The sequence below is a fragment of the Leptodactylus fuscus genome, chromosome 9, assembly GCF_031893055.1.
Source record: "Leptodactylus fuscus isolate aLepFus1 chromosome 9, aLepFus1.hap2, whole genome shotgun sequence".
Taxonomy (NCBI): domain Eukaryota; kingdom Metazoa; phylum Chordata; class Amphibia; order Anura; family Leptodactylidae; genus Leptodactylus; species Leptodactylus fuscus.
In genome coordinates this window covers 69,572,277-69,705,678 of record NC_134273.1, presented here as the reverse complement: position 1 = coordinate 69,705,678, position 133,402 = coordinate 69,572,277, and the positions used below count along the sequence as shown (strand labels likewise).

Genomic DNA, 133,402 nt, shown 5'->3' with positions numbered 1-133,402 from the left:
GGTTCTATACCAGAACCAGAACAGGTCCATTTGACAATATAGTAAGCTTAGCTGTTTCAGCTTTTTCTATGGTTTCCGAAGTACAGTTATAATCATTTAATGTTTTTACACTTTTAAAGGGATCCTATCATTGGATACCCTTTTTTTCTGACTAACACGTAGGAATAGCCTTAAGAAAGGCTATTCTTCTCCTACCTTTAGATGTCTTGTCTGCACCGTTGTTCAATAGAAATCTGGGTTTTCTTCAGTATGCAATTGAGTTCTCTTGCAGCACTGGAGGAGGTCCCCAGCATTCAAACAGCACTGAGGGCGTTCCCAGTGCTGCGAGAGAACTCCCCAGCAATGCCTCCATCTTCTTTTGGAACAGCCTCTCCCTGTGTCTTCTTTCATCCTGGGTTTCAATCTTCTAGGCATACACAGTCCGCTCTGCCATCGGGCCTTGAGCAGAGCCGACTGCGCATGCAAGAAAGTGCTTACACCACCTTACTGTGTAAGTGGCCACAAGAAAATGGCCACTCACACCAGCTTACTGTGTAAGTATCCACAAGAAAATGGCCCCTTACACAGCTTACTGTGTAATCGGCCATTTTCTTATGGCCATGGGCATGCGCAGTTGGCTCTGCCCGAGGCCCGATGGCACAGCCAACTGCGTATGCCTAGAAGATTGAAACCCAGGACGAAAGAAGACGCATGGAGAGGTAGAGCCGACTGCGCTTGCCTGGAAGATTGAAACCCAGGACGGAAGAAGACACAGGGAGAGGGCGTTCCAGAAGATGGAGGCGGCGCTGGAGATTTCTGTGTAAGTGGCCATTTTCTTGTGCACAGTCATCTTTGCCCTAGGCCTGAGGCCTAGAAGTTTAAAGCCACCTCCGGAAGAAGATGCTTGAAGAGCCCGTTTCTGAAGAAGATGGAGGCGGTGCTGGAGATTTCTCTTGCAGCATTGGGGACACCTCCAGTGCTGTTTGAGCGCTGGGGCCCGCCCCCAGTGCTGCAAGAGAACTCTTGCATACTGGCGAAAACCTGGATTTCTATGGAACGGCGGCGCGGAGAAGACATCTAAAGGTAAGAGACAAATAGCCTTTCTTAAAGCTATTCGTCCGTGTTAGCGAGAAAAAATGAAATTTTAATGGTAGAATCCCTTTAAATTAAATTAGCCTTTTTAAAGGCTATTCAGGCACATCACTATCTTAAAACATGATTTCCAAATGATAGAGCCCCTTTAAGGTTCCTACTATTAGTTTTGCTATGGGAAGTAGTATCCAATGTTTGAGCTGGACCAGTGGATCTGAATTGAGTGACAAAAACAAGGTCCGGGTCAAGTTGAATAAATAACAAAGAATTTATCCATAAACTGCAGGAACACAAGTCCATGAGGTTTATATTTCCAGTATTATTTTTGCTTTACTGCAAACATAAGGAGCACCTGATGTATTTGGGACTCATTCACATCCTAGCAATAAAACGTCTCCTCTCCGATGCCCTTTTTTAAAATATGTTTTTAATCGGTAACTACATTACAATGAGAACTATTATTCGGGATTCTGAAGTCCATTTACAAAGGAGGCAAGTGATTCCCAATCCCTTCTGATCCGCGCAGAGGTTCATCCTTTAAGGGCAGACTCCGGCTCTAATTAACCACCTATAAATATCACTTGGACAGTTGTTACCCCAAACCCAAAGACCTCAAGAACCAGTCCTGCGTATCTCCATAAAACGAATATACAAAACTCCAAAACCTGCACTTCTTATTTTAATTAACATGGCATTAATGTGGAAAAGGTTATGCTGTCCTTATATATTCAGTGTGAATATGCCCTTCATCTTTAATAAGACCCCTGAAGACTAATAACTGGAGAAGAGCTCACCCTTTGAGAACACTGCCAGCAACTTTGCTTGCTGAAGTCATCTTCACGCCACTCTGTTTAGTTAAATATTACAATTGTGCATGCATAAGAATAAGTAGGAAATGAAAAGCATGACACGATGAATAAAACACAAACGCCTCATTTATGAAGTGTACAGCAATCACAGTTATTCCACCATAAAACTGATTTATCAAGGGTTCGCAGGCTATTCAAATATTGGGAATGTTTATGCCGGGACGGGATTTTCTGTCAGCTATACAATGAGCTTCTTAATTAGTTTGGCTTGTCTCTATAAAATGTTCCCTTAGTACAGGTATAAATATATTACCGGGCATGTGATGCACTCAATGTATCTTTTGCCTAAAATGAACAAAGATCTCATAAAAAATAATGAATCTGTTTGTCTTTTAAACATATTGCCCTCCTATATGATAAATGACTGCCTCGTCGTTTTACTGGGTTGCATTGGTGAATACCACAAGATACATGGGTTTGCTTTTGGAAAAGGTCCTGTATTGTTTAGTGTCTACTCCAAATCTCTTATGGTTTTAGGATTTTTTTTTCTGTTTAGTACAGTCATGGTCTACGGCATCAGGGTTAGATTATAGGAGTTTTCCAGAATGAATGCAAAACACACTGGGGGGCATTAATATTAAAAGGAAGTGATACTCACCTACCCTCAGTTCTTGGGTCATGTGGGACATTCACCATTCCCTCAAGTGCATGGATTGTCTGGGCCAGACATGGGGAAGCTCAGGAGACTGCTCTGGACAATCTTTGGCCTCAGTGGTCACCAGTTGGGTACTGATAACTGTCGATATGTCACCGGTACTCAACGTGTGACCACTGAGGCCAGTGATTGGCCACACCGGGCACCTAATCCCTTGCACTTCCAGTTGGGCATTTAAAGCACCAGGAAGAACGGGGGGATGTCATGCCCAAACTGGGGACCAGAAATAGGTATAGAGCGAAGCTTCTTATTTTATTTTAAGGGGATCCAATCATTGGAATCCCATTTTTTCTCCCTAACATGTAGGAATAGCCTTAGGAAAGGCATAGGTATCCTGCATGTATTCATCACTTTATACACAGTAACTGTGCACCTGATAAAGGACCGAATGGTTCCGAAACGCGTTATGCTATAATCATGTTGTAACATCTCTGCCTCTTCTGGTCTCTGCGCCACCCTCTGCTCGCATGCTGTGGCACAGGAGGCGTGTGCAGTTTGATAACTTGCTTAGAGTTTTTGGTTGCATTGTCTGAATACTGTCCTATTCCTTCACCTCCATTTCCCTCTGCTCTTCTAAGAGTTAAGTTTTGTTTTGCCCTGTGATTGACAGCCTACCTTCCTATCAGGTTCAGGGCGGTTTCTTCCTCCCTATTTATTCTTGGCTCACATTCACATTGATGCTTGCTATTGCCTTGTGGTTGCAGGCTTTTTCTCTTGCTGTTTATTTGTGTATTCTGATTCTTGACCTCTGGCTTTCCCTATTGACTACTCTTTTGGATATCGATTTTGACACTGCATTGCTCGACTGTTACCGAACCCTTGGTTAGCTGACCTCCCTTTGTTGTTGTTTGTCTTGTCTGCGTTTTGTGTCTCACATATATAGGAAGGAATCGTCTCCAAGTTGCCACCTATTATCTAGGATAGGACAAGGCAAGCAGGAAGGGAGCTGAGTGGCCACCATAGCCGCTGGATACGTGTTATACAATGGAGACCTGGCTGCTATGGCTGCCGTCAGTGAGATCTTGTCAAAAATAGCACAATAAATATCTAACATGAGCAGCTGTAAACACCACATATATAACATAAGTATACTGTATATCTATACACAACACTGTCAGCTTTGCAATGGTATACAACAGTCCAGATCTTAGAGGACATGACAGGTCTTCTGTAAGTATTATCATGGTCAACAATAAGAGCTTGCACACATAAACTATATAGAAGAAGTGGAGCATAGTCCAAATACTTATAGATCCTTTTTTTTACAATTATATAGTGTTATTTACAAAGACATAACAAACAATGTACAATTTGTCAGAAATAATTCATTTTCTCTTGAAAACAAAGTTAAAAGTAAATAGGGCACAAAAGAAGTTGCAGGAATAAAGGTGTGAACTGCCATCTACTGGCTAAATACTGTATAAAAATATATGTACAGTCAAGGTTGTTCTAAAAACAGTCTATTGTATTGGGATCAGTGCTTAAATTGGGCCGTAACGAGCCGGAACTCAGTTCCGGCATAATTACAATCTGTCTTTCAGCGTTCCAGTATAAAGAAATCAAAGCCTGGAATCAAAGCGGAATGCGGAACATAAAAAGCATTGTTACTTATGGTAAGTAACAGTGTTTTTTATATTCTGCATTTTGCTTCAGACACATTTGATAAGTAACTTACCTCTCCTGGCTCTTAAAGGCTTTAGGCCTACTTGGTGACGTCTTTGATGTCATGTGGGCCGGGACTGGCGTCCTTATGTGTCGCAACGCAAGCCCGGCTCAAATGACGTCTCTTCCAACATTGAAGATGATCAACATCACCTGGGAGTGCGCTCGAGCCCAGGAGAGGTAAGCAACATTGATTTTTATGTTTGTATCTTCCCCTGGGTCTCGGATTATTATATCCTGGGGTCTGAAAAGACCCAAGAGTATAATAATTGTACATGGGTGGTCCACAATAGGGCATAATACTGTGTGCAAGGGCCATTATCGGGCATAATACTGTGTGCAGGGGCCACTATGGGACATAATATTACATGCAGGGGCCACTATAGGGCATAATATTGTGTGTAGGGGCCACTAGTCGGCATAATAGTGTGTGCAGGGGGGTTGGTTGGTTGGTCAGTCAGTGTGTGAAGGAGGGGGGTTGGTTGGTCGGTTGGGGTCTTCGGTGGGGGAGGTGTTCGGTCAGGGGGGTTAATTATTCCAGAGTTCCCCCTAATTTTTTTTCTCTGTTTAAGCACTGATTAGGATGTGAAGGTTTTCCCCCTCTCTGATGTTCAGAAATGGGAAAATATTAATGTATATTTCCCAATGAATCAACAATTTTCACACTGCATGTTTATATGGTTTTTACGTTAATAAATACTAGGATCTCATATGCCCCCCACACACAGTATAATGCCCATAGCAGCCACTTCACACAGTGTAATGTCCTACAGTGGCCCCTTCATACAGTATAATGTCCCCTAGTGGTCCCTAGGGTGTTCGGTGTAAATATTGCAAAAAGTTTGTATTGGCAGTACTCAAAATTTGGGGTGTTCATGACCTATGAATTATTATTATACTCTGGGGTCTCTCTATACCCCAGAGTATAATTATCAGATGCCCAGGGGTGATGATTAAATGTAAAATACAATGTTATTCACCTCTCCTGGGCTCCATGGACTAATGTCATTGAAGAGGCCAGAATATAGTAGGGAGTTGTACCGAAGTCCAGGAGCAGTGACTAACATCATTTTTTTATGTTTATTCACCTCCCCAGGGCCACCAATAATTATACAAACCACCAGGCGACCCTTGCAAGACGAATCTCACGAGGTTAGCCTCTTGGCCCTGGCTGGCAGCCTAACGTACTGGTTTCTGCTCCTGCCCATGGCCACCTCCACTTCCCCTTCAGCCCTCCATGGGGCCCCATGTGTCACATATCATGTTGCTTAGGTGAGGCAGTCAGCACACCCGGCAGCTGAGCAGACCCCCTCAGGACCTTGGGGGCCCAGCATTTGCCTGGGTTTACTGGGATCTGACTCTGATGCCAAGAGAGATGGAACTGTTTATTTAATAAGTGTTTTGTTCCTTAAAGAAATGCACACAAAGCCTGGTTATTAACAAATCTGGACTTTTGAAGAAAGATTTGTTAGTGTTACCCAGGCCTCTAGGGAGACAACTTTCAAAACAGCTCACAAGATGCGGATTAGACAATGAAAGCATTATGCAACAATCCACAGTTCTCTACAAATGGAGAATATTCTAGACTTTTATGCTCCCCTTGCACAGCACAACTTGCAATCCTGAAAGTGGTGATAACTAACCCAAGGGTAACGGCGAAAGATCTACAGAATATTGTTCATATGTCCAGTATCAGAAGAAGAAAGGGGTCATGGAAACACACTACAGTGGAAACCTATGCTTTCCACCAACCCCCCCCCCAACCCCCCCCCCCCCCAAAAAAAAAACAAAAAAAAAAAAAACAGCAGTATCAAATTATTTTGTTTTACAATGCTGGGAAAATGGTCAATAGATAGAACACGGTCCAACAACTCCTACTCAGTGTTACACAACTATAGTAAAAGTTTGGAGATTGTGATATTAATTCATTTTACTGACTTTTTCTCCCTGCACTGTAAATACTTATTGAATACAAGACATGACTATTGCCAATTACTTTTTACTGTCACTTCTACCATAAGAGCCATAGCGAGGCCTGTGGATGCAAGAGGACCTAGTGGTGGAAGCAGTGGCATAACTAAAGTCTTGTGGGCCCCCTTGCAATCTTTTGTCCAGGGCCCCCTATCTCATCCCTACAGCGAATCCTTGATACTAATGGTTGCAGGTGCTAAGGGGTTTAATCCACTTTAGTGTGGTTAGGGGAATCTGTGGGTCTCCTTGGCTTATGGCCACATGTGTCAGGATTTGAAGCTGTAACCTACTGTCTTGCCCAGTGTCTCTTTGCTTCCTGGGCTATCCAGCTTGTTGAATAGCTGTTTGTTGGACTTCTGTGTGGAACCTACTCCTGAAGCTCATCAGCTGTTTCTAATGATTAGAACCCGCCCTGTATTAACCCTGATTGGGCTGCCTATATATATAGGTGACTCTGACACTTCCTGTTTGTGTTGGTATTGTGTTCCGTTAATCCGAATACAGCCTGAACACCCAGGAGACCTCTTTGCTGGAGATCTTCTTTAGTTCTTTGGAACTTCACCTGCTGGCTTCAAGGTCACTGTAGCTTTAATACAGCTCCTGAATTACTACAGACTTCTACCTGGTCTTTACTCATCTGCTCTTGGACTACTACCTCAGCCCCCCTGTGGGCTACCCACGTGCTGTCTCCAGCCTCCTCTGCATTACCCGATGACTGGACTCCGGATCCTGTGCCACTAGCACTGTGACAACATGGAAGCTGCAATCTCAATACTGATGCCAGTGCTTATGGGCCGCCCTAAGGCTCCTGGGCCCTGATGGGACTGCACCCTCTGCACCCCATTAAGTTACGGCTCTGGGCAGACGTTATCGCTTGGACCAGACATATACTGTATAATTCATATTTGTAGTCTATTTCAAAACAGATGCCTTCTCTATAGTATTCATTTGCAAATTTTTATTTTTTTTGGCATGTTTTTTTTTTTTCAAAATGGAAGCATAAACTGTGTTGTAAAAGCGTAAAGTGAACCGAGCCTAAATGGTATGGGACTTGTGCTGGTGGTTATTATTTATACTAAACTGAAGTCCAGGAAGTTCATGCTAAGCCACTGCTGCTAGAAATCTGGATTCTCCTGGTCTCTCTGCTTTATCATCAGATCTAATACGGATATGTTAGTCTAACAACCTACGCTGTGTAATATTTTGTGATAAAGCAGTAAGAAGCATTAAGTCACTGTTATCTGCACCCGGATAAAAAGGAAAAGTTATTGGAAAAATAATTAAATCCAAACCTGGAAGCAGCAAAGAGGATTAAACCTTTCTGGTCTATGTATGAGCCTCTTATAGACAACTCCCATATGTCCCAAGTGCTCCTTCTGGAAATATTTAATCTCCTCTTACTTCATTGTCAGCCAATAATAAGCCAAGTATAATGTATAATTGTAGAATTTATTTGTGGATGAGAAAAGTAAAGTTTATAGAGTCCGATCATATGACAAGCGAGAAGGATGCCGAAGAATTCTGATTTATTTTCAGTGCATACAGACAGGATTTGACATAGCATGCAATTCCTCATTTCCAGGGTGACAAAGTATCGGTGGGAGCTAGTCGGAGGCTTACTGGGCTTATTTCAGAAGGAGCTGTGATCTGAGGAGGATTGTCAAAACCAGAGCTTTCTAAAGGGGACTTTTTTGTTCTTTTCGGTTACGTTATAAGTTGAGGGATTGAAAGACAGACAGCAGAAGGCCCCGTGCAAGGAAAATATGTGGGGCCTTTGCTTCCCAACAGCTAATATAGGGTCTCATCATCTCATCACTGAAACTTTTATCAAAGCCAGTAGAAAGTGTTGTTGTTACTTTGCTTTTTACAGTATCCATATCACTATGCTTTATTTAAAGGGTCGGCCCATAAAAAACATTCGACATCTGTCCACAGAAAAGCAGATAAACGTATGATAACTACTACTGTGCAAAGTTTAGGTATGGAAAAAATGCTGCAAAGTAATGTGGTGAAGTTAGCTTGGTAGAAACAGTTGTGTGGACTCTAACAGTCAAGACAGGGGCATAAAATGTGCAGCAAACTGGTTTATTTAGAGAAAACTGGAAAATAAATAAACCTTCACTTCAGGCATAAAATGAGTAAAACAAAATAGAGCCTTAATTTCAGGCAAAAATAAAATAAAAACCTGCTCGTCTGAGCAACTAATTAAACAGAACTAATAACCTAACTATACGTGTGGCTTACTACCAGCTGCACGAACAAAATAAATGCAATGGTGTCTCATCGGACTCAGGGTTACAGAACAGAAGCACACACCTCCTTTCACTCCATGGAACTGCCCTGGAATGTAGGATTTGCAGCCTTTTCTGGCCAGTAATGAGCCCAGGATCTACACCTGAGCTGAGGCTTACTCCAGATCCGCCCTAGATCACACATAGGTCAGAAACCTGGGGCTGATATATCTGGACTCCAGCACTCTGCCTGTCACCTTCTCACAGTAAGGGCTCGTTCACATCTGCGCCCGGTCTCTGTTCTGCAGGTTTCCGTTTCCTGCATAAAACAGAGGCAGGAGACGGAAACCTGCAGGATTCTTTCTCACCCATTCATTTGAATGGGTGAGAAAGCTGTCCGGCCGTGAGCGGCGGTGAGCGTTTTATGCTCTCCGCTGCGAAACCATTTTTTTAAAATCCGGACACAGAGTTGGACATGCAGGACTCTGAGTCCGGATTAAAAAAAGCAGTTTTGCGGCAGAGAGCATAAAACGCTCACCGCCGGACCCGGTCTTCTTGCATGCAGAAGATGGAAACCACAGAACGGAGTGCCGAACGCAAGTGTGAACCTAGCGTCAGAATTCTTCCAAGAACAGAAGTTATAATAGTTTGTGTCAAATAACATAATTAAGTGAATGGTACATGAGACAAACACCAGAAGCTTGCTTTCATCCTAAAGTCTGAGGATCCAGGAACTCAAAAATAAACAGTCTCACCCCACCACGCTGCCATCGTCTCTTAGGTGGCAGACCCCAGAGTATAATAGCTGGAGGCCCACCTTCCGTTATGTCTTTTGGGTCTCCTTGGGATGTTCAGTGCTCTGTGTCTGCCTCTTTGTGGCATCTGGTGCTTTTCTGTGATGTCATGTGCCTGGATCACCGCTAAGGTCCAATCACAGGCCTCAGCAGTGACCTCAAGTGCATAATGTCACCGAAGAGCACCAGATGCTGCGAGAAAGCCCCAGAGCATAATAATTTACTGTTAGTCAGAAACAAATTGATCCCAAATTGTTTGGTTTCATCAAAAAACCTACAATTTTTAATATTCGGGTTGAATCTGGTTTGTTGCAAACCGATTCGCCCATCTCTTGTCATGTGCAAATGGAAGGAGTTCAAATCCAATACAAAGGGAGCCACATTCCCCATAATATATACTATTAGTGCAGCGCCGCCTGCAAAACACTAAAATAGAGAAATCGCCCGGTCCAGATGGTATACACCCCCGAGTTCTGAGGGAATTAAGCATAGTCATAGATAGACCCTTGTATCTAATATTTAAGGATTCAGTAATGACTGGGTCTGTTCCACAGGATTGGCGAATAGCAAATGTGGTGCCAATTTTCAAAAAGGGGTGTAAAAGGGAACCTGGAAACTATAGGCCAGTAAGTTTAACTTCTGTGGTGGGAAGGATATTTGAGGGCTTTCTAAGAGATGCTATCCTGGAGTATCTCAATGTAAATAATCTTATAACACCAAATCAGCATGGGTTTATGAGGAATCGGTCCTGTCAGACTAATCTGATCAGCTTCTATGAGGAGGTCAGTTCAAGACTGGACATGGGTAATGCAGTGGACGTGGTGTATCTGGACATGGGTAATGCAGTAGACGTGGTGTACCTGGACATGGGTAATGCAGTAGACGTGGTGTACCTGGACTTTTCAAAGGCTTTTGATACTGTTCCACATAAACGGTTGGTATGCAAAATGAGAATGTTGGGACTGGGGGAAAACATATGCATTTGGGTTAGCAACTGGCTCACTGATAGGAAACAGAGGGTACTTGTTAATGGTAAATATTCAGACTGGGCCACAGTCACCAGTGGGGTGCCACAAGGGTCAGTATTAGGTCCTCTCTTGTTTAATATCTTTATTAATGACCTGGTAGAGGGTTTACAAAGCAGGGTGTCTATATTTGCAGATGATACTAAACTTTGTAGGGTAATCAATAATGAGGAGGATAGTAGAATATTACAAGGGGAGCTAAGGAAACTGGAAGCATGGGCAGAGACTTGGCAAATGAAGTTTAATGTTGACAAATGTAAAGTAATGCACTTTGGGCGACGTAATAAAATGTATGACTGTACTAAATAGTAAATTACTGGTTAAGACTGTCAATGAGAAAGACTTAGGGATTTTGGTGGACAGCAAGCTTACCTTTAATGACCAGTGCCAGGCAGCTGCTGCCAAGGCAAATAAAGTTATGGGATGCATCAAAAGAGGTCTAGATTCTCATGACAAGGACATAGTTATGCCTCTATACAAATCACTGGTACGGCCACACTTAGAATATTGTGCGCAATTTTGGGCCCCGATATACAAGAAAGACATAAGTGAACTTGAAAGAGTGCAAAGACGGGCAACCAAAATGATTAGGGGAATGGGTGGACTGGAGTACAACGATAGATTAACAAACTTGGGGTTATTCAGTTTAGAGAAAAGACGTCTACGGGGAGATCTAATAACAATGTACAAATGCATGAAGGGACAATACAAAGAACTTTCTAAGGATCTTTTTACTCCTAGGCCAGTGACAAGAGGACATCCATTACGTCTGGAGGAGAGAAAGTTTCACCAGCAACATAGAAGGGGATTCTTTACAGTAAGAACAGTGAGGCTCTGGAACTCTCTGCCCCAGGAAGTGGTGATGGCGGATTCACTGAACAAGTTCAAAGTGGGCCTGGATGCCTTTCTTGAAGAGAAAAATATAATGGGTTATGGTCTCTAGATTTTAAGGACACGTTGATCCAGGGTTTTATACTGACTGCCAGATTTGGAGTCGGGAAGGAATTTTTTCCCCTGAAATAGGGCAATTGGCATGAGCCTCATGGGGTTTTTTGCCTTCCCCTGGATCAACACTGTAGGGGATTGTAGGGTTATAGGTTGGACTTGATGGACTCATGTCTTTATCCAACCTCATCTACTATGTAACTATGTAGTAACTAAAGTAGTACATTTATATATGTATATGCACATAACATACAACAGTAATGCATTTTCAGTTCTATTTATATAGGTTTATGTAGATGCAGTTTACAGAGGGCTGCTGTTGGTTTTGTATTTGTATTCCTGCCATAGCAGCTTGCATTGGGATGGGTTGTCTCAGTTTTGTGTTTTCTATCTATCTATCTATCTATCTATCTATCTATCTATCTATCTATCTATCTATCTATCTATAAATTGCAGTTAGCTGGCCCAAATATTGCTCATCCAAGGGCTCATAGTTGACTCTATCCACCTTGGGCTGTTCATCAAGTTGATCCTTATTCAGATCTTGCTATGTTGGGAATTAAAAAGAGGAAAAAAATAAAAACACATAAAATATGTTATTATTTCTCTGCTTATAATAGGGAATCCTGAAGGTGACAAAATCTCCATCATTGGAATAATATAATAAAGACAACTGCTCATCTATACAAAACATTCGTATCCTGTACTGGCCAATGTCATGTTGATCCTATTATTTGAAGCTCAGCATCTACACAGGTATGGTATGGGATCCTGCGGTGCTCTAAGATCTCTAGAGATGACTGAACACAAGATTTAGGTTCTGTTCACATCTGCAGCAAGAATTCAATGACAAACTGATATCACAACAGAGTGTTGGATCCCTGATGTGTCAGACGCCACTGACACCATTTATTGCCACTTCCCCATTGAATTTGACAGAATCAGCAACAAAGGCTTCAAACATCTGACACAGATTTGAACACAACCTTAGCGCTATGAGACCATATAAAATTGTAAAAAAATGTTTAACTTATGTGGACTTGAACGTTTGATTTTCATTCAAATAGTATATGAAGACAAAGATGATGTAATAAGAAAAAAAAATTGAATATGCAAAAACTAAACCTATAAAGGATGTGGCTAATTTTGTCCTTCAGAACGAAGTATACATTTTTTTTTATGGCTGACCATATTCCGAGAACCATAACCATTTTATTTATTAACTAGACTCTGACCGCAACTTCGTCTGCGGGTTGTTGGCGTCGATGATCCGCCTATATTTAGCAAATTAGTGCTGTCGATGGTTTGCGTGCTCCGGCATTTTGACAGCAGTTAAGCTGTCCTGCTGCTGAACTTGTTCCTCACACCGTGCCTGTGATTGTTCCGGCATCTCAGTAGCTCGCTGGGGCATGATATTAATGAGCGCATTCTTGGCATTGATGATCCGCATGCTCTGGCATTTCGGCAGCTCTCAAGCTGGTCTGCCGCTCAACATGTTTCTTGCACTGTGCCTGGGATTGTTCCGGCATCTCAGCACCTCGTTGGAACATACTATAATGAGCGTGTTGTTGGTGTTGATGATCCGCCTGCTCTGGCGTTTCGGCAGCTGTCAAGCTAGCCTGCCGCTGAACTCGTTCCTGGCGGTGTTCCTGTGATTGTTCTGGCATCTCAGTAGCTCACTGGGATGCCATATAATGAGCGTGTTGTTGACGTTGATAATCCGCATGCTCCGGCGTTTTGGCAACTCTCAAGCTGGCCTGCCGTTGAACTTGGTTCTTGCACTGTGCCTGGGATTGTTCTGGCATCTCAGCACCTTGCTGGGAAGCCATATAATAAGTGTGTTGTTGATGTCGATGATCCCCCTCAGCTGCGCTTGAGAAGAACTCTGTGACTTCTGGCTCCTTCATAGCTGTTGTTGTTTGCGACAAATTAGATTTTCTTTTTCCAAGTAAATGTTAAAAATTGGCAAACTGACAATTTGAATTAAAGGTGTTTGTCAGCACTGGAGAAGATCAGATAATATGCAAAGGTGTCTCCACACTGAGGGTTAAGTGTGTTTACATACAGAGATAACAGCCCTGGCTGAGATAAAGTGCTGCTAAGAGCTGTTTAATATAGTATGTGAACCTAAATTCATAACTGTCATGAACCCATGTCATTTACCGACATAAAAAGTAGCCTATATGTTAATTGAGGCTACAATTTATCTGTGTGCCAAATTTCATTCAAATCCATTCAGCTGTTTTTGCGTGATTGAGGAACAAACATACAAATTTTCACATTTATACTATTATAGGATAGGATAGGATTAATGTTGCTGTACATACCATTATGACCAGTGTATAAAATCTAGCACCTAGCCATGCATTCTGCTTTTATAAATATATGTGTAATAAAGGGTCATTCTAAATAGCTTTCACTGAAATACTGTAACAGGGTGCCATTATAGCATTAAGTCAGTTTATGAATTTTTTTCCCTCCTACAGTATATATTCTACAATCTGCTAAGAACCCCAGCAACTCAGGCACAAAGTGGCAGACCATGTGAAGTTACATGGGCTTACCAATTGCTGAAGCTCTTAGAGGCTGAGTCTCTGTGGTATTTTTACTAACATGGATTTTAGGGAATCAATTATCCCTGAAAAATGGACATGATAAATCTGAGCCCCATCCCCTCTTTGAGGAAAGTGGCGTGGAGTGCAGATCCAGGGAGTGTGAGGAGACGTCTGGGTCTGTCCTGATACCCTGAGTCTGGTGAGAAAACATTGTGCTTGTTGTGTTCGTGTGGCTAGTAGTAAGACACATGTATAGTTAGGTTATCAGTTCTGTTTAGTTAGTTGATCAGACGAGCAGGATTTTGTTTTGTTTTTGCCTGAAGTTAAGACTTTATTTTATTTTGCTCATTTTGTGCATGAAGTCAAGGTTTATTTATTTTCCTGTTTGTTTTTCTACATAAACCAGTTTTCTGCATATTTTGTGTCCCTGTTTTTGACTGTTTGGGTCCGCACCACTGCTTCCACCGAGCTACCTCCCCCACAGTACATACAGCAGTTTTAATGTGTATTAATGTTTTACACAATGCAAACAAAAAAATCTATTCCGCCATTGATTTCTGTTCTTTGAACACTGTGAATTATTTGTTAACGTATTCATTTCTTTCATTTTGCAACACTGAATGAGACTCTGAGTTTGGATATGTTTTATCAGCTCTGTTGAAGAAAATCATTTTTAAAATGAATTTATTCATCATTCACTTTTCATTCTTGTACAAGAACTATTTTTTTTTTTTTACTCGTTTTATTGAGAAAGTATATAACAAATTACAGTACAAGAAAAAGCAGGACATAAGAGATGGCAAAGTGTATACAATCCAAAGCAACCTTGGACCAAAAAATCTTGTCCAACAGAACAAGAACCAAAAAACCATGCAGCAAAGTCCATATTGGTAATTGAAGGCTTGCAAAAATCATCCAGTAGAAAGTCCAAATCCAGAAAGTTGAGAAAAGTATCAATCTCCATCTAACCTGCAGAGGACGAGAGTAGAAAACAAGAGAGACAATAGAAAAACCTGCACAGGAATATACACATTACTCCAGATGCAGTATAAGCATGGACCAGAGTCACCCCTGGAACATCTAAGGAACAAGTGCAGGGCAGAGCAAAAAGAATGGTTAGTATACAGGGTCAAGGGAGAGTCGCACCACAGGCCCCAAACTTTACAAAACTTTTGAGGGCAGCCCCTGCCTTTATATACCACTTTATTATATGGGACAATGGAGTTCACCAGCTTCCGCCACATGGGGAGGGAGGGGGGTCTGGGAGCCATCCATCGCAGGGCAATCGCCTTCCTGGCTAAGAAAAGCGATTCCTGTAAAAAGAAACGTGAGTGGTGCAGCCATACCTCTTCATCTAAAACTACGCACAGACATACTTCAGGTAAGAGTGGAATCGGAGTGCCCAGTATATCAGATAACAGGCCTATGACCTCGGACCAGAAACCTTTAATGATTGGCCACTCCCAGATCATGTGCCAAAAATCAGCACATACCAGTACATCGCAAGCAGCCAGGGTGTTTCAGCCTTCCCATTTTGTGTAAGCGTGCAGGAGTCAGATATCTTTGATGCAGGATGTAAAATTGTATCACAAGAACTACAGTCCTATGAAAAAGTTTGGGCACCCCTATTAATCTTAATCATTTTTAGTTCTAAATATTTTGGTATTTGCAACAGCCATTTCAGTTTGATATATCTAATAACTGATGGACACAGTAATATTTCAGGATTGAAATGAGGTTTATTGTACTAACAGAAAATGTGCAATATGCATTAAACCAAAATTTGATCGGTGCAAAAGTATGGGCACCTCAACAGAAAAGTGACATTAATATTTAGTACATCCTCCTTTTGCAAAGATAACAGCCTCTAGTCGCTTCCTGTAGCTTTTAATCAGTTCCTGGATCCTGGATGAAGGTATTTTGGACAAACAATTCAAGTTCAGTTAAGTTAGATGGTCGCCGAGCATGGACAGCCCGCTTCAAATCATCCCACAGATGTTCAATGATATTCAGGTCTGGGGACTGGGATGGCCATTCCAGAACATTGTAATTGTTCCTCTGCATGAATGCCTGAGGATTTGGAGCGGTGTTTTGGATCATTGTCTTGCTGAAATATCCATCCCCGGCGTAACTTCAACTTCATCACTGATTCTTGAACATTATTCTCAAGAATCTGCTGATACTGAGTGGAATCCATGCGACTCTCAACTTTAACAAGATTCCCGATGCCGGCATTGGCCACACAGCCCCAAAGCATGATGGAACCTCCACCAAATTTTACAGTGGGTAGCATGTGTTTTTCTTGGAATGCTGTTTCTTTTTGGACGCCATGCATAACGCCTTTTTTTATAACCAAACAACTCAATTTTTGTTTCCAAAATGAAGCTGCCTTGTCCAAATGTGCTTTTTCATACCTCAGGCAACTCTATTTGTGGCGTACGTGCAGAAACGGCTTCTTTCTCATCACTCTCCCATACAGCTTCTATTTGTGCAAAGTGCGCTGTATAGTTGACCGATGCACAGTGACACCATCTGCAGCAAGATGATGCTGCAGCTCTTTGGAGGTGGTCTGTGGATTGTCCTTGGCTGTTCTCACCATTCTTCTTCTCTGCCTTTCTGATATTTTTCTTGGCCTGCCACTTCTGGGCTTAACAAGAACTGTCCCTGTGGTCTTCCATCTCCTTACTATGTTCCTCACAGTGGAAACTGACAGGTTAAATCTCTGAGACAACGTTTTGTATCCTTCCCCTGAACAACTATGTTGAACAATCTTTGTTTTCAGATCATTTGAGAGCGGGCTGTCCATGTTCGGCGACCATCAAACTTAACTGAACTTGAATTGTTTTGTAGAAAGAAATGGTCCAAAATACCTTTATCCAGGATCCAGGAACTGATTAAAAGCTACAGGAAGCGACTAGAGGCTGTTATCTTTGCAAAAGGAGGATGTACTAAATATTAATGTCACTTTTCTGTTGAGGTGCCCATATTTTTGCACCGGTCAAATTTTGGTTTAATGCATATTGCGCATTTTCTGTTAGTACAATAAACCTCATTTCAATCCTGAAATATTACTGTGTCCATCAGTTATTAGATATATCAAACTGAAATGGCTGTTGCAAACACCAAAATATTTAGAACTAAAAATGATTACGATTAATAGGGGTGCCCAAACTTTTTCATAGGACTGTATATTTGAAACTATTTTTACTTGACAACATACAAATAAACAGCATAAAACAAAATGATAGCAAAATGTTCACATACATAAAGTATAGAAGGAATTTACCTGTAAATCAGGGGTGCTCACACTTTTTCAGCATGTGAGCTACTTTATAACATGACCAAGTCCAAAGATCTACTACCCACTTCTTGTGGGCGGGGCCGGGCGGAGCATGAGCAGGAGACAGCGGCGTTCTGTGGCCGCCCAGGGATCCCCGCTTGTTCACAGTGCAGGCTGAGAGTTATCTCTGGACACTGGCAGGCTGGGGCTGAGGCAGCCCCGCCTGCCAGTGTCCGTAGATGACTCTCAGCCTGTGCTGTGAACAAGCAGCACCCCGGCCCCCTCCATCCCTAAGAGCGGGGAGCGCGTCATCCACCGGAGCTGCTGCTGCCTGGCCTGCAAGTGTCCGGAGTGCTTGTTCACAGCGCAGGCTGAGTCGACTCTCAGCCTGCACTGAGAACAAGCAGACACCGGGGATCCCTGGCTGCATCCCGCGATCGACCCATGCGTCCATTGCGATCGACCGGTAGATTGCGATTGACGTATTGGGCACCCCTGCTGTAAATAAATGTCCAAGTTAGAAAAGGAAACAGCATTACAGGTAATGGAGGGAAAAAACACAATGGCTCAGATGTACTAAACTAGACAGTGCAAACTCAGACTAGATAATCTTAAAGAGGACCTTCCATATCCTCGGGCACAGGCAGTTTTATATACCGCTAGAAAGCCGACAGTGCGCTCAATTCAGCGCACTGTCTGATTTCCCGTGATGTGCCTCTGGACTGGATATAACAGTGCCGTTAGTTTTGGCACTGCCCACTGCCAGAAGGGTGTTACTGACAGTCTAGCTTGGCTGTGCGGTACGCCCCTGCTGACATTACTTGTCCATAGCCCTGTATAGTTAGAGGAGGTGTTCGTTACTGTCCAGGAATGACGCTGAGCGGTGAAGAGCATCTGCTAGGAATGCACTTCTGACAGTGGGCAGAGATCGGTGACTAAACTAAAAGAAGTGGTATCTCCAGTCCCAGGGCACATAACGAGTAAATATAAATATGTTGTCCAGGAATTGGAGTAATGTATGCTGAGGCCTGGGGAGTGTTAATAAAAAAAAAAAAAAAAGCATACTCCCCTGTCTACGGCACCCTGTCTCCAGTGTCTTTTCAGGATGGAAACCCTGTGACATATGTGACCACTGAGAACAATCCGTGTCCTCAGCAGGTGTCGTATGCAAGTGACATCACTGTCCCTCTCCATCACCAGTTCCTTATTAGTGAACGCTGAGGCCACGGATTAGCTTCAGCAGTCATGCGGAGCACAGAAATTCCTGCAATAAGGCGCTGGAACAAGCCTAAATGGACCCTGGCGGCAAACAATGGTGCGCCAGGAACAGATGAGTATGCTGTTTTTTTTTATTTTGATTAATTTTGCACCTCCTATGGCCACAACACTGGATGCTCCAATTGATAGGGATAGGCCATCAATAGTAGAAACTGGATAACCCCTTTAACGGAGGTCTACGGAAAGCACTGAGGCCTAGTGGCTGTTAAGTACTTGGCTATCTTCAGTAGTCCATAAAGATGAATAGAGCAGCAACGATCCTATATGACCTGCTGTGACCGGGAGATGGGCCCCATTCTTGTGAGCAGTGGGGTTCCTTGTAGGTATGTTGTGGATCGGTGTTAACTTTTAAGCATGTTCCAACCCCTTTAAGGTACTGTGCCTATTAACCTGTATAGTAGCTCAGGTGCGGATGTAAAAGGGAAAAAAAGCATACCCACCTGTCCTCTGGTCCCCATTGTTTTTTTGTTTTTTTTAATGTAGATTGTGATTCCCATATAGGGATCCCAATGGACATTTTTTTTTCCCATCAGTATGACTTTGTAGAATGGGAAGAAATCCACGCAAACACAGGGAGAACATACAAACTCCTTGCAGGTGTTGTTCCTGGAAGGATTCGAACCCAGGACTCCAGCGCTGCAGTGCTAACCACTGAGCCACTATGTTGCCTTCCACTGGTCCCCATTCTGTCATGTGCTGGGGCTGCAGCTCCAGAGGCCCTGAGATTCATGTGACTACTACCTGGTATGGGTCCCTCACCAGTGACTACTAAGGTCACTGATTGGTCTTGGTGGTCACATGACCCTAACAGCTTCTGGCGCTGAAAGCCCTCACCAGGAGTGGACAGTGCAGGGCAGAGGGTAGGTGAGTATGACTTTTTTCTTTCACACCCACCCCATGAATTGTTCCAAATCCTGGACAAACCGTTAACGTTCTTGGGTTTATAGTGAGGAACATTGGCTGTTTCTGGGAGGGTTGTGCATGGTGCTGAAGCTCTGGGCTCATAATGGGGCACAATGACTATTATTGGGGGGCTGTGAATGGTGTTTAGGCACTGTGGCTATTACTAGGGGTGCTATGGATGGTGCTGAAGCTCTGGGCTCATAGCAGGGCACAATGACTATTATTGGGGGGCTGTAAATGGTGTTTGGGCACTGTGGCTATTACTAGGGGTGCTATGGATGGTGCTGAAGCTCTGGGCTCATAGCGGGGCACAATGACTATTATTGGGGGGCTGTGAATGGTGTTTAGGCACTGTGGCTATTACTAGGGGTGCTATGGATGGTGCTGAAGCTCTGGGCTCATAGCAGGGCACAATGACTATTATTGGGGGGCTGTAAATGGTGTTTGGGCACTGTGGCTATTACTAGGGGTGCTATGGATGGTGCTGAAGCTCTGGGCTCATAGCGGGGCACAATGACTATTATTGGGGGGCTGTAAATGGTGTTTGGGCACTGTGGCTATTACTAGGGGGGCTGTGCATGGTGCTGAAGCTCTGGGCCTAGTATTAGGGCACAATGACTATTATTGGGGGGCTGTGAATGGTGTTTAGGCACTGTGGCTATTACTAGGGGGGCTGTGCATGGTGCTGAAGCTTTGGGCTCATAGCGGGGCACAATGATTATTATTGGGGGGCTGTGAATGGTGTTTAGGCACTGTGGCTATTACTAGGGGTGCTATGGATGGTGCTGAAGCTCTGGGCTCATAGCAGGGCACAATGACTATTATTGGGGGGCTGTAAATGGTGTTTGGGCACTGTGGCTATTACTAGGGGTGCTATGGATGGTGCTGAAGCTCTGGGCTCATAGCGGGGCACAATGACTATTATTGGGGGGCTGTGAATGGTGTTTAGGCACTGTGGCTATTACTAGGGGTGCTATGGATGGTGCTGAAGCTCTGGGCTCATAGCAGGGCACAATGACTATTATTGGGGGGCTGTAAATGGTGTTTGGGCACTGTGGCTATTACTAGGGGTGCTATGGATGGTGCTGAAGCTCTGGGCTCATAGCGGGGCACAATGACTATTATTGGGGGGCTGTAAATGGTGTTTGGGCACTGTGGCTATTACTAGGGGGGCTGTGCATGGTGCTGAAGCTCTGGGCCTAGTATTAGGGCACAATGACTATTATTGGGGGGCTGTGAATGGTGTTTAGGCACTGTGGCTATTACTAGGGGGGCTGTGCATGGTGCTGAAGCTTTGGGCTCATAGCGGGGCACAATGATTATTATTGGGGGGCTGTGAATGGTGTTTAGGCACTGTGGCTATTACTAGGGGTGCTGAGCATGGTGCTGAAGCTCTGGGCCTAGTATTAGGGCACAATGACTATTATTGGGGGGCTGTGAATGGTGTTTAGGCACTGTGGCTATTACTAGGGGTGCTGTGGCTATTACTAGGGGTGCTGTGCATGGTGCTGAAGCTCTGGGCTCATAGCGGGGCACAATGACTATTATTGGGGGGGCTTGTGAATGGTGTTTAGGCACTGTGGCTGTTACTAGGGGTGCTGAGCATGGTGCTGAAGCTCTGGGCCTAGTATTATGGCACAATGACTATTATTGGGGGGCTGTGAATGGTGTTTAGGCACTGTGGCTATTACTAGGGGTGCTATGGATGGTGCTGAAGCTCTGGGCTCATAGCAGGGCACAATGACTATTATTGGGGGGCTGTAAATGGTGTTTGGGCACTGTGGCTATTACTAGGGGTGCTATGGATGGTGCTGAAGCTCTGGGCTCATAGCGGGGCACAATGACTATTATTGGGGGGCTGTGAATGGTGTTTAGGCACTGTGGCTATTACTAGGGGTGCTATGGATGGTGCTGAAGCTCTGGGCTCATAGCAGGGCACAATGACTATTATTGGGGGGCTGTAAATGGTGTTTGGGCACTGTGGCTATTACTAGGGGGGCTGTGCATGGTGCTGAAGCTCTGGGCCTAGTATTAGGGCACAATGACTATTATTGGGGGGCTGTGAATGGTGTTTAGGCACTGTGGCTATTACTAGGGGGGCTGTGCATGGTGCTGAAGCTTTGGGCTCATAGCGGGGCACAATGATTATTATTGGGGGGCTGTGAATGGTGTTTAGGCACTGTGGCTATTACTAGGGGTGCTGAGCATGGTGCTGAAGCTCTGGGCCTAGTATTAGGGCACAATGACTATTATTGGGGGGCTGTGAATGGTGTTTAGGCACTGTGGCTATTACTAGGGGTGCTGTGGCTATTACTAGGGGTGCTGTGCATGGTGCTGAAGCTCTGGGCTCATAGCGGGGCACAATGACTATTATTGGGGGGGCTTGTGAATGGTGTTTAGGCACTGTGGCTGTTACTAGGGGTGCTGAGCATGGTGCTGAAGCTCTGGGCCTAGTATTATGGCACAATGACTATTATTGGGGGGCTGTGAATGGTGTTTAGGCACTGTGGCTATTACTAGGGGTGCTGTGCATGGTGCTGAAGCTCTGGGCTCATAGCGGGGCACAATGACTATTATTGGGGGGCTGTGAATGGTGTTTAGGCACTGTGGCTATTACTAGGGGTGCTGTGCATGGTGCTGTAGCTCTGGGCCTAGTATTATGGCACAATGACTATTATTGGGGGGCTGTGAATGGTGATTAGGCACTGTGGCTATTACTAGGGGTGCTATGGATGGTGCTGAAGCTCTGGGCTCATAGCGGGGCACAATGACTATTATTGGGGGGCTGTGAATGATGTTTAGGCACTGTGGCTATTACTAGGGGTGCTGTGCATGATGCTGTAGCTCTGGGCCTAGTATTATGGCACAATGACTATTATTGGGGGGCTGTGAATGGTGTTTAGGCACTGTGGCTATTACTAGGGGTGCTGTGGCTATTACTAGGGGTGCTGTGCATGGTGCTGAAGCTCTGGGCCTAGTATTAGGGCACAATGACTATTATTGGGGGGCTGTGAATGGTGTTTAGGCACTGTGGCTATTACTAGGGGTGCTGTGCATGGTGCTGAAGCTCTGGGCTCATAGCGGGGCACAATGACTATTATTGGGGGGGCTGTGAATGGTGTTTAGGCACTGTGGCTATTACTAGGGGTGCTGTGGCTATTACTAGGGGTGCTGTGGCTATTACTAGGGGTGCTGTGCATGGTGCTGAAGCTCTGGGCTCATAGCGGGGCACAATGACTATTATTGGGGGGCTGTGAATGGTGTTTAGGCACTGTGGCTATTACTAGGGGTGCTGTGGCTATTACTAGGGGTGCTGTGCATGGTGCTGAAGCTCTGGGCTCATAGCGGGGCACAATGACTATTATTGGGGGGCTGTGAATGGTGTTTAGGCACTGTGGCTATTACTAGGGGTGCTGTGGCTATTACTAGGGGTGCTGTGCATGGTGCTGAAGCTCTGGGCTCATAATGGGGCACAATGACTATTATTGGGGGGCTGTGAATGGTGTTTAGGCACTGTGGCTATTACTAGGGGTGCTATGGATGGTGCTGAAGCTCTGGGCTCATAGCAGGGCACAATGACTATTATTGGGGGGCTGTAAATGGTGTTTGGGCACTGTGGCTATTACTAGGGGTGCTATGGATGGTGCTGAAGCTCTGGGCTCATAGCGGGGCACAATGACTATTATTGGGGGGCTGTGAATGGTGTTTAGGCACTGTGGCTATTACTAGGGGTGCTATGGATGGTGCTGAAGCTCTGGGCTCATAGCAGGGCACAATGACTATTATTGGGGGGCTGTAAATGGTGTTTGGGCACTGTGGCTATTACTAGGGGTGCTATGGATGGTGCTGAAGCTCTGGGCTCATAGCGGGGCACAATGACTATTATTGGGGGGCTGTAAATGGTGTTTGGGCACTGTGGCTATTACTAGGGGGGCTGTGCATGGTGCTGAAGCTCTGGGCCTAGTATTAGGGCACAATGACTATTATTGGGGGGCTGTGAATGGTGTTTAGGCACTGTGGCTATTACTAGGGGGGCTGTGCATGGTGCTGAAGCTTTGGGCTCATAGCGGGGCACAATGATTATTATTGGGGGGCTGTGAATGGTGTTTAGGCACTGTGGCTATTACTAGGGGTGCTATGGATGGTGCTGAAGCTCTGGGCTCATAGCAGGGCACAATGACTATTATTGGGGGGCTGTAAATGGTGTTTGGGCACTGTGGCTATTACTAGGGGTGCTATGGATGGTGCTGAAGCTCTGGGCTCATAGCGGGGCACAATGACTATTATTGGGGGGCTGTGAATGGTGTTTAGGCACTGTGGCTATTACTAGGGGTGCTATGGATGGTGCTGAAGCTCTGGGCTCATAGCAGGGCACAATGACTATTATTGGGGGGCTGTAAATGGTGTTTGGGCACTGTGGCTATTACTAGGGGTGCTATGGATGGTGCTGAAGCTCTGGGCTCATAGCGGGGCACAATGACTATTATTGGGGGGCTGTAAATGGTGTTTGGGCACTGTGGCTATTACTAGGGGGGCTGTGCATGGTGCTGAAGCTCTGGGCCTAGTATTAGGGCACAATGACTATTATTGGGGGGCTGTGAATGGTGTTTAGGCACTGTGGCTATTACTAGGGGGGCTGTGCATGGTGCTGAAGCTTTGGGCTCATAGCGGGGCACAATGATTATTATTGGGGGGCTGTGAATGGTGTTTAGGCACTGTGGCTATTACTAGGGGTGCTGAGCATGGTGCTGAAGCTCTGGGCCTAGTATTAGGGCACAATGACTATTATTGGGGGGCTGTGAATGGTGTTTAGGCACTGTGGCTATTACTAGGGGTGCTGTGGCTATTACTAGGGGTGCTGTGCATGGTGCTGAAGCTCTGGGCTCATAGCGGGGCACAATGACTATTATTGGGGGGGCTTGTGAATGGTGTTTAGGCACTGTGGCTGTTACTAGGGGTGCTGAGCATGGTGCTGAAGCTCTGGGCCTAGTATTATGGCACAATGACTATTATTGGGGGGCTGTGAATGGTGTTTAGGCACTGTGGCTATTACTAGGGGTGCTATGGATGGTGCTGAAGCTCTGGGCTCATAGCAGGGCACAATGACTATTATTGGGGGGCTGTAAATGGTGTTTGGGCACTGTGGCTATTACTAGGGGTGCTATGGATGGTGCTGAAGCTCTGGGCTCATAGCGGGGCACAATGACTATTATTGGGGGGCTGTGAATGGTGTTTAGGCACTGTGGCTATTACTAGGGGTGCTATGGATGGTGCTGAAGCTCTGGGCTCATAGCAGGGCACAATGACTATTATTGGGGGGCTGTAAATGGTGTTTGGGCACTGTGGCTATTACTAGGGGGGCTGTGCATGGTGCTGAAGCTCTGGGCCTAGTATTAGGGCACAATGACTATTATTGGGGGGCTGTGAATGGTGTTTAGGCACTGTGGCTATTACTAGGGGGGCTGTGCATGGTGCTGAAGCTTTGGGCTCATAGCGGGGCACAATGATTATTATTGGGGGGCTGTGAATGGTGTTTAGGCACTGTGGCTATTACTAGGGGTGCTGAGCATGGTGCTGAAGCTCTGGGCCTAGTATTAGGGCACAATGACTATTATTGGGGGGCTGTGAATGGTGTTTAGGCACTGTGGCTATTACTAGGGGTGCTGTGGCTATTACTAGGGGTGCTGTGCATGGTGCTGAAGCTCTGGGCTCATAGCGGGGCACAATGACTATTATTGGGGGGGCTTGTGAATGGTGTTTAGGCACTGTGGCTGTTACTAGGGGTGCTGAGCATGGTGCTGAAGCTCTGGGCCTAGTATTATGGCACAATGACTATTATTGGGGGGCTGTGAATGGTGTTTAGGCACTGTGGCTATTACTAGGGGTGCTGTGCATGGTGCTGAAGCTCTGGGCTCATAGCGGGGCACAATGACTATTATTGGGGGGCTGTGAATGGTGTTTAGGCACTGTGGCTATTACTAGGGGTGCTGTGCATGGTGCTGTAGCTCTGGGCCTAGTATTATGGCACAATGACTATTATTGGGGGGCTGTGAATGGTGATTAGGCACTGTGGCTATTACTAGGGGTGCTATGGATGGTGCTGAAGCTCTGGGCTCATAGCGGGGCACAATGACTATTATTGGGGGGCTGTGAATGATGTTTAGGCACTGTGGCTATTACTAGGGGTGCTGTGCATGATGCTGTAGCTCTGGGCCTAGTATTATGGCACAATGACTATTATTGGGGGGCTGTGAATGGTGTTTAGGCACTGTGGCTATTACTAGGGGTGCTGTGGCTATTACTAGGGGTGCTGTGCATGGTGCTGAAGCTCTGGGCCTAGTATTAGGGCACAATGACTATTATTGGGGGGCTGTGAATGGTGTTTAGGCACTGTGGCTATTACTAGGGGTGCTGTGCATGGTGCTGAAGCTCTGGGCTCATAGCGGGGCACAATGACTATTATTGGGGGGGCTGTGAATGGTGTTTAGGCACTGTGGCTATTACTAGGGGTGCTGTGGCTATTACTAGGGGTGCTGTGGCTATTACTAGGGGTGCTGTGCATGGTGCTGAAGCTCTGGGCTCATAGCGGGGCACAATGACTATTATTGGGGGGCTGTGAATGGTGTTTAGGCACTGTGGCTATTACTAGGGGTGCTGTGGCTATTACTAGGGGTGCTGTGCATGGTGCTGAAGCTCTGGGCTCATAGCGGGGCACAATGACTATTATTGGGGGGCTGTGAATGGTGTTTAGGCACTGTGGCTATTACTAGGGGTGCTGTGGCTATTACTAGGGGTGCTGTGCATGGTGCTGAAGCTCTGGGCTCATAGCGGGGCACAATGACTATTATTGGGGGGCTGTGAATGGTGTTTAGGCACTGTGGCTATTACTAGGGGTGCTGTGCATGGTGCTGTAGCTCTGGGCCCAGTATTAGGGCACTATGGTTTTCCTGGGGTCTTTGTTCTGCTTCCTGTCACGTTCCCCACATTTCCATTGGCTCCAATCATGTAGAGCCACAGCCAGGTAACCATCCCTGACTCCTGGACCAGACTGCTCCCCCCTCCCCTGTCACAGGCGCGCCCCCGCCGCAGCCTCCACTCCCCGGCCTGCGCGCCCCCATCCATTATAGTGGGAGGGGCCAGGGCTGGTCACGTGGGGGGACGTCTGTCTCCACGTCTAGTCCTCAGGTTTGAACTGAAGAAAAGAAAAAAAAAAAAAAAGTGAAAAGTGCAGCAGCGGCGGCCGGGCCTGAGTGCGAGCGGCGAGCAGGTGAGTGGCCGCAGGTGACTGTCCGACGTTTCTATTACACAGCCGCGTTAACCCTTTGTGCGCTGCAGTGAGGCATGGCTGTGTGGGAAAGGAAGGGGTTAAGCGTAGCGGCCGGCTGCGGGGCGCGCACACCCTTTGCTTGCGGGTGAGATGAGCCCCAGTTGACGCATTTTGCCGGACGGGGCAACATGGCGTCTGCCGGAGCGGTGCAGCGGGGAGAAGAGGTGTCTGGCCGGTGGAGGTGACAGACCCCGGAGCGGAGGCCTCTCTCCGGCCCGTGGATGTCTGCGGGGGGCCAGCGGGGAGCCCCGGGTTCCCTCAGGGGCCTCTCGCCACAAAGCGGCGGCCGCAATTATCTGTGGACAAAGGGTTCATTTTAGGTTTAGCTGTGACGGTTTTGTTTAGTCACGTGAGCTGGCGCAGCCAATCTGCGGGCACGCTCTGAAAGAAGGCTAGAAATACCAGGCGGACGGGGAGCCAGGCGGCCGCCATTGCTGCATAGATTTTGGGGGACGTCTGGGGACAAGAAGTAAGTGCTGCCTGTCATTGTCGCGCCCTAGGAGCTGTCGCTTGGTGTCCCGGGGCAGGAGCGCCTCTCAGGGCCCCCGGCTGGGCTCCTGCTCCAGCTGCATGTGCGGCCTAGTCTGTGTGGCCTTCTCTGGCCAAGCCATCAGGGAAGGGTGGATTAGGGCTGGATGTGTGTGACATTGTCCTGGGCAATGATTGGGAGGAGTCCAGGCCGGGGCTTTGTATGGGCCTGTCCACACCAGTATGGCATCCATAGCTGCTCTCTATGTGGCTGTGCTGTCATTACATAAGCTAGTCCTGGCCACCTTCACATGGCTGCTGCTGCTATTAAAGGGACCTGTCACCAACTTCTGCCATATTAAAGGGGTTACTTGCTTTCCCATAATGGATGTCCTATTCATAAGATGGACCATACATTTTCCATCTGGACCCCCACAGATCAGCTGTTTCCCCCCCCAGGCTGCAGTGCTGACTAGCTAATAGTGGTGGTTGGGAGTACTGCAGCTGTGACCCATTGACTTGAACAGGACACCACCAATCTAAAATACATCTATGGATGTACATTGGACTTGGCATCATTGGTAGTCTCAGGAATGCCCCAGTCATGGAGTCCCCTGTACTACCAAATTCACATCCCCTTTATTCTGCTACATCACTGAAGTCCCCACATGCGGTATAGAACCCTGTCTCTTCTCTGGGATGCCGATCAGTCAGACATGGTAGATTTTTAGCAATGACTGATTCCGGACCTTCCTGAGACCTACCCTGATGACTCCAGGTGGCTCATTTACACCCAAATGGGAGGCTGCCTTTACAGGGACACCAAACCCTATGTTTGGAGTCAGTGCGCACAGAGTTTTTTGGCACTGAATCTGCCTCAAAATCAGCCTCCTTCTTTTTTAGAGACTGATTTAGAGGCAGATTCAGCACCAAACTCAGCGCCCAAAATCTCTGTGTGCACAGACCATTTAGATGCTCTGACAGTGACTCTCCTACTATACATGCAGTTATAAAGGCCCATGTCTGTAGAAGTCCTCATGTATATGAGCATCAGTAGGGAAGGAAGGGGCAGACTACTATTCGGAACATAGTAGGAACATGTCATGGTGAAAGTGGTGTCTGATCTGTTAACATCATGTTATGGAACAGGAAAAACTGAGCAAATTGAAACATAGTTGATTCTGAAAAGATACAACATAACTTATTTATTTAAAGGGGTTTTCTGATATTGAAAATTGGGATAACTTGCAGATTGGGGGGACTTTGGCTGCTTAGGGCCTTTGATTATTGTCCCGGATCTAAATGGAATAGAGTTTCATTTCCCTGGCGGTGCGGAGTGCTGTACTTTGACCGTCTCTGGCATTCCCTTTGACATGAACGAGTTTGTGGGGGCCAAAAATCAGAAGTTGTACAGATTTGTAGGGTCCAGCCGCTCAGATCCCCACCAGTCTGCAAGTTCTCTTATAGTTCTGGATAGGGGATCACTTGTCCATATGGGGAGAATCCCTTTAAGTATCTGCTCTTTCTGTTCATAGGCAGTACCTTGGACAGTCCTACTAATTGAATGACAGCTATCCCTGTGTGACTGCATAGAGATCTGTTGGTAAATAGTACATTTGTTTGGGGATGACTCCCATCATCCTGACAAGCCCTGTGGTCTTTTAACTGTTTACTAGGTACAGTGCAGTGTATATTTTATAGGATATATCTAGTAATGCAGCGTATTGCATCTTAATCCCATTCACGTGTAGGACTCGACACAACCACTACAGAACATATGTCATGGTGTTTGGTATTGAAACTGTTGCAACACTCACCTGCAGATATGTGGGCATACCAGGAACCCCATGGAACTAATACTAATACAGTATTAAAGTTCTGAGACAGCATTTTTACACTGGAGACAAATAGGGGGGGGGGGGGGATTTCACTAACCAGGACACTCTTTGCACCGAAGATGCACCTCAATGTTATTTTTTGTGCCCTGCTTGCCACATTTTAACTTGGTGGGTGGGGGATCAAGATAGGCTGGGGTTGGGCCTATCGGAGTTACTATAATTCACGTCTGAGAACTGGGGTAAGTTAAAGATATAACCTACAACAGCTAGGGTGCAAGGGGGGGCACAGGGCATGGGGAGGGGAGTAGGCCTGAAATATAAATGCCAAGTCTTAATAAAGTCCCTTCATAGAGATGTTGGTGCAGCTCAGAGTAGATTCAGCAGGATGAAGAAGTACAAGTCCTTTCTTTATTGTTCCCCTTCCTTGTTAACCCTTTCCTGGCTTTGGCTCCAAAACCAGTAGCAGTATTTTCAACGGAATTCCACCTATCTGACCTTGAATCTATATCTAAATCCTGGAAAATTGTATGTTTAAATCCAGTTTATCCCAGATGTGTCTCACTTTGATCTCCGCATACTATCCTGTTTTGTGTTTTTTTTGTTTGTTTTTTTTTGCAGCAGTTTCATATCCTGAAATGGCACTGAAGCCATGAAAGTCTGTGACGCATTGAATGGGGATAATCTGTTTGCTGAACCTCTAGTAGTTCATAACTATAAACTGCAGAAGAAACCTGAGGCTCAGGCTCGGATTTGGCCTACAGCCTCCAGGGCAAATTATACACTGGATTTTTATTAGGTGTATCATTGCTACGTGTACATGCCTTAAAGGAACATCCAGTAATGTATCTGAGAGTAGAGTATGGGAAGAAATGGGGGTTGGACAAAAAGAGAACAAACAATAAAGAACTTCCTGGTATTCACCTCTTAAGGTCTCTGCCCTCCTCGCGCTCCTGCTCTGATGGTCCCAGCCAGTCTCTGCTTAGTGGCCAGAGTGGTGGTGATGGCATACGTGGCACGTGACTGTTGTGGCCAGTGCTTGGTCGCAGCAGTCACATGATAGACATATGTGAAGTCATTGTAGCAGGAAGCCGCTGTTGAGAATTTAAAGAGGAGCTTTCATGTCCTCATCAATATGCGGTTTTATATACCGCTAGAAAACTGACAGTGTGTCCCACTAATGTCAAAAGGGGCGATTTATACAGTTCAGTGTCATCGCTGGGCATTAAGGAATACCCCCTCTGACAGTACAAGGAGGGGGGGGGGGGGGTATTCCTCACACCCCAGTGATGACGCTAGGTTGTAAGGCCCGCTCTTCTGTCAGTGGGGAGATATCTGTGCCGAAATTAACGGGACTAATCTCCAGCTTTGGGCCACATCCTGGAAAACCTGCACTGTTGGCTTTCTAGTGGTATATAAAACCGCACATTGAGGACATGAAAGCTCCTCTTTAAAGGAGTGTAGGTTTTGTCACAGAAAACAGCGTTAAATTAAATAAATAGATAAAAGTTAGGCTGCGTGCACACTTTAGAAAAAAAAAAATGACAACATTGAAGTCTTATGCAAATGAGACGTCTGGTGCCCTGAGGGCGGGCCTTCAGCTGCGGGAGCACTGCTTTTGTGGCTTAGGTGATGTCCTAACAGTGTCAGGATCAAGTGCAAGGGCTGGTGGAGATGGGTGTGAGTGGCAAGAGCAGCACCCCAGGGAGCTGAAGGCCCGCCCCAGTGCACCATCTGCCTCATTTACATAAGATGTCATAGTCTACAAACATGACATATATAACAAAGGTATCTTCAGTATGTACTCGAAGGAGGTGTGAGACTCGCTTTTCGTTGCCGATCACCCCACCGCGATCACAAGGATGTGAAGGTATTTTGCCCCGTTCTGAATGGACTGTTTGTTAGACAGGTGCTCCATTCATTTTAATGGGACTGCTGGAAGTGGCTGCGCAGAGCTTTGTTGGTCTCCTAAAAACGATTGGGACTGGCTGTACCCGTCCGACCGCAACTGTTTTTATTGAGCCGAAGCCAGGAGCGGATATAACAGAAGGAGAGAGCCTAAGGGCTTCCTTTATGTTTCCTATTATATTATCCTCTCTCTAGGCTTTGGTGCAAAAGACAGCAGCAAAATCTACAGCAAATCTGCAGCTTTTCCACCACCTGTAGCCTTAAAGGACGTTTGTCATTAGGGTGAAGTAGGACTGGGTGATAAAACAAAAAAATAGCTAAAGCCAAGTGTCAGCCGAGATAATAGATGTGATTTTGTTCATGTCTGTTATTTCGGTTTGGTAATTACAATAGGTCCGAGGTTCTGACCGAAGATGTCCGAATCAGGACTGCTATTATTATACTCCGGGGCCTTCAGGCCCCGGTGTATAATGTGCAGAAGCCCTGGGGAGATGATCAAACAAACAGTTTTACTCACCTCTCCTCGGTGTCAGAGTACCTCCTTGTTCTCTTCGGTGCTGCTTCTTGACGTTAGTGACTACAAGGCCTGTGATTGGACCTAAGCAGGCCACGTGGCTTCATGAGGCATAGATATCCTTGACTTCAGGCTGAAGTGCCAAAAAGAGTAGGGAGCCACACTGGAGCCCAGGAGAGGTGGGTAACACTGTCTTTTATGTTTGATCACCTTCTTGGGTCCCTCTGTTTATACTCTTTGTCTGAAGAGGCCTCAGAATAAAATGGCAGGTTCGGTCCGGAGGAAACCTCGTACTGTATTGTAAAAGGGGAGTTGTTTAAGGGGGCCATGACTTAAATAATCGCCATTTATTGTAACTGGGGTAAAATGCCTGGGTCATTATAATTTGGGTCATGATCATCCAGCCCTAGGGTGAAGCTTATTAAACCAGTGACACAGTAAGGTCAGGCTCACCTGAATGTAAATTCATGTCAAGATATTAATTCATTTAAAGAGGACCTTTCACCATTTTGCCCATAGGCAGTTCTATATACTGCCAGAAAGCTGACAGTGCGCCGAGTTCAGTGGGCCCGATGTGAAGAGCTTACAGTCCCGGTACCGTAGTTCTTCTATGGTCAGAAGGGCGTTTCTGACACTTAGCCAGAGACGTCCTTCTTCACAGCACAGGACTGTAAGCTCTTCACATCGGGCCCACTGAACTCGGCGCACTGTCAGCTTTCCGGCAGTATATAGAACTGCCTATGGGCAAAATGGTGAAAGGTCCTCTTTAACAATATGCAAACGAGCATTCTGGAGCGCTGAGGTTGGCTCCATTGCTCCAAAGTACATTCTATGTGCGTAGACCCTGGACTGCAGCATACTGTATTGTTGGTTATAAAGGTAATCTCAATTGTGAACAGGGTTTTCGCACATAAATTGCCTATGTGGATTACACCTTTATAGGGACTGTGCCCCCAGAGTGAGGCATATCTAACCAGCAGCACAGATAACATGGGACATCTATTGCTCCATTCACAGGTCCATAATATGGCCATTACCATGCGGCCTTCATGGGTGTGTAGATAATGTGCTGTAGAAAGCCTATTCATTACCATACCTATGGGACACATTAGTGGCTTGTGAAGTGTAAAACTGACTCTATTGTCTTCAGAGTGACAAGTCACAAGCGCTAAGTTAGTGTTACTGATAGGAGATCACTCCTAATGTGCATGTGAATGGCCCTCAACAGTGTGCAGATGATATGCGGGGGGTCTTTGTGTAGGACAGTGCCACATGCCAATACAGACACCAGTGGGTAGTGGGAGTCTTCAGTCTATCATGTCTCTTTACTCACCCAAAATGGAAGAATCTGCATCCAGTCTTCTCTTCATGGACATGTATAGTTCCAATTATTCCTGGCCTCACCCCATTGAGCACACGTGTATACTATGGCTTGGATACGTCATAAATGTAAGATGGATAGGTTTGAATCCCAAAGGTGGTATATGTACCTATTTCATGGACAAGGCTCTCCTGGCCCACTTAATGGATGGTTACTGTGCATCCACTAGTCTATCCATTTGTGTCTGAGACCTCCATAGACTGCGCACGAACGGTCATGTGTCTATTCTGAACAGCAACAATACAGTTGTTAAGACAGATGCATGTACATTTATGGGTATCCTGTGGACAACAATCAATGTTTGGCAGAAATACTCTTTTACGGATAGGTCATCAAGTAAAAAGTCCCAGAAAACCTGTTTAAAGTCTTGGAAACCCCTTATAAAGTTCATTCAACAGATTGTCAGTGATGGAGATGTGCAGTGTTAAAGGGATTCTACCATTAAAATCCCATTTTTTTGTAGATCTCATGTAGGAATAGCCTTAAGAAAGGCTATACTTCTCCTACCTTTAGATGTCTTCTCTGCGCTGTTGTTTTGTAGAAATCCTGGTTTTCGTCTGTATGCAAGTGAGTTCTCTCGCAGCACTGGGGGCGTCCCCAATGCTGCGAGAGAACTCTCCAGCGCCGCCTCCATCTTCTTCAGGAACGGCCTCTCTGCAAGTCTTCCTCCGGCGCTGGGGATAAAACTTCTAGGCCTGGGGCAGAGCTGACTACGCATGCCCACAGACCACAAGAAAATGGCTGTTTACTTACTGCTGTTTGAGCGCTGGAGCCCGCCCCCAGTGCTGCGAGAGAACTCATTTGCATACCGACGAAAACCGGTATTTCTATCGAACGGCGACGCGGAGAAGACATCTAAAGGTAGGAGAAGATTGGCCTTTCTTAAGGCTGTTCCTACGTGTGATCTCCAAAAAAATGTGATTTTTAGAATCTGTGGGCCGCAGACCAGTGGCCTTCGGACTTGTGGCTTTCCAGCATTTAATAAATCCAGCATCTCTAAATTGAACCAATAGTCTGGATATGTTCTCCTATGTATGGGCAGTATATGAAAGCTACAGATCTGTATACACAGCAGCCTGTCCATCATTGGACTGGAGGGTAGAGGCAGCGCTCCCCTCACCGCCATAACTGTGTGTCAGAAAGCACTGAAACAATAAGCAGACTCAAACGGCCCAATTATATTCTGCCATTTTGGCTACTTGGACTATGAACCTACAGTATATTTGCTATATGCTTACACTTACATAATCCGCTGACAGACCGGCTTTACCATGGGAATATTTAGCATCACTTTCTGTAAGCTAAACCATGGGAGACAGGAAAACCTTACCATTAACTCTCTATGTAGATTCCACTTCTGCATACAAACCCTGCTGTGTGAAAATGGCCGAAGCGCCTTATTCTTCCTGTGCACGGCCTCTACTTCAGATTATATTTGGGGCAAGCTGTCTGTCTGAGCTGCTGCTCTAGAGATTTGTCACTGGGCCATGAAGACGGAACAATCCTTTGACCTCTATGGAAGTAGGTTGCGGGCATGCTCTGTGACACGTGCACGGGTGAGATGAGCTGTAATATCCAGACACACATCTCTATCGATTTTATTTAGATCTAACTTTTTTTTTTTTTTGTTTCGCATCCTGAAAATCCAGGTGTAAAATGGCTTATACACCTGTACGTGTGCACCACCTTCCTGCTACTAGATCACCACTGGCTGCAAGAAACAGGCTTATATGGAAAGCAATAATCTCTGTGAGGTCTAGGTCTACGTTCGGGGAGTCTGCTCAGGGACCACCCGAACAAAACCTATCTGCCTACAAAAAACCCCCCACAAAATAAAAAAATCTGTTACCTAAGGAAACCCGCAGACACCATAGGGTCCGTGTGGTTTCCACTCTGTTTCCGCACAAAAAATATGGAGAGAGAAGTGCTGCTTGCAGGACTCTTCTTTACACATATTTCACGCGGATAGGGGAACAGAATGTGAACCGGGCCTAAAAGAAAATATTTTAGCCATGTTTTAGGGAGCCTTCACACGGAGTTTACGCTCGCTTATTCTGAACGTAAAACACGTTCAGAGTAAGCGGCATTAAAACATATCCCATTGACTTCTATGGGTGCTGGCATACGCGCGTATCACACTGAAAGCAATAGGTAAAAAAGCCTCCCATTGATTTCAATGGGTAGCGCCAGTATGCCGGCACCCATTCAAGTCAAGGGGATCTGTTTTTTACGTCGCTCACTCTGAACGAGTTTTACGTTCAGAATGAGCGAGCGTAAACTCCGTGTGCAGGCTCCCTGAGATGAACCACAGTGGAGACTATGGTTTTGAACCACCGCCCAGTGAATATAGCTCTAAATGAAGTCCCTTTGGCACCGGTCAGGTATATACTACTGGTACCCTGACGCACAGATTTATCAAGACTGGAGTAACGTGCACCAGGGGTTTTACAGGCATAAAAACTTACTTTTAAATTTTTTAGTGTTATTAACGGTTTAATAAGTGCACACAAATACCTTTTAGGGTGGGTTCACACCTGCACCCGGTCTCCGCTTTCAGTTTCCGTCTTCTGCCCAAGAAACTGGACAGGAGACTGAAACCGGCAGTCAGTTTTCAAAACCCATTCATTGGAATGGGCTTGCAAAGTGTCTGCCCGTGAGCGTCTTCTGGTCTCCACAGCGAAACCATTTTTTTTAACCGGACACAAAATCAGACATGCAGGACTTTGTGTCCGGTTAAAAAAAAAAAAAAAAAAAAAACAAGCAAAAACTATTTCGCCGCGGAGACCAGAAGACTCTCACAGGTGGACACTGACTACCGGGTTTCTGTCTCCTGTCAGGGTTTCTCAGGCAGAAGACGGAAACCCACAAAGCGGAGACTGGACGTAGGTGTGAACCCGCCCTTAGCAGTGTTTTTAGTGATTTCTGGTTTTTTTGGGGAGCTCCTGGTGTCTTCTTCATTTGTTTAAATGGCTTCCTGCTGTCTTGGCCTACAACTACCATGATGCGTTGCTGTTAACTGAGATCGCTCTCGCACCCCTTAGCTAGCCTGCAGACTACTAGCCCTACCTACCTAACCAACTAATTTAGTTGCGTTGCACAGTAAAACAGTTGAACAAGCCCATTTCTGGAAAGGGAACATCTCTGGATTATCAGAAAGTGTGTCTGGAGCAATCACATGACTGCCCCAGCGATTTGTTTAATTATAGATTAACCAAATACATAGTGCCATACATTGTTTACATTAGGGTTTAATTTTTATTTTATCCCGGTCAACCCCTTAAATAACGGGAGCAAGTGATTCATGAAGAGGTTCTGGCCTCAAATAAGGTATAGGCACTAGAGATGAGCACGCACCCATAAGAATGAATAGACGCAGCCGGCACGCAGGGGGTTAAGCGGCCAGCCGCTGGCAAAAGTCTGCGTGCCGGTCGCTTCCATTCACTCCTATGGGTGCGTGCTATTCGAAACAGCTGTTTCGAATAGTACTCGCTCATCTCTAATAGGCACCTTAAAGGGTTTGTCCAGGAATCTGAGAAACAAAAAAACAAAATGCTCGGCTGTGTCTGGCGCTGCGGTGCCCGCTGTCCGGTCCAGCATGTGCCAGGACTTGTGCTGGTGGAAGTTTGCAAAGACTAGACAAAGGGTGTGAATGTGTTTTGTATCTCCTCCTTCACAGCAGAGGTTCTCAACTTGTACCTGTATCCTAGGGAGTAGGCGACGCAGGCTCAGGAGGTGCACGTCATGTCTGAGAATTGCTGAAAGTGACAGATTTAGTGAGTGCTCGAGTTCTGAGCAACCATAATATTCCAAGTACTACGGCACGGTGGCTTCCAAGCAAAGGTAGACGTTGGCTCAGAGTTAAAGGCGCATGTCTCATCTGATGGGTGAAAAACTACAAGTTAAAAGACCTTCCGAACTTTGTGTGTTCCCGACACAGGTTTCCCATTTGGGGAGCAGAAGCTGTCTCATGATATGTCCAAGGCGGGAACTGCCAACTCCCCATCAGCTAACCCACTAAGGTTACGTTCACACAGTTTTTTTTGCAGGCTGATTTTGAGGTGATATCCACCTAAAAAAAAACGCCTTCCATTAATTTAGATGGGAATCGTTAGACGTTTTTTTTTCTTCAGCTAGAGAGGAAAAGAAAAAAAAAGCAACATGACCGATCTTCAAGTGGATTCCGCCTTGAAAAACCTATTGAAAAAAATGGAAGGTCGATTTTGGGAAGAATCTGCTCCGGACTCAGGGGAGAAGTCCACCCCCAAATCCGTGGCAAATTCCTCTGTGTGAGCAGACCCTAAGAGTACACTGTGTGTAAAAGTGTTTTTTTCTGCTTCTTTCTATTGAATGACGGGCTCCTTTGTTACTGTGAAGTCCTGAGCGCTGACCTGTCTTTGGGATTAGGCCATTAGCATGACATTGTGCTGCGGGGGTTTAGCTTGTGCCCTATTCACATCTGGCCATTTCTGGTTTATGTCCTGAAAGAAGGTAAAAATGAATGGGGAGATGAGTCCTCCAGCAGGGTTTAAGATAAGATAAGATATTCCTTTAATAGTCCCACAATGGGGAAATTTCAGTGATACAGTTTCATAGATGGTACAGTAGTATATAACAAGAGAGAAACACATACAGCTCATGGCAGATAGAGAAATCCTAGGAATCATAGCAACTAAAAAAGAAAGAAACACAGACACACTGCAGGATCATTTAGTTCTCTGTGCAGATTGATGTTAATAATAATACAGCCGACTTGGTTGTAGGACACGAGGAGGGGGGTCACAGCATGTAGATATAACAAGAAGAAATTTTTGCAGAGGTGGGGGACATATGCAGCTATCATGATAACATGTGGCAGTTCCTTTGGTAGGTGGTGAGATCTCCTGCTCACAGCTGATAATTCGGTATCTTGCATCAGCACTATTGTCCTTTTAACCACAAAAAATGCCCCAAATGTCCTTCATCACAAGCCCTCCTCCTCCTCCTTACCACAGTGTTCTACTGCCCCAAGGAAGTCAGAGACCATCCAGGTATACATGGTGCTGCTCTCTTGCCAAGCTTCCATAACTCCTGGGGTAGGTGGGTGATGGTAGGTTCCCAGGTTGTAACAGTTTAGTGTGGAGGATGGTACTTCATTGTACAGACACAGTGCAGTGAGGGGTAACAGCCTAAGCCCCCGCCCCTCACCCCATAGTGGTTTCACGTCTTAGGCCTTATTCACACATCAACATTTTGTAGATGAGGGAGGTCTGAGAGATTCAGAGACAGAACCTCCACCCCCCCAAACTTCTGGTTAATCTTGAATAATAAAGAACTCAACTTTTTTTTATTTTTATATAAATTACAAAGTTTGTGGGTTTGTGGAAAAGTGAACCGCACATGAATTGATGGCATCTGTGTGACGTCCGTGATGTTCCCAGACACATAGACTTTAAGGCCCTGTTCACACGAGGAGCAGATTGGCGGATTTTGGTCCCGAGAGTGACTCAGGAAGCTGCACCACAATAGGGCCAAAATGCGCCTGACACGACTGTCGCGGCTTCCCCCTCCGGATTAGACTCAAACGAAGGTTGCTGCCGCGAGGCGGACGTTGGGTCTGAGACAGCCGCGGAGTCTGCCTGAAAAAAAAAGGCAGCTTGCTACTTTTTTCGGTGAGCGGCAACATGCCGCAAAAAAGTGAGCTGGCGGTCTACGTAAACCTTTATTGTGAGGGGGCGGATTCTGAGGTGGATTCAGCGCCAAAATACACCCCTCTTGCCCCGTTGAATGCGGCCTAATGGGGCTGCATTATTCTGTTCATCTCTGCCAATGTTTTCTAATTCTAGACAAGACCTTGAGGACGTGACCTGAGCTCTTCACTTCATTGGCCGCTCCTCTGAGATGTTGTTCCTGGATGAGCTGCTGTTTTCAGGCCGGCCATTCCTGGGAAGACTTGATACTGTGCCAAGTCTTCTGTTAGGCGATAATGGCTCTCCCTGAGGATGTTCCAGGCACTTGTCACTTGCTTTGTAACCCTTTCTGAACTCCTGATCACTTTGCTTAAAGGGGATTTATATAAAGTGTATTGTTTGTAACTTCCATTCACACAGCTGTGGCGAGACCAGGAAACACAGTCTGAATACGGATGGAACGGCGGTGCGTGAATAACACATTAGTGTGGGATTTAGGGTCTGGTTTGCACAATTACACAAATATCATATTTGACAAAATTGTGGCATACAGAGGTAATCTTGTCTCGAAGCTTTGCTCTTAGGGCAGAATATCCATAAGCACTTGCCAGTCCTGCAGCCAATGGCCGCCTTCAGGGATACAAGTCCATGGCCTATGTTTGGCTGTGGCGCTCATACAGTAGGTAGCACATCATTGTTAATGGTGGGGCTAGAATGGTAGGGGGGCTTTAACAAGGGTCTACTAAGGGCGGGTTCACATCTGTGCCCCAGTCTCCGCTTTCAGTTTCCGTTTTCGGCCCAAGAAACTGGACAGGAGACAGAATCCAGCAGTCACTTTTCAAACCCATTCTTTGGAATGGCTTTGCGTAATGTCCACCCATGAGCGTTTTATGGTCTCTGCAGCAAAATCGTTTTTTTTTTGTTTTTTTTTAACCGGACACAATGTCGGACATGCAGGACTTTGTGTCCGGTTAAAAAAAACAAAACCGTTTTGCCGCGGAGACCACAAAACGCTCACGGGCGGACACTGTCTGCCGGGTTTCCGTTTCCTGTCGACAGAAACTGAAAGCAGAGACCGGGGCGCAGATATGAACCCGCCCTAAAGCTGCTCATACAGATTAGGCGTTTACAACTGGGACTGGCTCACCATATAATGTTAGCTGACACCAACTTGGGTGAGATTTATAAAGATTTGAGATGAGCGAACACTGTTTGGAACAGCCGTTCCGAACAGCACGCTCCCATAGAAATGAATGGAAGTAGCCGGCACGTGGGGGTTAAGTGTCCGGCCGCCGGCAAAGTGTACGTGCCAGCTGCTTCCATTCATTTCTATGGGAGCGTGCTGTTTGGAACGACTGATCCGAACAGTGCACTCATCTCTAATAAAGATGTATGGTATGTTTACTTTGCCCACATGGCATATACCGACGTGATAGCAGCCAGCCATTGCTGGACTACGACACCATAGCTCAACGTATACTCTAAATATAATTGTGATTGGTTTCTAAGCACTCGTCGTGTGTCAAGCCGTTACATGGTGGGGTTTACATAGTACATGTACCTTTCGTAATGTTGCGGATACATCAGGTCTATTGTACGGCAGGATCTTTAGCCTTTTGGAATAATTTAGATCTTTTGTTTATATTTGACGTGACATTTTTTTTTAACTGATTTACATGACGTTTTTCTCTTCTTTATTCCCCTTGTAAAAATCTGTTTAAGTGCCCAATAGGTCAGTATGCCCTACGGCCATTTGGTTTCATAAGGTAAAGGTTCTTGTGGTCAGTAAGTAGCCAATGTCATTCTGTAAGGCAGGGGTGGGCAATTAATTTTCCCATGGGGCCGCATAAGAAATTGAAACTATTCTAGAGGACCATGCGTCCGTGGCAAATTTAGCTCCACCCACTTCTATGTTGACTCCGCCCATACTCAATCATCTATTCATGTGACCCCACACAGTATAATCCTCCTACAGTCACCCGTACATTATACACCCCCCCCATTATATGTTCCCTTTCAACTGCCCCACAGTACTAAGTCCCTCTCCTGGTGCCCCAGTATAAACTGGTGGAAACTAGGGGGGGGGGGGGGGGACATGAAACTGGAGCAGGTGGAAGCAACAGTTAAACCATAGGGGTAGCTGGAGGGTGACATTAAACTGGGGGCAACTAGAGGCAGTCAGGTCCCCCTCCAGCTACCTGCACATTTTAATGCCCCCTCCAGTTGTCCCCAGTTTAATGTACCCCCCAGTTTAAGTGCCTCCATCTACCCCCAGTTTCATGTGCCCCCTTCCATTTCTCTACCAGTTTCATGTCCCCCCCCCCTCCATCCTTGCCCCCAGTATAACATTCCCCCTCCATATCTGTCCCCAGTATAACATTCCCCCTCCATATCAGACTTTGCTGGCGGCCGGCCGCTTAACCCCCCACGTGCTGGCTACGTCCATTCATTTCTATGGGAGCGTGCTATTCGAAACGGACGTTTTGAATAGTGTTGGCTCATCTCTAGTCATTATCCTTCCAAGCTTATAATCTAAACTAGTTTAGATGCAAAACAAAAAAGATTGCAATGAACCTGCACAAAATGGTGGCTAATCCTTTTAGCAAACAAAAGTCGAGCATCGCAAACAGTCTTTCTCCACCTGTTTGTAACAACACGCAGTTTCAGCTGAGGAAAGTCTAAGGCCGAGTTCAGACGGGGTCATATAGTCCGGAATTTGAGGCGGAGGCTGTGACTGTGTCGCGCACCCCGCTCCGGATTTGGCCCAAATGAATGGACCTAGTCCGGCGGAGGGAGTGTCTTCGCGAGGCAACTTTACCTGAAAGAATGAGCATGTCGCTTCTTTTTTCCAGGAGCTGGAACAGAACGCTCGTGGAAAAAAGAAAAGACCAGCTCCCATTGATTTCAATGGGAGCCGTGTTTTTGGTCAGGATTTTGAGGCGGATTCCCCCTCAAAATCCTGACCAAAAAACCCAGTGTGAACCCGGCCTAAGGCTAAGTTCACATGGGGGGCGGATTTTTGCAGCGAGAGTGACACAGGGAACCGCCTGCCACGACTGTCGCGGCCTCCGACAGTCGCGGCTTTCCCCTCCAGAGTCGGCTCAAATGAATGGGCCGACTCTGGAGGTTGCTGCCGCCTTAAGAAAGGGCAGCCCGCTTCTTTTTTCCATAAACGGCAACATGGCGTTCACGGAAAAAAGTAGCCTGGCGGTCTCTATAGACCACCATTGTTAGGGGGCGGATTATGACGTGGATTACGCGCCATATTTTGCCCCTTCTGTGCCCGTGTGAACAGGCCCTTAGGGTCCATTCACACAGTTTTTTTGGTGAGGAGAAAATCTGCTTCAGGAATTAGAATTAGAAAATAGTTTTTGATGTATTTTTTGAGACTTTTTTTTTTTCCCCCCTCCAGCACAGTGTATGGACCTTGAAAAAAACGCGAACGGTTTTTCAGCGCAGTTTTTGCCAATTCCGCACCCAAATCCGCAACGTGGGTTTTCTGCCTCCCTTTGACTGCGTTGGTTTTTGCAGCTGAAATGTTCCTAAAAGAACATTTTTTTTTTCCCCTTCTGCTAATGGAAAAATTCCACGAGTGGAAAAATAAAGCGAGCGGGAACCCATAGAATTATGGGGGGGGGGGGGATTTTTTTTCATAGTTTTTCTGACGCAGATTCAGCGTCAAAATCGGCGCCCAAAAACTCTGTGTGAATGGACCCATAGGGGGCATTCACACTTGTGCTGCTGTCCGCCCACCTTGATTCCGCTGATGTTGCAGGAAAAACAGATTGGGGACGGCGTGCTGGCGGTCAGTTTACCCATTCATTTCAATGGGTTTTTAAAGCAAACTGCGGTGTCCGTATGCAGTCTCTCCACTGTTAAACCGCTTTTTTACACGGACGCAAAATCAGACATGTTTTTTATTGCTGCCGGCCAGCCAATGACTGTGTACGTTTTTTTTTTTTTAATGCCTACATTGTCCTAGTTCCTGTCCCACCTCCCTGCATAGTTATTGGTGTAAAAAGAAAAAAAGCGCCAGGGAATGTGGGAGGGGAATCGAATATTTACTGCATTTACCACGTGGTATTCTACAGACTAAGAGTATTTCGAATAGCGTAATATCTGATCGAATACTACGTGCTTATCTCTAGACATAACCTCTCATGTTGAATGTACAGTTTCCTCTTTGGGCATGCTGCTATAGAGAACGGTGAGATGAACAGACTGATCTATAGTTTTATGGACCATACACATGACCCAGTTGGGGGCTGAGTTTATCACTGAGTCTATGGGGCTGTAGGATCTTCTCCGAATGGACCCAGTGAACCCATAGCCTTGAATACATCACAGAATGTACTGATGTTATCCGACCGCATTCTGTGGTAACCTTGGCGTGGTCGTGTGCCTGGACCCTTATGGGAGAAGGATCAACGTAAGGGTAAACCTCTTCATAAATAGCACGTGACTGCCATCCTGGTTTTTAGAGTGCTATGGCATATTACTCAGGTCAACGCAGAGCATGTGTGCTAAAGCGCTCGCACCCCCGCATATACTTTTAGGTCAGAATTAGAGATGAGCGAGTAGTATTCAATCGAGTAGGTATTCGATTGAATACTACGGTATTCGAAATATTCGTACTCAATTGAATACTACTAGCTATTCGCAGTAAATATTCGATTCAGAACCAGCGTTGATTGGCCAAATGCTATACACTATAGCATTTGGCAAATGAACGCTGGTTCTGCTGGAGGCTCATCTGTGAGGAGGCGGAGTCTAAGATTGGACCACAGCAGTCTCCATTGTTGTCCGATCTTAGACTCCGCCTCTTCACAGACGAGCCTCCGGCAGGACCAGCATTGATTGGCCAAATGCTGTACACTGGCCAATCAACGCTGGTCAATTCATTCCTATGAGAAAAAGTCAGCTCCCTCGTAACAGCAAGCTGCCAGCTCTCCCGACTTTCAAGGACGAGCCTGCTGCAGAACCAGCGTTGATTTGCCACAGGCTCGTCTTTGCTAGTCAGGAGAGCTGGCAGCTTGCGGTTACGAGGGAGCTTACTTTTTATCAGCGCAACTGCAAGTGCTGTGCAGTTAAAGCGCACAGACCCGTTATAGTCTATGGGGTTGCTCCTCCTAAACACTCTCCTCCTGCTACTCATGGACTTGGTGACTCTCCTTTAGTTGAATAGTGATTTCCCCTGAAACGAGCATTTTTCTCATAGACTATAATGGGGTTCGATATTCGATCGAGTAGTCGAATATTGAGGCTCTACTCAAAACGAATCTCGAATATTTCATTATTCTCTCATCTCTAGTCAGAATCACCCGCAAATCAAAAATGGACATCCAATTTTGTAACAGACGTGACAAGGCTGTCTTTAGAACATATAGCTTACAATATATTTAGAAGTCTGTTTTTGACTGCCATTTTTATCCACAGTCGTCTGTCTATATATCCTCATTGTCTGCCCTTATTACACAGGGCGATGCGATCACAACAAACTAATTTCTTTCGTTGAAAGCAAACCATTCATCACCCGGCGTTAGGGCTGTTCCCACAGAGGAATTTGCATCCGGTTTTGAGGTCTATTCTGCTTCACAATCTGCTCCAAATTCTGTTTGGGTTCAGTGGCTGGCGCTGCTTTTGTTTTTTATTTCAAGAATCGTCCTTTTTGTTTCCACTGCGGAATCCGCGATTCAGCGAGCAAGCCTGCGGCAGACGAGGGGTTACACAGGGTTGGAATTTAGAGAGGAGTCTGAGGTGGAAGACCTCTCCAAATTCCAGCATGTGAATGGGGTGATTTTTGTCACATTTTAAGACGTCGCTTTTGCTAAATGTAGGGGACGTCCGCTCGACAGGCAGGGCGCGGGCACTTTCTCACCCACTTTTTAAAAGTGAAATTAACAGATTAAAAGAGTCGCAGAAATTTGTCACAAGTCTTTGAAATCCTATTTTTTCAGCTTTTGAAGCCAAAATTCTGAAGCGCATGGCTTACAACATTTTCCCTCTTTCACCTCCTCCTATTTCTTGTCAGGATAGCCGGCATCCCCAATGGCCATCACTGGTCTAAATATTTAGTCGTAATGTGATTTTCTTTCTTTGGGCTTAAACTCCTATGTTAGGCTCTGGCAGTCCTGAATGTCTACGCAAAGGTATGTTTTCTACTCTGTAGAGACATTGAATAGAATCCAGATCTATATACTCATTCCAGAGCCGTCCTTACTGCTTTCTATACTTGGTCCTCAGCACTCGTCCTATACCTAATATGGTTAGGCTCTTCTGCTTTAAGTTAACGGTGTTAACCCCTGAGGTGTGAAAGTGTGCGACTACTATACATCTAGCCTATGAAATGAAATTTAATAATGATCCAATCTACCTGTTAATCTTTCTTCTTCTTAAAGGGCGGTGGTCACCAGCTACGACCTTTATAAACTAAGCCTATAAGTATTTGTCACTGAGAATGGTTCACAGCAGGAGGCAAACAGGTCCAAGTAGTAAATGGAGGCTGCATAGGTGGGTAATGCTGACATAACTAAAAATCCAGCGTCGACCATGCGGTAAATATTCATTAAAATATAACCTTTATTCTTGATCCAGATAAAATGTTACATAGTAACAGAGAGTAGAGTAATCGCGCAGACACATGGTTTGGATATGCGTTTCAGAACGATAGACGTTCCTTCCTCATGGCAGAAATTCAGACTGGCTTGTAGCTTGCAAACATTTCAGGCATCATTTACAGTAGAAAACTAGTTTAAATGATTATCAATATGGTGGAGCCCAAACCACACCCTTCTTCCCCAAAGTGGCGAGTGCAATGCAAAAACAACACTTGGGACAATTATTATTATTTTTATTTTTTTGGGTTCTCCAGAGGAATAAAAGCACTACCTTACCCTTGGGCTGTGACTGGTGTTGCAGTTCATTACCAGTCACTTGACTGAGTCTCAACCTATTACCATAAATAACCCATTTATAAGAATGAGCTATCATTAGTATCGGTCATCGGTCTCAGATTGGTGATGGGGGGTCTGACATGTCACCTGTTTGAATAGATCGCAACATTTAAACCAGTGCTGTGGTCTCTACACTGCTTGATATTGCAGCTCATTCCCATTCACTTGAGTGGGCATGAGCTTCACACAGGCCTTGTTATAAATGACTGATGTCACCGGCCTGTGAATCTTATCCGGCACTCACTAGAACGCCTCTGCCACTTCAATCATGTGATTTGTGGTCCCTGGTAAATCCTGGAAAGCCCCTTTTAAAGATCCCCACCGTCTGTACCGTAACATAGCCCTGTATTGTCAGAGGGGGCGTTCCTTACAGCCCAGCGATGATGCTGAGCTATGAGGAATGCCCTTCTGACAGTGGGGAGATATCAGTGCCAAAACTAACGGCACTCATATCTCCACCACCAGGGCACATACTGGGAAACTGACAAATATGCCTAGATCGATGGGGTGGTCATGTGACCGCCCCAGGCATATTTTCTGATATTTCCGGTGACGTTTTGTTTCCGGAAATGGAACGTCACCAATACTACCCACTTCATCATACTTGGTTGTCCACGTGTCCTGATCTTCTGGCACAAAGTATCACTTCTGCCGGCCCCTGCACAATAGAGCCGAAGTGCCATTCCAGCTCTATTGCACAGGTGCTGGCAGAAGCCAAGGGAAGTAGTAGCCGGCGGCACAGAAGAAAATGATCTTCAAGGAATGGAAGACAGGTAATTGTGATGGGGTGGACTCAGAGTTAGGTAGTAGTCTGTGGGCTAACTAGGGAAACAAGAAGGGAGTGTGAGGGGGATCTGAGTGAAGAGCATCATGGTAGTTGTAGGATAAGAAAGCAGGAAGCTACCCAGGTAAACAAATGCAGAGGATACCAGGAGCTCCCAGAAATCACTGAAAACACTGCTAAAGGTATTTGGGTGCACTTATTAATCCATTAATAGCACTAACACTTTTTTTTTTTACCTAGAGAATCCCTTTAAGTGTGAATTCACAGCTGCTGTTCACATAGGTGGTGTGCTTCTTTTTTCTTGTCATTTTAGGTTTTTTTTTTTTTTTTTTCTCCCATTCTTTTGTTCATTGTTATTTGCTACATTTGCCAGTTGCATATGAGATATATGTTTAGTAACAGAGAGCCGGGGTTGTGGCAATACTTAATGTTGCTGTTTATTTGCTTGCAGGTTCTGAAAGAAGCCATCGGGATTTGGTTGACTTCTAAAGTAACTCATTGTAAGTAAAACGTGTAAGTGAACTGTTGAGTAAGTTACCTATTTGCCAAGGCCTGGGATGGTTTCATCTGGTCCTTTCATCGTTTTCACGCTGCTATATCATGCCCTGGATATAGTTATCATTCGTGATTCTCTTGCCAGATCGAACATCGATCTTAAAAAAAGGATCAAACTGCAGGACTAGTGAAGAGTAGAGATGAGCGAGTAGTATTCGATCGAGTAGGTCTTCGATCGAATACTACGGTATTTGAAATACTCGTACTTGATCGAATACTACTAGCTATTCGCAGTAAATATTTGATTCAGAACCAGCATTGATTGGCCGAATGCTATACAGTGTACAGCATTCAGCCAATCAACACTGGTTCTGCCGGAGGCTCATCTGTGAGGAGGAGGAGTCTTAGATCGGACTAAAGCAGTCTCCATTGTTGTCCGATTTTAGACTCCGCCTCCTCACAGACGAGCCTCCGGCAGGACCAGCTTTGATTGGCCGAATGCTGTACACTGGCCAATCAACGCTGGTCAATTAATTCCTATGAGAAAAAGTCAGCTCCCTCGTAACAGCAAGCTGCCAGCTCTCCCGACTAGCAAGGACGAGCCTGCTGCAGAACCAGCGTTGATTTGCCGCAGGCTCGTCTTTGCTAGTCAGGAGAGCTGGCAGCTTGCGGTTACGAGGGAGCTTACTTTTTATCAGTGCAACTGCAAGTGCTGTGCAGTTAAAGCGCACAGACCCCATAGACTATAATGGGGTCCATGCGCTTTAACTGCACAGCGCTCCTCCTAAACACTCTCCTCCTGCTATCCGTGGACTTGGTGACTCTCCTTTAGTCGAATAGTGGTTTCCCCTGAAACGAGCATTTTTTCCCAATGACTATAATGGGATTTGATATTCGATCGAGTAGCCGAATATTGAGGCTGTACTCGAAATGAATATCTAATCTCAAATATTTCACTGTTCGCTCATCTCTAGTTAAGAGGTTTTGCTAATATGGTCCCTTATTTCTGATCCTGTGGATAGGGAGTGAGTGTAATCGCCAGGTCCCCTAGTGATCGGGAGGACGGGACCGAAAGTTCCCCTAAAGAGTCCTTGTGAATGAAGTGCCAGGTGTGACTGATGCTCCATTCACTTCTATGTGACTGTGACAATTGCCTGATATTATAGTCCTTGCAGCTCCATAGCAGTGAATGGAGGGTCAGTCGCACAACCGCTCTGATGCTTCATTCACAAGGAGACTTATAGGGGACTTTCAATCCCCCATTTTCCTAATCACTGAAGGACCTGGCAGTCTGGCCTCCAGCGATTGGACACTTAAGTGTCTATTACGACACAACCCCTTTAAAGGGAGTCTGTTGCCAGAAGCCAGCGTATCAACCCAGCATAGACAATAGATAGGTTAGGGTCACTTGAATTGGACATCGTTTTCACCTTTTGAATTGGTGCCTTGCTGTTGCTGTGATATCACTTTTTTTTTTTTTTTGTCCATATGCCAATGAGCAATTTGGAGCAGTGAGGTCATTGCTGTTGCTCCGAAGAACTAATTTGCATATTACCATAAAGCTATGGCTTGGCAATGGAGGCATCAATTCACAAGGAGACACTTTTTGATTCAGGTGAGCCTATCTGTATGGCTGGGTTCTGGTGACACATTAAATGTAGTCTACCACCTCCCACTAATGTATTCATTACAGTGATAAGTGACTATGTATGTTACTGCTTTGTATTTGGAGAACAAAAATGACTCCTGCAAAAGAGGCCATTAGTGGATTGGGCTCGGGCCTTCAGCTACCTGCAGAACTGATCTTGCTCCTCTAACTGTAAGGGATGGTACAAGCAGGAAGAAGATGGGGGGGGGGGGGGGTCTGTGTGACAAGACCACTGCCCCGGGGAGCTGAGGACCTTTCCCAGTGCAGGAGCTGCCTCATTTACATAAAACATCAAAATAATTTTTCTCCAAATCTACAAAGCGTTATCCATAACAAAGGTATGACGTTTATCACTGAGGTGTGCTCTCTATACGCAGAATCCGCCTCAAAAACCGCTGCCAAAAACGGCTCCCATTGACTTCAATGGGAGCCCATTACTTCTTTTTTCCGCTAGCTAGCAGCGGAAAAAAGAAGCGAGATGACCCTTCTTCCTGCGGATTCCACGGCTGACTCAGCAAGGCTCCCTCCTGATTAGGCTCATTCATTTGGGCCTAATCCGGAGCAGAATGCCGCGACTGTTGCTGGTGCACTGCATCGGCATCCCATCGCGGCTAGCTACGCAGAATGCAAATTCTGCACTGTGAACATCCCCGTACATTGAACTTGTTTGGGAGTTAGTAGACTCTCTTTAAGCAATGTCGTCGCAATGCTCCCAGCCACACTTTGCAGGACCTGCAGCAAAGCTCAATTCAACAGTTTCTGTTCAGGGTTGTACTTTAAAGCAGGGGGTCCAAGAAATCGGAGCGTCAGTGGCCATGGTGTAGTGGCATATCCTGGTGAATACCTCCTTTTATGTATTAAAGGGGTTTTTGGGCAAAAAAAGTTTTATTAAAAAATTTGTTAGTGCTACTAATGGGTTAATAAATTCACCCATGTACCTATATCCGTGTTTTGAGTGATTCCTTGGTGCCTCTGGGGACTGCAGGTATCTCTGCTTTTCTTTTTTTCTTTTTTACGTGCTCTCTAACTTCCTCACTAACCCTTTCACCTTTCTCGCCTATACTTCCTCACTCTTACCCCCCCCCGTCTCTAACTATCCTACCCTTTCCTACCTACTCAGCCCAAACCTTGAACCATAGTGTATACTTGCCCCTCCATGCTGCTTCTGGCGAGACGGCCCCTCATCCTTTACTTCTCCCATACTCTTCCTCAGCAGCGACAAGGCGCCTCTACTGCACATGTGTGGAAGTGCGGTAGAGTTGAATTAAAGGCAGCGGTGCACTCTGTGTAGAAGAGCGTGCACCACTCAGACCGCAGGAGGAGGAGCCGTCTCGTCGGAAGAAGCCATGCATGGTTAAATATGAGAGGAGTGGATGGGGGTGGGAGGAGAGTCGTAGTGACAATCCGTTTCCAGAAATGGACAAACGGATCGTCACTGGATAATCGGAAAATATCCCTGGGGCGGTCACCACACCAGGGATAGGGGTAACTATTCATTGTTATTTAGAAAGTGGGAGGGAGGAGAGTGTTTAATGTAGTGCAGGGATTTTAATTATCCTGGACAACCCCTTTCAATGTTTTTTTTTTCAGGCTGGAAATATTGATGACCTATCATAAGGGGAGATTATTGATATGCTATAGAAGCGAGGCTGTTATCCGGCACCTCTACCTAGTAGTTGTTCTCTGCAGCTCATACACACAGAATAGAGCAGGAGGCAGACAACTCTTTTTTCTGGGCATTGGCCATACAATGTCACTGCAGCTTAGCCCCAGTCAAGTGAATGGTAGCCGATCTGCAGTACCTGGTCTGACCACTACACACAGAACAGAGCTGTCTGCTTCCTGCTCCATTTTCTGTGCATTAGTTGCTGAAAACATCTGGGCATCAAACCCCCACTGATATATAATATTGATAATCTATCCTTATGATAGGTCTTAAGTACTTTTAAATGTTCATTCTGTTTTAGAGAATCTGTCAATAGGTTTTATTTCAAGGCAGAATAGATTAGTGCCAGGGACCCTGTTTCACGTGGCAAACCTCTCCCTGTAGTTAGTGTATTTACCCCTCTCTGGTTAAGGCTCCAAACTTTTTTTTCTTTCTAGGTAATGGAGGGTATGCGACAACTGATGTGAATCAACCATCTAGTCTTCATCTTGTCATGTTCATTGCCCATTTTTCACTTGATTCTGCGGCAAATCAACACTTACAGTAGACTAAAGGTTTACTTTTACAGCTAAATAAACGACCTCCCTTCTAAATCTTTTAAAGGGAATGTGTCACCGGGTCATATTTCATCTTTAAACCAAGTTTAATGTTAAACATATTTGTAAAGAATTTTTTATGTTTTTTTTTTTTTTTGTTTGTTTTGTTTTATGTGTAACCTTATATATTAAAAAAAAAAAAAAAACCTGCTGCAAAGAAAAGTACAGTATTAGCAAGCAATAGTCACCTCCTTTACATCAGACATTATTACGATAGAAGATAACCTACACCACTGACCCACTATTGCATCCACCACTGTCCATAGGTGATGTCACCGTTTATCTGACAAGGTTCACCGGGTGGTTTATTTCAGGCTGAATCAAAACTGCTTTTGTGCTATGGGATCTCTCCAGACTCCAGGGTATAATAAGTGGAGATCCGGGGAAAGTGATCAAACCTAATACACTGTGTTACCCACCTCTCCTTGGCCCTGGAACAACTCTCTGCCGTCTTCGGCACTTCTGACTGATGTCCAGGACCGCTGAGGCCTGTAATTGGGCTGCAGTGTCATGTGACATTGTGATGCATAGATGCAAGCTTTGTGACCTTGCGTGACCACTGAGACCCGGTCTCAGGCCTCAGTGTTCCCTGACATCAGTCAGAAGCGCCAAAGACAGCAGGGAGTCACCTCAAAGCCCAGGAGAGGTGAGTACCACTGTTTTGTTTTTTAGGTTTGTTCTCTTCCCTTGGGCCTTTGTTTCTTCTACTCTGGGATCTGGTTAGCAGTTTCGGTCGTGTTTGGAATGAATGCAAATATTGTAACTGAATCGAAAAGGTTATTAATTGTTCATTCCTACTCTAACATAGGACTCACTCAGTTGGCTCCAGAGTATTGCTATATATGACCATGGCTATACAGTAAAGCATATCACTAAATGCTCAGAAGAGAAGCTCTGGGAAGATGGCTGCCCCCATAATCATGTATAGAAAATAGAGGGGAAAAAAAAGAAATCTACAATCAGAAAATAAAAACAGCTTAGAGAGAAAATAAGTTTTAATATTTTTTTTTTTTGTAATAAATAAAATCTAGGCAATCCATTCCTTTTAATGTGCATTTGCTGTTCTCTGCTGCATATCCGTTAGATATGACAGACTTTCCATTCTATGTATCTGCTAATATTTCCGACTAACATTAGAATTTGTTTACAGTGCAAAAATCACTGAACTAGAGATAAGCGAGTACTATTCCAAACGGTCGTTTCGAATAGCACGCACCCATAGGAATGAATGGAAGCGGCTGGCACGCAGACTTTGCCAGCGGACGGCTGCTTAACCCCCTGCATGCCGCCTGCGTCCATTCATTCCTATGGGTGCGTGCTATTTGAAACTGGAGTTTTGAATAGTACTCGCCCATCTCTACACTGCACCCCTTTTTACCGTCTCAGTCTTATTTTCACAATTTTAAAGGGGTTATTCAGCTTCCAAAAATTACCTGCCAATACATCCACAGCACTGCTAAATCCCTGGTGCAGCTTTGGCTTTATTTTACTTGCTTCTCCTTGTGTCACTATTATTTACACGCAGTGAATGTGTACAAACTACATTTCCCATGATTCACCTGCCCGCTCTCACTCTCTGTGTAACCTCTCCTTTCTCCGCTGTAAGTGAAATCTGAGGTTACCTCCTGCTGTGCTGTTTAGTTTACAAGCTCAAACCACCCCCTACGAGCAGCACAGAGTGAGAGCAGGCAGATGAATCATGGGAAATGTAGTTTGTTCACAGATTCACTGCGTGCAAATAACAGTGAAACAAGGAGCAGCAAGTAATATAAAGAGTGTGCATCCGGTGTGGGGCTAAGTCTGCAGGTGAATGCAGTCGGGTGACAGTTGGAATGACATCTGAGTGTCATATGAGAGCATTCGGTGATACCTTCACATTTATGGGGGTCTTCGGGAACAGGATGGATTAGAAGCCGCCATAGCTATGCATGCAGAACGGTATGCACTCATGACAGTCTGATGTCACATCCAGTTGCCCCCTGTCTGTGTTCTAATGCAAGCTTTGCCCCATACCCTATGCACACTCGGTCTCCGATAAAACATTGTGTGGCTTAGTTCTGGTCCTCGGCTGCACTGCACTTCCTCCTCAGTGAATGAGCTGATTGGTTTGGGGTCCAGGATAGGTCATCCGTTTCCTTTATGCTTGGGGTCTTATTGAATTTAGACATTGATAAGTTTATTAGGTTGATATTCCTGACTCCTATTCATTATGAACATGAGGTTCCTAGAGAACTTGGGCTGTGTTTGCCTGGGCGCCATCTATCACTGAATCTCCCCACCCCACTGTGTTGGTGGAATGAAGAGCATTGTCCGGGCCGGAACATGGAGAAGAATTAGAGGCGAAAGTCTACCTTAAATTTCCCCCCATTTCTGTGAACCAGCGTTCCCTATATCCGATACATACAATTACTCAAACTCCATGTGTTGTGGCACTGAGATGGAGGCTAAAATCAGCTGTACAGGTTAGTTAGTAAAATATAATCATATAATCATATAGCATTAGGAAATATTTTGGTCGTACATGAGCCGCAGGAAATACAGAGTGCTCTACTTTCAATTGCCACTTGGTGGCAGCGCAGACCATAAGATTTGGAAAGCTTTGTATCCCTGAGATTGATTGTCACATTGTGTTGTAAAGCTGTCAGATGCTGGGTTTTGTCTTCTGAGTCTGACGTATGGCGCTGTATAGGCCTGCAGTGGTATATACTAGTCATTCTCTCCCATTGTAATATAATGTATGCACAGTACACTCTTTATTCTGTGCCCCCGATTTATTCTTTCCTGTACAGTAGAAGAGGCGAGAAAAGGCTCGGAGGATGGCGAAAATATACACTGAGTGTATGGAGGTCTATGCATATGTTCAGTGTGCATGTTGGGGTCTCAAATGCTATAGACACATTGCAAGTAGAGATGAGCGAACACCGTTCGATTGAATAGATATTTGATCGAATATCAGGCCGTTTCAGGTATTTCATTACAATCGAATACCATGAGGCAAATGGAGTAAAAATTTGTATCCCCTCCCACCTTCCCTGGCGCGTTTTTTGCACCAATAACTGCAGGGGAGGTGGGACAGGAACTACGACAACGGAGGCATAAAAAAAAGAAAAAGGAATTGGCCAAAATCAGGTGACCTCCACTTTAGACGAATGGTGGATTTAATATTCGATTAATTTGGGACTATGAACTATGTGACTGTGAGACAGGGACAGATGTACAGGCAGGGTTAGCTAGGGATTACCTTTATTTAGGGGGGAAAGTCACTCACCCAGCTCTTTGGTGCTCTATCTGGTCGGGATTCCTGTCAGCTTGCGATATGCGTGAGCTGACTTTTTCCCATAGGAATGCATTGACCAGCGTTGGTTGGCCAGTGTACAGCATTTGGCTAATCGACGCTGGTTCTGCCGGAGGAGGCGGAGTCTAAGATCTGTCCACAGCAGTTTCCATTGTGGTCCGATCTCAGGTGTAGCAGTGCTGACACAGCACTGCTACACAGAGAAGTGGCACAGCTTAGCACACACAGAGATGCAGCAGAGCTGAGTGTGCAGCATGGTTCAACACACACTCAGCACTGCTACATCTGAGATCGGACCTCAATGGAAACTACGGTGGACGGATCTTAGACTCTGCCTCCTCCGGCAGAACTTGCATTGATTGGCCAGTGTACAGCATTCGGCCAATCAACGCTGGTCAATGCATTCCTATGGGAAAAAGTCAGCTCCCGCATATCGCAAGCTGACAGGGATCCTGACGTAATACAGTGACATGGGCATGTTAGATGCCCCCAGACATGCTTCCCCTGCTGTCTCAGTTGCATTCCAGGGTGTTGGCATCATTTCCTGGGGTGTCATAGTGGACTTGGTCACTCTCCTGAGTCGAAGAGTGGAATCCCCATAGTATTTTTACCCATAGACTATAATGGGGTTCGATATTCGTTCAAATAGTCGAATACTGAGTGGCTGAAACGAATATCGAATATTTTACTGTTCGCTCATCTCTAATTGCATGTAGTGTAGAATAGTGACCTCTGTAATACGGCACCCAATGGAGCCCCCATGCCTCCATATTCCTGTACGTTAAATCCGAGGTATAGACCCTACGGCCCCATAGAACTCTGTGTATATAAAGCCGCAATATGGTCACACGCAGGAGCCTTCAGTCCTGACCGCCTGGCCGTCCGTTTTAAGCCGTTTACTGCCACTTGTGCTCATTTTCGGATCGCACCTATAGTACAGCATGTACGGGCCCATCGAAAGGGTAAATATAATTAGAAATCTTTGGGATTTTGTGGCTGGTTACGACCTTTTAAAGAAATGTGTGATTTGGTAATTATTGAAGTGTATTCTTAACGGATGTCACCGCGTCGCTGGTAAATGTAACTCTAAAACTGAGTAGTAATAAGCAAAAACTTGTTAGCAGCTTTAATGAGTGTTGAATCACAGCTAGAGGAAACCGCTGGTTATTTGCAACTGCAAAAATGTATTCGTTTGGTAAGATGTGATAAAAAAAAAAAAAAAAAAATGCATACTAATGATTCAGATCCAGGGTAAATGTTCGTTTTTCCAAACTTTTAGGCCTGTAAAAAAAATCCGCTTTAGCAAATTCTCATTTTATTAAATTACGTCTTGGCTTTTTAGATGTAGTAATGAAGTGAGATGCGTCTAGAATCCGAACAGCAGAACAGATTTCTGCAAAAGTGAAAGGTATCTCAGTCTGCGCTACCAGAAAATACAACAAAAATACAAATTAAAAAATAAAATAAAAACAGTGGGATAAAAATCTAGGAAAAAATTTTTATATATATATATATATATATATATATATATATATATATATATATACTGTATATATGTATATGTAGATCGTGTTTTTGTAAATAGCCACATGTCAATTATACCAACGGAAACACTGGCGTTTTCCATATAGATATAATAGAGGCACAAAGTATGCAGAGGAAAACTACACTGACTTTCTGTGAGGGAAAAAAAAGCGACGCATTTCCGCCACCATTTTTTTTATTTTTATACAACGCTTTTTGGCTACGGCTCGCTACGTTGGGGTTTTCTGGAAGACCCATAAAGGGGCTGGTGATGTGGCGAAATAAAAATTAGTGGCAATACAGCCTTGTGGTTTTTTTTTTATATATATTAATGTAGATTGTGAGCCCCATATGGGGCTCCCTATCAGTATGTCTTTGTAGAATGGGAGGAAATCCACGCAAACACGAGGAGAACATACAAACTCCTGGCAGATGTTGTTCCTGGCGGGATTAAAACCCAGGACTCCAGCGCTGCAAGGCTGCAGTGCTAACCACTGAGCCACCGTGTTGCCCCGAGACTCTGGTGACCTCTGTGACCACTCGCTGACCTCTCCAGTAGGGTTGATGTATTAGCAGAGATGTGACCAGTGATTGGCTGCTGCAGTCTCGCCTCAGCCCTTGAAAAAAAAAAAATATATATATATATATATATATATATATATATATATATATATATATATATATATACAGTCCTATGAAAAAGTTTGGGCACCCCTATTAATCTTAATCATTTTTAGTTCTAAATATTTTGGTGTTTGCAGCAGCCATTTCAGTTTGATATATCTAATAACTGATGGACACAGTAATATTTCAGGATTGAAATGAGGTTTATTGTACTAACAGAAAATGTGCAATATGCATTAAACCAAAATTTGACCGGTGCAAAAGTATGGGCACCTCAACAGAAAAGTGACATTAATATTTAGTAGATCCTCCTTTTGCAAAGATAACAGCCTCTAGTCGCTTCCTGTAGCTGTTAATCAGTTCCTGGATGAAGGTATTTTGGACCATTTCTCTTTACAAAACAATTCAAGTTCAGTTAAGTTAGATGGTGGCCGAGCATGGACAGCCCGCTTCAAATCATCCCACAGATGTTCAATGATATTCAGGTCTGGGGACTGGGATGGCCATTCCAGAACATTGTAATTGTTCCTCTGCATGAATGCCTGAGGATTTGGAGCGGTGTTTTGGATCATTGTCTTGCTGAAATATCCATCCCCGGCGTAACTTCAACTTCGTCACTGATTCTTGAACATTATTCTCAAGAATCTGCTGATACTGAGTGGAATCCATGCGACTCTCAACTTTAACAAGATTCCCGATGCCGGCATTGGCCACACAGCCCCAAAGCATGATGGAACCTCCACCAAATTTTACAGTGGGTAGCAAGTGTTTTTCTTGGAATGCTGTTTCTTTTTGGACGCCATGCATAACGCCTTTTTTTATAACCAAACAACTCAATTTTTGTTTCCAAAATGAAGCTGCCTTGTCCAAATGTGCTTTTTCATACCTCAGGCAACTCTATTTGTGGCGTACGTGCAGAAACGGCTTCTTTCTCATCACTCTCCCATACAGCTTCTCCTTGTGCAAAGTGCGCTGTATAGTTGACCGATGCACAGTGACACCATCTGCAGCAAGATGATGCTGCAGCTCTTTGGAGGTGGTCTGTGGATTGTCCTTGGCTGTTCTCACCATTCTTCTTCTCTGCCTTTCTGATATTTTTCTTGGCCTGCCACTTCTGGGCTTAACAAGAACTGTCCCTGTGGTCTTCCATCTCCTTACTATGTTCCTCACAGTGGAAACTGACAGGTTAAATCTCTGAGACAACGTTTTGTATCCTTCCCCTGAACAACTATGTTGAACAATCTTTGTTTTCAGATCATTTGAGAGCGGGCTGTCCATGTTCGGCGACCATCAAACTTAACTGAACTTGAATTGTTTTGTAGAAAGAAATGGTCCAAAATCCCTTCATCCAGGATCCAGGAACTGATTAAAAGCTACAGGAAGCGACTAGAGGCTGTTATCTTTGCAAAAGGAGGATCTACTAAATATTAATGTCACTTTTCTGTTGAGGTGCCCATATTTTTGCACCGGTCAAATATTGGTTTAATGCATATTGCACATTTTCTGTTAGTACAATAAACCTCATTTCAATCCTGAAATATTACTGTGTCCATCAGTTATTAGATATATCAAACTGAAATGGCTGTTATAAACACCAAAATATTTAGAACTAAAAATGATTAAGATTAATAGGGGTGCCCAAACTTTTTCATAGGACTGTATATATATATATATATATATATATATATATATATATTATATACACATATCAACATAACTATTGTCTGAAAAATGTATGTGAGGAAATATAGATTCACAAAAATTCCCCAGATGCCTATTTTTTCCTCTGAGAGATACAACCCTATTGTGGTTTTCTCCCACAGCTTTCAACCTTTGCAGTGCAGGGAATCCTACAGGGAAATGCAGAAAAAAAAAAAAAAAAAATCCAATTTCAGGTGGTTTTTCCCATGGCAGCTTGCAGAGGACGATGCTTTAGCATTTCCCTTCTGACAATGTTTATCCTATGTGGCTCAGTTCACTACTAGAAGTCACAGTCCCTATTGTCACTACTTCAGTTCCCTACTAGAGTGGTGGTCAAACGTGTGCACCTCTAATGGAACTCCATTCTAATGATGGCTGGGGACCCAGGCAGCCGGACCCCAAGCATTCAGATAGTTCCCACGGGGGCAAGGAGGTGGATTTTGACAGCAGATTTCGTCTCAAAATCCACCTCCATGCAATGGTGGTCTATGGAAACCATGAGCTGCCCTTTCTTCAGGCAGCAACCTCCAGTCGGCCCATTCATTTGAGCCGACTCCGGAGGGGAAAGAAGCGACGGTTGTGGCAGGTGGGTTTTGACCCAAGAGTGACGTGGCTCCCCGCATCACCATCAGTGCCAAAATCCGCCCCCCGTGTGAATGAGCCCTTATTATATATAAGGGGCAGGTTTCCTTAGCTGGAGAACCACTAGTTTAGGCGAGGAACAATGGGCTGCATCTTTTCTTTTCAAATTTCAGTAGCATCAAAGTGGATGGGATTTTTAAGAAATCTATTCACACTGCAGGGAAAAATCATCAGCTCACAGAGTCAATTATTGCCGTCAGCTCAGTGTCAGTTTTCAGTCTTTGGTTGAAATCCGCTCCAGCCATGGGGTGAATGAGCCAAATCCTGCTCCAACTCCTCTATAAAATGGCTGTGGTGAGACAGAAGTTGTAATGGAATGTGTGAAATAAAGGTAACTCATGAATAAATCCTATGACAGTAAATCTATGACAAACTACTGTATGTATCTCTAGTTATACAGTATTTAATATATATTGTGTAATGTAATAAAAAAACAATGCTTTTATTAGTCTAAGCCCATCGAGAACTTCTCCCAACCCCACAGACACATCAAACCCATATGAAATGATACTACGGTAGGATCACACTAGTGCTGTATCTTCATTGTTCAGGTTTGCCGGGATCGAGCAATGGAGAGGTGGGCCGCTAAAATAGTCCAGTGGACCCCATCAGCTATAATGGAGGAAAAAGGTCTTCCATTCGCTTTCCAATGTCGATTATCGAATTTTGTGACAGAGACTTCAGCACAGATGTGAATGTAGCCTTAGAGGATGGTACTCCATCTCCATCTATGATGCTTAAAGGGATCCTATCATTGGATTCCCTTTTTTTTTCTCCCTAACACGTAGGAATAGCCTTAAGAAAGACTATTCTTCTCCTACCTTTAGATGTCTTCTCCTCGCCGCCGTTCAGTATAAATCTGGGTTTTCTTTGGTATGCAAATGAGTTCTCTCGCAGCACTGGGGGCAGGCCCTAGCGCTCTAACAGCACCGGGGGTGTCCACATTGCTGCAAGAGAAATCTCCAGCGCCACCTCCATCTTCTTCTGGAACGCCCTCTCCCTGTGTCTTCTGTCTTGGGTTTCAATCTTCTAGGCCTTGGGCAGAGGCGACTGCGCATGGCCGGGCCGCAAGAAAATGGCTGCTTACACAGTAAGCTGCTGTAAGTGGCCATTTTCTTGTGGCCGTGGGCATGCGCAGTCGGCTCTGCCCGAGGCCTAGAAGATTGAAACCCAAGACGGAAGACACAGGGAGAGGGCGTTCCAGAAGAAGATGGAGGCGGCGCTGGAGAGTTCTTTTGCAGCATTGGGGACGCCCCCAGTCCTGTTTGATCACTGGGGCCTGCCCCCAGTGCTGCAAGAGAACTCATTTGCATACCAAAGAAAACCCGGATTTCTACCGAACGGCGGTGCGGAGAAGCCATTTAAAGGTAGGAGAAGAATAGTCTTTCTTATGGCTATTCCTACGTGTTAGGGAGAAAAAAAGGGAATCCAATGATAGGATCCCTTTAAGTTCCGCCGTGACCCTGGAGCCAGAGAGTAAACACCATAGTAGACGTTAGTAACCTTCTTGAGGATTTCTTACACATGTCTATATTTCTAGCACGTTTTTCCTGTGACTGATGCTTTTTCAGCCCTTGCTGTAGCCGGAGACTCTGCACACACAGAGCTAAAGGCTGCCAGTTATTGGCCTGTGATGCTGAATTGCCTAGTCAGGCCTGTTGCTACGTGTGGGTCACCCCTGACTCCTGGCCTTAGCAGACAGTAGGGGGCAGTCTTATAATTACAGATCACAATGCAATGGTGCCTATGGGGGGTGCTGGCTGAAAGCAGACAACCCCCTTTAAGTGACCTAATCGGTTTCTTTTGAAGAATTATAGAATAATTATGTTAATATGCAATTATCACCTAATTTTCCTCGGCGGTAACCTCAGGGTGTAGTGTACAGAAGTGTTATAACAAGTGCTGTTAGTTTGCAAAAATACTGATGTAGGAAATCTTGTAAATAAGGATCGCCCGAGGCGTTCATATGATCTGTCATCCTGTAAGGAGAAGGAGGAGAGGTCACATTTCTCCTGTAAATTGCGGTGATTTCCATGATGGCGCTTCCCAGCTTTTAGCTTCTTTGTTTTGCCTTTTATCATGTCATTTACAGGGTTTTGTAGGATGTGAAGAGCAGTTTGGAAAGTAAAGTAGCAAATAAATCTCCAGCTTTTCTGGTTGTAAATTCGTCCATACACATTAGATAAATGTTGGCCATACCATCCTATGGGGTTTTCTGTAACAACATGGGGGGAGAGGATTACTGAAGGCTGGGACCCATTAGATATCATTCTGCACAATCCTTTGTTCCCTGCTAGTGAGTAGATCTAACCATACACATTAGATAAATGTTGGTTACACCCAACAACCAGACTATACTGAGCATGCATGTCTACACATGTGGGGAAGGGGATTCATAGCAAATAACTGTCAGTAAAACAAGTGTTCAGGTGACTGCTACCTGATGTGTACGGTCAGCCATATGGGTAAATTCTCTTCTCCATTAGAGGGTTATTCCACAAAGCAAATTTATCCTCTATCCATAGGCTAGTAGGGGTTGCACTGCTGAGGACCCTCCCCATCCTGTGTGTGCAGGGGGTGTGGGATTGACGCCTGCTGGGAATGTATTTGGGCTGAATGTCCATGTGCGTCTGCTGGATGAGACGTATCCCTGCTCCCATTTATTTCAATGAGAAGTCCCGTCCAGCAGAGAAACCACTAAATCTGCATTCAGGTCGGCTTATACTCGAGTATATACGGTATACAGTATTAATAATTGATTAAAAATTATTTTTATTTCGGACTTGACTTTGAGGCTCATCCCATTCAAAACTGTCCCTAAATCTACAATGTTAAATCTACCCCTATCAAATTCTGTCTTATGTCATCTGTTGTTTGGGTTTATACCTTAATAATTTTATAATATAAATAAAATGAATCATTTTAATGTAAAGTTGGAATCAGTAACTTTTTTTTTTGACGCCACTTTTGTTGCACAGCCCTGCCGACCTGACTCTGGCTTCAAAATAATGTGATTTTTATTATGGATACAATATAATATCTATAGTTTGTTAGGTATTTTCTTTGCTAGGAATCAATCGCTGGCTTATTAATGAATACGAGGATCTTCGCTGCTTCTGACTGACCATGGCAGCTGCCATGTATGACCGTGTAGGAGTTGGTTTTTGGGTAAGATTAGAGGAGTTGCGGTTGTATTACAAGGTGTCCTGTCCTCATGGAGCCATGTCTGGATTACCTCCTGTATACACCGTTTCCACTTGTAGAGGGGACAGTAATAATCTTTCATTTTCAGTTGCCGATAAGGAATCCTGATACTCCTGTAGTCAGTCACCCCGCTGTTCGGGGGGTGCCAGTAAACGTGTTTTCGATGGGAGAAGCGTCTGTTCTCTCTTGCAACCTCTCACACTAGAACAGATGGATGGAGCATGTAAGGTTTTACCTCTGAGGTGGTAACAGTGCAGCCACTCATTAACACTGAATTTACCACTTCGTTAGCGACATTGCTTCCTGTTGAGAAACGCTAATATATAATCTCGAATGGAGCGCGCATACATTTATCTACCTCTGCTTCATAATAAGTTCTGACATCCACGCTCAGCCCCACTTTACAGACGTTCCCATTATGCCGTGTTCTTTCTTTGTTTTAATAAGTTCTTTGTGAAATGTTTCCACTTTCCCTATGAGCAGCTTTCAGCCGCTCCGTCCTGCTGGGTGCTGCTTTAGCACCATTTTGGGGTGCTAAAACTGGCTATAATTTTATTTTTTTTTGTCAATGTGGAAACATGTTTTTGGTAGACTGCTGGGCATCCTGAAATATTCAAGGGGAGTCGCACGCTAGGAATGAATTCCTCGGTGCCTTTAGCACGTTTAATTAGGGTTAGATCGTAAATAACTTTAATCAACGCGTCGCCCTGATAAAGTATCACCAAGTGATATGGAGTCTGCCAGAGCTCGCATAGCAAAATGATTTTTTGTACTTGTCACCCTATTTGTCCTACTTTCCATTAGTGGGTTAATGTCGATTGTTGTCTTTAATTCTATATTATGTATTCATATATATAATATATATGTATCCTTTTATTATTAAGGGATATTCCGCTAGCTTCAAGTTACAGGGGAATGAACTCTGCAGCAATGTGTAAGCGTGACCGAGCCAATGCTCCGTTTATATGGGGCCAACAAGGACCTTTGTTTTTGTGAACGGTCAACAAGTTAGGCCGGGATAAGGGATAACTGGAGATTGTTAGGAAACTCCTTAAAGAGGGGTTTGGGCACAGGCAGTTCTATATACTGCTGGAAAGCCGACAGGGCGCTGAATTCAGTGCACTGTCTGCTTTCCCAATCCGTGCCCTGGGTAAAGAGCTTTTGGTCCCGGTACCGTAGCTCTTTACAGTCAGAAGGGCGTTCCTGTCAGTCTGTCAGGAATGTCCTTCTCCACAGCAGCGCCAATACCGCTGTGTTCTGAGACTGGGGAGGAACGCCCCCTCCTGATAATACCCGTCTATGGACGAGCACTGTGAGCAGAGGGAGGGGGCGGTCCTCCCTGTTCACACTGTACAGCGCGCTATAGGCGCTGCTGTGAAGGACGTTCCTGACTGACTGTCAGGAACGCCCTTCTGACTGTAAAGAGCTATGGTACCGGGACCGATAGCGCTTTACCCGGGGCACAGATCGGGAAAGCCGACAGTGCGCAGAATTCAGCGCACTGTCAGCTTTCCAGCAGCGTATAGAACTGCCTGTGCCCCAAACCCATGAAAAGTCCTCTTTAAGGCCTCATACATACGATTGTGTGCACAGTCAGTTTACTAGCTAACACACTGACCTATTCATTTCCATGGCCCCAAACACATGACCATGTATTTTTGCAGTCTGGTATATGGGGCACATCTCCGGACAGGTCCCATTTGCAGTTTGTGCTCACTGGACACAATGAATGGGGCCACAGAAGCACGGGCGGCCATCATGGCACCGCAACGCACACACTATTGTTCCAACATTGGCATTGAAAACTTCACCACATACTAGCGCACTACTCCATCCAACAAAATGATACACCATAATGGAGGAAAAAAGGCCCCCATTGGGATTGGTAGATGTCTGTTTGACGATGAATCCATTATGAAATGAACAATATAGTAAAATAGAAAATGGAGGAGAGGTGTGAAAGTAGCTTTACTTGCATGAGAAAAGGGAGTGTTATGTCATGGTATATATTAGGTGGTCTCTCCTTAAGGATGGACGTTATCCCCATAATCTGGTCCTCTCACTTCTACCAAGTCAGTTCTCTCTACGCTGCGCTGACGAGGTCCAACCAGACCGAAATAGCTGTCCGTAGTTGAGAAACTGACTTGATAAAACACCCACATTATGCAGTAAAGGCTTCTGGGAAAGTCGGGCATGATGTTCAGAGTGCTTCCTATAGAGGGCAGCATAACAGAGGCACTGTCTCCCTATTTACATCTTGGGAGACAGATTTGCCTAATCCTCCCATGGTATATTATAGCACAAGAGATTTAAAGGGGTTGTCCAGGATTTTGATCTGGGGTGAGCCTACTCATCAGTTCCTGGCACGCTGTTGTCCACTCTTAGCCTCTCTTGTTGCTGTGCCGGTACTTTATACTTTTGGAAACTGTGAGGCTCAAGTGCCCAGGAAACCAGTAAGTTACCTTAGTGGTCACTGGGAGGGACAAGTGATGTCACGCACATATGTCTCCACTTCCTTACCATTGACCGTTGAAGCCTCTGATTGCTCTCACACGGATTCCAGGAGTGCAAGTACATGCACGTGACTAAAAGGGGGCTCGGAGCGGACAGTAGAACACCAAAGACAGGGGAGTATTCTAGAAATATTTTGAACTTGTAGAACAGTCACCAAATTTCCCTTCGTGAACAAGACCTAAACTGGTTTGCAGGTCTGATGTTATTCTTGTGTTTCAATTTACAAATGAAAGTAATGTATGAAAGGGGAAGCATGCAGCATGTATTTGATATATTGGCCATTTCCTATGATGTTTTGCTGTATTTTTCACTTGCTGCAGTTAAGGGACCCCATCCCCATCCCAGGAATCTTAAGAATGAGGACTTGCAAGTGTCGGCAGGTTTCCTGTGTGAGAGGAGCGGTGGTGACTTCCTCTCCATTCATTTCTGTAGGACTTACCAGACTTCTCCAAATGCAGAAGTGAATGAAAAAGTGGCTGGGCTTGTGCCCCATTCACATAGGACTCTTGGGGTTGCTACACATGCACAGTGCATTGAGGTATACGGTTTCTTATCATTGGTGTTCTGCTGGAAAACTCTTGTGACGGTGCAAACCCAGTTCTGGTTTTCTTTATAAACTGTCTACATAGAAGTTGGTTACCATGAATACTTTCTATCTGTATAACATGTATGTCTAACAAATGTGTGTATATATATATATATATATATATATATATATATATATAATTAGGATACGTTACCTATCTTACCTTAAAGGGATAATATCATTTTTTTTCTGACTAACACATAGGAATCGCCTTAAGAAAGACTATTCTTCTCCTACCTTTAAATGTCTTCTCTGTGCCGCTGTTCAGTAAAAATCCTTCAGTATGCAAATGAGTTCTCTCATAGCACTGAGGGCGTCTCCAATGCTACGGGAGAAATCTCCAGCGCCGCCTCCATCTTCTTCTGGAACGGCCTCTCTCTGTGTCTTCTTCTGTCCTGGGTTTCAATCTTCTAGGCCTCAGGCAGAGCCGACAGCACATGCCCGAGCCACAAGAAAATGGCAGCTCACACCAACTTACTGTGTAAGCGGCCATTTTCTTGTAGCCCAGGCGTGCACTACAGGACGGAAGAAGACACAGGGAATGGGTATTCCAGAAGAAAAAAACCCAAAACTGATTTCTACTGAACGGCGGTGCGGAGAAGACTTCTAAAGGTAGGAGAAGAATAGTCTTTCTTAAGGCTATTCCTACGTGTTGGTCAGAGAAAAAAAGCTATCTAATGATAGGATCCCTTTAAATACATGGCAGGTGTTTGCTTGAATGCTTGATGATAAATCTATGCTTCAGCTTTGTCTTTTTTTTTGTTTTTAGAAATTGTTTAATGGGAAGAATAACAATATGGAGGAGTCCCAGATAAGTGGTGAAAGTACCGATGCGAATGAACGCCTCAAAGAGGACGCCGACTTCAGCTCTGTTGAAAATGATCTCGTGTTTAAGAAAAAACAAGAAAGCCCAAGCTCTTTTCCGAAAAGTAGTTCATTGCCCGTGCCTGAAGAACCATCCAGAGACAGGTCTGAAGCCTTAAGCAAAGTCCAGGGTTCTTTCCTAACACACGATGGTGCTGCCACTGTCTCTAGTGAAAATCGTACCTTGCCTAAAGGAACTATTAATGGACCAGTTTCCCACTCCTCAAATAAGACTTCCAACCTGAATGCAGACAGTATTTCTATAACCACAGACCAACCTGTGGGGCCGCAAACCAGTTTGTGTTCAACTTTGAAGGTGGTTTATGATCTTCAGCAACCTGCAAAGAACACTTTACAGATGTCAAGTCAGCAAGTTTTATTCTTGCTACCTGATGTAGCACATGCCAAGAAAGAAACTCATTCCATACATAAACCTCCTACCTCCTCTTCTGTTGGGTGTGAAACATCTAATGGGAATAGTTTCAGATTGGATAGCACTTTAGTAGGGCCCGTAGACGACGCCTGTGACGACAAGAAGATCTTACCGGAGAGTGAGGTGTATAGTCAGACACAAGGTTGTTCTGGTGGGGATGAGTCTGTAGCAGGAACGGAAGCTAATCCGAGTACGGAGATAGACACGGTAAACAGTGACAAAAAAGAAGAGTCTCCAAAAAATTGCGTCGTAAAGGTAGAGAAAAAGCGCAAACGAAAAATGGATGGTAGTAAGATAACTCGCTGCTATTCAGAAGATGCTTATAATGATGTGAATTATATTTCCAAGAAGTCAAAGCTGTTAAATTTAGAGATCGTGGGACAGAGCGACGAAGAGCAAGTGGTAGCGCCACACAAGTATGAACTGATGAAGATCAAGTCTGAATCTTCCATTGATGAATCAGAAGAACATCTTCCAAAGGAAGCTATCGAAGCTATCAATCATTATATGTATAGTCCAGTCCTTGACTATTCTGATGAAACGTCACCCGTTCACGTCGACTCGTTCTTCCCCGGCGATGTGCAAAGTTGTGATTCTCAATCGCCTCCAACATGCACTAGCGATCAAGAGCCATCCTTTTATCCCTGCACCAAGTGCAATGTGAATTTTAGGGAAAAGAAACACCTTCATAGGCATATGATGTATCATTTGGATGGTAATAATCACTTTCGCCACCTTAATGTTCCAAGACCATATGCTTGTAGGGAGTGTGGGCGAACATTTAGAGACCGTAATTCACTTCTTAAACATATGATTATTCACCAGGAACGCCGGCAGAAACTGATGGAGGAGATCCGTGAATTAAAAGAGCTCCAAGACGAAGGTCGAAGCGCACGGTTACAATGTCCACAATGTGTGTTTGGAACCAACTGTCCAAAGACTTTTGTTCAACATGCCAAAACTCACGAGAAAGACAAAAGATACTACTGTTGTGAAGAGTGCAACTTTATGGCTGTTACCGAAAATGAATTGGAGTGTCATAGAGGCATTGCTCATGGCGCCGTGGTAAAATGCTCCGTTCTGAACGCAGACCTCCCTCCGAGGAAATATCAGAAAAAAACCTTAAAAAACTCCTATTACCTTTCATCCAAAAAGCCTACAACTTACATTTGTAAGATGTGTCCATTTACCACGTATGCCCGTAACATTTTGAAGAAACACATCGAATACTCCCATTCGCCATCCTCTATGGACCAGTTTAATGGTCCCGTTGTGGTTAAACAAGAACGTTTCTCAGATAATGAGATTGTAGATAGTGACGCTGAGGCGAAAGAGTTTGTGAAACCGCCCCATTCTTTTCCAAAGAATTCTGTCCTCAAGCAGGACATGAAAAGACCATACGGCTCTCTGGGCCAGAGCAACACTTTCACAAGGTTGTACAGAAAACACAAAATACAAAAAGCTCGGAAAAGTGCTGCCCAATCCATCGCCTGCGGTCCCACCATTTCTCCAAATAAATCCCTGCTTTTTAGTAGCAACGACCAAAAACATAGGTTTTTTCAGATGAAACAAAAACATACAAAGATAAACCATACGTACAGATACAGTCAAAAATGGGACGGCTACAAGACCTTAAAGAAATCCAGCGATCTCTACCCACTGAATTTAAAAAAGGAAGAGGACGACCCAGCCGATTCTATACACTTAGTGTCTAAAGCCGCCAGCCTTCAAGAAGAATGCCTAATCATGGATCCTCATAACCGCCATCCGGGTAGGCTCGTCGGCTTTAAAGATCGGGTGGCCGTCAAAAGGGTGCGCAAATCTGATCTCGAAAGGCAAGTGACAGAAGAAGACATGGACAATTACCCCGACTTCCTCCAGAAGATGACCTATGTCGTACTCAAGAAGCTTGACTCCTCTGAAAAGAAGGACGATTACGAATCTTGGGAGAATAGCGACCTTTGTGATTACAGCACCGAATCGCAGGATGATACTTATAACAGTCCACCCAAAAAAGCCGTTTACCCAATTTTTAAAGATAAATCGAAAGATAATCCACACGGAGAAGACGGCATGCATTTCAATGACGAGGATGGCTTTTATTTTGAATACTATGAAGATATTGACGAGGACGAATACTTACACGATATGTCCGGTGCTGATAACGAGAATGCAGACTCTGGGTTGCCAAGAAATAGTTCTATATTCCACTGGAGTGACTTGACTCTCGAGAAGAAGTCCTGTCCATACTGTCCTGCAACTTTTGAAACCGGGGTCGGGTTATCGAACCATGTTCGTGGACATTTGCATAGAGCTGGATTGACGTATGAAGCTCGCCACGTGGTGTCGGCGGAACAGATCGCATCAAGCGATAAAATGCAGCACTTCAAGAGAACCGGGACCCCGACAAAGCGCGTAAGAAAAGGTAAGAAATTTGATGTTTGGTTTATATTGCCTGTTATAGCTGATATTTCCACATGTTACAAATTCACAGTTGTGACAGATTAGAAAAGCTGTCACCTTGGTATGAGCTATAAAAGTGACAGTCTGTAGTCTGCAGATTTGGAAGGCAAGGACCTTTTAGAGAGGACCTTTCATGACTTCCACCGGCTCCAACTTCTTACCTCTGTCAATAGATTCTACTCTGCTAATTCCAGCTCAGTTGGATTTTTTTCTTTAGACCCCACGGTTCCCGAGGAAACATTGCTGTTAGTTTTATCACAATTATGCCCTATACTGTCAGGTGGGCGGTCCTAGACTGGAGGCGATAGACAGGGACCGCCCACCTGACACCGGAGAGTACAGTTACGATGAAATTTCCAGGAATGGTGGAGGCTAGAGAGAAAATTTCAACTGCACCAGAATCCATGGAGCAGCATTTAATGAAGGGTAAAAAGAGTTGGTGGTGGTGAAGGGTCGGCTACAAGACCTAAAAATTAAAGGGATTGGCCACTCTGTAAAATGTCGTATACTGTTGGATAGTGACATAATGAACCCGTAGCACCTCATTTCTTGCTACCACACCCCTCTTCATTGATTGGTTGTGTAAATAGTGGGTGCTGACAGTGCAATAAGACTAAGGCCCAACGTTGCGGAAACGCAGCCTTTTTTGTTCCATTTTTTTTTTTTTTTCGAGCCAAAGCTGACGGGAAATGTCTAATTGCTTTATTTTTATTTTCCATTCATTTTCAATCCACTCCTGACTATGGCTCAAATATGATGCCGCTATGTTAGTGAGGCCCGGTTCACCATTCTGTTCCCCTCTCCGCATTTTTCGTGCAGAAACCACACGGAACGCATTATAATCTATCGAGTCCGCAGGTTTCCTAAGGTAACCACTTTTTTTTAATGCAGATTAGGTTTCCGTTTGGGGGTCCCCTGAACGGAAACCCATGCGCAGATGTGAATCAAGCCTTAGAGAAATAAATGCATTCAGTGCTGACAGAGGAAGACGCTGCAGCCACCCGGACTGCTCCGGACGTCCCCCCTGCCATCCATTGTTTACACAAACAATCCACAGGAAAGGGGGAACCACGACGCGTGGGGTACCTTGGTCTGTTTTGCTGTTCTAAAGTAGTCAACCCCTTTTAAATTGCTAGTATTACAGTTATGCAATAGCTGTATTTATTCTCTATTGTCTTCTGTGCCGTGACACTCTGTTCTGTTCATGTGACCCCAGACATGCGGTGCTGGTTACTGGATCTATATTAGAAGCCCCTATTCTAGTGCGCTGACACATTTTTGTGTCCATCACATGAACAGATCAGATTGTTATCCCCTTAAAGTTAACAGTGAAAGGTCCTATTGAATGACTAAAATGATGAGATGTGATATTAGTCAATATCGGACAGTTCAGTAACTGCCCACATATTTCGCATCCTAAAGTTGCACTCTCTATGGTAAAGCATGCTATACTTTTATGTAACACTTAGATGTTGCCCTTGTGGTCTTATACGTGTTTTTGATGGGGGACCGGGAGTGGGGTAAAATAGTCACTGCTAATAGTCACTAGTACCCAGCATTTGGCCGCAGTGGTGGTTACCTGTGCCGCTTTACTTCCAGCCCGGCCAATGCTAGCACAAGATGGAACAGGGGACCAAAAGCCGCATCGGAGGACCAGAGGTAGGGGAGTATCACTACTTATTTTTTTTATTTTGCCCCACCCCTGGCCCCTGGAACTGCTTGCATAATTATTATATGTATGCACGACTCTCACAAATCCTCTGTTGTTCTGGGTCCAGTGATGCCCTACTCTCTGTTACTTTTACCTTCATGGTGTCCGATACACCCAGGAAATGCTTAGAGATGCTCGCCTGTCACTGACTGTGTGTCACCGTTGTGGCCAGTAATTTGCTGAGCAGGCATGAGTCACTATGAAGAGGCGAGTCACGAGGGTTGAGACAACTGTGGAAGCAGAGCAGTGAGGGATCAGTGAGAGGCGAATGCCATTTTTTGTATGACTAGGCCTGGTCTTTAGCCCTATTACATATAATTTACTAAAGGGGTTTCCAGGCAAACTGGAAAACCAGGGAGCGCAGGGTTGGCAAAGCTTAAAAAAAACAAAGACGACTTAATCAATACTCACCTACCCTTGGTCCTCTGTTTCAGTGTCTGGTCCCCCACTGGCTGGGTCGGAAGTGACGTGGCTCTGGTGACCTCTGCAACCTATCGCTGGCCTCAGCAGTCACATGGTGTGTACGGGTGGTGTCCATGCTAATAAGTCACCGGTACCCAATATGTCACCGCTGAGGCCAGTGATTGGCTGCAGAGGTCACCTGGGGTGGTGAGTATCTCTTCTTTTTCTTTATTTTAGCCCCAAACCCTCCCAGGTTTTATAGTTGGCCTGGAAGACCCCTTTAACTACTGAAATTTTGATCTGATGTTGTCAGTGTGGTGGGGACAGGGAGAAGTTTTCCCAGGTGGCTACTTACCTGCCATTCTCTGCTGAACTCCATTTCATTGATAGGTGTCTTTGTATATGCATAGGGGAATCCTATAAATATAGATCTATCAAACCAGCAGAGCCAGACGGGAAGTGACCCGGGAGCTGGAGCATTGTTGTCATATCATCTTGCCCATAGTTTGGACAATGCGAATCTCCTGCCAAAGTACTCCTTTAAAGGTATTCTACCATTAAAACATGTTTTTTTCTAATGACCATGTCGGAATAGCCTTAAGAAAGGCTATTCGTCTCCTACCTTTTGATGTGGTCTCCACCAGTCTGCTCTGGCAGCGAGACCCTGTTAGAGCCGACTGCGCATTCCGGCTGGTGGCCATATTTGCGTGGCAGCAATTGTGCGCATAGGCAGTACGCTCCACGAAGTATTTGCCGAACAGAGTGTACTGCACATGCTCAGTAAGGTCCGTACACCCCTCCGACGCCTGGAGGAGTTCACTCGCGCGTTGGAGAGCTGTACGGACCTTACTGAGCATGCGCAGTATACTCTGTTCGGTAAATACTTTGCGGAGCGTATTGCGCTTGCGCGCAATTGCGGTCTCGCAAATATGGCCACTGGCCGGTATGCGCAGTCGGCTCTAAGGGTCTCGCTGTCAGAGCCGACTGCACATGCGTCACCCATGACGACGAAAGAAGAACACACGGGAGGAGGCAGATCAGGAAGAAGGCGTGGCTGGATTGTCCAGTTCCGGCATCGGCGTATGAGCGCTGGGGCCCGCCCTCATTGCTGCCAGACACTCATTAGCATACCAAGAAAAAACGGTATTTCGGATGACCGGCGCGGCAGAGACCACATCAAAAGGTAGGAGACGAATAGCCTTTCTTAAGGCTATTCCGACGTGGTCATTAGAAAAAAAACATGTTTTAATGGTAGAATCCCTTTAAGAATCTCCCGATGAGTCCCTTTAACTCCTGGCATCATCTCCCAACATTTATCTGTAATGTTGGTGATGGGAATCGGCCTTCAGTACAGATGGACTAGTAATAACTGGTCAGAAATCCAGTCAGGGCCTTATTCCTAAATATGTCTTTTATGATGGAGGCGTTTCTAATAAATAATATCACGGGCTTATGTTTGGCTCACAATAAATTCTTGTCTTTATTTTTTATGACTTTAGTTGTAGAGAAGTCGGAGAGTCCGTCGGAGCACACATGCGCACTCTGTGGAGGCTGGTTTGATACGAAAATCGGATTGTCCAACCATGTCCGAGGTCACCTGAAAAGACTAGGCAAAAACAAATGGGACGCCCACAAATCCCCAATCTGCGTCCTAAACGAAATGCTGCAAAATGAAGAAAAGTATGAGCAACTCCTCAAGGTTCTTAATAACAGGCGCACTGTCCACAGGCCTTACTCCAGTCACAAAACTTCCAGTAATGACTTTTCCAGGTCTCATGCTGTACATCACGAAGCACACCGTAATGGCCTAAAAACTGATATTATATCTGGGCATATGGAGGAAGGGGTCCACTTTAGTGAATTTGACGAAGCAGGTGGACAGGGCGAGAAGGATAAACCTCTTTCCTTAGTCGAACTACTTAAACTGAAAAAATCAGGTGAAGAGAGGACCATCGAGTCTTCTCACAAGGTCAACCAAACCGCCAGAAAGAGGTTCATCCAGAAATGCCTTCATCCACTTAATGAAGACTGTTCTTTGATGTGCAATTCTCACCGAGGCATGGACTTCGCCATACAGTCAGGTAAGACCCAATCATCGACCCAAAAACCTGTAAACCATGAGATTGTGTACAAAGGTGCAGTAAGTAATCTAATATCAAGCCATGTAAAGGAGGGAAAGATATCCATGGGGGGTACACAAAACTAATGTCTCATAACACTAATGGGTGGGTGGACTGTTAACGGAGCAATAGGAAATCTTAAAGGGGTTATCCACCGTTATAATATTGATAGCCTGTCCTTAGGATAGTCTAAAAATATGAGCCCTACCCAGGAATATGCCCTAGCTAGATTTTCCAGGTGTTTGGAATAGGCTTGTATATGGAAATATAAGCCCTTCTCCAAAAAAATAAGCCTTAGCTAGTTTAACTCCTTCCCAACATCTCTCGTGTGAATACGGCGGATGCCGGGTCCTTAAGGGAGCATTCACACGATGTCACGCTCTGCTCATTCTGAACGTAAAATTCGTTCAGAATGAGCACGTAAAAAGTGCGTATTACATTGAAAGCAATAGGGAAAAAAGCCTCCCATTGATTTGAATGGGTAGCGTGCGTATGCCGGCACCGATTCAAATCACTGGGAGCTGCTTTTTATGTGCTCATTCTGAACAAATTTTAAGTTCAGAATGAGTGGAGCGTGACATCGCGTGAATGCTCCCTAAGGATGTCCGAGCAGCCACCATAGGTACCATACTGGGTCTCTGCTGTAATGTAGAGCGGAGAGTCAGAGTTAATGCTCTTGATCAGAATCCACCTGGATCGTGGGCATTGTTGAACGTGACCCTCCCCCCAAAGTATTACAATTGCCCGGGGGCCAGTCTGTGAGTCTGTGATTCTTCGCCCCCCATCAAACCTACACCACAAAGCAGAACAACTGTCCCTGGGGCTGCTCCCCACTGGCCCCCTATCTTTCTTGTTGCAGGCTGGTTTCCACGAGGCGAGATCGTAGGAGCCACCTTTTCCTTTGGCAGTCAGGAGCCTTATGAAGACTATGACCAGCCTCAATAGTTGTGTTGCAGTCTATGAGATGACTGCAGTTTGAAGCCCCTCCCCCCTCCCACATACACACACATCACTACCACCAAACACACACACTTTCACTAGAATACATATAAAACAAAACAAAGTGTCCAAAAAAACGCCCGGTTTATAAACTTCTAAATATATTTTTCCTGTATGGTGAACACCGTATCTGGGGGAAAAAAAATTAAAAATCTAAAGTGTTTAACTGCGTGTTTTTTTCCCATTGTTTTGAGAGAAAAAAAATTCTGAGAACATAGTGTTTTTGAAGAAACACTGCAGTAATACATCTGCAGGGTCCAACATCCAGAACCGTTCCTGATCAGCTGTTTCAGGGCAGTATGTCTCCTGGTAACGCTGCTCAGTCACCATAAAAGTCTATGGGACATCTCTGCAGCCGACTCTACACTTTGCATGGCGAGTGAGCAGTGCGGCTCCCGTAATATAAGCAGTATGCTGATTAGGACCCCCCAGCTGTCAGGACCCCCCGCAGATCTAATATAGAAGACCTAGCCAAAGCTGGATAACCCCGCTATTATTTCCTCTTCTAGTCTTAGCACTTTACATGGATGTCTCTTCCTTCCTTATGCGACTTGCATACTAAGGTGCAGTAAGTAATCTTAATGTCAATTTCATAGTTTGCAAATTTTGCGCACCACAGAGGAAAACATTGGTAGTTTGTTGATCATTTGCTTAGCGCACAGATTTTTGCAAGAAACTTCAAATCATTAACTTTCATTATTGGTTGCGCACCCAGAGTAATGAACATAAAAGGCACTGAATAAAATGTTTTGTCTAACAGCTGTTTGCTGGTGTGTTATACCACCTTTTCTCCCTGTCTTCATCAGCAACCTAATTTAGTGCTGCGCCTTTTTACAGTCTTGTGGGTAAAACACTTTAATTACCACTTTGTCAACCAGACTTTTAATTCTGTGCCTGAACATTGAAGCGCCTGTGTACTATTTACTGACAAGAGCACATTACGTGAAATATGTGAGCATGTAAGGCTTATGTCGTCGCACCTTCGGCGCCTTCAAGCTCCCTCGAAGACTATTGCCTTATATTGTTTGTTTCAGAATCCGCTATAATGTAATTGATTTTCTTTCGGGGCCAGATCAGGAGTTTTCATTGTTATTTCTTTCTTTTAGGCATGTCTGCGAAGCACAAGACTTGTGCGAATTGCAATATGACGTTTTCAAGTGCTGTTAGCCTGTCCAACCACATGAGAGCGTATTCGCGGAAGAAGAGCGCTGGTCTTCTCACTGGGACTGGTAGGTTTTTGAAAAGGAAGCCGGCCTACTGCTACACAAACTTCATTTCTGCGTAGCCACAATTACACAGTAGGCTTTTTATTCAGATGACCTATATCCACAGGATTGTTTATGGGTGTCTAATGGGTGGGGGTCTGACATCCAGACCCCATACCTGCCAGCTGACACGTCTGCGGCTCCACTGTTATTGCTTGAATAGGAGCAGAGCTTCTAGATCATCTAGAGCAGCAACAGATGGATCACAGATCTCTGCGGGTCTGAATATCGGCCTTCACCAAGTAGATAAGAATGACCCATTCTGTGGATATAAAACACCACCTGGGGGCCAGAAAACCCCTTCAAGGGTAAGTTCATACGGGTTTTTTTAGTCCAGAACCTGAGGCGGAGGCAATGCAGCGGCATCCAGTCACGCACTCCAATCCAGATTGGGCCCAAATGAATGGGCCTAGTCCGGAGGAGGGAGTGTCTTCAGTAGGATATTGCGAGGCGAATCCTACTGAAGACAACAAACCGCTCCCGGAAAAAAGAGAACTGACTGGCTCCCACTAATTTCAGTGGGAGCCGTCTTTTTGGTCAGGTTTTTGAGGCGGTTACGGCCTCAAAATCCTGACCAAAAAACCCCATGTGATCTTACCCAAGGGCTGAGGCCTCAGATTGCGGAAACACAGGTTCTTGTATTGCAGATTTTTGCGTTTTTTTTTTTTTTTTTTTTTTTTTTTTTTTTTTAGCTAAAGTCAAGAATGGCTTCAAAAGAAATGAGCAATATATAGGAAAATCTTATACCTACAGCTTCTGCTCAATCCACTCCTGGCTTTGGCTGAAAAAAACGTGTATGGGGGGGCCTTAGACACCTTTCCATATTATGGTATATTTAGCCAATTCAGGCCGGAATTCTGTGTTGGAAAACATCTGGAAAACCCTTGCCATCTGCTGCTCGGGACCCTGTCTGTATTTTTTTTTTTTTTTTTTTACATCCGGACCAAAACAATGGAGGGGCGGTCCGCTAAGATAGTGGTAACACACAGATTCTGACAGACCCCATTGACTGTAATTGTCTCTCTAAACCGACAGAGGAAAAGTCCTCCGTGCAAAACGTTTTTTGGTTTTTTTTTCCCTCCGCGACTTTCGGGATGAACGTTGTGACAGTCTACAACAGAGACGTGAATATAGCCTTAAATGGATCTGCTAAACTGATGGGTGAACCCCCCCCCGATATGAATAGACCCCAACAGCTGATTGTTGGATCTACCAGAGCTGGACCTCCCCCAACTACTGGTCAGGGATGCCATCTACAGTGATCGACTTTACCATTTTTGTGATATATGTCGGTTCCTCATAAATCTGGTCGTGAACAAGAGAGAATATCCTTTATCTGGGCACTGATTTGTATAGACATCTTTGTGGTATTTTATAACCTGCAACATGTAGTGATCATCTTCCCTTTGTATATTAGTATTAGATTGCAAGCAGAAGAAGTCACGATCAAGATCCGGAAGTAAGAAGAAAGTATTGCCTTTGCCTCACAGTGCTGAGGAGGTTTATATCTTGAGATGCAGGTATGTTGTAGGGATTTTTTGGGGGGGCTGTTTTGAAGCTTGCTGTATCATTTATACTGTCCTAAAATTATATTGCTATTTATATATTTTATATAAATATATTTACCGTATTCTTCAGACTATAAGACGCACTAAGGTTTAAGAGAAAGAAAATAGGAAAAAAAAAATTTAAGCAAAAAAATAATATTTTTTCATAGCTTTCAATTTTTTTTTTTTTAAATATATTTTATTTGCCCCCACCTAGGGGGTTTGAACCTGCAATCATTTGATTGCAAGTCCCATAGACTGCAATACAACTGTATTGCAGTCCATGGGAGATGCTCTATATTACCGTACTATGAAGGCTCCCCTATGACAAGCCAGGGAAGTCTTCATAAGGCTCCCGCATGGCACAGGAACAGGTCGGCTCTGCGGGAGCTGGCCTGCAACAGGACAGGGGAATGTAGCTATGGCAATCGCTCTGCAGGAGTGGCCACCATCTTTAAGACCCGGCATCTACCTTATTGAAACGGCAGATGTCAGGAAGGGGCTGAAGTGTAGGGACATGATACAGTAATTAAGTACAGGCGCTGCCGCCTGTACCGCTCGCAGACCATTAATGTACCTCCTTTGCTTCTAACCGACGGGACTAAACTGGTGCTGCAAGTTTATGTGCTTGCCCCTCCCACTACATTCGGACTATAAGATGCACCTCCATTTTCCTCCCATATTTGGAGGAAAAAAAGTGTGTCGTATAATCCGAAAAATACGGTATGTTGATTATGTTATATTTTTTCAGATACATTTGGTCAACATTTTATACACTATTATACACTATTATAGTTTGAATTTGCATTCTAGTTTTAAAAGGTTGGCTAGAATAATTTTATTAGGTTTATTTTTGTTGACATTGTGGCTGGCATTTTGCATAGAAGGTTATATGTATGAGTTGTGGCCCCTTCATTACAGGCTAGGCCATCAGTATAGGATGGGTAGGGGTCTGACACTTAGATTCTGCACTCTTCAGCTAATCCAGTTGCCTCCAGGTACTGGAAGTAACGCTGTGAAATGGGGTCCGAAGCAGCTCTGATCCTATTCAAGTAATAGGTGTACAACTGCAGTCACCTGGTAATACTGCCATAGAGTGGAGGGACTCCAATGCCCAGGGGCAGCCGTATCAGCTGATCAGCGAGAGGTCTGTGTTATTGGACCCCCCACCAATCAGATAAACTCATGATCTGTCCTGCAGATGGGGATCAGAAAATCCCTTTAGTGTTTTTGTTTTGTTCTTTTTAAAGGGGCTCTATCAGCAAAATCATGCTGATAGAGCCCCACATATGCGTGCATAGCCTTTAAAAAGGCTATTCAGGCACTGTAAAAGTTAAATTAAACAAATGTTTCAATCCCCTTTAACCAGGTTTTGCGGGCTCATCTTTCGAGGGCCTTTGTCTGTACAAGAAGATTGGATAAAGCACTTGCAACGTCACATTGTCAATGCAAATCTTCCACGGACAGGCGCGGGCATGGTTGAAGTGGAACCTTTACTAAAGAAGACCCCCTCCATAAGCGAAACAAACTTCTCTTTAATAATGACCGAGGCGGCTTCATAAGAGCGGACACCAAGAACACGGTTATTTGGATGTACATTGGACTATTTTCTCTTGTGTTTTTATTTTTAATTTTTTTTTCCCTTTTTCTCCTTTTTAAAGACCACATTGCTATACCTGTTTATAGTACAAAGGACAAAAAAAACAAAAAAAAAAATCGATACTGACGTGCCGTAACGTTAGAACGAACTCTCGCAGACATCACGACCTTTACACTTTTGCTTCTTGAACGAAGCACAACGTAATTCTTGCATAGATGCCTTTTTTTTCTCCCCCCCCCCCCACTTGTAAGTTTGAGATTAGAAACACGAGTCCATAGTCACAACACCATTGATATGAGAAATATATTTATACGGTGCATTTTCTACAAGATCAAGGACAATTCCTGAAATCGTATTTGGTTCATTTAGGGCATTAAGTATTACCATAGTCTGCGGAGTTCGGAAGACTGTTCCCATTCGGCCCAGGGCGCTCAGTACCTTTCTGTACAGATAACGTATGTGTTTTGTTTTTATTACACAATGCTTTTGTACTAAAAAAAAAAAAAAAAAAGTGGAGGGTGGATTGTTTAACTGATATTTCTGAAAAGTGTATATAGTACTGGAAATTATTTGTTGTAAGGAAAGAACTCTTTATTTCAGTTGCGTTTCTCACTAACTGGTGCATCCATGCTACCTCCTACTTGGTCAACAAAGATGTATTTACCCGATGACATTTCTTTTAATGTAGAATTTCAGTATAATAATAATAATTTTTTTTTTTTAAAGCTAGTGGTAAGTCACTTATTCATTTCTCTTTTTAATGTTCTCTTAAGTCTTTTTTTTTTTTCCCCTCCATAGTATTTTATTAAACCTGTTTCTGTACAAGTAGCTTTCACACCACACTGTTTTGTTTTGTTTTTGGTTTTTACATGTTTTTTTTTTTTTTTTCAGTTTTTAGCTCCACACTCGAGCATTTTTAGCAAACGTTTTACTATTTCAACTTATGAGAATGTTTACAATTGCAATTTTAGAATTCGTTTTGGATGTGATTTGTGTATGAAACTGTGTAACACTATGCTCGTGCTAAGGGCCTACTTACAGAAATATTGAAATAAATGTGTTGTGAGGATGGAATTTTGTCATTCAAATGTCTTCGTACTTAAGAAATTAGGTCACTTTGGCAAGGTATGTCCGACATCTGTTCCTTAATATTTTTAACGTAAAGGATTCGCTTATCTTTAGGTTATAAAGATACCGTATATACTCGAGTATAAGCCTAGTTTTTCAGCACAGTTTTTGTGCTGAAAAAAGCCCCCCTCGGCTTATACTCGAGTCATGCAAAAAAAAAAAAAAAGCTTTAGAAAAATATAATAAAAAAAATAAAAGTTCTAAATCCCTTCTTTTCCTAGAATACATATAAAAGTAGAAAATTACTGTGAAACACATACACATTAGGTATCCCTGTGTCTGACAGTGCCCCGTCTACTGAATATAGGGGATCTGCAGTGCCCCTGTTTCGTCGGGAAGGGGTTAATAGGAGCACTGCAGATACCCTATATTCAGCCAGACTGAATTCCAAGTGGGGGAAAAAACCCAGTCCTCAAGCTCAGGGAAGGGGCAGACAGACAACCAAAACACCCCCTCCCCTTCCCCAGCAACTACTGCACCCAAAAACTCCGACCATTTTAATTTTTTAAATTTTCCAGCAGCTTCTGCATTTCCCCCCTCGGCTTATACTCCAGTCAATAAGTTTTCCCAGTTTTTTGTGGAAAAATTAGGGGCCTAGGCTTATACTCGAGTATATATGGTATATAAACAATAATTATAATTCACATCCATTTGTAGCTTTAGTTGGACTGTGAACCTTCATGAATACACGTCCTTTTAATTCTGGGAAATACTAGTTGCTTGTATCACTATGAAGTCTCCCTGAAGTCAAAGAAAAAATCTTAAGGGCATGGAGTTTTTTGCAGACTGATTTTGACGAAGAATCTTTTTTTCTTTTTTCCTCTTCATGTTTAAAAGTAACAAACTGCCAATTTGGATTAAAGGTGTTTTCCCATCCAGTGTGTTAGCACTGCATGGGGCAGATCAGATAATATGCAGATGCTTGTACAGAATGGACTGAGGGTTAGCTGACTGCTTACATAGAGAGATTACAGACCTGGCTTTACCAGAACCTGAGATAAGCTGTTGCCAAGAGCAATGTAATATAGTATGTGAACATAAATTCATAACCGTTGTGAAGCCATGTCATTTACTGGGATAGCCTATGTGTTAATCGAGGTTACAATCTATCAGTGTGCTGAATTTCATTCAAATGTGTTCAGCGTTTTTTTGCGTGATTGAGGAACAAATATCCAAACTTTCACATTTATAATATTAGTAGGAGGATAGGATAGGATTACGTATGTTGATTGGGTCTTAATTATCTCCCTCCTACGGGTTACAGCCCTCCCCACTGTTTGTCCCCCCGTATAGATATTAGTGATCCCCACAGATAATAGTTCTCCCTACTGCAAATGAGATCCTCTACAGTCCAGGCCACACAACTCTCCAGGATGAAGAGGTATGTATAGCTTTTCTGTCTACCCTGTCAATTTCACGAAGATATTTCAAGAGGGACTTAGCATGGCTGGAAAAACATTAAAAGAGGTGCACAGCTGGGCGTCACATCACTGCTTTGTAGGAAGGAGAGGTAAGTATGAAATTCCCTACACCTGGAGACAGAAGTGTGGTGAGGGGGCGTATGAGGCCCTCTGGTTTAGGGGCCGGGTCACTGCTGTGATCCCTGTAACGGTTTGCTGTGGACTTTCTAGCCAAAGACAGAGCAGTCCCCAAGTATAGAGTGCTGGGGACTTTCAGCTAAAACCTGAAAAAAGTGATGTCATGTGACGTGGCTTACTAGCCCTCAACACATTATATGGTTCTATTGTTTGGCCCCCCAGACAGGCATGTCCAGGCCAGACTCCGCTGCCACCTCCAACGTGTTTTCTAACGTAACGTCCTGGTGTCCTTCAGTGTTGTGACACAAAGTGCAGTGCCACCCAGAGGCGACCGTGGAAGCCAACATGGATAGGTGAGTAAATTACACTGGACAAAGATTTTGCTTCCTGAACACTTTTCAGTGATCACTTTTGAGCTGATCATGATATGAGAAATCTTCTGTTTTAGCAATATGTTTTTCATATTTTCAGACTGTTCAAGTGTTATCCTCAATGCGTGTGCAAGCAAAGGCATGAATGCTTTACATTTCATTGAAGTTGCAAAACCTCAGTGGAATTATAGCCTCTGCAGGCAGTGACCAGATGTGTAGGTGTACCTAGTCTGTAACAGCTGCTTGCAAAGATTCTGCAAGTTATTTCAAATCTAAGCAACTATAAACTACTCCAGTATCACCTGATACAGCTAAAATGTCTCTTCAGTGTTAGAATGAAATGGTAAAAAAACGGGTGAAAAGTAGAGATGAGCGAACACTGTTCGGATCAGCCGATCCGAACAGCACGCACCCATAGAAATGAATGGAAGCACCTGTGACGCTGACTGGCGTCACAGGTGCTTCCATTCATTTCTATGGGTGCGTGCTGTTCGGATCGGCTGATCCGAACAGTGTTCGCTCATCTCTAATGAAAAGAAACGCCACTGTGTGAAGAAAAGCTCTGTAAAAATAGCTTTATTGGTTCCAAATGACAGGTATTACAAAGGCATCGCGTTTCGACGCTGGTCTAGCGTCTTCGTGAGGCCAATAGATCATCCACTGTCAGAGCGTTACCATGCTTCAAGATGGCAACGATTGGATTTGCTGTCACTTGGTACAAAAGTTTCTCTTGAAGCCGCCATGATGTCTTAACCTGTTCAAAAAACTGTGACAGGCAGCACGGTGACTCAGTGGTTATCACTAACTTTGCAGCGCTGGAGTCCTGGGTTCAAATCCTGCAGAGTTTGTATGTTCTCCCCGTGTTTGCATGGGTTTCCTCCCACACTCCAAAAACATACTGAGAGGGGGACAAAACCCCCCCCCCAAAACTGTGACAACCTGTGTTTCTCTGCACAGACAATGATGGGTTGTTTGGCTGATGGGTTGGATTTTGGGTTGTATGGATGAGCCGAATCAATGGTGTCTCTTTATTGACTCATCGGTGTTAAGTCTCAAGGCTGTCTTGTCACACAATGGTAATGTCATCCTTCACTACCTGTTATCTATGCTGCACACATGAAAGAAACATACGAGAACGTAGAACACATCAAATACAGCACCTACTGTGTTAGTGAAGGTTAATGAACGGGTCCATGTAAGTAAATGGCCATTTATTTTCAGCATTTCCTTTAGAATCAAATAAACGGATATTTACATCATGATCTGAATGAAAAGGAGTCTGTCAGCAGAACCCAGAATATCAAGCCAGCCCCTCAGATAGATATAAATATAATACATACATATGTAGCACCATCGTATTCTGCAGTGCTTTACAGAGATCGGGGTCCATTGGTTGGGGGTTTGAGTGTCCTTAGGGTCTCGTCGTTCTTGTTTGGGGCATGTGGATATGGGGTATGAATGGTCAATTACAGCAGCGATACAGTAAACTAATTCTCTATCCAGTGACTGTATATGGATAATTGTATTCATTTACGGAATATTTCAGCGATATTTTCGGCACATTTCTTACGATCCATCATCCCACGTTTTCCTTTCCAGTTATGTCACACGCTGCGAAGTATCCTTGATAAAAACTAAAATGAAATCCTTTTATTTATAGTTAGAAAATGTTCTGTGATGCTTTTCTTGGCTCGGGACAAATGTCGCCAATAGTCCTGAATCTTAGCTTTTTAGTTACCTTATGTCGTTTTGATGATCGTGAAGGAAATAGGACGGGAGTTTCTGCAAACTGGAGGGCACAGCATAGCACCATAAATTACGTTTGGCAGCCTCTGTGGCTTCAATACCTCTGTTCTTGTCAGTGTTGTCATCACGAATCCATGTCCTTGCGAGAGGCTTGTTTAGGCTTTGTTTCTATGAAGTGAAGTATGAGCGCTTTCGTGTTGAGTAAAGGAGAACCGGCAAGAAAGTGGAGTTAAAGGGGGGAAAAATCATTAGCAAACTTGTGCTGCTAATCTGTTTTGTAGTCATAAAAATTCAGGAAAAACATGAAAAACCTTTCTAGTTTTTAAGGTTTCATTGATATTGAATTAAAGTTTGTTACATTTCATAGTCTGTCATTTTGTCTGCAGACAGATTTATTATCGTGGGTAGATAAACCATCATCACCCGTAGTATTTATGTCATCCCTTTAAATGATCCTGTGCGTAGTGTAATGTTATTGAATAACTTACTAACAGCTTTATTGTGAAGTTATGTGCTTCCTCCCGGAGTACTGAACTTCACTCTGCACCTCTGTTGTACTCAATGGCCCAGATTTGCTATTGTGGTTATAACCAGACACTGAGGTGCATCTAGTTTGGGCTAAAAGTTTTTGACTTGCTAGATATGTGTGTGGATTTGGGTATGACTTTGCACCATAATGCACCATAAATGCACCAAAATTGTAGCTCATAGTAAGCTAGAAGGTGGTAGAAACATAGGCAACCTTTGGCTCTCCAGCTGTTGTAAAACTACAACTCCCAGCATGCATACTGGCTCTGCTATTCTTGGAACTCCCATGGAAGTAAATGGAGCATGCTGGGAGTTGTAGTTTCACAGCAATTGGAGTGCAGAAGGTTCCCTACCCCTGGACTAGATAATCTAAAGATAGTCTATATTAACATCTAGCATCAGTCACTGTGGTAAATATGGGATATGTTTCAGTCTGTTTGTCTAAATATACAGTAAGTAAATCTGGATCAGGAGGTCAAACGTACAATGAGTCAGATTGAGGTTCTTATAGACTGGCACTGAGTTTTATTACAGGAGACAGAGGATCAGACAGATTAGTGCTTTGGTGGGGAGCATATAATTTTGCAATTAAGATGTCAGTAAGTTATTCAATAGCATCACACTACACAGGAGCGGAAAGGAGTGACCGGAATGCCGAACACATAGACAAGCGGTGAGGGTGAAAGCACACAGACTCCATAGACCAGGGGTCCTCAAACTGCGGCCCGAGGGCCACATGCGGCCCGCCAAGCACTTCTGTCTGGCCCCGCCGACAACGCCGGCAGGCGTGCATTCATAATGAAGCTCCTGGGGAGCTCGGGCCAGGCCATGGAGCGCACTTCACTTTACCTATTGGAGGGCACCGCTCCCGATATCTGTGCGACCTGCTCTTCCTCCGGCCCACTGTTTAAAAAGTTTGAGGACCCCTGCCATAGACTGTAATGCGGTCTGTGTGCTTTCTGCGCACTATTCGCATGTGTTATGCAGACATGAAAGTAGTTCATGAAGTACACCACATGAAAAGCACACGGACCCCCATTAAGGTCTATGCTTTTATAAGCTCACCGCTTGCCATATACTGATATTGGGAGCTACAGTCGCAGGAAGTAACTACCTGCATGGCCACTACACCGTGGATGGAGTGTTGTTATCCCAGTTGTGTACGCTGCGCTACTTCCAGTACCCTGGCACCTGATACCAGTTGATCAGTGGGGATGCCATGTGTCATGTCCCCCAATAATCTGATATTGAAGATATATATTCTCCTATCTTATTCCTTCCCCATACATATGCAGATCCAGCTCATCTAAGATAGCTGTTCCAATGAGTGTTGGCCTCCCCCAATCAGACTGATATAAATACTTACTGCTTCAGCACTTACAAGGCTACACTTTTACATATTCCCAGCAATGGTTACAAATCTTTAATGGAATTTATTTTCACAAAAAAAATATGTAATCTCTGTGCTAGGTTGTTGTCTGCCACACGGAGCGCTCACCCTTACCCTGAGCCACAGTACACAGATGGAAAACTCAGTGGTGGTACAGTACAGAGATAGTGACCACATACTGTATAGACTGTAATATAAATAATACATACAGTATTAGCACTGGGGTAATAAACACAATGATAATACACACAGTGATGTCACAGTACAGGGATAATACACACAGTGATGTCACAGTACAGGATAATACACACAGTGATGTCACAGTACAGGATAATACACACAGTGATGTCACAGTACAGAGATAATACACACAGTGATGTCACAGTACAGAGATAATACACACAGTGATGTCACAGTACAGGGATAATACACACAGTGATGTCATAAGTACAGGGATAATACACACAGTGATGTCACAGTACAGGATAATACAGTGATGTCATAAGTACAGGGATAATACACACAGCGATGTCACAGTACAGGGATAATACACACAGCGATGTCACAGTACAGGGATAATACACACAGTGATGTCATAAGTACAGGGATAATACACACAGTGATGTCACAGTACAGGGATAATACACACAGTGATGTCACAGTACAGGATAATACACACAGTGATGTCATAAGTACAGGATAATACACACAGTGATGTCACAGTACAGGGATAATACACACAGTGATGTCACAGTACAGGGATAATACACACAGTGATGTCACAGTACAGAGATAATACAGTGATGTCACAGTACAGGGATAATACACACAGTGATGTCACAGTACAGGGATAATACACACAGAGATGTCACAGTACAGGATAATACACACAGTGATGTCACAGTACAGGATAATACACACAGTGATGTCACAGTACAGAGATAATACACACAGTGATGTCACAGTACAGGGATAATACACACAGAGATGTCACAGTACAGGATAATACACACAGTGATGTCACAGTACAGGGATAATACACACAGTGATGTCACAGTACAGGATAATACAGTGATGTCATAAGTACAGGGATAATACACACAGCGATGTCACAGTACAGGGATAATACACACAGCGATGTCACAGTACAGGGATAATACACACAGTGATGTCATAAGTACAGGGATAATACACACAGTGATGTCACAGTACAGGGATAATACACACAGTGATGTCACAGTACAGGATAATACACACAGTGATGTCATAAGTACAGGGATAATACACACAGTGATGTCACAGTACAGGGATAATACACACAGTGATGTCACAGTACAGGATAATACACACAGTGATGTCATAAGTACAGGGATAATACACACAGTGATGTCACAGTACAGGATAATACACACAGTGATGTCATAAGTACAGGGTTAATACACACAGTGATGTCACAGTACAGGGATAATACACACAGTGATGTCACAGTACAGGATAATACACACAGTGATGTCATAAGTACAGGGTTAATACACACAGTGATGTCACAGTACAGGGATAATACACACAGTGATGTCACAATACAGAGATAATACAGTGATGTCACAGTACAGGGATAATACACACAGTGATGTCACAGTACAGCATTATGCACACACTGATGTCACAGTACAGGATAATACACAGTGATATCACAGTACAGAGATAATACACACAGTGATGTCACAGTACAGAGATAATACAGTGATGTCACAGTACAGAGATAATACACACAGTGATGTCACAGTACAGGGATAATACACACAGTGATGTCACAGTACAGAGATAATACACACAGTGATGTCACAGTACAGAGATAATACACACAGTGATGTCACAGTACAGAGATAATACAGTGATGTCACAGTACAGAGATAATACACACAGTGATGTCACAGTACAGGGATAATACACACAGTGATGTCACAGTACAGGATAATACACACAGTGATGTCACAGTACAGGGATAATACACACAGTGATGTCACAGTACAGGGATAATACAGTGATATCACAGTACAGATAATACACACAGCGATGTCACAGTACAGGGATAATGCACACAGCGATGTCACAGTACAGGGATAATACACACAGAGATGTCACAGTACAGAGATAATACACACAGTGATGTCACAGTACAGGGATAATACACACAGTGATGTCACAGTACAGGATAATACACACAGTGATGTCACAGTACAGGATAATACACACAGTGATGTCACAGTACAGGGATAATACACACAGTGATGTCACAGTACAGGGATAATACACACAGCGATGTCACAGTACAGGGATAATGCACACAGCGATGTCACAGTACAGGGATAATACACACAGAGATGTCACAGTACAGAGATAATACACACAGTGATGTCACAGTACAGGGATAATACACACAGTGATGTCACAGTACAGGATAATACACACAGTGATGTCACAGTACAGGATAATACACACAGTGATGTCACAGTACAGGGATAATACACACAGTGATGTCACAGTACAGGGATAATACACACAGTGATGTCACAGTACAGGGATAATACACACAGTGATGTCACAGTACAGGGATAATACACACAGTGATGTCACAGTACAGGGATAATACACACAGTGATGTCACAGTACAGGATAATACACACAGTGATGTCACAGTACAGGGATAATACACACAGTGATGTCACAGTACAGGGATAATACACACAGTGATGTCACAGTACAGGGATAATACACACAGTGATGTCACAGTACAGGATAATACACACAGTGATGTCACAGTACAGGGATAATACACACAGCGATGTCACAGTACAGGGATAATACACACAGAGATGTCACAGTACAGAGATAATACACACAGTGATGTCACAGTACAGGGATAATACACACAGTGATGTCACAGTACAGAGATAATACACACAGTGATATCACAGTACAGGATAATACACACAGTGATGTCACAGTACAGGGATAATACACACAGTGATGTCACAGTATAGGGATAATACACACAGTGATGTCACAGTACAGGGATAATACACACAGTGATGTCACAGTACAGGGATAATACACACAGTGATGTCACAGTATAGGGATAATACACACAGTGATGTCACAGTACAGAGATAATACACACAGTGATGTCACAGTACAGGGATAATACACACAGTGATGTCACAGTACAGAGATAATACACACACTGATGTCACAGTACAGGGATAATACACACAGTGATGTCACAGTACAGAGATAATACACACAGTGATGTCACAGTACAGGATAATACACACAGTGATGTCACAGTACAGGGATAATACACACAGTGATGTCACAGTACAGGGATAATACACACAGTGATGTCACAGTACAGGGATAATACACACAGTGATGTCGTAGTACAGAGATAATACACACAGTGATGTCACAGTACAGGGATAATACACACACTGATGTCACAGTACAGGGATAATACACACAGTGATGTCACAGTACAGGATAATACACACAGTGATGTCACAGTACAGAGGTAATACACACAGTGATGTCACAGTACAGGATAATACACACAGTGATGTCACAGTACAGGATAATACACACAGTGATGTCACAGTACAGGTATAATACACACACTGATGTCACAGTACAGGGATAATACACACAGTGATGTCACAGTACAGGGATAATACACATACTGATGTCACAGTACAGGGATAATACACACAGTGATGTCGTAGTACAGAGATAATACACACAGTGATGTATATTTATAATTCAGCACAGAATTTTGGACCTTAAAGCTACATGATGAGAAGAGATGGGGGTAATCTGTCGTACACCAGTGCCCAATTGACTATATGATAGTTGCTGTGATCCTGCCCACCATATATTGCATATATAAGGACATTGTCTCATTGCTGTATATGAAGAATAGGTAGCTTATCCTTGTGCGAATGCCTCTGAGCATTGTAGCCCTGTCACTCATGTAGGCCATGCTCATCATAAGGTCCGCTGTTTTCATCCTGCACAAAGGCTCTCATTATTCATCCCATAGTTTATAACAACATGGCGCTCCCTCATTTACATTAGGTTACAGATTCTCTACTTGTCAAGCTACAGCGCCGAAGAATGCGCTCATTGCCAGTACTGAAGTAAAGGAATATAAATTGAATTTAGCAATCAGAAAGATTATTTATGTGATCAATCACAGGACATAAAACAGAATTTTGGACATTATATGCATGAGATGGAGCTAGGGTCCCCAAAGGGATTAAAATCACCTACTAATTCTAGCATATCCTACAACTGGTGGTAAGCAAGCACATTCATTGTAGCCAGACACAGTCACATGGGGGTACATGAATAAAAGAAAGCTTAATGTGATTTAAATACCATGGAAGAGTTATATTGACAGCCTGGATAGAAAATAGAGTGCAACATCATCTTGAATAGAGATGTTTTTCGGCAGAAGATTCTCCATCAGCCATCTGGCTTACATGCTCCAAGCACTATTCACACAGCCCAGTGGGAAATACCTCTCTTATATCAGCACCTCCTATACAAGGAACTTCAGTACCCTCCCGAATTACACCGAGGAAAGAGAGAAATGAATTCAATTAAAGCAAATCTCTGCAATAGATCATCATTACATGTCTGTGTATATAGCGATACTGTTATCTAGTCATGTATCTACTCTGTATGATATCTATCATCTGTCTACTCTGTATAATATCTATCCTATCTATCTATCTATCTATCTATCTATCTATCTGTCTGTCTGTCTGTCTGTCTGTCTGTCTGTCTGTCTGTCTGTCTGTCTGTCTATCTATCTATCTATCTATCTATCTATCTATTCTATCTATCTATCTATCTATCTATCTATCTATCTATCTATCTATCTATCTATCCATATCATCTATCTATCTATCTATCTATCTATCTATCTATCTATCTATCATCTATCTATCTATTATTATCTATCTATCTATCTATCTATCTATCTATCTCCTATCTATCTATCTATCTATCTATCTATCTATCTATCTATCTCCTATCTATCTATCTATCTATCTATCTATCTATCTATCTATCTATCTCCTATCTATCTATCTCCTATCTATCTATCTATCTATCTATCTATCTATCTATCTATCTATCTATCTATTAATTCTATCTATCTATCTATCTATCTATCTATCTATCTATCTATCTATCTATCTATCCTCTATCTCCTATCTATCTATCTATCTATCTATCTATCTATCTATTATTATTATCATCTATCTATCTATCTATCTATCTATCTATCTATCTATCATCTATCTATCTATCTATCTATCTATCTATCTATCTATTAATTCTATCTATCTATTATCTATCTATCTATCTATCTATCTATCTATCTCCTATCTATCTATTAATCCTATCTATCTATCTATCTATCTATCTATCTATCTATCTATCTATCTATCTATCTATCTATCTCATCTATCCAGCATTGCTTATCACAATATATATAGATATCTGTGTGTAGATAAAGGAATATAGTGGATTAATGATAGCCCTGGCAACTGGTTCACATTCAGAAATCATGTCAGGTCAAGAGCCAGAGGCCAAAGCTAGATGTAAAATGTTCCCTTAAGCTGCTACAGAAAGAACTCTTTTCTTCCTCTTGTCTCTGGGGAAAGACCAATTTTCCTTTCTTAGAAAAGAAGACATGGTATTGACCCTTCCGTTTACCAATATGAACTCCTAGTATAAAACAGTTCTCAAAGGATATAGCACAGTCACCCCATGCTATAAGAAATAAAAGTATCTATCTATCTATCTATCTATCTATCTATCTATCTATCTATCTATCTAGTTGTGTTATTTTATGTAAGAAAATAATTTGAAGAAATGACAGTCTGAATAGTCTCCATGATCTGTATTTCCTCTTTGTTCCCGGTTGCATGTACTTCTGCATGTCACTTCTTAATTCTAGAGCAAGCAAACACAACAAAATGGCCAGGGATTTTTTTGTAATCTTCAAATCTTTAGCATCCTGCGGCCTCGAGCAGCAGATAAGATGGATAAGATGGCTTCATTGTATTGGTGCATTAGCATTTGTAAGACTTATTTCAGTTTTCTTTATATACCAGAATACTGAAACATATAGGGTAAGCGAAACCAGGAAACCTATAGGGCCCTGTGCAGGTTTATGTGTATGGCATACTGTATATAATCCGCAGGTCAGTAAAAGTATATTATACAAAGTATCTTATATTAGGAGAAAGTATCGCTTGCATCCGGCCCTACAACTCTCTGACCATGGCAGGATACTTCTATGTAGAATCACTTTTCCTACTTTTGTCACACACAGCACTTGGTTTCTACATTGCTGCTCACCCTATTTAATTGAAGAAAGTTAAGCTGCAATACCAGGCATGGCCTCTGGATAAGAGTGGCGCTGTTTCTAGATGAAAATAACCTTTTTTTTATACCATAGCATCCCTTTAAACTGTATAAACTAAGATTTTTGATGAGGTTAAGCAGTTCTAGTAAATCCTATTGATCCCTCCTGAAAGGCAGCTGCTGCAGAGACATCCAGGGAAGTGCATGTGGAGGATTTGCATAAAATTTGCTCAGTTTCTACAAATGACAAGACTTGGGAGTATCATTGGTGAATCATACAGGTATACATAATACCTTAAAGATGATCTATCACCAACTCCAACCCATTGTATGATTCAGTAGGTGCTGCCCCTCTAATTCATTTGCAGTTACCTTTTTTTCTCTAGCCCCCACCATTCCTGAGAAATCAGTGCAGCACAATTATGTTCCCTACTGTCAGATGGGTGGTCCAAAGCTGTCTACTCCAGCTCAGGGACCGCCCACCTGACAGTAGAAAGCTTAATTACCATACTGGTTGCTAAAACTAACAGCACTAATAGCTCAGGAACAGTGGGGCCTAGAGTAAAAAATCAGGGGATCCGAAAAGGATCCAACTGGTTTGGAATAGGGGGGTTTGAAAAGGATCCAACTGTGCTGGAATCAGGGGATCAAAAAGGATCCAACTGTGCTGAAATCAGGGGATCAAAAAGGATCCAACTATGCTGGAATCAGGGGATCTGAAAAGAATCCAACTGTGCTGGAATAAGGAGATCCAAAAAGAATCAAAGTTGTCTGGAATCAGGAGATTCAAAAAGAATCTAACTGTGCTGGAATCAGGGGAACCAAAAATAATCCAACTGTGCTGGAATCAGGAGACCCGAAAAGAATCCAACTATGCTGGAATCGGGGGATCTGAAAAGGATCCAACTGTACTAGAATTGGGTGATCTGAAAAGAATCCAACTGTGCTGGAATCAGGACATCCGAAAATAATCCAACGGTGCTGGAATCAGGGGATCCGAAAAGTTAGAGTTGGTGGACGTGGCGAAAGGTTCTCTTTAATGCATTGTATACAAAGCAAATAAAATATAACTCCTTTTTCATATAAAATAAATCGCCTACACTTACCATCGGCCATGTGCTCTAAATTGCCTTTACTTGGTCTCGATCGCTGGATATTTCCATTTTACATAACTTTCCAATGTCTATGAAGTATTTTTGGAAAATTCAGAAAATCAATTTGCTAAGAAAAATCCTAACAGCGACATAAAAGTAATTAAAACACCAAAAGGTCTAGTATTGTACTTGTAACTACAGTAATAATAAAGTAAGGATTACCCTTTAAAAGACTCCGAAAATCTCTATAATATCTATTCTGTCTCTACTGAAAAAGGCGGATAATCCCCCTATATGCCAAATCCAGGAGCCATTGTCCAGTCCAAATACTCTTTGAGTTCTAATCAGCCTCTCACTGAGGAATACACAAATAAGCGTCTCCGGGGAGCAGAATGCAACTGCAAACGGAAAAAAACGTACGCATCATCTGTGTATAAAAGAAGGTCAACCTTTCTGTTAATAATTGAGATAACGCTGCATTCCCGTCCCCTGAGTATCTAAGTAAGTGGATTAATGTAGAGGTTGAATAAAAATGAAATCCAGAATACAACCTTGTTGAACCCTGTGGGTGTACATATCAGACCTGTCAATTAACGGATCTTATAACACCTGCTGTCGCGCTTTTACTTATATCTTACCAGTAAGAATCCGGCATGTCACTGAAGCGCGATAAATAATTGTGACCAGGACAATGGTGGATACAGTCTTTAAAATATTCATTGTTCTAGGGTGGAACATTAGAATAAAACAGGATCCTGCTAAGAGAATGTGGAAGGACGGCGGCCATTCATCGGTATAGGAAGTGTCCGACAATGTATACTATGACGGCATGTGAGTGTATACACGACTAGATCATAGGAATGTATCCGCTTACCTTGTCTCCAAGAAATCGGATATTCTATCAAGTCGTAAGTGCCGTGAGGATGGTGGTCGCCTGCCTAACAATGGTGACTGACGTCACTGCTATGGCTGAAAATTATAGAAAAACGGATATTTCTTTATTTTAAAAAATTAATTATTTGGAGCAATGAGGACATTTCCATTGCTCCAAAGATGTGAGTGATGACCCCCTGATTGCTCCAAATGTCATTAGCATATAGACAGAAACAGTGATATCTTGCCAACAGAGGCACCGATTCACAAGTGGAATATACGCTTTGGTCCAGGTAACCCTAATTTATCGATCTTGGTGCTGGGGGTATGGACTAGAATAATGTGGAGGTGCAGATGGTGCAGTCACTCCGGGGGCCCTGGAGCTTTAGGAGTCCTTAAACTCTGGTATCAGTATTGAGATTGCAGCTTCCATCTGACCCATAACCCAAGGGGACCCACAGATTACCCTAACCACACCAAGGTGAATTAAACTCCTTAGCACCCATAACCATCACTATCAAGAATTCTCTATAGGGATGAGGTAGGGGGCCTGGACAAAGGATTGCACCGGGGCCCACAAGACTTCAGTTACATCACTGGTCACTGCTGTACACATATGGTGCCATTGATTACTTGGAAGTCTCCTGGCTTCCAGTTTGGTGGTTACTCAGGGGCAGTGTTATGGTGCTGGACGCTACACAATGGCATTACCATGGGAGGAGCATCGAGAAAGTGATCATAGAAGAAGGTAAAAGGAAGGCCAGGAGATGCAGTAATGTGTGGTTGAAACTGTGGCAATAGTTGTAAAACCTAATTCACCATCAAGGAGATGGTCTGGGGGTAGGAAAGACTCGTGGACTGTAGACAGTGGACAGAGAATACAACTGTCTTAGGAACTGAATATAACACCTCTCCTTCCATGAAGACAACAAAGCCATGTATGAAGTATATAAAGAAGTTCTTGAGATAGCCCATATGTCCTATTACATAGGACATATGCTTCCATGAAGACAACAAAGCCATGTATGAAGTATATGAAGAAGTTCTTGAGATAGTTATCCTCCTAAGTGTTGGGAACTAAGCTTTGTAGAAGATATATTATCTGTAATCTGGCAGGTATTATTACTCTGACTGTACTGCATGTTGTTAGGACTTGGACTAGATCTGTAATTGTCCACTTGGGCTGGTCTCTTCATTGCGGCAATAGTTTACATGACTTGTATGTTTGCAACTAAAACATCAGGATCCATGAAAGTAGTGGCATGGTGACCAGAGTAACCCGCAAGGGTGTGAAGCATTTCCCATTAAGATGGCTGGTGCATAGCTCTACCTGGTGGGAGCGCCTACACAATCCAGTTCCCAGACCCCAGTTTATGGACTGCCCTACAGTAATTCTCTCTATTGCCGGTGATCAATAGGTTTCTGGCAAGTTTTCTATTTCAACCTCAAAATTGATGCCAAGTTCTGCCCTGAATCTTCCTTCCATTGTTCTGAATGGGAGGCAGAGACTGAAGAAGGACGCTGAAAAAATAAGAGTCCTGCTCCATCTTGCCGCAGATTCATCAGTGAATGAAAGACATGGTGGGAATGGCGCTATTACATAGGACATAGGCTTCAGCAGAAAATTGTTACGTCTATGGCCACATGGACACAACATACTGTACCCATAATGTCGCCTTTTGAGAAGTTCCTTGTCCTCTTGTCCTACAACCACATGACAAATGGTTTTGTAAAGAAGCATTTATGGGTAGCCTTGTGTCCTTCCATTGCACTACATCAGAGGGACTTGTCATTGTCATTGTGATGTAACGTTGTAGCCTTTGTTGCTGATGTCTCCATTGTGATGTGATTATGGGAATCCTTCATAGATTATTGAGAAGCATGGAGGAGAATGTGATCAAATGAGCGCATCTCACTTCTCTACATAATGGGATCAAACACTGGTGGATAATGCCATTGTCATGTATATGGCTCTGTAGCTATTGTCGGCCGCGCTGTCGTGGTATTGCCATGTATGGAGCATTTAAGGGTAAGATGGGATTTGTCTCTTGAGCTGTTTTCTGTGAGTTGTTTTGTCAGCGGTAATAACAGATCATTTAAAGGTGATTTCTTTGTCACATGCCTCATATTTTTAGCCCATCTACTAAACACTGAGGCTCTATAGGCAGCTTTTGGGATTTGTATACTTAAGAACTGTGAAATTGTAAGACTATTGCTGATATCCTCCTCAATTGTTACTTAACACCTTTTCTTGTACAATGAATTGCAAGGGGAATAATCCTCTAAGTGTCTGCCGTACTGGTATTGATGGGGTTAAACAAGGAACAGGGGACCATATATACAGTAACAACAAACACTTCGAGCGGTCTCCCGCTGTCACAGCTGAAGTGAGCCTGGAAACATGTTCGGAGGTGTTTTAGTGGAGAGCGAATTATATTTATTCTGTCTGTCCATCATTATGCAAGAGGAAAACTAGATTTGTTTTTTTGTAACAAATTCATCTTATTTTGAGACCATAATGCATTGCAGTAAAGTTCTTTTTGCATGGGGGACCAAAAGTTATGGCCGTTCGCAGTTGTCGCCGCTCCCTCTGTGCTTTACTATGTCCAGGGGTGAACCTAGCCTTTTTGCCACCTGAGGCAGACGACAGAAAGCCGCGCCCCCCAATCCCAATCTCAACCCCCCACCCCCCCAATCCTCGCCCCACCCATGGCAAAAAGGCTAGGTTCACCCCTGACTACACAGCATGTAGTCCAAAAATTTTTAAATTTTTGGACCCCACGCTGTGTAGTGATTAACCCCGGTCCTCCGGTCCTCTGTCCGGTCTTCAGAGCGCCCCCCCCCCCACATAGGACGCAGGCACGCGCCGGGTGCAGGTCTGATTACGTGGCCACGTCACCCAGCATGTGGGGAGGAGGGGGCGGAGCGGAGGGGGCAGCGTTAGCAGGCAGAGAGCAGGCAGGGAGAGGACTTGCTCTCTGCTAAGCGTGAGGGGCGGCCGCTGGAGCAGCACTGCTAATAGGTAAGTTAAAGCAGCGCTGCGTCCACAGGGCCTCCCCAATCCACCACTCGCTTCCCGTGCCGGGCTGCCGAGACGGTGACGCTAAGCCAGTCCAGGACAGCTGTTCTTATCTTGGTGTAGGAAAGAATTTTTTTTTAGCGACTGTGTGGGATCCATTTTCACAGATCACAAATAGACTTCAATCGATCGAAGGATCTGAGAAATGGACAAAGATAGGACAAAGATAGGACATGATCTGTTTATTGACGGTCAGTTAAAATGAATGTATGTGAATAGACACATTGAAATCTCCTTAATTGAAATTGATAGACAATGTCTTTTTTCAACCATGTTACTATTTTACTATATAAGTAAATTGCCGCTTGGTAGATTGGTCTTTACATGTAGGTAGCTTATGACGTATGACTGTAGAACACATGACAATCAGCACATACATGCAACTTTCCCACTAGGGCTCATCTACCACTGCAATCACATGTACTGCCGATGGCGTCTATCACACCTCAGAGAGGGCGACTTATCTCAGACTGCTGGGTATCCCCATCTGCATCTTCATCAGGAATTCAAGCTGAACACCAGCAAAGCTATAAGTAGCTAGAGTTTAGGGTTCCAAACTTTGGAAACATACAGCCCGTTACTGGTACCTGTAGAAATCAAACTTTGAAGAGCACCGGGCCATGTGCATTGCACCCAATCTGCAGAGTATGTGAAGTGCATTGCAATGCCCTTGGCCTCACTGTGCACAACACTTATGCATGCAAGTCTCTCGACAGACTCATCTCAGTGAACCCTAGGCTTCCTCAGCCAAACCTGTTGGAACTATGGCATAATAGGGTTGTTTTTGAAGATAGAGCCCTCTGGAAATCTCAATCTGAGATTGAGCTGTAGTATTGCCATGTGGCCAGAGAAGAAGAAAGCAGCCATGTTTTCCAATCCTGCACAACCCCTATAATGCAGATAGACATACACTAGTATGGACCTCCGCAGGCCCTACCCCTTTCAACTCAACAGCCGCTCAGTTTGCATGTATGGCGTTACCCATAACTCCAGCTCAGGGCTTTGCCTCTACATACATGTGAGCTGATGCTTCTGACGGATGGCCATGGCTTTCTCTACCTCTTTGGGTCTGGTTGCAGTCATCACCCTCCATTGTTATGCTCATTATACCTAGGTTACGATCTCTATGGAAGATGTAATGGTGACCATATTGGTTTTAACCCAACTTTCACAGGAACCAAGAAAGGACGGAATAGATTTTCAATACTTTGACAGCAGAGAACTTGTCTTGAGTGATATTTGTCTTAGGGTATGGCATGGAGTACTATGGACGGAGTAAATATGTTTTTCAATGTCCATCTGTTTTTGCTTTCTTTTACACATGTGAGAATTGGAAGTACTGGAGAGTTATTTTATCCAAGCGATGTACATTCATTTCTTACCAACACCCTTCCAGTAACACCTATGGCATGTATGTGCATGCATGTGCTGCAACACTCGGAAATAAGGAATACCAAGTACAATTTCTATACCTTGGATTTTGCAGGTCTGTTAGGTTTGGAATAACTCCAGATTTCTGCCTCTATAGGGACCCCATTGAAATTTTGATGTGCTCTGGGTGTCGGGAAAGCAAACAATTGATAACAATACATATGGTTTGTTTTAAAACATCCAAGCCCACAAAAAAATCAATAGGTTTCTATTATCAGGTCTGGCTAGGTCACTATCCTGTCAATGAGCTGTTGTAATTGCTGTACAAGGGTGAATCTGACCAGTCAATTGCTGCTGACAAGGCAGAGGCGTGCTGTCAGGCAGGAGAACAAGTCAGAGCAGGGATTTTAGCTTATAGCATCCCGTTCTGAGTGATCCCAAACAAGGCCATTTGCAAGAAGTAGAGTCTCGCTGCAGGAGGGTATCAAAGGCCTTCCTTCATTTACGGGGTGAGACTGACACACTACAGTCACTGCCGAGACATATACAAACAAAAGCCTCTGTGTCTCGGTGCCTACGATGCCAGCCTCTATCTCCTCCTGTACAAAGACAATGGTCACACTTACCCATTTGCTTGTCATTATGAGATTTTTTTTTGCATATTCTCAAAATATTGTTGCATATAAGGCCACGATGCACACAGTATATTATACCGTCATATAAGCTCCGTGTTGTACAGTCATAATGTGACATTCCTAAAATTTCATGGTCCCCCCTAGACCTCTGATTTTATATGATAGCGCCCGGAGATTTCTCTAAATTTCACATGAATGCATTAAGAATGATGACATGTTATATTGGATACCTAGATATTTTTTGACTGGCAGCCATTGGATGTAAATGGAGACCTGATATACAATAGGCACAGTAATTTGTAATATGGAGATTTGGCACAACATAACATGTATGCACCCCGGAGCCAATTTTTCAGCAGCGCCTTCTTCATCCTCTTCTTTCGGTGCAGGTTTCCGACTTCTAGGCCTCGGGCAGAGCAGATTGCGGATGTCCACAGGCCACGATAAAATGGCCTCTTGCACAGTATTGTAAGCGACGATTTTCTCGTGGCCTGTGGGCATGCGCAGTCTGCTCTGCCCAAGGCCCGAGGCCTAGAAGTCGGAAACCTGCACCGGAAAAAGAGGATGAAGAAGGTGCTGCTGACGTAGATGGAGCCGATGCTGGAGAGAGTTCTTGAGAGCTGCTTGAGTGCTGGGGCCCGCCCCCAGTGCTGAGAGAGAACTCATTTGCATACCGACAAGAACCGGGATTGCTACGGAACGGTGGCGCGGAGAAGACAACGAAAGGTAGGAGACGAATAGCCTTTCTTAAGGCTATTCCAACGTGTTACTCATAAAAAAAAGGGTTTCTATGATAGGATCCCTTTAAGTCATAAAGCAAGGTCAGGTTCAACCTGCCCTGTTGATAAATCTGCCATAATCTGTCACAATCTGGTTCCACCTACCCTGTTCATAATGTCAGGTTTGATCTGCCCCGTTGATGAATCTGCCATAATCTGTTGCAATCTGCTTCGACCTGCTCTGTTTCTATAGTTCAGGTGCGACATCCCCTGTATCTGATATACTCTGTCGTAATCTGGGTCCATCTTCCTTGTTCATAATATCAGTTTTGACCTGCCCAGTTGATAAATCTGCCATAGGCTAAGGTCCCACGCACCGATCTGCAGAAAAAAACACTGTGAAAATGCAACGCGTTTCACGTGAAAGTCTGCAAAGTTTTCCTCTACAGATTTCCTGCTTTTATTATACCCCTATGGAAAACACCGGCGTCTCTTTCAGTATAATGGACATGCTGCGATTTGCAAAAGTGCAACTTTTTAGCGATATTTTTCTGCAACGTGTGCATGGGATTAGCCAGAATCTTATCCGCTTTGCAAGTACTGTAACAGCAGTTTTTGCCATAGCGTTTCCACTGCGACCAAATTGCTGTGTTCCTGCTACATGGGACCCCGGGAATATTTTGTTGCCATCTGGTATGACCTTCCCTGTTGATGAGGTCAAGATCAACCTCCTTTTGGATATATTTTTTGCCATCTGGGGGGGTAACTGGCACACTATACAAAGCGCCGCTATAAGTAAATCTCCGCCTTATGGTCTACATTGTTTTGGACATCAAGTGTCTCTGGTACTCCAGAGAATACGGTAATTACGGCGCAGTCATATTTTGCGTTTGAACGGGAACTACGGGAATTTTTACGGTCTTGTCTCCTTGTGCCAAGGCAGGGAATATATAAATCCAACATAGCCAGTCACCAGAAGTCAGGAAGAAAACACAACGCTCCTCGTGCAGACAAAGGCAAATACTTGGAGGCTCCTAATTAGATGAAACCGTCTTGTGACTCCGAGCACTTGATGTGTCAATTCTTTTATAGCATTAATTAAAAGGCATGTAGTTTTTTTTTTTTTTAATAAATGACTTCATGTTTTAGCCTCTGTATCTCCACCAAATGTGATTATGTGCGCTGATGGGAATTCAGGTTAATATGTTGACACACTTACAATGTAGGGTCATGTTGCACCGTACGCTTGGCTGGTTTGGTTGAGTGCACCCCCTGACAGGTCCTAATCATCCGCTGCCCTGAAGGCAGAAGCAAAGACAGCATTTTAATTACACAAGTAGACAAGAGTTTGCCAGCATTAAATTGAGACATAATTAGGCTTCCAAATTTTAATAATTGTCTTAGCTAATTGGCTAGACGTGGACGTTATATGGCGTGTCATGATTAGATAATTAGTACTGCAAAATGACAAAATTATGCTCTTGATTACAAATTACGGATGGGGGGGGTACGTTCCTCCTACAAGCTCGCACAGAGTTTAGCAATGTTGATAATTTGAAGTCCATTAGGATCTGAGGTTCAGGCGGACGTGCCAGAGATTCCCGTCGCCTTCCTATAGCCGCCGTTGGTTGCCACTTGTGTTATTTTCACCCGACGCCATTTACTCTAATTGTTTACAATTAGCCTTTAAGATTATATTTTCTATACGTTAAAGCAGCACCTTTAGAGCAACGTCTCCATCCTACGGGTTCTTCTCTATGGTGTTTATGAAGATTGGCTTTTTACAATGATCATTATCCAATTAGCGGGTGCTAAACGGTGCGCCGTGTTAGCTATGGATCCGTAACACATAAATTGCAACCGTGTGTGGTAAGGAAATAGTCACCATGTAGTATGATGTGCAATAATCTTTTACTAATCATCCCGGTGCAAGAGAAGGGTTCCCTCGCCTCGTACACCTCGGTGGGTTTTTCTTGTCTTTCATGCCTAAGACAGCATTATGTCTGCTCCAACCATCTCTAAACAGAACAGATGGTCAAGGCTTCAGGCAAAAGTATATAGTACGTATAGAGAATAAGTCTCCTCCATTCTTCAGTCTCGGCATACAAAATCCAAAATCTAGATTTGTCTTACCTTATACAGAGGTGAAATCTTATAGCAAATAGATGAAAAGTGAATTATGCCTTGGCCAGTTTCTCCATTTCCCAAAGTGTTTTTTTAGATTGTGCCGTATGAATCCGATCATATCATATCTAATAATCTAAAGCGTGATATTGGGGATTTAAAGAGGACCTTCCATGGTTTGGGGCACATGCAGTTCTATATACTGCTGGAAAACCGACAGTGCGCTGAATACAGAGCACTGTCGGCTTTCACGATCTGTGCCCCGGGTGAAGAGCTAGCGGTCCCGGTACCGTAGCTCTTTACAGTCAGAAGGGTGTTCCTGACAGTCTGTCAGGACCGTCCTTCTCCACAGCAGCGCCTATCGCACTGTACTGTGTGATCGGGGAGGAATGCCCCCTCCTCTGCTCACAGTGCTTGTCCATAGATGAGTATTATCAGGAGGGGAGGGGGTGTTCCTCCCCGCTCACACTGTACAGCGCGATAGGCACTGCTGTGGAGAGGGACATCCCTAACAGACTCTCAGGAACGCCCTTCTGAATGTAAAAAGCTACGGTATTGGGACCGATAACGCTTTACCCGGGGCACAGATCGGGAAAGCCGACAGTGCTCTGAATTCAGCGCACTGTCGACTTTCCAGCAGTATATAGAACTGCCTGTGCCCCAAACCATGTAAGGTCCTCTTTAATAAAGACTGGGGTTGAGCAGATCTTGAAATTTCAGGATCGTTTTTAAAATCTGATTTCCGATCATTTTCCATCCGATCCCAATCCCAATTCCGATCCTAATGCAAGTGAATGGGATTTTTTAAAGATCAAAAGTCGGATTTTAAAAATGATCCTATTCACTACACAGGGTGGAGTCCAAATATTGAAGGCTTCAATTTTTGAACTCCACACTGTGCAGTAATTAAAAAATCCACCGGCTACTTAGTCCCTCTTGCTGTCCGGTTACTTGCACAGAACCGCTGCCGCCTCCCCTCCCAGTGTGTACGTCGCTTCCGGGACCTCTGGGCCATTGTTCTCTGTCCGTTTCTCTCCTCTCTCATTCAGACGCCGGCAGAGCGCCGTACACCCCCCCGCTTCTCTAGTGAATCACTCACATCTTCCCATCTTGTACCTGCCCACACTCTCCTAAGCCACAACAAGCGCATGGCACTCTTTCGGTGTGTGAATGAGAGAGGAGAGGACAAAGAACAACGGCCTGGAGCTCCAGGGAGCGGCAGCGGTTCTGTGCAGGTAAGTTACAGTTAATTTGAGTTAAGTTGCAGGTAAGGGTTGAGCCATCGGGATCAGAATTACGTTCCCGATCTTTTTCAGTTGGGATCAGAACCCAATCGCAATCGTGAAATTTACTCGATCGCCGATTGGAATCCAATCTTTTCCAATCCCAATCGCTCAACCCTAACACACACCCTATGCCACTTTTGTAGCATAAAATAGTCGCGAGTCATTGATTTGTGACTATTTCACACTGTATTCAATTAAAAAAAGTTACAAATGATATTTTTTGCCAGTCTCGCCACTTTTCATAAATATAATAGAGACCGACTTTCTGTAATAAACTGCAATGTTTTTGGCTGTGGCTCGCTATGGGGGGGCCTTAAACAAATAAGCTTCCTACTAGTAACGTAAAGTAGAAGAGATAAGTGTCTAGTCCTTGGGAGTCTTACCACTGGAGCCCACAGTTTTTACGTCTACGGGTTTTCCCAAGTGAATGGAGCTCAAGTATCGCCACTGCTAGATTATAGGCATGAGCCATGTTCATACATCCCAAAATGGCCACACCATCACATTCTCATGAAGTACTCAAGGTCCCCCATTCTTGTGACCATTGGCGGCCAATATTCATACACTTATCCCCTATGCTGTGTACAATTATCATGACACCCCCTCTATCGTGGGCGATTTTTAATGTCTAATCCATGATCTCATAGTAATTATATTACAATATTCAAATCATTAGTGACCAAATATTATTGGGGAAGATGAACTTGTCCAATCGGAGTGAAATTAAAGCTGCTCTCTTTGGTCAATAAATATGGTCTTTCTTTTAGAAAATTTTTTAAAATTTCCCCATAGTCCGGTGTTCGTACCTCCTTTATTCTATAAAGACCCCACATTCGGTCTGAAGCGAAGCTTTTGCATTGTTCTATAAATCAGCTCAAGCTGGCATCCCCCCACTCCTATGCTCACCCTCATTCCCACATGGCACCGGCATCCCTTTGCCTTACACGACAGACTGGGGGACGGAGTTGGTGTCAAGTCTATCTAAGTTGCTGTGTTGAAGTGCTATTTGAAATCATCAAAATGCTAATTCTGTGCAGAGTCCTGGCCGGCTTGTAATGTGCCGGGGACTGGTGTCGCTCCCCTGGCAATGCCATTATTTTATAATAATTACTCACTTAAGAATGCCAAGAAAAAAAACGTAAGGTGTGACAGAGAGCTGGTCAGCAAACAGCTGCCCCATCTTGCCGATCAACCCCCAGGGCTCTGTCTGACCTCCTTTTTCATCTTCTTCGTTCTCCTTTTGTTACGCACTCTATGTTCTCCCGTATTTTACTGTCTCATCACCTCCTTTCTTCCAATTCAAATGTCATTTCAATTTCCTGTCTTTCGGGCCTGATACTATATCTATGCATGTGGATTTCAGGGGCTGTGTAGCACGTCTAATCCTAGACGAGAAGGCATGACTCAATGTGGATGGCAGAAAATGTGTCAACGCGGAGAGCCTTCTCTACAGAACGGTAATGTGTGGCAGCTGACTTGGATCATAATGATGCTCAATGTTTTCCTCGATCCAGTAAATCTTCAGCCTACGAGTAGCGTAGACCCCTGCTCGGTGCGCACCGTTATCTGTATACAGCACCGCAGCAAAGCCTTGGAAATAAATCACAGCATCATTACAATAATGTGCAGGCGGCAGCAAGAAAGTAGCAGTTTGGTGGTTGCATTGTGGGTAGGATTGTCTAAGTTTTCTGCCCTAGCTGTCATAGAATAGTGTACAGTAGAGGGGCAACACGGTGGCTCAGTGGTTAGCACCGTAGCCTTGTAGCGCTAGAGTCCTGGGTTTGAATCCTGCCAAGGACAACATCTGCAAGGAGTTTGTATGTTCTCCCCATGTTTGCGTGGGTTTCCTCCCATACTCCAAAGACCTACTGATAGGGAAATCTACATTAAAAAACTCCAAAAGGATATTGTAACGTAGGTACCCAATATTATAAGGTGTTATAGAGAAATAAAGGTAACCTATGCAGCTGAAGCCACGCATAGGACTAGGTGATCTATACGACAAGAAAGAAATTTCAGTATATTTTCATGCCAAATGGTCCTATAGATATTCATAATATCATCACATGACCAATACAGATTATAACCAAACACGCCCCGTAGGATTAGCATTAATCCCAGTTCACACTTGTCAGCCATGTGTCCTATCCACTCGTTTTCCTGAACATTTTATATTTACAGGTAAAAGTGTTAAAAATGAGTGTCGCCAATGATTGTATTGCAAAACCATGGCGAAGAGCGGTAAAATAGCAATCGAATCTGTGAAGGAGCATCGAGAATTAAAAAAAATATAATAGGAAAGAACAGAGAGATGCTAGAACTGCGCTCCAGGGTTTCTTTGGTTACAGCCAGAGGCATTGCTGTAGGGGGTGCAGGAGTTGCGGTTGCACCAAGGTCCCAGAGACGGCTTATTAAATGACAAGTGATGGGTGCAGGGCAGGCGACACATCTATCAGTCTCTCAGAGCCATGGAGGTTACTTGAAATCTTTTTTGTTATTTCCATGAAGGCTGTTCACCCTACCGTTGTAAATATCCGTTGCTCTCATCCGCCATAGACATGTATAGCAATGGAGTGACAGTCACGGATGGAGCCCTCTCTGTCTATGTCCGTTCTCATTGACTCTAATGTAAACAATAAGACAAAAACTTTGCTCCACCATAAAAGTAAAAAATATGATAGAAGACAGAAGTTTCTATCATATTGTTTACCATGGGAGTGAATGCAGAGAAAACCTTGGAGGGCACTCTACACTTAATGTCTATTGCTCTCATCCTACGACGGATGAGAACAACAGACAGTAATGGTAGTGTGAACCTACCTTTATTAGTCCATCTACAGCAGCCACCCATTTACCCATTAGAAAGAAAGTGGAGCTATAGATGGGCATACGTAATCCTATACTATACTAGCATTGCTCCTCCTCCTGTACACACATACACACTCTGTACAACTGGACATGTATGTGCTTCAATGGAGGAGTTGAGGAAGTCACTTTCAGACTCCACCGGTGGCAGTTTATCGCTAGAGAGAAATTCAGCATATCCCTCCCTTCTTTCCCCTTTTGGCACCACCACCCCTGCTTTCATCACATGGGCATGAAATGCGCTGGTTACACCCCCTTTTCGAATTTCAACGGCATATCAATTGACCAAGTCAGGAATAAAGTGACTGCTAACCTGGTGGAGGCTGGAACTTTCAGCAGTTTCGCCACCTCTTCCTGGATTCTGAGAGGTCCTCCTTGTTTTGGGAAAGTTGGCAAATATGCTTTATAAACCTTGACTTCTATCAGGTAAAGCTTTGAGTCTTTCTCCTTTGCCAAAACTAGTTGTTTGTGAGGAGGTGAGGATATACCAATGCGATTAGACCAATTTAGCTAGAGGTGCAAAATTTGTAGCAGAGTCCCTCACGTAGCATACACATATAGTTGCGGAAACGCGGCTTCTTTTGTTGCAGATTTGGCTGCGTTTTTTTGAGCCAAAGTAAAAAATGGCTACAAAGGGAATGGGAGATATATGGGAAGTTCTTATACTTCTACCTTCTACTCAATCCGCTCCTGGCTCAAAAAAACGCAACAAAATCTTCAACAAAAAAAGCTGCGTTTCTGCAACGTGGGGCCTCAGCTCTCAACTGTGATTTCTCTGTATTATCCCATTTTTTACCCGAATTTACAGCCCCTTAGATCCCCACGATGTTGTAGATTTAGGCATGTGACCCAGGGTTGGGACATATATAGGAAGCCTTATAGTACTTGCCTCTTCTTATGTTCAGATTGGGACATGACAGTAACCTCTGCATCCACTATAGTTACACTCCAATCAGGACACTGGGAAAGCTGAGTACAGACCCCTAATGAACCATATTGCAGATGTTCCCTGTTATTCCCGAGGACGTATTCTATCCATGAAGTGTTTACGGTCAGGATTGGATCGATAGAACCCGCTCGGACATTATGATTGAATACAATAATAATGGCGGTGAACACGACCCATATTGTGAGCTGGATTCCTTTCAGGGTAATGACACGGTGTTTACACGGCAGCCTTCTCTCCATTTCCATCGTTTGACGCATCCAGGCACTTTCTTTTTGTCCCCTAACAAAAATGCACCGTTCTTGACAAAAGGTGTGAAATCTGTCTCCACGATTTCCTCTCTCCTTTCTTAAAATGTGACTGCTGTTTTTTTTTTTCTAGCCTTCCAGAATTTCGTTTACAACTGAGAACTCAACACCTTGTTGGTTCTGATTGCCAAGAACGCACCTTATAAATATACGATAACCATCGTGTAATAGAGAGTGCGACCATTTAGTTCACAGCACGTTGCCGGCTGCTAATTGATTATTGCAGACCAGGGACTATATGGAATATATTATGGCCACTGAAGGATAATGCCTTTCGTGTCACCTCGTATTTATCTTACAAAGCTCGTGTGTGTTAACCCTGTGGCTTAGCCGACCATGTTTGGATTGTATCTGTGGGATCTGAATGCAGCAGACACAATGCAACACCTCAACTCAACACCAGAGGACGCCCTATTTGCATAAGATGTAGCCGGCGACTAAATGCTTGACTGGCTGAAAGGAAGCAAAATATGCCAGTCCTGAGTCCTGATCTGTTAAGACGGCAGTGATTTGAGAACCACTTAGACAAATGAAGACTGTGATGTCCTATAATTATTGTAAATGAGCGGGTCCTGCTTCATCTATTGTCACATAATCTCATTCTAATTAAACAAGAGAGGAAACAAATTACATTTCAATGTGAACATTATCTGCAGTCACCAATCAGCAAATCTATCTATCTATCTATCTATCTATCTATCTATCTATCTATCTATCTATCTGCCATCTATCTATTTATCTATCTATCTGTCTGCTGCTATCTATCTATCTATCTATCTATCTATCTATCTATCTATCTATTTATTATCTATCTATCTATCTATCTATCTATCTATCTATCTATCTATCTATAAATCTGCTATCTATCTATCTATAAATCTGCTATCTATCTATCTATCTACAGTCCTATGAAAAAGTTTGGGCACCCCTATTAATCTTAATCATTTTTAGTTCTAAATATTTTGGTGTTTGCAACAGCCATTTCAGTTTGATATATCTAATAACTGATGGACACAGTAATATTTCAGGATTGAAATGAGGTTTATTGTACTAACAGAAAATGCGCAATATGCATTAAACCAAAATTTGACCGGTTCAAAAATATGGGCACCTCAACAGAAAAGTGACATTAATATTTAGTACATCCTCCTTTTGCAAAGATAACAGCCTCTAGTCGCTTCCTGTAGCTTTTAATCAGTTCCTGGATCCTGGATGAAGGGATTTTGGACCATTTCTTTCTACAAAACAATTCAAGTTCAGTTAAGTTTGATGGTCGCCGAACATGGACAGCCCGCTCTCAAATGATCTGAAAACAAAGATTGTTCAACATAGTTGTTCAGGGGAAGGATACAAAACGTTGTCTCAGAGATTTAACCTGTCAGTTTCCACTGTGAGGAACATAGTAAGGAAATGGAAGAGCACAGGGACAGTTCTTGTTAAGCCCAGAAGTGGCAGGCCAAGAAAAATATCAGAAAGGCAGAGAAGAAGAATGGTGAGAACAGTCAAGGACAATCCACAGACCACCTCCAAAGAGCTGCAGCATCATCTTGCTGCAGATGGTGTCACTGTGCATCGGTAACAATACAGCGCACTTTGCACAAGGAGAAGCTGTATGGGAGAGTGATGAGAAGGAAGCCGTTTCTGCATGTACGCCACAAATAGAGTTGCCTGAGGTATGAAAAAGCACATTTGGACAAGACAGCTTCATTTTGGAAACAAAAATTGAGTTGTTTGGTTATAAAAAAAGGCGTTATGCATGGCGTCCAAAAAGAAACAGCATTCCAAGAAAAACACATGCTACTCACTGTAAAATTTGGTGGAGGTTCCATCATGCTTTGGGGCTGTGTGGCCAATGCCGGCACCGGGAATCTTGTTAAAGTTGAGGGTCGCATGGATTCCACTCAGTATCAGCAGATTCGTGAGAATAATGTTCAAGAATCAGTGACGAAGTTGAAGTTACGCCGGGGATGGATATTTCAGCAAGACAATGATCCAAAACACCGCTCCAAATCGACTCAGGAATTCATGCAGAGGAACAATTACAATGTTCTGGAATGGCCATCCCAGTCCCCAGACCTGAATATCATTGAACATCTGTGGGATGATTTGAAGCAGGCTGTCCATGCTCGGCGACCATCTAACTTAACTGAACTTGAATTGTTTGTCCAAAATACCTTTATCCAGGATCCAGGAACTGATTAAAAGCTACAGGAAGCGACTAGAGGCTGTTATCTTTGCAAAAGGAGGATCTACTAAATATTAATGTCACTTTTCTGTTGAGGTGCCCATACTTTTGCACCGGTCAAATTTTGGTTTAATGCATATTGCACATTTTCTGTTAGTACAATAAACCTCATTTCAATCCTGAAATATTACTGTGTCCATCAGTTATTAGATATATCAAACTGACATGGCTGCTGCAAACACCAAAATATTTAGAACTAAAAATGATTAAGATTAATAGGGGTGCCCAAACTTTTTCATAGGACTGTATCTATCTATCATCTATCTATTATCTATCTATCTATCTATCTATCTATCTATCTATCTATAAATCTGCCATCTATCTATCTATCTATCTATCTATCTATCTATCTCCTATCTCCCTATCTATCTATCTATCTATCTATCTATCTATCTATCTATCTATCTCCTATCTATCTATCTATCTATCTATCTATCTATCTATCTATCTATCTCCTATCTATCTATCTATCTATCTATCTATCTCCTATCTATCTATCTATCTATCTATCTATCTATCTATCTATCTCTCTCTCTCTCTCTCTATCATGAAGCATTACATACACATGAGAAATGGGAAAGTACTTATAATAATAATGATCAGAATAATGACAGGACACTAATGTTACAGGGGACCTTTCATCTCCTTCTCCATCTCTTTGGATTCTGCAATAGCTGCTGCTTTGCTGATTCTAACACTTTTGGAATTTTTCCAATATGCTAATTCATCCCTCTTCTGTCAGGTGGGCGGTCCCAGGCAGTCTACTCCAGTAGGACCACCCACTTGATAAAAGAAGGCCTAATTAGCATATTGTACGCTGAAACTACCTGCATTGATTGTTCAGGAATTGTTGGGGGCTAGAGAAGATAATCCAACTGTGCTGTGATCAGTGGGCAATTCCTATAGAAAGATGTTGGAGTTGGTAAAAGGTTCTCTTTGGTGAGAAGTTTTAGGGTTTTATGCACTCATATGCTGAGTGGGGCCGTAGCTTCACAGGGGGTTTTGGGCAGATAAAATGGATGGCCTATTCTCAGGATATGCTTTCAATATTACATTGATGGGAGTCAAACTTCCAGCACCCCATTGATCAGCTGTTTGAAAAGGCTGCCGCACGTTCATGATGAGCAATGTGATCCTTGGCAGACTGTCTCAAGAACTTTTTGCTCAAGCCCAGAGGTCTTAAGACATACCTGCAATTATAAAACAGCTTTTCAACTTCTCCCTATGCATCCTGCATCCCACCATCAAGGGCACCCCAACCACCATCAACCCAGGATGTATCCCAGAGGACAACTACCACTTGTTACATCTACATTGCCGATCCCCACATCACTTCAATAGACCCCAGGAGAGTGAGAGATTTCATAGAAGCCACCCCAGTTACAATGACCAGACCATGACTGACCCCAGTCCCATCCTCTCCTCGCTCACCACTGGGTTGCTGCACTCACCTTGCAAATGGTGTCACAATCTGAAATGATTGTACATGGCGTTACAATTTTCCCACAGAACTGACTGGGGCAACTGAAAGACTACTCACCACTGCTATGGACAGTAACAGCATTTTGCAAATGTAAGCACTGAAACAGCTGATCGGCGGGGGTGCTGAGAGTCAGAAATCGCTGATCTAACAGGACAGGCTGTCAACTATAACTTTAAGACAGCAATTCTAACATTTGTTTCATGTCCCATATAAGGCTCTGTTTACATTGGCATTGCAGACTCCTTTTTATCTTACTGGAAGAATATTGTTTTTTTTTGTTTTTTTAAATCTGTGTTGTCTGCTAAACATCTTTATTGTCCATCAAATGACAGGTCTGGCTTCTGTTCAGGGGCGTAACTACCCCGATAATGGCTGACACAGGGCCCGGGACATTAGGGGGCTCGACGGGCCCCTGATGTTTTTTTTTTTTTTAATAGACTGTTACCTATTAACCCCAGCAGGTAACAGGCTCTATTTACTTACCAATCAACTCTCCTGCTCACCGTCGCTGGCACTTCCCCTTCTCCAGAGGAGGCCGTGATCAGGAGAAGGGATCGGTAAGTGAGGCCACGAACCCTACAAACACTGCTATCATTATACTCTGGGCCTGTGTTATTATGCGTTGCGATGCAAGCCCAGCTCGAATGACGTCTGGTCCACCATTGAAGATGCCCAACATCAGCAGGGAGTGCGCCGGATCCCAGGAGAGGTAAGTAACTGTTTGTCAGTTGGAGTGGGGGGGCCCTATGTCAAATGATTACCTTGGGATCCCACCATTCCACTGCTTATGTTCATGACAGAATCAATGATGAATAAGGGGCCACACGGTGGCTCAGTGGTTAGCACTGCAGCCTTGCAGCACTGGAGTCCTGGTGTTCAAATCCTGCCAAGGGCAACAAAACCATCTGCAAGGAGTTTGTATGTTCTCCCCGTTTTTGCATGGATTTCCATCCCATATTCCAAAAAGACATACTGATAGGGGAAAAATGTACATTGTGAGCTCTATGTGGGGCTCACAATCTACATTTAAAAAAGAAAAAAAAAAAAAAAAAAAAAAGAATCAATGATGAATATGTGAACAGAGCCAAGTTACCAGTTGCTTCCTTTAGGTTACATTATATTTACATACATTTACTTTATGTTGTATCTAGACAGTGACAGCTGCAGGACATCAAGTGCAGAGTGAGTTACCATGAGGAGGAGGAAAGGGTGACGGATTCATTAATATTGACCAGTACCGATTGCAATAATCCAATAAGTAACTGCACAGGGTCACCCCCGATCTCTTTGGCCCAATGCAATTGCTTAGGATTTTTTGTGGGTAACACCACCCCTGAAGATTTCTTCCTAATATCAACAATTGCACATTTACCTTTCATTTATGTGATTTCTATGTTATTATTAAATGTCTTGGGACAATCGAGAAGGGACGCCGGGTGTCCCAATGTTCAGCACCCACTGATCATGAGCATGGGGATCCCATATCCTCTGTATAGAGAGAATGTTGTCTTTGCTTGCTCCATCTGATCTCTATGGCACTGATGGATGGCTGAGTCCAGTGCTTGCTTGTCTTTCATGGATTTCATGATCTCTGTTTGCTGTCATTATATCAGATCCTCTAAAGTTTACTACAGTATAATCAGATCATGGAGTTGGGAAGGAATTTTTTCCCCTGAAATGGGGCGATTGGCATGAGCCTCATGGGGGTTTTTGCCTTCCCCTGGATCAACACTATAGGGGACTGTAGGGTTATAGGTTGGACTTCATGGACTGACGTCTTCATCCAACCTCATCTACTATGTAACTGTGTAACTACTATATGATGACTACTCAGGTTCTGGTCTCGGTAAAATACTTGTGTGAATATCAGATAATTGTGACAGATATTCAAGACCTGGAAATAAATAATGAGGCTTCTAATTCAAAGACCACCACTCTATTCACTTCTATGAGATTGATGGAGATCAGCACCGAGTCAGTGACGGTTATGCTGGTGTACTGCCGATCCAATCACATAGGGGGCTCGAGGATCCCCATTGCCATAACTGGCAGGGATCCGAGTCATCAGAGCTCCAGTACTGAAACCTCTAACTTATGGGTAGGTGACAAATGCTGCTTCCTTGGAGGACTATGAATGATTGTACGCTTCATCTACAGCGTGACAAAATTGTAAAAGAACTCCCAAAAATATCAAACTTCAAGCCCCAAATTGACATCCTTTACACCATGTATTGGATGACTTACTCACTTTTGGTGAAACTTGTGGTGCTCATTGTTATATCATAAGCTGCGCCCCTTTTCCACAAAGCCGTGCCCCCTCCCATTGTCAAGTGAGAAGCAAAAAGTATCTGAAACACTAATGTGCTACAAAAGATGTATGCTCGTTTTTTGTTGAAAATCTATTAAAGAGATTTATACGGTAGTACATTTTGATTAGTAAATCTGCCCCAAGGTGTAAGTACCACCTTAGCGCCATCCAAGTTGATATGACGGCACAGTGGCCCACTTATAGTACAGTACAATACAGTGACAGTCAGCCGGTACCCCGATAATAATCTGCCATTGCTCCCATGTAAGAGCTGTCTACGTTATAGACACAAAAAATAAATGATGTTAGTGGTGACCTCAGTGGTGATCTCGGGGACATGATGTCATCCAGGAGGCGGGAAGAGGACTGAGAGAGAACACTAGACCCTGCGAGGAGGCGAGGGAAGCTGAGAATAAAGGTGTTATCTTCTTTTGTAATCCCATCTTTGATGTAAATGGCGTGACTGCTGTGAAGAAAAACCCTACAGAACTGGCAAATGTCATCTATTATGGGGCTTAATGTTCAAAATATTTAGTACTTTGTTAAAATATTGATAGTGACATCAAAAATGTAAAAAAAAATTGCCACAAATTTCTTAAATCAAAAACATTGTTAAAAAAATGGGAACATTTTCTGATGACACTATCATTTTTAAACTAGCCCCCAGTTTTAAAATAATACCCTAAAAAAGAATGTGATAAACTTACCTATCGTGCACGGTGGGCGGGCATTCAGGGTGCGCCGTCTTCTTCATCCACGCCTCCTCTTCCTGCGATGTCCTTGGGTCCCGTCTAAGTCGTGAACTGACACTGCTAAAAAATGGCCTGGGCGCATGCACAGTATCATGCTGCTTCTACTACGGCTATTGCGCATGCGCCCAAGCCATTTTTTAGCAATGTCAGTTCGTGACTTAGACGGGACCCGAGGACATCGCAGGAAGAGGAGGCGTGGATAAAGAAGACGGCGGACCCTGAATGCCCGCCCACTGTGCACGATGGGTAAGTTGATCACATTCTTTTTTAGGGTTTTATTTAAAAACTGGGGGGTAGTTTAATATAACATTTATGGTGCCTGAATAGCCTTTTTAAAGGCTATTCACGCATATGTGGAGCTCTATCAGCATGATTTTGCTGATAGAGCCCCTTTAAGACTGGTGTGAGTTATAACAAATCAATCGAACCAATATAAACTTCATCCCAATCCTATTTCTGCCCATGTTCTTATGATGTGGGAGGTGAGGCACAGATTGGGGCTTGTGGTCCATGTTTGACACAATAAGGGCGCCAAATGGGCACCTCCATATGATGAAAACTGGCATCGGTAGAATGATGAATTCCCCTCATTCCCTTTAAGGCCCCCTCATAGCGAGGCACAGAAAAGACTGCGACGGAAAATCATCAAGTTTTTAATACGCTTTTGGCGTAGGCTATGCCAATCTTAATGACTTGACCCCATAGTTTCTTCCATATGCACAATTACCAAATGATCCTTGCTTTATGCGGGTCCTTTATTTTTATACCTTTTATTTTATGCCATGTTTGTTCCCAGCCCTTTATACTGTTACTAACGTCTGACAGATGGCGAATAATCTAAAAAATAAAAAACGATTTAGAAAGTAAAACCAAAAAAAAAACAGTACACAACGCCGCCAAAACCGCCATCCCAGGGACATGTCATGATATGTTTCCTAACGTGCTTGATTTAATTAGCATAAGTTGTAATAAGGTGATAATTTCTCTTTAACACAGTAATAGTTTAATCTGGGTGAAGACTTTTCACATCCGTATTTCACACTGTGAATTGCTTCACTTGATCTGTGCCAATACCAAGCCAAATGTTACTGTAAAAAAGGAGTTGCCATGGAAATGGATAAAAGTAACGTTGCCCACATTGATGTTTCTGTTCTACCGTTAATTTTTGATTTCATTGTTATCATCCTTATAAAGGATTATAATCTGGTCAAGGGTGGCCTGCACATGGCGTAAAATATTACGGACACCGTGGAGAATTTCACAATGAAGCGTCGTTGAGGTTATGTCTATGACGTCATGGCTGTCATCGAGGTTCGTACATAATTCTACAATGTGGAAGTATCTGGTTTAAAGGGGATGTAACAATCTGAAATTCCCTTTATTAGCATGAGAAAGAAGAGGCTGCAACTCTGGAGGACTTAGCATGACCATGATCATTCATTTGCCATGTAGTTCCACATTTCTCCTCTAGTGGCCACTCTAGAAGTCAGTGGTTTTCAGTATCTAGCTTTCTAGCGAGTCTTTTTCCTAACATCCAAAATTTGACAGCACTGACATTTGACAGCAACCACATTGCTTACAGACGGTAGACTTTGCTTCCTGCTTACACCCGTAATGCCATATTTTTCTAGAGTAAGGTTGTCTTTCCAAGGATAGGTGCATTGAATTGTAATAGAATAAGTGTGATACTAAAGGAATAAGCATTCATTCTTCTTGATATCTATGGAATCCAAAACTATCTCTGGGATGGAATTGACGGCAACAAATGACGGAATCGGGACCTCCTGTAGAACATTATTATAACCTTGACATCCATAGTGTCCTCTCCATTTTCGTTGGTTTGTGTTCAGCATTGCCATTTTTTGACTGATGACATGTAATAACTGAAGGGCTGACATTTCATTCAAACCTGAACCATATCGATAGGGAATCTTTCACCAGAAACCTGAATATCAAACCAGTCACAGCGCCCTGTCGGGGACAATATTCTGAGCGCCATCATACCTCCAGATAGTCCAATAGATGCTCCATTTCCTTGGAAAAGCTGGAAAAATAAATCTCAAATATAATGGTAGCGTGCTGCTAAAATCTCCAAAGATTTGCTATCATAGCAGTAAGGAGTTGTGGATGGTCACAGCCAACTTCAGGAGAAATGTAGAACTACACAGCCCAGTCATATGAATGTGACCAGCGCCTAGATTTTGACGTCAATGTTAAATAACCAATCGCAGAAGGCACGTGTCATCAGCCATCTGGGTGCACTCATCATTGTGGAAGGCACGATGGATCAGCACAAGTATGCATCTATCCTTGCAGACCATGTTCACCGCTACATGTGAATTGTTTTTCTTCAGGATGATGGCATCTACCAGCAGGACAATGTCATAAAGCTCGCAGTGTACGTGCGTGGTTTGAGGAGCACCAGGATGAGTTTACCGTACTCCCTTGGCCAGCAAATTCCCCGGACTTGAACCCAATCGAGAATCTGTGGGACCACCTCGATCGGGTTGTCCGCGCCATGGATGCTCAACTGCGTAACCTAGCACAGCTGGCCACGGCACTGGAGTCAGCATGGCTCAATATCCCAGTGACCATCATCACAACATCCCCTCTCTTCCTGCACGTCTCGCAGCGGTCCGCTCTGCCAAAGGGGGTTATTCTGGATTTTGACAGGTGGCCACATTAATGTGACTGGACTGTGTATATAGCAACTATCAAAAGAGGTTATCAAGTAAGAGTCAACAGCTGAAGAAGTTACTTCCTTTCTACTACACGGAGGTGAAGAACTGAGTCTTCCCGATACCATCAAACATCCCGATCTTGAGTTTCAGGGGCGATATTCTCAACGCTCCATTGGCATATTCTCTTTTGATTCCACCTTGGTCCTCCATATACCTCTATAGGAATGACTGAAGCTCTATATTTACTCTGTTTTTTTTTTGCAGAAAAAAATAACTTGAGCTACCTGAAGAAATAGCTTGAGGGGAAGGAAACATCAAACACGGAGAAGAAGTGTCCAAACAGTTGCTGGTCTTTTAGATATTTGGTGCTACTCAAGGAGATATAATCACTACTTTCCTTAAAGGCTCAAATGCAACTAGGTTGTGAATATAGATAAGAGGCTATAAAATTTCTACCTGCAGGACAGTAAATAAAACACCTTTAATAAGAATTGCAGCAAGGTTGTATTTGAAAATGATAAAGTAAAAAGTCAAACTGCGGATGGTCTACTTAGATATGGACAGCCGATAAGTCACTTAAGGGGAAAAACATTATTTATTGAATCCGTCACCTTGATATTACTAGACACAGCATAAAAGATCATCTCTGCTCTGCGGAGTCTTTCACAATCCAGAACTCGTCAGATTACATATTAAAACTGCTATTTATTAAACTCTTTTTCTTATATATTATCTTTAAAAATGAACATTTTGTAACATTATTGTGTCGCTTATTTTCTGTCTGGGAAGTTACTGGGATATAGAATAAGGTGAATTAATATGGATATTTTTTTACCTTCATTCATTTCTTTATCAGACTGATGTTATTGGTTGTTAAACTGCAACTGTAGGGGGATGATCTGCAACGTGGTCAATATACCCCTTAGAGAACACACAATGGAGGAGAGGGAGACTCCCTCCCACAGGCTAGATGTCAGAATATGGAGAAGAGGTATAATTTCAGTAGTTCTTTTATGTGGTGTCAGTGTAATAGTTTTGCTCTCCTATGTAGTATCAATAAGCACGGTACAGCACTATGCTAAGGTGTTTAGGCTGTTGTGAAACAAATACTATGAAATAGTTTATTTTTGTCAATTTACAAAATTAAATGAATGAACAAAAGAGAAAGGTAAATCAAATCAATATCTGATGTGACTACTCCAGGGCTGTTTTAATACACTAGGGGTCGTTATTCAAACTTTTTATTAGTGGGCTGCCACCACATAATTTAATTTCCCCTGCCCAAGCTTCACAGAAGGCTCTCTGCCCCCTCAACCACCAATGTTTCAAAAAAAATCTAAAACAAAAAATACTCTAATAACTCCATTATACCATGGACCTGCAGGTTGTAGTGATGTCTGCGGTTTGGCGCTCATTTTGCTTCCCTGAGGCAGACCACTAGCCAAAGGCTGAATAATGGAGCACAGAGCTAATAGCTCCTTGCTCCACTATTGTATCCAACCTCTATCTGTGTCCTTAAAGGGACTCTATCATTAGAATTCCCATTTTTAACTAAGAACACGCCGGAATAGCTTTAAGAAAAGCTATTCTTCTCTTACCTTTTTTTCTGATCCGTGCCGCCTTTCCTGAGAAATTTCTTCTTTCTTCCATATGTAAATGAGTTCTCAGACAGCACTGGGGGCGTCCCCTGTGCTGTCTGAAAACTCTCCAGTGATGTGCCCATCTTCAGCCAAAAGCACTGACTGCGCATGTCCGTCAGCCATTTTCCTGTGGCCTCTTACATTTGGTGCTTGTGTAAGAGGCCCTGTGTGCTGTCTGAAAACTCATTTACATATGGAAGAAATAAGAAATTTGTCAGGAACAGGCTGCAGATCAGAAAAGAAAGGTAAGAGAAGAATAGACTTTCTTAAGGCTATTTTGACGTGTTCTTAGTTAAAAAAGGGATTCTAATGATAGAATCCCTTTAAGGAGTTGAAGGGGCCACACGGTGGCTCAGTGGTTAGCACTGCAGCCTTGCAGCGCTGGAGTCCTGGTGTTCAAATCCCGCCAAGAGGCATAAAACCATCTGCAAGGAGTTTGTATGTTCTCCCCGTGTTTGCATGGATTTCCATCCCATATTAAAAAAAGACATACTGATAGGGAAAAAATGTACATTGTGAGCTCTATGTGGGGCTCGCAATCTACATTAAAAAAAAAAAAAAAAAAAAAGAATCCCTTTAAGGAGTTGAAATCACTATCTGCCACCCAGAACAATTGGACAGCACCAAAAATGTGGGATTGTCCTGCTCAGTTTGGGGCAGTTGAAGGGGCCCCTGCTACCATAGCGCCCAGTGCGGATGCATCGTTGGCCCTATGGTTAAAGTGGCCCTGGACTGCGCTTTGAAGGAGGAGTATTGAAAGTGATGGTATGACCCCGACATAAACCTGATCTCAATTTCATCCAGTCTGTCTGGGATTGCAGGAAGAGACAGAAGGACTGGAGCAAGCCTACATCCACAGAAGATCTGGGCTTAGTTCTCCAAGATGTTTGGTGCAACCTCCATGTCAAGGTCCTTCAAATACTGTCTACAAGTGCATCTAGGAGAATTGATGGAAGGCAAAGGATGGTCACACCAGATATTGATGGGATTTAGATTTGTCTTTTATTCCTTTACCTCGTTTTTGTTAATCGACAGAAATAAACTACTAACACTTCTTACTTTACAACCTATTTTCTACACCTGCCTTAAACTTTTGCATACCTTAAACACTATTCGGCATACGACGAGCTTAAGTATGTCATTTCACTGAAACTCGGGTGTAATTAGCTGGAACAGCTTTAGATAATGGGAAAATTATAACCCGGGGTCTGTTCATTTACTTGTCTGAAGATTGTTTCAATATTGTATGAATCTAGAAACCATTTGAAATCATTTTTAGCTCCCGGTCAGCGACAATCCTGCAACAAATGATCGGATCCCTTCCCTGCATTGTAGAAATCCCTGCCTTACCATATGAGACCAAGACTCTGAATACACAATCGGAGGAACCCTCGAACACCAGGTGCACGGTCCACGGCATCAGTGGTGCCTCGAATTACCAAATCAGAGGTCGTGATAATTGGGTCCTCTGGGCCAACAAGGGAGATTCGAGAGATAAAACAAATCACATTGCCAGATAATTTTCACAAATCTGTTAATTTATTTGTCTTTAATTCTGTGTCCAATTCCCTTTTCTACAACACGACTTGGGGGAAATGAGTTTTCCCTCAAAGATGGTATTTGCTTGCTTTCATGTCTGCGTGGAGGTTTTATCCTCGCATTCACACGTATATGGTTTTTGTCGAAAACAGGGCATTAAACCAGCTAATTACGGAGTATTAAGGCCGTAGCTTTGTTCAGATACTTGGACAAAATCTATGTGACAGGGCAGTGTCTGATTGTAATACGGTCCCTGCGGTTCGGTGCCGCTGTTCTAACCATATGTGACATTTTAAGCAGAGATCATGAACAAAATATTGCAACCAAAGTGGCTCTTAAGGGAGGAATTCTTAATTGTTTTTATTAGGAGTTGCAAACTTCTGCCAAATTCCTAAAGAGCTTTAAAGGCCGGCCCCATCTTAGATTATACTCTTGCCATGAATTAAAACGCTAATGTTCCCGAGTCATCGGAACGCTACGTACACGGAGCTAAAGTCCATTGTGTATTCAGCTGACGAAACTTATTCTATAATTTACCGGAGCCTTGGAAAAAAAAAAAAAAATTCAATTAAAAGTTTGTTTAATATAGTGGCATATTGTTTTCAGGTGAAGTAATACTAGAGGATACTTGTTAAGCCTAATTGCATTTCTTCTTTTTATCACTTTCTTTTATTACGTAAAACTTTTCAATTAAATGATTTAATTACCGTGCGTTTAACTTTCACCAGATTCCTCCTTTGTAGCTCTGAATTTGCACTTTGCTCTTAAGAGGAGTAATAATTATCACGGTGAGGGGGTAAATCCTGTTAATGAACAAATTCAAGTTCAAACAGTTCTGCAGGTTCTGTTATTAAGGCGTCTTTCATAACAGTAATAATGTATACTTTCTGCAGAAATCCCCCGGCTTTTCTTATTAAGCTTTTTCAATGAGACCTTGAAACTTCCAACCTCTTGTCGTTTTAAGGCAGAAAAAAAAAGGAAAAGATTTCAAAAGCCCTAAATTGTTTTGAAAGTTTTGCACTTGTGGTAATAGGAGGAGATAAAAGCGACTTGGAAAAGTGCAGGGGAAAAAAAAAAGAGCTATGTAATTCACGTGAGGCGAAAGGCAGCACTTTAACCAATGCAAAATATGTAACAGGCCACTTTATCGATTGGGTACCAGAACTAATACTGGTGTCTTTTTATGTGGCAATGGGTTTTTTAGTCCCCAATAGGCAAAGAGCACGGGAAATTGTTACAAATGCACTACCTGTAGTTGTACTTCCTATTAAAAACCTATCTATCTATCTATCTATCTATCTATCTATCTATCTATCTAATCTATCTCCTATCTATCTATCTATCTATCTATCTATCTATCTCATATCTATCTATCTATCTCATATCTATCTACCTATCTCATATCTATCTATCTATCTATCTATCTATCTATCTATCTATCTCATATCTATCTATCTATCTATCTATCTATCTCATATCTATCTATCTATCTATCTATCATTTATCTATCTATCTATTTATTTATCATTTTGTGGAATGGGAGACTTGAAAGTTGCACTAGATTTATTATCATTTATGACAGTGCAGGTGCACAGCCCACTGGGAGGGGTATGCCTGATATATTATTTCCATTCCCTCAGCAGAGGCAGGGAATATCAAATCAAATCAAAAGAGCTTTATTGGCATGTCCGAATATACATTTGGCATTGCCAAAGCAAAGAGAGTGGTTGGTATGGTGGGGACGTGGTTGAGTTGGGGGGTACAGGGGTGGATGGGTGATTAGGAGGGGGGTTGGGTTGGGATGAACGGGGGTGGTTGGGTGATTAGAAGGGACAGTAATGGGGTATAACAGTCCATGGGGTTTCATCATCCCCTCAGTTGGTGGCAGGTGGACACGTATTGGACGACGATCTCCGTAGTGGACTCCTCTTCTCCCAGTAGGATGTAGAGTTTTCTCTTTTCATCTACAGAGGTGAAATCTGGGTATATGAAGATGGCTATTAAATACACCAGTCTACATAAATGTCCCCCATATATACTGATGTCTCCATGCTCCTTCTTTATAAGATGTAAGGTACAGTATAGACGGCAATACTACCTTATTGCAGTTTATTGTAATATTGGTGTATTACTACTGAGACCAGCAACAGACAGAGCTCAATAGTAATATTCCTCTGTCGGGCCCTTCACGAGACTCTGACCTGCCTTAGGAACAGATGGCTCCAGTGATTTCACCATTCTGGAGCGGTTCGCAGCAACTGAATTGAAAGTAAAATATTCCTTAGATGACCGTGGTTGCATGCGTCCTTAGGGATTAAATGTATGCGATTAAAGATAGACGTTACCATTGGGTTCCTGATGAGTAAAACTGTAAAGATCTTGCAGTTTTGGTGCCTGTTCAGCTCCTGAGCGGGCACCATGTTTAAATACCCGACATCGGCTGTGCGTGTATGGTAGAGGTCGGCTAGGGCTTAAACTTGAAGTCATGTCTTGATGTTACGAACACTATCTATTAGCTAGAGTGCTAATGAAAATCGTGGTCCCCTCTAGGCCAAGTGATGTATTGCATGACTGACCATTTATAGGAAAAGCCACTGTGTAGTATATAACACTCCCCCCTTCCCCCCAACAATATCAGCCAATTACTGAGATTTTCAGAAGCCGGACCCACATTGATCAAGGGTATCTCATAGGGTAGTTGTTAAAGGGAATCTGTCCGCAGTAAATTGGTTATAAACCTAATCCCAGTACCTTGTAGAGGTCATTCTCCAGTTTCCAAAGATGCCCCTGTAATTCAGCTTTGGAGCCCCATTTTCTTGTAAATCATAGATTTATTCCTATGCAACAGATGTGACAAAGTGATTTGGGGGTATGTCTTAGCTTGCTTGGGTTTTGGTCTTGGCTCTAAATTCGAGAACACTCCATCATTTGAATGTAAATAAAACAGTGATTTCCGTGATAATGGGGCTTCTAAGCTGAGTAACAGAGGTATATTTGGAAATTATAGAATCATCTCTACTAGACACTGGGATTAGGTCTATAACTAATTCACTGGTGACAGATTTCCTTTAAAATTAAGGATTATATGATTATATTTGATCCAAGTTTTTTGTACACATATGAACAATAGCAGAGTCCACAAAGAACAGAATGTGCCAATGTCATAGACTGTCATGGATTCAGAGTTCGTCTTTTACAGAAAATATTTTATGCAGAGGGAAGATTAAGAAGTTGAAGAAGCTCTTTGTCTTTTCATCTTCTAGTACATACCGATAGCCCCAATATATATGTCTTATGAATGTATGTCTTTCCTGGCATTGTAGACCCAAATTTAAAGGAGACTTTTAGCAAAGTTTGTTTGCAAAAATTTTTGATGCATGGAAAATGTAAAGGGCTTTTAAGACTGTTGACTTTCAAAAAAATGACCAGTTCCGGTGAGCTCATACTCATACATGCTCTCTCTAAAGAGACATCTCATTGACTTATCTCCAGAAGAACAAGGAGGAGGTTTGGCAGACTCTGATACATCAAGTTGGCCCACCCCATAGAAATCAGCAAGCTCAATGGAATGTGATCTTATGTATATGGGCATCTTTAGAAGTAAGTCAACCCTGAAGGTGCCCATGCTATCAATAGATTCCACCACCTGAAGATGGGTTGGAATCAGGAGAGGGGTTAGGCAATCCCTTTAAAGCTGTACGAGTTAGGACGGGTTCACATCTGCACCCGGTCTCCACTTTAGCCAATCCGGCGGGTTTCCATCTTCTGACTCGAGAAACTGGATAGGGGGTGGAAACCCGGTGGCCAGTTTCCAAACCCATTTACTTGAATGGGTTTGCAAAGTGACCACGCATGTGCATCTTCTGCCTGTCCTCAAGGAAACCGATTTTTGCATGGCTGACTTTGTGTCCGCTAAAAAAAAAAAAACGGTTTAGCCGCGGACAGGCAGAAGATACACACAGGCGGTCATTTTGCAAACCCATTCAAGTGAATGGGTTTGAAAACTGGCCGCCGGGTTTCCGTCCCCTGTCCAGTTTTTCGGGGCAGAAGACGGAAACCCGACGGGTTGGCTAAAGATGTGAACCCGTCCTTACAGATAACATTTCGATAACTCACATATGAACTCATCGGCTATAGTTTATTTTCTTTTTATGTACATTTTGTAGTAAAGCAGTTCTTTCTAGAAAAGTCCATAGGCATTCTAATAGGGGATAAATAATTAAGCAGAATATGGCACTTGTGTGATTTCTTACCCTTAATTCATAAATCTGCAATAACAGAAGTGGTGATTAGATAACAGAGGCGCTGCCCGCCAGCAAATGTTTATGAGTCCTCTGACTTTGGATTTATGTAATTACCCATTTTGTTATCTCGGGCTTGCTGTGTGGTTAGAGGCTTTACACAACACTTCCACTAACAAACTGATTTACATTAAAAAGCGAAGCTCATGCCTACAGAGCCTATGTTATGTGATAGAGGTATGGATAGAGATACTCGCTATTGACATGACAAAAAACTGTGCAGGTCATACTGATGGGTTTGTAAGTAGCTGCTCACATAGGGCTTAAGACCAGGATGATCATTATAATACCTGCCTGGATAGTGATGGATTTAAGGATTGATATAAATGTATAAACTGGTTACCTTGGGTGATATATATTTATTGTCTCATTGTTTATTATTAGAGATGAGCAAGTACTGTTCGGATCAGCCGATCCGAACAGCACGCTCGCATAGAAATGAATGGACGTAGCCGGCACGCGGGGGGTTAAGCGGCCGGCCGCCGTCAAAGCGATAGTACCAGGTGCATCCATTCATTTCTATGGAGTGTGCTGTTTGGATCGGCTGATCCGAACAGTACTCGCTCATCTCTATTTATTATGTGTAATGAGTGTTATTTGTAATATCAAGACAAAAGTACATATTGCTGATCAGAATATGGATTGGCAATCTTTGCTAATATCTATCTATCTATCTATCTATCTATCTATCTATCTATCTCCTATCTATCTATCTATCTATCTATCTATCTATCTATCTATCATCTATCTATCTATCTATCTATCTATCTATCTATCTCCTATCTATCTATCTATCTATCTATCTATCTATCTATCATCTATCTATCTATCTATCTATCTATCTATCTCCTATCTATCTATCTATCTATCTATCTATCTATCTATCTCCTATCTATCTATCTATCTATCTATCTATCTATCTATCTATCTATCAATCATCTATCTATCTATCTATCTATCTATCTATCTATCTCCTATCTATCTATCTATCTATCTATCTATCTATCTATCATCTATCTATCTATCTATCTATCTATCTATCTATCTATCTATCTATCTATCTATCCATCTACAGTATCTATCTATCTATCTATCTATCTATCTATCTATCTATCTATCTATCTTTCTATCTTTCTATCTATCTTTCTATCTATCTATTTATGATTCCTCTGTATCATGTTTTAATAAGTTTATTCTGCTGATGTGTTTAAAGGGATCTTATCATTCAAAAGCAATTTTTTGTTCCTAACACATCGGAATAGCCTTAAGAAAGGCTATTCATCTCCTACCTTTAGATGTCTTTTCTTGTGGCCCCGAGCATGCACAGTAAGCTCTGCCCGAGGCCCGAGGCCTACAAGTTTCACCGCCTACGCTGGAAGAAGACACAAGAAGAGGATGTTCCTGAAGAAAATGGAGGCAGCGCTGGAGAGTTCTCTTGCAGCATTGGGGACTCCCCCAGTGCTGTTTGAGCACTGAGGACAGCCCCTGGTGCTGCGAGAGAACTCATTTGCATACCAGCGAAAACTGGGATTTCTACCGAATGGTGGCGCGGAGAAGACATCTAAATGTAGGAGATGAATAGCCTTTCTTAAGGCCTTTCTTAAGGCTATTCCGATGTGTTAGGGACAAAAAATTGCTTCAGAATGATATGATACCTTTAATTGACACATTTTTGTGCATTGATTTTTTATGTCTTTTAAATTACACATTTCTATTATATCATTTAAAGGGTGGTATCTCTGTAGTACTGAGATTTCTTGCTTTTCACAACTTCAGGACCTGCCCATAGAAGTCTATAGAGAGAGAGAGGAATGAAGAGCAGGACATAAGACACAAATAACTGCTACTGTTACCATGTGAATATTAGAAAGCTCTTCTGTCACTGCTATATCTTTAAAACAAGACCCTAACACTGCACAGAATGAGTCAATAAATCAATTAACAGTCCCCCCTTCTTGCTCCATAGACTTCTGTATTTAAACTGGATGTGGAGACAGATTTTTACAGCTAAAATGAGGCAAGCAGCCCAATACATGGAGAAGGAAACATATTATTTTATAAGATATATTACAACGTTTCTGAGATATAAGAAATATTTATCCAAAGTTATTTTATAAGAGGAGGCAGAGCTTTAAATGTTTTAATGGTTTGTAATGTTTCAAGAAACAATAAATTGCATATAAGATGTATACAAGAGGCAGTGGCATAACTACCACCATAGCAGCGGTAGCAGCTGCCACAGGGCCCGGGACATTAGGGGCCCGGTGACAGCTGCTACTGCTGCTATCATTATGCTCGGAGGTCTTTTCGGACCCCCGAGTATAATGATCGGGGCCCCCTGTTGGTGGAATACTTTCCACCAACAGGGGGCCCCGAAGCTGCTGCAACGGAGACACAGGAGCTGCAGCTCTGGCTCCTGTCAGCGCTTCAGGACGCTCCCTCTCTCCCCCCTCCCTTTCTCTGCTGTCCTCTGCCCACCAATGAGAGGAGGAGGCGGGGCTTATCCCTGCCGTCCTGCACAGAAGAGAAGAGGAAGAAGCTGCTCCAGGAAAATGAAACTGAAGATACACAGGTACGTACTGGGGTTACTTATTACTATCAGGCATTTGGGGGGATTACTTGTGTTTTAGTAACTCCATGTGCCTCATAGTAATAGCAGTTAACCCTATCATCTCCCTCACATTAACCCCTGTTTGCCTCACCATAAGAGTTACTGATATGTGAGACATTTGGGGGTAATAGTAATGAAGATACTTTATTATTACCTCCATGTCTCTCACATATCAGTAACTCTTATGTGAGGTACACAAGGCTTAATGTGAGGGACATGATAGGGTTAACTGTTATTAATATGAGGCACATGGAGTTACTAAATTGTAATGCACAGGACCAGATTTTTTTTTATCCACAATTTGTCCTGGTATAGCGGTCAGCGGTGACAGTATTTAGTCCTGTAGGGGCCACTAAGGGACATAATACTGTGTGCAGGGGCCACTATGGGACATAATACTGTGTGCAGGGGCCACTAAGGGACATAATACTGTGTGCAGGGGCCACTAAGGGACATAATACTGTGTGCAAGGGCCACTATGGGGGATAATAGAGCGCGCAGGAATGCGTAGGAGGGACTCGGTCGAGATCTTCGGTGTCGGGGGGGCCCCATGTCAAAAGTTCGCCACGGGGCCCCGCCATTCCTAGTTACGCCACTGACAAGAGGCATTGACACTAATACACAAATGTGCTTGAAATTAAATACAAGGAATGCAGTTGATAAAATCTGTCAGCTGCTGCATTTAGATGATTTCTCGTTTCAGGTTCGCTCAGGGCTCCTAGGATTCTATCTATAAACCATAGTGTATGACACTGTCAGGGCTCCTAGGATCCTATCTATAAAACACAGTGTATGACACTGTCAGCACTCCTAGGAACCTATCTATAAAACATAGTGTATAACACTGTCAGGGCTCCTGGATCCTATCTATAAAACATAGTGTATAACACTGTCAGGGCTCCTGGATCCTATCTATAAAACATAGTGTATAACACTGTCAGGGCTCCTAGGAACCTATCTATAAAACATAGTGTAGAACACTGTCAGGGCTCCTAGGAACCTATCTATAAAACATAGTGTAGAACACTGTCAGGGCTCCTAGGATCCTATCTATAAAACATAGTGTATAACACTGTCAGGGCTCCTAGGAACCTATCTATAAAACATAGTGTAGAACACTGTCAGGGCTCCTAGGAACCTATCTATAAAACATAGTGTATGACACTGTCAGGGCTCCTAAGAACCTATCTATAAAACATAGTGTAGAACACTGTCAGGGCTCCTAGGAACCTATCCATAAAACATAGTGTAGAACACTGTCAGGGCTCCTAGGATTCTATCTATAAAACATGATAGTCTATAGAACACTTTATATTCCACATGTAGCTACAACCAAACATCAAATAATATGAATAGAAAAAAAGAAGGAAGAAATGTTAGAATGCACAGTAAAATGATAAAGGTTAAGGAAGTTTAAAGTATACATATATACGTTCTGTGTTTACAGCCATCCCTACATTGTCTGAAAAAGAGCTATGAATATAGTTTTCTAAGAAAAAGTGCATCGCTGGATGTCGACAATATCGATCACAGGTCACTGAAATATCAGAGATATCACATCACTCTAGACAGTAAAGGTTGATGTCCGTCCACATTCACCATCTCTACTTCTTATTCTAGGGCACTCGTCTCAAAGTAGGTGCAGGCATGTCATTGCCGATCACTATGTGACACCTGTGATACATTTAATTCCTCACACTGCCATTTGATCCAATATATATATATATATATATATATATATATATGTGCGCACAGAATGACAATCCTACACACATTGTTATTTTAGCAATTGCAGACCAGTCTAATCTGTTACAGCTGAGTTTAGCTTTGACAGAATCTTGCAATAGTTACATTGTAACAAATTTCAACTGCGTTAAGGTGTGTTCACATGGTGAAATCTGGCACTAATTTTGAGATGGATTTTGTCTCAATTGATATGATGTTCAATGGGTGGCAGAGATCAGAGCAGGACACTTAAAAAATAAAGCCCTGTTCAAACTTGCTTTGGATTACACAGTTGATTTGACCGCAGACTCTGCAGCGCGAAACACCTCACATACAGGCCCATTCATCTTCATCTAATCAATGGTGGAAAGTGGGGAGCCTGAGGGCCTGAAAATAAAGAGGACTTGAAGTGGATGTCCGTGTCAAATTCGTTTTTATCTTGCCCATGTGAATATCTCCTAATTGGAGGGGGGGGGGGGGGGGGGTGTGACTATGTCTATAGAGACTTGCAACCTCTAATGTAAACATAATGTTGCAGAGTGCAGGAACTTCTCTTGTACCACTACTATATTCTTAAGAACTCTCAGCTATAACAAGATTCTTATTTGTATTATTTGTTTCATATTGTGAATTCAGGCTGAGATCTTCAAATAACAAACACAATATAAATTGTAATAAACTTCGGTAAGCTGTCCCAAGGCAAACGTTTGACATGCGCTCCCCCTTGACGACCTCCCCCTGACCAACCCTACCCCCTGAAGACCCCAACCGACCCCCCCTATATTCCTGCACACGCTATTATGCCCCATAGTGGCCCCTGCATGAACTATTATGCCCCATAGTGTCCCCTGCACACAGTATTATGCCACATAGTGGCCCCTACAAACACTATTATGCCCCATAGTTGTCCCACCACACAGTATTATGCCACATAGTGGCCCCTACACACTATTATGCCCCATAGTTGCCCCTGCACACAGTATTATGCCTCATAATGTCCCCGGAACAAAGTATTATGTCCCATAGTGGCCCTCACACACAGTATTAAATCCCATTGTGGCTCCTGCACACAGTATTATACCCCATTGTGGACCACCCATGAACAATTATTATATTCTGGTGTCTTTTCAGACCCTGGAGTATAATAATTGGAGACTCAGGGGAAGATACAAACATATAAACCACTGTTACTTACCTCTCCTGGGCTCTGGCACACTTCCGGTTGATGTTGGCTATCTTCAATGATGGTCACTTGATCTGGGCTTGCGTCACGCCACATAATGACTTAAGCCTGGCCCACATGACATCAGACGATGTCAACAAGTAGGCCCAAAGCCTTCCGAAGCCCATGAGAGGTGAGTAATAATGTTTTTTTATGTTCCCTCACCTCTCCTAGCCCTCTGATCATTATACTACGGGGTCTGAAAAGACCCCCAGAGTATAATAATAGTGGTATTTGTGGGGTTTTCGCGGGCCCATGGGCCTGCTTACCGATCCTGGCTCCTGCTCACAGCTGCCTACATAGAAGGGGAAGCACTGGCGGCCATGAGCAGGAGCCAGGATCAGTAAGTAAATAGGGCCCGTTATCTCCTGGAGTTACTCCAGCAGGTAATGGCCTATTATAAAATATAAATCTGCAGCGGAAGCGGCTCCCGCTGGGCCCCTAATGTCCCAGCCCCTGTGGTAGCCGCTACCCTGGTAGTTACACCCCTGTCTGCTGTACCATTTAACACTGTTCTCTATACTGGACCCAGGTATAATAAGATTCCATTAAGGACTGGTTTAGCTAGTTTTCAAGGTATGTATAAAAGTGCTGTGAACTGTGTGCCCTGCCCTTATGTAGGACAAGATATAATGTCACCATGTCATATAACACTATGTCACCATGTCAGCTGGTTGCAGTCATCTCATTAACACCATAGGCACAATTACAAGGAAAAGTAACACCTCGATTATGAAGCTGGGGGTAGATAACGTAGGATCCACCACCGACAATTGGTAATGGTCACAGCTCACCTCCTCCCTCCACCTCCATAGTGATATCTCAGGTCACAGAGCATGCCCACAAGGCCACGGCTGAGGATTCTTGTTTCCATGAAGCTATAGTAAAGACATTTTCTGAACTCCTCTTCCCAGCTCCGAGCAATAGCTTAGGAAAGATGACAGTCCCCAAAATAATGTACAGAAAATAAAAGATAATATATTATACAATCAGAAAATAAAAAGAGGATAAAAAATCGCATGGATCAGTATTTGGTGACATTCCCTTTAAGACTGCAGATTTGATTTATACTTTATGTAACCTATAACAGCCTGACTTGTACTGGATGTTGTACATAGAATAAATCTTTACCTAAATTGATAGATATGGCCGTGGAGGATGACGGGTTTGCTGTTCGGACCCGAATCCCTCCGCTTTGTCATCTGCTCTCTGTCGCCGCGCATCTATCTAAGATCTCGTGATTTGCTGTGATGATTATTCATATAGGTTTCTGACTTATGGATCTGTTCCCCGAGAAAAACCGTAAAAACATGTAGGGCTGTGTTATATGGAACAGTCAGCCCCAACCAGAAGGAAAGGCTATGGCGGAGAGTCCTCCATATCTTGACATTTCAAAATGTCTAAGAGGAGTTTGATAAAAGGCGATATAAAAATGTATTTTTTCTCTTTTCACAATTTTAAAAAAGGAAACCTGCGTTTCATATTAAAGTGCAAGTTCTCCCCAGGCATTTGCATATATGAATTTTAATTCTAGATATAAAATTATCCCAAAACAGACGACGCTGAGAGGTTTAGGCACTCCATCTGATTTGTTGCCGCCGTAAAGTTTATTGTCTTTATGACTCCTACACTTCATATACCGTATAATCGCATTTTGTCTCCACAATTAAAAGATCCTGCCTTTGTTTCGGCTCTAACCACAATTTTTCCACAGTTTTTCGTGTTTTTTTCTTTTTTTTTTTAGACATTATAAATTTCACAGCTGATTAGGTAAATTATTTCAGGGTGTAAGTCAGGATGAGATTGCATTAGCGCTCTTTAAGATGATGGCTACACGGCAATGCAAAGTCAATTACAGGAACTTCAACGTACAGTATTTCTACCGAAGAAAGAACAAGTGCGCCATTGATACAAAAAAATATATTTGGAATATCTTGTCCCCCATACATAGGGGGACGCATAGGATTTTATTGCAGCTCATTGGAGACCTTGTCCCCAAGTGCTCATGCGCGTGTCTAGGGGCATAACAAATAACCATGGGGTCCCATAGCAAAACATGTAATGGGTCCGCACTCTACTATGACCATGATAAGCAGCAAGTTCATACCATGAAATGTGTATTATTATATATATATATATATATGAAGTGCAAGATAATTTATTACACATGGGGAATAATGCATACAGGGTTGTCACCGCACAGGTATATTGCACACAGTCATGTCACAGTACAGAAATAATGTACACTGTGGTATCACAGTACCAAGATAATATAAACTGTGATATTACAGTAACAGGATAATTTACAGAGTGATGCTACAATATATGAATAATTCCTAGTGATATCACAGTGCAAGGAGAATGTACAGAGTAACATCACAGTACAGGGATAATACACAGCCATGACACAGTAGGACAGAAATAATGTACATAGTGATATCACAGTGTCCGTATAATATGCACAGTCATATCACAGAATAGGGATAATGTACACAGTGATGTCACAGTATAGGGATAATACACACAGTGATGTCACAGTACAGGATAATACACACAGTGATGTCACAGTACAGAGATAATACACACAGTGATGTCACAGTACAGAGATAATACACACAGTGATGTCACAGTACAGGGATAATACACACAGTGATGTCACAGTACAGAGATAATACACACAGTGATGTCACAGTACAGAGATAATACACACAGTGATGTCACAGTACAGGGATAATACACACAGTGATGTCACAGTACAGGGATAATACACACAGTGATGTCACAGTACAGGGATAATACACACAGTGATGTCACAGTACAGGGATAATACACACAGTGATGTCACAGTACAGAGATAATACACACAGTGATGTCACAGTACAGGGATAATACACACAGTGATGTCACAGTATAGGGATAATACACACAGTGATGTCACAGTACAGAGATAATACACACAATGATGTCACAGTACAGGGATAATACACACAGTGATGTCACAGTACAGAGATAATACATACAGTGATGTCACAGTACAGGGATAATACACACAGTGATGTCACAGTACAGGATAATACACACAGTGATGTCACAGTACAGAGATAATACACACAGTGATGTCACAGTACAGAGATAATACTCACAGTGATGTCACAGTACAGGGATAATACACACAGTGATGTCACAGTACAGGGATAATACACACAGTGATGTCACAGTATAGGGATAATACACACAGTGATGTCACAGTACAGAGATAATACACACAATGATGTCACAGTACAGGGATAATACACACAGTGATGTCACAGTACAGGGATAATACACACAGTGATGTCACAGTACAGGGATAATACACACAGTAATGTCACAGTACAGGGATAATACACACAGTGATGTCACAGTACAGAGATAATACACACAGTGATGTCACAGTACAGGGATAATACACACAGTGATGTCACAGTACAGGATAATACACACAGTGATGTCACAGTACAGGGATAATACACACAGTGATGTCACAATACAGAGATAATACAGTGATGTCACAGTACAGAGATAATACACACAGTGATGTCACAGTACAGAGATAATACACACAGTGATGTCACAGTACAGGATAATACACACAGTGATGTCACAGTACAGGGATAATACACACAGTGATGTCACAGTACAGGATAATACACACAGTGATGTCACAGTACAGAGATAATACACACAGTGATGTCACAGTACAAGGATAATATACACAGTGATGTCACAGTACAGAGATAATACACACAGTGATGTCACAGTACAGGGATAATACACACAGTGATGTCACAGTACAGGGATAATACACAAAGTGATGTCACAGTATAGGGATAATACACACAGTGATGTCACAGTACAGGATAATACACACAGTGATGTCACAGTACAGGGATAATATACACAATGATGTCACAGTACAGAGATAATACACACAGTGATGTCACAATACAGAGATAATACACACAGTGATGTCACAGTACAGGATAATACACACAGTGATGTCACAGTATAGGGATAATACACACAGTGATGTCACAGTACAGGGATAATACACACAGTGATGTCACAGTACAGAGATAATACACACAGTGATGTCACAGTACAGGATAATACACACAGTGATGTCACAGTACAGGGATAATACACACAGTGATGTCACAGTACAGGGATAATACACACAGTGATGTCACAGTACAGAGATAATACACACAGTGATGTCACAGTACAGAGATAATACACACAGTGATGTCACAGTACAGGGATAATACACACAGTGATGTCACAGTACAGGATAATACACACAGTGATGTCACAGTACAGAGATAATACACACAGTGATGTCACAGTACAGAGATAATACACACAGTGATGTCACAGTATAGGGATAATACACACAGTGATGTCACAGTACAGGGATAATACACACAGTGATGTCACAGTACAGGA

At 43.5% G+C, this 133,402-nt stretch overlaps 1 protein-coding gene across 3 annotated transcripts; it reads left to right on the top strand.

The window, feature by feature from the left end:
* Window positions 1–26,380: 26,380 nt before the first annotated feature.
* Window positions 26,381–79,041, top strand: ZNF644 (zinc finger protein 644). Of its 3 annotated transcripts, none has more exons than XM_075286540.1 (8): window positions 26,381–26,506; window positions 46,527–46,575; window positions 65,340–68,292; window positions 69,930–69,989; window positions 71,943–72,524; window positions 74,669–74,791; window positions 76,245–76,347; window positions 77,744–79,041. In XM_075286540.1, exons 3-8 carry the CDS (start codon window positions 65,367–65,369, stop codon window positions 77,934–77,936), a joined length of 3,987 nt encoding a protein of 1,328 aa, XP_075142641.1. In that variant the 5' UTR covers window positions 26,381–26,506; window positions 46,527–46,575; window positions 65,340–65,366; the 3' UTR covers window positions 77,937–79,041. The 3 variants fall into 3 exon arrangements, with proteins under 3 accessions (XP_075142641.1, XP_075142640.1, XP_075142642.1); XM_075286539.1 differs by lacking the exon at window positions 26,381–26,506 and adding an exon at window positions 26,860–27,035; XM_075286541.1 differs by lacking the exons at window positions 26,381–26,506; window positions 69,930–69,989 and adding an exon at window positions 26,862–27,035.
* Window positions 79,042–133,402: the final 54,361 nt, after the last annotated feature.

Bases quoted from the DNA above. Each gene is read 5' to 3' on its own strand.
- ZNF644 (XM_075286540.1), top strand. From the start codon at position 65,367: ATGGAGGAGTCCCAGATAAGTGGTGAAAGTACCGATGCGAATGAACGC. The intron at 74,792-76,244 runs GTAGGTTTTTGA...TTTGTATATTAG, and splicing joins TGGTCTTCTCACTGGGACTG to TATTAGATTGCAAGCAGAAG. The intron at 76,348-77,743 runs GTATGTTGTAGG...CCCTTTAACCAG, and splicing joins GTTTATATCTTGAGATGCAG to GTTTTGCGGGCTCATCTTTC.